The sequence below is a fragment of the Diadema setosum genome, chromosome 11 (genome assembly GCF_964275005.1).
Source record: "Diadema setosum chromosome 11, eeDiaSeto1, whole genome shotgun sequence".
Classification (NCBI taxonomy): Eukaryota; Metazoa; Echinodermata; class Echinoidea; order Diadematoida; family Diadematidae; genus Diadema; species Diadema setosum.
The window spans coordinates 2,672,645-2,816,823 of NC_092695.1; the positions used below are offsets into that span (position 1 = coordinate 2,672,645).

Genomic DNA, 144,179 nt, shown 5'->3' on the forward strand with positions numbered 1-144,179 from the left:
TAATCTTGAATGTCATTCAGTGTTTATACTAAGCTCCTTGGAAAACAAGTGTTATTGTCATGATTTCGTTGGTACATTCTCGCAAAAGTTTTGATAAGATTAACCTTTTATATTTTGTAGCGACGACGTCAGGGATTAAATTGCATTCCGGGACAGTTACAAAAGGAAGCGAGTACCTGGGTAAAGCCGTATTGGTACCACATTGTTGTTTTAATGTACTCAAATATACGGTATGATTCAAATTGTACTGATGAAAGACAATTACATTTTATTTTCGGTGTCAGTTTGTATCTTATATAATTCCTACACTCGTGAGAGAGTGACATGTCTGTTTATGTATGTTGGTGACTTGGTATAAACTCTAATATACAATAATGTACTTGAAAATGTACGTGACAATTGTTGAATAACATTGGATTTGAGCAGAATGCGGCTGTGGTCCTATGATAACATCGATGAATTGACTGCAGCAAAATATATTTCAGTACAGATCAATTTTTCCGAAGCCCTTTTTTTTTTTTTTTATTTTTTGCGTGTATTTGTGTTTGTTTATGTTCTGTCATTTCCCTTTGTTTTTTGTTTGTTTGTCATCTGTTCATTGCATCTGTTCACTTCACTTCACTACCTACTGGCTGTCTTATCTTGAGTGGAGTATGATAATGATTGCACTGATGATGATGGGATTAGTTGTAATGAATTACATGTCTTACTCAATCAAAAACTCTACTTTCAAGGACATGCCTTCATAATTCTTTTACAATCAGTTCCGACTCATTCATTAACCTGGTTTCCAGTTACACCACTTCAAACGATATCTGAAGGTCAGTAAAACAATGTACTACAGACGTGTTCTTTATGGCATTATCTCTATAGCGCCATTAACAATTTGCTTTGCTTAGTTTTCTCAGTTGTTTTTCATAGGCTGATAGACACTACCATCTTAAATCGACGATCACAAACCCTTGTACTTACTTAGAATTTTCCACTAAACGTTAAATCCTACTTTTTTTTTTTTCAGCTGCAGACGTTATCATTTTTCAGCATTAAATTGTCAACCTGAACTTCAATTTATAATATATCTTATATTGGAGATATAGTGTAATCTCGCATAATGTTGTATATTCTTATATATATATATATATATATATATATATATATAAGCGAGATTACACTATATCTCCAATATAGGATATAAATTCAAGTTCAGGTTGACAATTTTATTATATATATCATGTGTGTGTGTGAGTGTGTGTGTGTGTGTGTGCTCGTAAGTGTTGGTGTTTGCATAACTGTACATCAGTGGAGTCGTTGAGTTTTAATGGGGGGGGGGGGGGTAGGGAGTTCCTCCTATACAAGGGAAGCAGAAGCATAGGCTCCTGTAGATTTTCTGGTGTGCTTGTCATACTTAGCTCTGGAGGTATTAAAGGGATCGTATAGTTTTGGTTGAGACTTAACTTCAGGTTTTTATCATTTTTGGTGAGATAGTGAGAAACCTTTTTATGAAATATGAAAGACCATGTAATTCCACGAGGATTTCAACGTTTATTTGATGAAAATTAATTTTGAAATGGCTGAGATATCCAAAATAGAGTGATCCTAATAAAGTGAGGGACCCACATTTTCCGGGCATTTTGTTTTACTTTGTTTTTGGCCAAACCCGATTTTCATCAAATAAACTTTGAATTCCTCTTAAAATGGTATGCTCTGTACTATTTAATAAGTGTTTTCTTGGTATCTCGCAAAAAAAGTTAAAGCCAAATTTTCATCTCCATCAATACTGTACCATCCCTTTAAGTCGCTGGAGAACAATAAAATATCAAATGAGTGGCTATATTTAAAAGCAAAAGTCTTCTGTCATTAGTTCGGGGATATCCGTGTAAGGACCGTGAAAGGACCCAGTTGCATCCGCACTCTTCCTTGATGTCTGTGTTGGCTCCGTATACATTTCCGGTGTGGTCCGCGTTCCTACCTGACTGTCCGTGTATAGGCACCGTACTTCTCCGTGTAGAGTCCGTATTTGTCCGTGTAGACACCCCCTTTGGGATCGCATTCACACCGGCATTGAGAGGAAAATCATGATTTTGTACACAGGAATACCACGGATGACGATCTGTGGTCATCGGTGAAGCGATCCGTGTAAGTGTAGAAGGGGCTTTACCGAATTTGAGAATAGAAGTAAACAGATTTCAAGTGAGATGTCTAACATGACATGGCACCTTTGAAACGCAAGACTCGGCGTCAGGGCAATTAATAATTACTTATTTTTGTATTTGATTCCACAAGGATTTATGTGAAACTAATTAAATTGACGGAGATCATAAGAATTTCATGACATTCGTACGTGATCAATCAGGATTCGAACCAAGGTCACATGCTAACATTGACATGTAACCGTGTAACGTATAGTGCGGTAATCAGTGTGATAAAGTCATACTTAATCAATAGTTTCACTTCGAACTGCACCATACCTTGTGAAAAATAATTGAAATTGCTCATTACGTTAAGGTTTCCATGCCGATCCATTGCATTAATCTAATCTGTTCTCTCTCAGCGCAACAACCCTATGCATTAACTCTGGTCTATGTTGATTCGAAAGAAAGAACCCCACCCCACTTTGTGGAAGACATCTCAACTAGCAAAAAAGGCGCTCCTAGTGTCGTCGTAATTGTTTGCATTTCCATCACCTCGCAGCCATTACGGATCTTATTGATTGATTAAACACACGTAGTCGTCAAAGAATAATTGTCAGGAAGGATCGTGATACTCCATTTGCTCGATGTCAGTCAGTCTATCACTCCGAGATCCTGCATCTTGTCAAAGAGAAAGGAAGCATGTAAGTAGTCCAGTAGAATTCCATAAATTTATATTCATGCCTATCTGTCTGTCCACGTAATAATTATGATTATGTATCCATCAAGTATAGCTATGCAGAGATAGATATTTGTATATAAGTGTGTATTTTTATCATAAAAGTAAACAGATGAAAAATCTGAAATAGTTATTTTAGTTATAGTTATTTATAATTATTTTAAATTGATTGAATTCTTTTAACCAAGCATCTGGTATCATACTTCTCAACCTCACTGTGCCATCAACCACTTGGTCTATTTGTATTAATGCTTGGTGTTATTCATAATTATAGTTTACTGGCAGGCCTACCGGCAGGCCTAGCTATTTCAGACACATCACGTTCTTATATTGATGTCCTTTATTATATATATATATATGCATGGTATATATATATATATGTGACCGTGCACCACAAAACAAACAAAAAGTCGCACCCCTTGATTTCACGTGAGGATTCAAAACAGGTGAAATGGGTCAACTATCTCAATCTTGAGTTTTTCATATTTCCTTAAAGAGCTATCTTTCTTCTACATTATTCTTCAGTTTGGGATCATAACACGAATGGTAAAGTGTGTTTTCAGCAGTTGTTCTACAACCCCTTTTGGGGGGAGAGTAGAGAATGTTCAGGTATGTATTAGAGACCCATTTTCATTTCTTGAAATCCTCTGTACACTCTTCATTTTCAAGTCTAATAACTTTTGAAAGGATAATGCCACTGCTTTGTATAGTTGGCATTAATCATGGACTCACTGTGCTGATAGAACATGCTCAATTTCAACTTAATCTAATAATCCCTTCATTGTTGTTGATCCGGTGGTTGAAATTGTGTGTTTTGTCCCTTTCTTCTCACAGCTAGCGCAGCTTGGTTAAAGATTAAGCGCTTGAATAGACCCTGTACTTCAGCGCCTCTTTTCTCAGTTCACACTTTTCCAGAGTGTGTGCTTTTTTTCCAGTATTTAGATAGGTTTGGAGAGTCCATTTGATTTGAGTTATACATCAATTTAAAGCTTAAAGTCTGCTCTTTCAGAATATGGTCTTAACTAAAAATGCATATCTGGCGACTTTATGTTTGTTTTGTGGTGCAGGGTCACGTGTATATATATACACATATAAATACAAAAATTTGTGTATATGTGGGGGGGGGGGGTAAATACATCACCATCATATTCTGTAAACGGTGATATAGGGTATACAATCGGACAATATTCCAAATGTTCAACAGTCCGAAATTATAATTCATATATTTTTTTTTAATGAAACGGGAGGCCAACAATCCCAGCATGTCTATCACGAAAGATGCTGGTTCTCGAAAGGACTCCAAAGCCTCCATCATAACTACGGGCAAGCTGGAGAAGCCACAAGAACGGGAGGCATCTGGCGTGTACCGCGACAAAGTGTCATGGGCAGCCGTCTTCTACAAGTCTATCCCGGACGCCGTGAGTCTAGCCGGAATCAAATACGCCTTCAATCCCCGGGAAGTCCGCTGGCGCAGGTAGGCATGGGTGTACCCCGAAGGCTTTGCATTCGAGTAATTTATTTTTGTTAGAATATAAATAAAAGCATTACGATTTTCTTGGCTTTTGTTGATACCTCAGCAATTTTGGGCCGAGATATATTGTCGTCGCACATAAGTAATTGCGGAACTATCTTTAAACAGAAACAAAACAAAACAAAAAAAGCGAATACATGTCTGTATAACTTGTCAAATCTCGTAACTGTAATATATATATTAAGAAAATTCAATGCGTTTTCACTATAGCACACTAGAAATGAAAGTGCACTTCACTTACCACTTTCAAAAAGAAGGGGAAATTACTGATATCAATTACTTTTCATAATTTTTTTTTAAAGATTTGAAATCGAGTTGAACCAATTCAACTGCACTTTTCTCTTCCTAACAAAAAGCAATACATATTTTTATGAAATTCTCTTCAAATTTTCTCCATGTCAAAACGAGAAGTCAGTTGCAGTAGTCTTTTCATTCAGCGTTGGCTGAAGAGAAGAGCTGATAAGAAAATGCATCACTTTCACGAGATTGTCCGATTTTGGTAAAACTTTCATTAATGTAGTTTCTCAATATTGCTGGATTCATTCAATGCACATTATGCATGGGTTCTTTTTCCAATTATCAAGTCTACCAATGTCTACAAATGTTGATATCCCGACAGAATTCTATGGCTGGTATTGGTCGCAGCTGGCTTTGGTTTGATGAGCTACCAGACGATCGAGAGATGTCAGTTTTATTTTTCCCGCCCAATGAGTGTGGATGTCACTGTGGAATACCATCGATCCGTACCGTTTCCTTCTGTCGCCATTTGCAACGTCAATGCTTTCAAGTGAGGCACCTCGCCGTCCATATATTCTCCCCTTTTTATTCCATGTGTCTTCATTCTTGTTTCTCGCCCCATTCTTTTTTCTTTTACAGTTAATTTGATTTGACGGTCATTGCTTATTTTCCTTAAACAGGGGGGTGGGGCAGAGTTGATAATTCTCGTTACTTGCAATCAGACGTCTTTAATTCGAATCCCGTCAAGTGCCTACGTTTTTATGGACCAGATGTTTTTACCCACCATAAGATAGACCCAAGTGTATGAATGGATACATGCACGCCAGGGTAATAACAATAATGGCAGGGTCCTTTTGTAGAGCAGTGGCGTCCCTGAGGGAGGTTGTGCATATTATGGTGATAATGATAATGATGAGAACAAAAGTGATGCTGATATTGTTATCATTATCATTTTCATTATCATAATTTATTGATCAGTGACAAATTATAGAATTACACTTTATTCAGTGACAAACTCTAGAATTACACTTTATTTGCCGATCACAGTTTACCCTCCACATATCTTCCTTTCCTCAGGGATAAAACATCTGGAGATTATGTTACTAGTAAGGACAACTTTCTTTTTTTGATATCTCACACATTCCGAAACCAGTTTTCATCAAACACACTTTGAATTCCATTTAGAACTTTAGAACTCTTTTATTTTTGATATTATGTTGTTTTTTGATGAAAATCGGTTTTGAAATTTTTGTAATTCAACTTCAATTTCAATTTCATTTTCATAATTCTCGATGAAAACAACATCAAAATTAATGTTATCACAAAATGAAGTAATACATGATATCCAGCTAAGGAGGCATAATATTACAAAATGAAATAGGGCTTATCCAGCTAGGAGACAATAGAATATTGAAAACTAACAAAGTGGTAAATCTATGAAGTTGGAATATGAGAATAAGTGCTAAAATAGCTAAGATATCGAAAAACAAAGTGGTACAAATAAATAAATCAATGCAAATCATGCTACGGTTTAGAAAAAAAATCTCACATATATTTCATATATTTTAAATATGTATCATATCTACGAGAGAATGCAAATGCACTGGAGTTTCTACTAAATAGCCATCCTCAGAAAGAGGTACAAATACTGGAATCCAACCGAATCAACATACCATTGCTTCTTTCCTTGTCCCTCTTAAGAGCATCCCTCATATCCCGGACTGCTGTTGGACGCTTCCTGCATGATTACTCCTTGTCAGGACGGAAGGCTGCCGAACGTCTGGCTCAGGTTGAGGCCTCACGAGGCATTCTGAGCCGATTCAACACGTCCGTCTTGTATCAAACGTTTGGCCATAGACTTCAAGACGCCATCATGTTGTGAGCTATCAATTTTGATTTGATTTGACTTATTAGTTCCTGTATTATCATTGTACATACACCTTATACATGCATTGTTGGTGACATACATACGTCTATAATCTATTAATAAACATAAGTTGCTGAAGTATTTTTATTCATCACCCTTATAATGTACAGTAAAACGTAGCAGCAATACAATAAGTAATGCAAAAGGGCTACAGCTCAAGTGTAGCTTTATTTCCGTGCAGCCCTCATGGGAAAAATAGAAAGGAGGGATGACTTGCGTAGAGATAGGATAGAAGAAGGGAACAAAGAAAGGAAATTAATTCCGCTAAACTGATATTTGTGTTATGTATATAAGTTTACTTATGACCCATGGTGATAATAATTTTAAGGCTTTTATGGGAGCGTGCGACTGGCACCAACATTTTGAGATTTGTGTAAAACCTTTGGGGGATGGATCACTAAATTCATTTTCTATTCAAAGCGTATGTGCAAGCAGACATTATTCAAACCATATTATTTGTTATAAGTTCTTTGAGATTTTTTACTATTGTATTATGTATAATAATTGGATAGGCTAGAGCATAAGTTATGAGAAGAGCTTCCACTAGCATGAGAAAACATTTTAAAAAAGCAGAGAACCCCAAATTGTTAAAACTTTCACGCGAAAGAGCAACAATTGTAAAAATAAAAATAAAAATATTCAAGTTTGACAGTTTGAAGTGAATTGTCTATTCTTGCTTAAATGAATTTATAGTTGGCTCTTCGACGTGTAACATTGTCAGTGTCCAGTACTTTATCCAACTTTGAGAATATTGACGATATCATTACCAAAAAGGATTTTCTTTTTCGTTAATGCTTTCGTCTTTGAGGATACCATATTATTGGCCTATGGCTAAATCGTCCACTGCGTATAACCATTTTCTTTCCAGTGCTCTGTGGAATGGAGAACGGCTGACAATGGACAACTTCACACTAAAATTCACGGACTGGGGGCTCTGCTTTGCCTTCAATGATAAAGAAAACGGCCTTCCTCCACTGCGTGTCTCTTCGTATGGTAAATTCCTATCACGTGACGTTTAAACACCCGTTTCAGTAATTCATTGCTTTTCATTTTCATTTCGAAACAATTATTACATCTCATTAATATGAAAATAAAAGGATATTCCTTGTAACATAGTATCATAACAGAAAGTGATCGTGTTTCATTGTTAAAGATTAATGGAAGCGAAATCTGAGGGGCTGCTTATTAAAAAGTGAACTTGTTTAATTAATGCAGTCCCCTTACTTACGGTCCCCTTTACACGTCATCTCTCTGCAGGGATGTCTTACGGTCTTGATGTGAAGCTGAACGTCGAGCAAGACGAATACTTCTTTCAACCACAGGTTCGACAAGGGGTTGGCTTTCAAGTCATGCTTTACGACTACGGCACCGAACCCTTGATCGAATCGGACGGATTTGCGGTGTCCGTAGGAACCGAAACTTTTATCGGAGCAGAAATAATAGAGGTTGGGTAAAACCTGTGGCTGGAGTTTTAAGGAGATTTTCATATAAAAAGTTCAAAACAGATTAAGCAAAAGCAGAAAGATCCACTTTTGTCAATTTGAGATACATGAGATCAAACCTACTGAAAAATAACAGAATTATTAAGATATTGTGATAATGTGATATCTTCAGAAGTGTTTCTTGTTATGTAAAGTTGGTACAATATTATTGAAAATATTTTCTGTTTTTTCTGTTTTATAATGACCTAATTACTTTAAAGAAGAAATAGAAATGGCGTTTTATGATTGCTGTACTCCAACCCATCGGGTTTTTTAATTTTTTGTGTGTGTTTGTGTGTGTGTGTGTGTGTGTTGCTAAAATCCTATGAATTATCGTTTCTATACCGATAGATGGGTCTCTGTTGCCGTTACATTCACGAGGAAAATCGTGTTTTGTTTTGTTTTTTCATTGCCGTATTTTTTCAACTTTTTGCACACTGTTCAGATAAAGCAAAATGCGATGATCTTTTATATTTTAAACCCTTGCCACATTTTGCATCATAGCTCCACAGACAATAGACAAATATCTCGTGACATTCTAATATTACGAATAGTTTCAACTTTCATTTTTCTGTCATAGCATCACTACAAGGAGGCCCCCGAAGGCGACTGTAAGAATAAGACACTTAAGTACTTCGACACCTACGGCCATTCAGAGTGTCTATTGGAATGTGCTACGGACTTCTATATTCTTCACTGTAACTGTAGCACCATAGTGAAAACTGGTATGCGTATAAATGAACACAGCCCAACATGTCCGTATATACCCCCATTCCACAGAGATTTTCTCTCATCGGTCACTCTCGGAGGCAAAGTTTGTTGCTTCCGGCTACTCACCGAATTGTATCGGATCGCAGTCTGATGAATCCAACTTGGTTGGTCGAGTATCAAATGATGCTAGGTCAGACATGTCATGAGTGACCGATGAGTAATTGGGGTATTTTTTGTTGAGCCTATTTTTTCCCTGCCTTCATCCTGTCTTTTGTCGCTTTCATTATGTTATTTCCTATTTCTTTTTCTTCTTTGTCCTCAAATTCTCTGCATAGTGAGTCATACGAATTTTTCCCCTTTGATGTCGCTTTCATGTGCCAACTATAGTGTTCATGTGCTTGTTGTATGTGCTTGTTGTATTTCCATTTGTGTCACCACTTCTGTAAAATACGTACTTTTAGTTAGAGTGTCGGTGTACAGATCTTACGCCCTACAGGGTGACATGGGTTGAAAGATAATATGGCCCAATACCATTAATACAACTGTACATCACATTTCACAATGTGAAGTAAATACGCATTGATCATAATTGTTATTCGGAGCGGCATTATAAGTGTACGCATTTACTATAAATATGTACACACACCAGTTCACATTACGCCAATTGACCTTCACACAAAATAGGTTTGATATAAAGTATGCGGAACTTATTTGCTTGCTTTTATTTCATGTACATTAGCTCATTTGTGTTCAATGAGTGGGCGAGCTTTGTCAGTCCGTTATGGCATAATATAGGCGTAAGAAATGCAGCATACTTGGGCACGAATCATTCGTACATGTATGTGCTTCCATCTCCATAGTAAAGTAAACTGATAATGGATATTAATCTGGAAAAAGAAAATGTGAATTGAAGGTGTATTGGTTTTTCAGCAACTAATTCTTCATCTTTTGCCTTTCCTTCCTTTGCAGAGGCACCGCAGTGTTCGATCTACAAATATTTGAGTTGCATCCTACCTACTCACGGTATGTCATCAAATTACAATTAGTTTTTGATGTGAAGCTGAAATCTCCCGCAGAAATGCACAACGACGTCCTGTTTAATGCAGAATACCAGAATGATCTGTTTACCGGAAATTTTCATTGAAATATTTAAATATTCGAATTTATTCGATAATATCATTAAAACGTTAATGCATTTCAAAAAGCCTTCCATATTGACGTTATGACACTACGTAAAATTATTTCACCTTATGAGAGTTATAAGGGTATTGTGTGTTTACGAATATGGAGCAACCTATTAATTTCATGTGTGTGTTTGTGTGTGTGTGTGTGTGTGTGTGTGCGGCAAAAAAGACGGATATTAGCCCAAATCGATTCGTAATCTTGATTGTTAATATCCCTTTCCAGAAATTGTAATACTGACCCCCCCCCCCCCCACTTTTATTCAATGTCCAGTTTCGCTATGATATTGCTTTGTGCAGAAGAGATCTGGTATCTCAGCCTGCAAGGCCCAAGGCCATTCGAGAACATCCATTTCAAAAAAAAAAAAAATACAAAACCAGCAAAATAACATCTTATCCCGTTGAAGACTAGTTTTGCGTACACTCGGGCATAGGTCAGGCGTGTTAAGGCAAAATCAGCCCATCCTCAATGGGTTGTATTTGCAAGTTATGGAAATGTTATGTCTTGGATAAGTTTTAAACAGTTATTTGATTTAATGACTATCTGTATTGGCAACACTTTTCTAGGAGTCTCCAAAGATGATAATCATGTTTGGACTTAAATTGGACTCTTTTGTTTCGTTTTTGTTTTTGTTTTTGTTTTTGTTTTTACTTTTAAGTGTATGGGCATGATATATCGATATCGCAATGACTTTCCCGTATTCCTCTTTATAAGCCAATATCTATACCGTCTACTCGAAACGAACGGCAATTTTACCCGGTGACGAAGTCACGAAATAAAAACAAATCAAAACAAAATATCAACAACAGTGCGAAATAGTCGCTCAACCAGGTCGAGATGATGATGATGATAAAGATGACAAATGGCATTTATATCCCGCCTGTTGTAGATCACACCCCAAACATTGTCACACTTTGATAAGATCCCACTCCCCCTTCCTCTGCCCCTCTCAATCTTTATGCCTAAATACTTTACTGACCACCACTGCAAAGCTTTAAGTCATGAAAATGTTTAATCGCGTGATTAAAATCGTTGTTTTAAAGGTGCGACATGATGCAAAATCAATTCGGTGTATTTTCTTCACGTGCAGAGCTATTTCTGCAGACTGCGCCATGTCGTTGTCCCCGCCCGTGCTTTTCCCGCCGATATTCGGCGTCCGTCTCCTCGCTGAAGTTCCCATCCTCCTTGTGGGCGAACGTCTACTCGGGACGATTTTCTGAAAATGCTTCACACTTCCGGTATGAGTAGCATGACCTGTCTGGAAATCTTCAATCCATCCATAATTTGTACACTCTATTTAGCATGTTTAGTCATATACTTTGTAGGTTCAATTTTGCACCTCTCGATTAGACCAGTGACACAATTACAGGTGCTCTAATGTGTCACTGGTCTGAAAGGTTCTAAGTTGCACTCAAAAAGGTGTTCCAAATGTGACACTTGTAAAGGTACAAAGTTGAAACTATTTTTCTTCGATTGACAAAAATAAACAGCTGCAACAGCAACAATATCAGGGAATCTTGGATTACACTTGGGTCAGCATGGCTAGACAAGTATTTTCTCAGCCTAGTCAAAGTTCCGTCCATACATTTTGTTTTTCGTTAATAAGGTAGGGCAATTTTATCACACTGGAGAAGTAGAGTTTGGCTATGACCGCCCAAATTAGAAACCTAAGAAGATAAAACTTGGTTGTTGTTAGATAACATACATGGTGAGGAGTTTCATATAATCATTCAGCATTAATTGCGAGCTTATTGTCTTTCATAACGTACACCGTGTTCTATTCCAGTATTGGCTTTAATGAGGTGAAAATAGTCCACCTCCTTGGAGATGACAATTAAGAAAAAACAACATATTCTTATGTACAACACGGAAATAGATTTTTTTTCAATTCAATTTAACTTGTTTTTTTTTTCATCAAACAAAAGGACGTACATGATACGATAATTCGTATCAACATAAGAAAGAAGTATTCAAACCATCAAGCGCAATGCATACTATAGAAAACTTTGCAAAAATCAAAAATGATCTAAAAAAAGCGATGGAAAAGTGTGATCCTCTGAAAAGTGGAGCTTCTAATTCGTGAATCTATCATAAACAAACAATCAAACAAACAAACAGACGAATAAAAAAGCGCTAATGCAACATATACATGCTTTGAACTGATTTATGCACCGTTGACGGATATTTTTATCGTAATGTTCATGGTGGTAATATTATAAAATCATAGTTGTTAGCGGCATTTTCTTTTCTTTTTTTTAAGAATACAAACTCAAGAGAACTGTGTTTGGGCACGGACACTATTCATTGAGCCTTTGAGATGATGTTGCAATCCTTCTCCACAGAGAGAACTTGTGCGCTATGAGTGTATACATGAAAGATCTGAGCATCCGACAAGTCAGACAGCACCTCGATTATAGTTTCTTCAGCCTTCTGAGTGAGTATACAAAATCATCTTCCCCAATACTGTCTTCTGCATTCATTGCCTTCTTTGTTACTTCGTCACGAATTTAAAGGTCATTCTCAGGGGCACTTACAAGAATTGCAGCATTCGTTAACCTAAATTTAAAACAATTCATTTATTGCATTTTTGTTTCATAATATGGGTACAAACTAGTTGAATGTTGGTCTTTTTCTCAAGGTTGGTTTGGTTGTTTTGCCTGTTTAAAACATTATCTGTTTAGAGCACATTTATCATGTTTATTCCACCGTGCATGCTTATGGTTCTTCATCCAATATCTAATGTGTGATACATACATTGGATTAATCGATCAGTTTAGTTTGACCGGAGTTGAGCTATTGGACCCCTGATAGTTATGAGCCTTGTCGAATTATTATATTCCACAGCTGGGTGAGCGGGGCAGTATTCAGTGATCAGACAAAATAACAATAATAATGATACTACTACTACTACTACTGCTACTACTACTACTACTACTACTACTACTACTACCACTACTACTACTACTAATAATAATAATGATAATAATAGCATTGATACGAGTCATATCACATGGTACCTGTTCTCTTGTTTGCAACACTCAGTCCCCCCCCCCCCGCTCCCTCTCTCTCTCTCTACGAGCAAGATTGTTACAACTGTCATTAACATACTTTCTTTGATGTGTCAATTTTCGGTATTTATAATTCTAAACCCAAGTATTAATTGCCATTATCGATTATGCCGGTAAAATGTATTCCGCTTGTGCACAGGCGACGTAGGTGGCGCTCTCGGGCTATGGCTGGGCGGAAGCGTGCTAACGTTCTTCGAAGTGCTCGATCTGATAGGACACTCTGCCTTCGTCTACACTGCACGGCTCTCAAGGAGACGCTAGCTTCTCGTCCAGTTTGTACTCGTCAATGTTTGTTTCATTGTCGTGTTCAGTTATTCATTTTAATCTCAAGTTCCACATGTACCTACCAACCATTGTAGGCATACCCCTGCGGTATACGTCGAAATACAATAGTACTGTTACTTTACCGCGAGATCTCTCTTTCGATCCCCACGACATCTCAATAATGTCTTTGCATGTACTGTTCTTGTATAATGTTTAGCTTGTTTGTTTGTTTGATAAAGAGTTGACAATAATATCTACGAACTCAAAGCAGTAGATACGTCTAAGTTTCGGTGAAACATGACGAGTCTTAAAAAAAAAAAAGTGAAACTCACTTTCATTTGAATGTTATTCACCGTTTTGAGCATTCATTCGTTCCTTTTTACTTTCATTTCCCAACAATATACGTGTATATTACGCACTTAATAATTGTATATTAACTGTGCCATTTAACTTAGTACACTGGATCATATTTAGAAAAAAAAAATGCATCTTATTTCATTTCAGACTGGAAACTGTTTAAAACGAATCGCTGTATACAAGCTAATATGGCTTGGAGTCAAAATCTCGCCTAAGTTGAATCAGAAGGAACAGCAGAAAATCCTTCAACTTACGTAAATTTCGACTTACATGAAAAAGTCAGGACGTGTGCATGATGTGCATAGAATTTTGTCCGACTTAAATAATGATTTTCGACTTGTGCGAAGTCGGCTTAGGCGAGGTTGACTGTATATATATTATATGTATGTACATATATATATATATATATATATATATATATATATATATATATATATAAATGTATACACACACAAATGTATATCTATACATATGTGTATATATATATGTATATATATATATATATATATATATATATATATATATATATAAAATGTTCATCTTGGAATTTTCCACGTGTTGGACTTCGAATGTTGTAATTATTAGAAGAAAGAGTCTCAAGTACGCCATGGATCCAACGATTACAAAAAAAAATTTTACAATTTTTTATTTTTCATTTTTTGTAATCGTTGGATCCATGGCGTACTTGAGACTCTTTCTTCTAATATATATATATATATATATATATATATATATATATGAAGAGTTTGTTTGCAAAAACCGACAAGTCCATATTTGCCAAATGGAGATATTTGCGATTAAAAATCAAGAAAAATAAAGAGAATAATAAGAAAATTTTTGCTTCAATTGACCGTAACTTCAAAAATACACCTTTATATGTAGTGACCAACATATCATTTAAAAGGTATTATTTTGTACATTATGACAGAGACCGTACTTCAAAATCTTCAAAAATGGACTTATCGGTTTTTGCAAACAAACCCTTCATATATATATATATATATAATATTTCTCATTTCAGTTGATTGTGAGAACACGATGTGGGTTCTTTTCAAAGTTTATAGAAATGAAAAATCTCGCCGGCGGGAGACTGGCAAATGTTCGTGCGAAATCGCTGCCTGTCGAGCCACTATGAAGCCCCCAAGCCACCCCACCCCACCCGAGATTAGGTAGATTGTTCGAGTGTCAGTGTATGTGATTAATACCCAAATAGTGAAATCTAGATATGAGCCATTGTAAATGAAAGAGAGACTCGACTTAAATGTCACGTCAAGCTACGCCTACCATTGTTGTCTTCTCTGCTTTCTCGTTGATATACAAAATACAATACTTCATCTTGTCCTTCTTTGGGCTGTCTAATGTGTGGGAACAATGCAGCGCAGCGTAGCAAAATATCATATCATGTTATATACATGTATAAAAGTATCATTTGCATTTTCCTTGGTTGTTAGTCATTTATTTTCATACATGCATGGAACCGGAGGAAGGAATGGTGACAAAGATACATTTGCGAATGTTTCGGTTTCCTCGCGGTCACTGAATAATGTTTCTTTCCACTTCAAATTAAATATAACTTCACAAAGGTTTCTGACAGAAGTGCTTTAATATCAATAACGATAAAAAAAAAAAACCCACATAAGTCAATCAAGGCAACAAGTTTCAATTTCAATTTCATTCGGGGAATTTTGTAACGTTAGATACCTCGTATCTGGTATGACTGTATTATGGAAAAAGATGCGTGTATCGATAGATAGAGAAATATATCGTTGTGTGTTTTGTTTTGTTTTTGATGCCATTTTCTATGGAGAGGATTCAGGTGTGAACTAGGCTCACAATAATACAAGAAACAATTCCTGTGGATAAGCTAATTATGTTCTAAAACCCTGAATCCCCCCCCCCCAAAAAAAAAATATATATATATATATAAATTAAAAAAAAAAAACAGACATAAAATGCGCTCTACGATGCTTCAGGTTTATTCTAACAAGAAAAATTTTCATATCTCATTCTATCATATTCGCAGTTTGAATTATTGAAACAATATCTTTTCATTATCATTAACATGTTCTATTCCGAAGATGCTAGTTTAGTTTTTGGATACGCCATCGGAAGCTTTCCCCCAGAGCTATTCTGCTCTCCATTATCAAGCTTTCAAGCCTGAAACTATGTTTATCATGGTGTGTAACTATGCAGCTTTATTTTGGAATAAAACTTGGAAGATGTGAACACTGTTGACCGACATCTTAGATCTACCAAGTGTACTTTTTAGTGGAAAAGTAAGCAAAGAAAATGGGATTCTATTTATTTTTTTAGAACATGTCATTATGAATATGGTACTGACGAAGAAGATGATGATGATGATATGAATGATAACAATTAAATAGACAGTAATATTAACATGTATTATGTAATATACTTTTTAGCAACGATAGTAATATACTTTATTCTACGAACGTATTATACGACAGGGGTAAATAGTTGTCCTGATGGTGCAGTTATGTGCTGCGTTTGTGTGCGTATGTGGGCATGTGGGCGTGCGTGTGTGTGTGTGTGTGTGTGACTTGCTCGTTCGTGTACACGAACATAAATGTGCTGTATTCTCTTGTTAGAGATACTAAATGAATTTCATAATAAATTTCATCTATATCAATTTATATAAAGAAATAATTCTGATCCATGAACCATCCTAGCCTCTGCCGCATTTATCATCATTGCTTTTGCGAAAAAAAAAAACAACCCATGATAATATTACTTACAAAAGCAGAACTTCTGCAAAAGCAATTATTTTGAATCAGTCTATTTTGAAATCTCAACATTTTATTAACCCATTAAGTATTGGTGAAATCTTAATGCAAGTATTATAATCGTGTCATCATTCAATCAGTGCATTTGAATTTTACTTCTTATTTACATTAAAGCGCAAGTGGTCACATTCATCGAAACTGCAGTTAAATCAGTATTCTGATTTCAGAGAGAGAGAGAGAGAGAGAGAAAATAAAAGATCCATAAACTTCTTAGATACGATTCCAATTTAAGAACAAATCTGCAGGAAATTACTAGAAATCTAGCCAAAACTTGTCATCTTGAGAGGGAATGAGGAACTTTAAACTCCTAAGGTGTATTGCCACTATAACATTTAATTATAAGTTTAACAAAAGTACTTTTTAACCCTAGCTAGGCCGGGCTATTTAGGTAGATGATACGGCCCGGGGGGGGGGGGGGGGGGGAGCTCCCAGGCCTCCCCCCCCCCTTCCATATCTTTGCCGTCGACCGCGCAATTGCGACGAAATTGGCACACACAAGTCATTGCCTATGACGTAGTCTAAAGTACCATGAAGTTAATTTAGAAATATATCATTTATGCTAAATTATGCTGATTTATGCATAATGATGCATGAAATCAGACAATTTGGTATAAATCACTAAATAAAGCTCAAAACAGGAATTTTTTTTTTTTGGTAAATAATCTTTTTAGTTGTTTTTTTGATGAAATTTGTCCGCGACATTGTTCCGAGCAAGAAAATATGTTATTTATTGATTTTACTCAATAAAACCCCAAAATAATCATACTTATATAAAATTTGCCTGTTAACACAGTTTGCATTGAAATTGTACACGAATTCACGTTTTTGAGCACTTTTTGGTCTGACATGCACGTACATATTTATGCGCAACTTCGGAACCGCGCACCCGGGCATCGCAAATTTGGTGTCAAAAGATGCGGGAGACTCGAAAAAAAAAAAAGTCATGAAACGTCGCAGCGATAGCTTTTCGCGATAGCGATACATCGCGCGAAACGTCGAGGGGAGGAGGGCCTCGGAGCCCCCCCCCCCCCCCCCCGCCCCCCCCCCCCCCCCCGGCCTAGTTAGGGTTAAATCTAATTTTTGCAACTGTTTGACGCAATCACGTGTGACAACAACAAAAGACACAAAGAACATAATAATTATATATTTTTCTTTTACGTCATCACCCTATAATAAAGTGACAATGAATATGCTAAGACAAAGCAAAACAAAACAAAACTACAGCAGAGCGATACCACACCAAAAAACAAAAACAAAAAACAAACAAACAAACAAACAAAAACTAATCAATGAAATGGACCTGATGGATTAAAGGATTATGAACACATATTTTGGAGTGCGCCCTCTATTGTTCGACGAAACAAATCTATCCTAGTCAACGCCGTGTAGAGAGCGTTTACTACTTCATCGCAAAGGACAGGCTGTATAACCCGATGACGAAGTCTTCCTCCCATTAACATGTACCCCATTAAAGACCAGCCAGCGCAGCTGAATATGGGCTATCCTGCCATCTTCTCACATGGAAAAGTAAACAAACAAATAAAGGGGGAAAAAAGGAATCGAAACAAACTCGTCTAGCAAAGAACGAGCCCTGGAAGGTGAGGAGACGTAGGAAGTGAAACCGGAAATTCAGTATTATCATTAATTGTGTGTACCACACAATGGGTTCATGGTGCTAAAGAGAGCGATTTAAAGTTTGAGTTATCACATTTGATGCATGTGTGTAGGTCAGCTGTATTACAAAACATCCTGCCATAAGAGAATTTCGCAATCAAGCCTATTTAAAAAATATAGGCAATATCACTTTTGTTTCCTCAATATACCAAAGCTGTAAACGGTTTGGTCTAGAAACAATTTTATTATTATTATTGTTTACGATTTTTGTATATTTAACAATACATAACAATTATTATACTTTTAACACTTTTTATTACTATTTTATTACTTACTATTAACACTTTTACATTGTTTTTAACCTTAACTCACAATAATATAATTTATATATTTCCATTTTTTCAGAGTGCGTAGTGTTATGGATCTTTTGGATCCAAGTCCCGCTAGTAATTTATTAAACCTCCATCAATAAAAATTGAAGACAAGAAAAAGAAGAAGAAGAGAAAGCAGAAGAAAAAGAAGAAGAAGAAGATGAAACATAAGACTGCAAAACGTCATCGTTTGCTTTTGTTTTGTTATGTCTAATTACTACTTCCTCTTGAGCTCATTTATCTTGACACGACCCGCTTTGACTCTTGCGGTTCGTATCGATGTTTATTATTGAGAGACAATGGAGAGAAAATGAACTGCCTCACAAGTTTATTTAACTAAATGTAGAATGTAAAAATTGCAAATTACAAATTGCAAATTGTTGCTGTTCTTTTTGTCACCTTTTCCACTAACTACATGCTAATAAAGTGTCATATCACTTCCTACTGTACTCACGTGTTGCGAAATCTGCCAATAGCCAATTGATCCTCCGTTAGAATAATCTCTCTCTCGCCTTTGTCTCACTGTATCTTAGTTTTGTTTCTCAGACAAAAGCACAGCAACCGAAGACTGAATATGACAACTCGACAATAATAGACATTGTTGCTTACTGCTGGATAACACAAGTAGAGACAATGAAACAAAAGATCGAAAATGGGATTATCTTTACAACAACAAAAACAAAACAAAAATAAATCCCATAGCAAAGACCCCGCCCCTCAGCTTATTAGACGTAGTTACAGCTCAAATTATCACCATATTCAAATTTCCCTATAACAAATAAACATTTTTTTTTTAATTTGACCATGTTTTTGCCAAATATTTACACTGACCGCAACTACACATGAAATTTTGAAGAAATTATGATTTCATCCAGACGATCCTAGTAGTTCCTAAATACAATTGAAATTGCCTCTTATCTTTTATTTTTTCTGACAGTATTTCATCAAGTACAACCTCCAACCTCTTGTAAACCCACAGTTGCAATATTATTGCAAGCTATGTACGATAAGGATACATCCTATTCCTGTTGGTTTCACGCAAAAAAAAAAAGTTTAAATGTGAAGAATTTTGTTTAGGAGTAAGCCTAACATCAGTGATTGAAATATGAAAAACGTCAAAATGATAATAATAGTAATAATAGTAGTAACAATAATAATAATAATAAATATAATGATAATAATAATTATTATTATAACAATGATAGAATTCTTAGAATCGCGTAATGACATGATGTAGCCTCCATGTGTGTATGTATACGATTACGAAATCATACAAACATTTCGGTATTCATAATAGAGAATTTAACAATTATAAAAAAAAAATAGATTTCGTCACAGATTTGAATTTATCGATATCTGTAATACATCCACTGCAGGGGGGGGGGGGGTATTCCATAATAATGCTGACATTATTCCAGAAGACTGTCATCAATGAATGTGATAGAAGTCTCTTATTTTTAGTGTATGTTCAATAGAAATCAAAGCAATTTTATCATATCTCCCACTTTGTGCGTTAATTTATTTGAGTGTTTATCAAAACCAATGTCAACATATCAGTGGATTGCCCTTTACCGTATTGTGAATAAAAAAAAAAAAAGAATCCCGTGGTTTTCTAGATCCAATGAAGTTCAGCACACTTGTTAAGTGCCTGCCACGTGATTTTATCCTAAAGACAAACAGATCAACGTCTAGATAAAGGAAAGGGAAAGAAAGGAAGGATGGAACGAAGGAAGACAGACACAATTAAACAAATACGGAAATATTTATAACGAGGAAATGAAAAGCCATAGACGAATAGTAAAGGAGAATGTAGTTGAGAATCTTTCACTTTTCTGTCAACCCTGTTATGATTATATCGGAAATGGGGAAAGTAACCCTCTTCCACGAATGGTGTTTGTATAATTGTTTATATTCGGCCGACAGGAAGGAAGAAGAAATCTTTAGGTCCGGTCCATTCTACCTCCCCCTCCCCCTCCCCTTACCCCCCCCCCAGCCCCGCACACACACACACACACACACACACACACACTAGTTTAAAGGGATTGTACAGTGCTGGTTAAGGCGGGGATTCATGTATGTTTTCAACATTTCTAAGTGAGATAATGAGAAACCTCTTATGAAATATGAAAGAGCATGTAATTTTAAGAAGGATTCAATGTTTATTTGATGAAAATTGGTTTTCAAATGACTGAGATATCCAAAAAAGTGATAATAATAAAATGCGACAGGCCACGCCTTTTATTAGGATCTCTTTGTTTCACCTTGTTTTTGGATATCTCAGCCATTTCAAAACCGATTTTCATCAAATAAACTTTCGATACCGCTTAGAATTGCATGCTCTTTGACATCTCATAGAGTGGTCTCTAAATATCTCGCAAAACGGTAAGAGGTAACTCCTCACCTCAACCAGAATTGTACACACATTTTAAGTTTTCATTTCATTTCATTTCATTTCATTTATTTCCACAACTTGCACAACTGGTTAAAAACAGAAAGAACAATACAGGACAACATGTCAATCATATGCAATACAGGGTGTGGAGGAAGAAGCAAAGGCCATTGACCTGTCAAGGCTTCTCCCTAGTAAACAGTAACAATTATGACACAATACAAAAAAAGAACAAAACAAATCAAAACAAGACAAAACGAAAACTACTGATATATATATATTAGCATAAAGGGAATTATTACAGGAAGGCATTATTGCACGTATATGATTTTACAACATATTCTTTATATTTTCTCTTGAATGCAGATATAGAGACACACTGGTTAATATTATTTGGGAGACTGTTCCACATCTTAGGGCCAATATATATTATTGTGGATCGTGAGAACTCATACTTGAAATCGGGCAATCTATAATCTTCACCCCGTCTTGTACGATATCTACTTACTTCATTATTCTTTACAAAATCAAAATCATAAAACCACGGCAACATATTATTTCTAATAAGATACATAAAACAGACAGTTTGGGACTTATTAATATCAAATATTTTCAGAAAATTTAATTTTTCAAACAGATGACTGGAATGCGAATATGGTTTCGAGTTCGTTATGATTCTTATTGCACGCTTCTGAAGAACTAAAATTCGATTCAAATGGCATATTGCACTGTTCCCCCAAATAATATTGCAGTAGGTAATCACACTCCATCGGGGCGTTGCTGATAACATAATTTCATATCAAATACAATATCCATACAACACAGCGTCTCTCCCTTTTCTAACAGGAAATGCCTTTCAGAATAATTATGATCTTGAAATCAAACTGCCGCGAACGGGCTTCTTTGTTTTGGAGGACCCCACCACGATTGAGAGACAAACATACAGGCACACACACGCACACACACACACACACACACACAGTACATGTATCAGCAAAAGAAAAAAAAAATGCGCTGCCGCAGTGAAGTATGACCTCATGATCGGGTAATTTCCCCTTTCAACGATAGCGCCATGGCTGAGTGAGTCTTTTATCATCATTCTGTGAAAGGACCGACGTGTTCGCCTTTGAACCTGCTGACAAATCCGGAAGTAAATAATAGATATTCTTATTTTAGTAGATATAAATGTACATCAATATTGCTATTTCATTGCTATCTTAGTTTTTCCCCTATATAGAACGTCACTGACTAAGAAGGCTAGGTTATTTTTTCATTGATTTTCATGATTCAAACAAATAATATAACACAGGTAAAGTTACAACCTCGATAACAATCAAACAAATAGGACTTTAGTATAAAAAAGGTAGTAAAATAGTAAAACAGTAGGTCTAAATAAAAAAGAAAGTGTGATGGGGATAGACACAATACAGCGGAAATTCAACAAAAAAGATCTGAGATGTATATTTTCCCTAACACCGATTAACATTAAACGGACTCAATGTAATTAGCTTATTATGATTGTCACAATTGCAATAAATCGTAGCTCTTGGATATCATGTGGAAATACAATATGGATAGGTGGAATTATACATGTCATAGGTAGATAGATTTATAGATAGATAAATGGATAGATATAGAATTAGATAGATAGATATTACAGATAGATAGATGGTGAAATAATAAACAGGGAGAAAGATGGAGAGAGAGAGAGAGAGAAAGAGAGAGAGAGAGAGAGAGAGGAAGAGGGGGGAGCTGGTTTACTGAATTGCGATGAACGTTTGCCATAACGGATTTTACAGAGCAATGGTAATCCACTGTGTGAAATCCCCAATTACACCGTCCTGTCTAGCTACATACAGTACGCTTCGCAATGCCCCGCTGCGCAAATCTTGCTTACTGTAATGTGAATGCCCTTCGTGCCCTTGTAACGTGGCAAATGACAATATTCTTAGAATGACTCTCCACAGCAGGATATGTAGGCAGCCAAAGTAGGCAGCCAAAGCTCTGTCACGAATTTACTTCACGAAGGCGGATCCGGGTAGTGAGAGCTGCACCCCCTTCAAACCTATATACCCATACTCTTACACACTCTCATACACTTTACCTCCTGAAAATACATAAACAAAAATCAAAGTGCGCATTCACTGTCACAGAGTACTTGTAAACCAGAAATGTTCTCGTGCATTTTATTTTTGCGAATTTCACAAGAATCGCGAAATTAGAATGCACGCGAAAGTTCTTGTCTGCACTGATCTCGTCAGATTTGTTTCTGTTTGTTTGTTTGTTTGTTTGTTTGTTTTTGTGGGGGGGGGAGGGGCAGAATGCCCCTAACGCTCAACAAGAGCAGTAACATCATGGAGCTGTAGCGCCATGGACAGCTTTATGGTATGACGGACCCTACCCGTCAGCCCTTGGACTCGTCAGCTATTTCCAATTACCCCCCCCCCCCATCAACAGATATTACACAGTCCTCCATTGGTAAGGCCCGCAGAAATTGATGATTGGTATAGTGAGTAGTGTGCAACAGCGATTTTAATCTGCGCCGTACATCGAATTAGATCATGTAACTAAACGCTGGCATGGAAAAAAAAAAGGGGGGGGGGAACGCATAAGGAGCCAATACAAACATTAAACAATGGAAATGGGCAACTGCACCAGCAATGAAGAACGTCAGTTGTCATCCAGTCATCATCGCCTTTCATTTTCGAAGAAAAGGGAAAAAATAACAGCCTAGAGCAAACAAACCCATGAACATTATGTGCGTGTGGTTGTCAGCAAAGCAAGGCAGATGTACTGGCATCTGAAAGAAGCAAAAGTAAAGAAAAATAGTACCAATGACAATATGTTGATTGTTAATCTAGTCATCATGCAAACTTAAACGCCATATGATGTATAGCCATGGCATTGTCCTTGATAAAATATAGCAATATACGATTCACTCAACATACACATACAGAACCAGTACACTATTAGGTTGCCACATAGAGAAGTTGACACTTTTTGTCCAAAGAAGAAAAAAGAATATTCATGATTACCGAAATCCTTACATAAGAAATACAGGGTTTGTTGTTGTTGTTTTTTGTACCTAAACATAATCTAGGCAGATATGTAACAATTGCTCCTACGTAAAAAGAGAAAAAGAGAAAAAAAAAACGGCACAAATTACATGATTGAACATCCAAGTACATGGACAAAGAAAAGCCTCTATTATGGCAGATCAGTTCCATTCTTAGCGGGGACATCACGGTGCTCCTCGTACAACTGAAAGCATTCATGCCGGATGCTAGTACGGCGTTTTGCCAAGAAAACTAGATGACGTTTCGTTTTTCATTACAATTGATTCATGAGTAAGATAAAGGAAGGGGAGGGGGTAGCATACAAACTTTATCCAATTTCATTTTGCTGTCGACATGACGTTAATTTTTGACCGATGAAATGATGACAAAGGTGGAGAAAACAGTCATATCATCTACGTAAATAACAACAAAACATTAAAGTCATCTGTACAGGTAACACCCTGTGCAGGGTATAAGGGCTATGAAAGAGCGTGCTATAAATAGCATGAAAGGGAATTTCACTATCTCTCTTTGTGCAACTCAGGCCCATACGCAGGGGGCGAGCGTGCGGGGAAATCCCCGCTGAAGCACCAACGCTGGATTCGCACACAACGCAGCATTATAGTTCTGCCAGTACAACAGACGTACTCGAGACGAGCACAGCACCTTTTGTTATTGCGCAGCGGGTTAGAGCTTTGGGGTGCCCTTTGTTCCGTGTTTCCGATGACAGGAAACAATAGCTCCCTTCAAAAACGGCGCAGCAGACAAGGAGTCCCACGTGCCATATAAGTACACATCCTGGCGACGAAGTCCACTAACTATTGGAACTACAGTGTAGAGAGCACGAATACTGAAAACGCGGTGTATGGCACGGTAGCTTAAGCTAGAGGAGTAGAGCTAACAATTTGACGTTCAAAATTTAAACCTTTGTCGATTACCATATTCGGGAGCGGTACGATGAGACTGATTTTCGCCATTGCAGGGGTGTATTCAATTTTACTGGTGATTGTGCATTACGCTGAGGCGGTAAGTTTCACGTCTCGTTGGCTTTCCTTGAAGTGTACCTTTCCATGCTTCCCTACTACCTTTATAATAATGTGTCGTAGAGTTTCACGGGGTACATTCCACAAAGGTGCGTAGTTGATGTAGAAAATGCCCTCGTTTATAACGTACTGGCATTTTAATCACACGCAAAGATAACCTGTGAATGCCCACTCCCACTCCAGTTGATTGCATAATACTGTTGAGACAATATACTGTAACTAAGAGGACTTGAAATTATCACTTGAAGATTGTACAAATACTACTGAGGAAATGGTGAATAAACTTGGAGTGTACATGTACCTTACTGTATTCCTACCCCTATACCCTACGTGACACATGATTAGTTGCATGTATTTGAAGGTAGATTTTCATGCATGTTGAATTCGTACATTGTATTAAAGTCATGATAAAATTCCAACCGCGACCCAAATTTTTACCTCGTTCATTTTACTCTTGGACGATCGAGGATTTCAGAAATACATCTGTACTAAAAGTGAAATGTTCGTTTTCCAGGGTCAGCAAAGTGTAAGTTTTTATTATTATTTTTCGAAATAAATTCTTACCAAAATGGCTACGCCTCGATAGCTAAAGGCAAAGGGTAAAATAAAAATTTGAAAAAGGTGATTATAATGCATGGATATGGTCCACGTAGGACTTCCAAACTACATTGCAGAGATAAATGAGATTTTGCACTGGATATCGCGGTTCGTCATCCATCTTTGTAAGATGATCTAAGTTGCGTTGTAAAGGATCGGCTGCACCTTTTTCGTACTTTTTTTTTTTCTTAGAAAACAATATACAAATTACAAATACAATGTAATTTGACAGTCTTGCACCACGCTAAAAACTACATAATGTACAGTACCATCAAAACTTTGTCCTTAATAATACTGACGTGATTTTTCGTGATTGTGAAACCCAGCCTGTCACGAGATTAACCATCTTATCTTCTTCCAAAGGTCAAGATATACCGTTAAAAGACATAGATATTCTTGACTGTGTCTCAGCATAGTACGCTTGTAGCTCCATGGTCTCAGTTATATAGACTATGTGGTAACCAGTCGATGCCTATAAGACAATGCCTGTAATTACGCAATGTACAATGATTGTACGTACTAGGCCTTACTCTGGCATCCAACTCCCATACCACCCCTATTCTTCTACCACAAACTCTTGGATTCTCAGTCTGATTTTTTTTTTTTTTCTGGTGCACTGGTCCCAGATTTGCCTGATCAAGCAACATTAGTGGATAGGAGAAAGTGAATTCATTTGTGGACTTCAAAATCAAAGAGGAAAAATGAAATTGTTTCTCATATTATAAAACGCATACAACTGCCAAAAGCATTGTGTATGGGAATTGGATTCACTCGCAGAGTGAATAATGATTATAACCTAAAGAATCGATTACGTAATATTCAGCACCGAAGACGAGCTTCTTCTAGTTGAGATAACTTGCGTGGTGTCTCTGCATGCCCACTATGTATCGTTTGTTCCTCTATAGCTCAGAAAATTACATGCATAACATTCAGATGTCTCTTTAGATAGGACTATTCAAATTTAGGAATGCTTCATACTGTCAGCAGGTGTATGCTCACCTGTTCCACGTTAATCATTTTCCCCTATCAGCCTATTATTCGTGTTATTTGTTGTTCCTTGACTTTTAAGTTAAAATCTAACTTGCGGTACAATTATAATACATCACTCTTTATCCTGGTCATGTATTATTCTCTATAAAAAGAAAGCAATAAACAAACAAGCAAACAGACAAACGAACCTACACACACACACGCAAGCAAAGTACATGTAACTCCTTGGTGTGTTTTTTTTTTAAGATTCTTATTTCTTTACAGGAGTGCGCTACACTTTAGAATAGACAATAACAGTTTACACCGGAATACAAACACTGCGAGTTTAGATGCACGTTAACGAGATCTATTAAAAGACACGGTTTCCCCTGGGAAAACAGGACTCTCAAGTGTTGTTGAAAAGCTAAATCTGTATTGTTTAGGCGTGCCAATACAAGCTGTCCTTTCCGTCTACATACACGAAAGTCATGTACGGTATGTTTTAAGGTCATCGTTTCATTTCCAACGTTTAAGGAGATAAGTGTTATTTGAAATTACTACCGGATTTTGAAAACGCCCTGATCATAATGAAAAAGTAGCTACGCAGCAAATCGAGTACTAACGTTTGTTTTTGTTTATTTGTTTGTTAATCCCACAGGTGAGAACATCATGTCCGCTTGGTCACTACGCCACCCTGAACGCCAATGGCAACGAAGTGGTGGCATGCCATCGGTGTCGGAGTTGCCCGCCAGGCCTCGGTGTCGTGCGAAATTGTACGGCGACAGAGAACACCGTGTGCGAGGTGTGCGATATAGGTAAGGGCTGTTTGCGGCAGTGTTAAGAGAAACTTTTCCAGTGTTTCCCCCTCTCTGCCAAGTACAAACCAGACATACAAGTATACAAGTCGGCATTGAATAACTATACATCATAGGCGATGATACACTGCACAAAATAACGCGATCGATGACGATCATCGCGGCAGCCGTTATCACGTTTAAATAGTTTGACGTGTAGCACCAAATACCGCGCGATATACAGTGTACTGTCACACGATCGCGATCCGAATCCTACAATGGAGTACTTTGCTTGTAATTTGTTTGTTTATTTGTTTGTTTCACTCGAACGTGATATTTCAATCGATTTTTGGCAGTTAACCTCCTCTCATCGAAATGACATAATATTGATAATGCCTCAACTGAATCATGCTTTGTCAATTTTAATGCACAGCATTCCCACGTGACTGTAAAGTTTTTCTTCAATGTACAAACAAACAAGAGAGATAAGCTAGTGTACAAGGACGTGTCGTTTTGTATGACGGATGCCAGGTATGACAAATTAGAGGAACGTACGTGTATTTAATAGTTCCCAAATAATGCGTTCCGGATTAACACACTTATAGTATATAACGCAGTCTAGCACCAACTCTTTATCGCATCAATTCTGCGATCAGATAGCGTGATCCGAAATGTCGTGTCATTTTGGGGGGAAAAGTACAAAAGGGCACCGTCTCGAGGTGGTCTAAGAACACGAAATATCATCACTTGAATTTTTACCCGTAATAGAAATGAAAGACCTATAAGCTTAACATTACACCTATCTTACACGCAAATGGCCGACATCAACACCGACAACGACAATTTACACGCCATGGCAACACTGATGAATATACAAATTACACTCTACACTATGACAATTAACGCTTTTGCATTGTGTAATGTACCATCAACACGGAATATATTCCTACAATCTGTCTCGTCTCCTATCTCACATCCAGGCACGTTCTCTTTCACTGGAAGCCGTGTGGAGTCATGCAAACCCTGCCGCCAGTGCCCCACCGAGGATACCCTTGAAGAGTGCAACCCGACATCGGACACCAGATGCAAGAAACAGTGTGAACACGGTGAGAAATTCAGCAAAAGTTTTAAGAGATTCTTGACCATTTGCAGACGATTATTACTGAATGGAAAGTCTGTAACTGAGTTAAAACATGGGCAGTTTGAAAAAAGAAAAGAAAGAAAAAATATACCATGCAATTTCCGCCATGCATGGGGAAGGATTTAATTCAGTGATGCATTGAGAAAAATTATGTTTTACCTTAATAATCAAGGACAGAGAAGAAAGCTGTCTAACCTCAAATATTCGTATTGACTCACTGATATGTCACACTTGCTGAACACAAAATTGAATAGGCCTGCACGTCAGTGGTAACAACATTATCCTAACATAGTGTAATATTCGAAAAGAGCGTGGATACTTTTCCATACCAGTATAATCACGTTTACGTGGTGAGATTGATATCCTTTGTTTTCTTAACACTAACATTTGGAAATTATCGAAAGGTCAACAAAGGTCGAAAGCGCGCTATGCTATATAGGTAGGGACATACGCTGTTAAAGTACTGTTAAAGTACACCCGAGGAGAGCCCAGAATCTTTCCCTTTTCTAGCTCAGTAAGGTTTGTTCCTTGTCGAGCCATTGAACATTGATTTGTGACCAAAATGTGACACATGTATGACTGAATGTAGCTATATGTTGAACATAAAGCTCTGGTTTTTTTATTTTCATGAATATGACGTCATTTTTCTTTTATCTTCCCAGGTTTCTACTACGATCCAGAGACGGACAAGTGTACGCAATGCTCCTACTGCTTCCCAGACAACATAAATGCACAGACCGTCCGCGTGGAAGACTGTCTAAAACAATCTCTTCCCACCGACTACCAGTGCTCACCCCTCCCGTCCTCGCAGGCTTCCAACTCGTGGTCGCCGCCAGCCATGGTAGCCGTCAACGATCGCCACCTGATGCGTCAACTACCTCACCGAGGCAGGCGTCCGCATTTGCAAGTTGAGTTGGGAAACCGGGACCGTGGGCAGATGGCCAGTAATCGCGAGAACAGGCGCGATGGACCACGCCGTGGCAGAGTGGACGACGATATCGTCAATGAACTCGGTCACGATGTTGGACCGACGAAATCTTTATCCACTGCCACGACGTCTTTCACAATACGTGAGGTCTTTCATTCCTCTCCTGCGTCTTTATTTCCGGAAGGAGGCATATCGATTGATGATGGAGAACATCCAAAAACAGTGGAGCGTCCGAAAACAGGGGAGCAACAAAGTCAGCTCCTCTACGGCATCTTTACGCCTGCGCAGTTGAAATGGATGATAGCTATCATTGCTGTCGTGTCGGGTCTGGTTTCTTTCTTGGTAACAACTTTTGTCTGCTGCTGCCTGATGAAAAGGGGAAAATTTGTTGGCCCCAAGGTGAACAGCGTAAAGACACAAAAACCAGCGAAAGCTTGGCATTACCAAGACTTGATGCCAAACGCCACTGAAGAAATCAGCCTTGTTGAAACACCACAGCAAAAAAGAAAAGTCACCTGTGTATGATATACTGTCTAGTACATTTTAGTAATAATTGTGAGTATCCGGAAACAGGCAGTCATGGTTATGGACTAAGCCTGTTTTGGCAGAAGACTGGCATCATAAGTACAGCTATGGACGTTTCTTGATTCCTCTTCGAATGAACTTTGTGCAAACATAGGGCGTCAATGAACACACTGCAACCTTGTGTCTTAAGGAGTTATGATCAGTCGTAACTTCGTCCTCTATGTAAATGAGGTCCTAGGAAGATCTTTAGATGGCAGGAATTGTAAATTTAGCCATGGGATGTTCCCTGATGTTTTCAACTGAAACGCTTCACCAACCATTGCAAAACAATAAGGCTACAGCTTCAAGTACACGTATTGCTACTCACCGCTGCCACTTTCAGGATGGAGAAAAACAGATAACCGTCTACGATACAACAACTGTTGCTACAACTACAACAATGATTACCACCAACGGTAACACCGATCAACACAACAGAACTGCTATAACTTTACTTCTAAATTGTTCAACCACTTTAATCATTGGTGACACAGATACATACATTGTATTTGTATTATTTTTTTTTTATTATTATAACAGTTGTTGCGGCTATTGTGATATCTGCAACTGCTATTTCATTTTTTTTTTCTATGGCTTGTATATGAGTGTTTAAATTATGATGTATGGAATGTAAATATTGAGACTTGAATGTTGATTTTAATGATTTGTTTGTTGCCAGATGTTTGTTAATGTTTTAAGGGGACATCATGATATTACACATTCGTGTGAGATTAAGGATATGTTAAAAGTACAAATTGTGTTATTTTAATGTGTAATTCACATGTGAATATACCGCCAAAGAAGTGCCTGATGTAATACATTTTCCAGTACTATTTCGAATGTTTTCCTAAGCAAATTGGCCACACAAAACGAATATGTAAACCTTACGACTGAAAAAGAACACTTGAACAATTCAATATGGAGGACGTATATGCTTCAGCACCAAACATTTGAGGTGATATATTCAAACTTACAGTTGATACTTATATGTACGCATGACCTACACTATAATATGGCTGGATTTGCTCTCCGAGTAAATTTTACGAGAATCAACTTCTCGCTTCAAAGTATTTCCAAATTTCCAATTTTCAGATCAAGCTCCAATAAATCGATGATTCACTGACCTGTTGAGAGGATCTACTTATGTCTTCCACATGTACACATGAAAAATGAAAATGCCGTCCACCCCTTTGACATAACCTTAAACATTCACGTGTCACTTAATAAAGCCTATTGTTTCCTTCAGTTAATTTGATTACCTATCCATGCCATTTGACATTTCCAAACACTCGGTCATTTTTAGTGTAACCTTACAAAATACGATCAACTAGCATGAGTGGATATAATTGTGTTTTATTCTTCCCGTCATATATTTTATATCTTTCATAACGTACATTTGTTTATTGTAAAGACGTATGGCAAAAGCTTGTGACCGCTCATCAAATGGACTGATAACTAAAAGAGTCTGCAAGAACAAGATTGGCACTCAAGGGAATCTATGTAACGAAATTGATGTCAAAGTAACTGACGCGAGAAAAAGGAAAAGAAAAAGCGGGAAAGGAAAAGTAATATCAAAAGTAATAGACAGATGTTGTGAAGGCGGGTGTATAGTGAAAGTGGGTGTCGATTGCATATGTGATATGAAAAGTAGTTTCAGTCTTTGTTACGTGACACATTCTAATGACAATGACAATGAATTCTCGATGACGTGTCAATCCTGACAGCAGACTACCAAAAATGGGAAAATATTTTGTGCATGCATCAAAAGGAGAAATCGTTTCCCTTCACATGTGTAATGGATTAAGACCCATTGGTCGGTTATTTTCTTTCAGTTGTCTGGTCTTGACAGTGACACGGGATAAAGGCAAACTATTACCCTCCCGGTTTTCTTTTAATGTTTAATCTTTTCATGTATTTGCGAGTTGGGCACAAACGCTGTTTTCAAATTCTCATTGACGTTAAATGATCGTATCCTCACGACATAGATTTAATATACCTCCTTTTCAGGTTAGAAAAATCAACTTCCTACGATCCCTAAGACGTATAAGCTTATTTAACACCGAAAGTGTGCACGATAATATCTAATCATAAAATTATTTCTTTCTGTTAATGTAAGCTACTCTATAAAATCGTGTTTACTTCAGTCATTCAGTTTACCGAAACTAGAGCAATAGAATTATTTCTTGTGTCTTTCAGGAAGTATTTTTGTAAGCGCTGTACTATTTGAAATCTTGCCAATTTTTGATCGATTGGGAATGAGTATGGTATGACTAATTCCTAGCAACCATTCATAAACTTGACAACTGATCCAATCAAATTCAATGCTATTTTGTAATGATTTCGCGAACGTATTGATATGTGTGTGTGTATGTTCGTGTGTGTATGTATGTGTGTTCATTATTCCTACAAATACGGGGAAGACACAATGGACTAGTACGTTAAAAATATTGCAGGATTTTATCTCTTTGAAGTCTAAAGTCTATCGCGTGTGAGAAAAATATATGTGAAGTCGAATGGGTGATAACCGCATGATCATTAAGGAAATGTAGGCGTCGTGATCTGCAAACACATGATCAACAAATGTTATCTTGACTTTTTTTAAGCACAGTTTTACTTTCAAAATCTACGCTTCGTGTTTTTTGTAGTGCTTAGAAAATAGCAATAAAAACAAACACATCAAATCTTAAAAGCTACCATACTCTGATGCAACCTCTTAGTATGCCATGGAATTGAAAACAAGTAGGCTACCTCATGAAACTGACAACGTCTGAAGTAGTGGTCAAGGGTCAACCACAAACGGGGCAACGCCCACAAGTTGATTGTCCTCTCCAAGGCACACACACAAAACACACACACACACAAACACACACACAACAACAGCAAAAAAAAAAAAAAAAACCCAAAAAAAAAAACCAAAAACAACCATTCTTTGTGAACATCATTGGCCTTGGAGGCCTTAACGTACGTGCCATTCAGCGCGATTTTCATAATAAGAAAGATCACAGGCTTCATAAATATGGAAAAACATCTCGTTTTTCTTTCTTGCGACAACGTTTAGGGAAGTTTCCCTACAAGCATTTCGACATTGCTTAATGTCGGGTAATTTTGAATTAACCTGCGCACCTTATTTTTCTTTTTTGTTGTTCATTAGCCTAAGGCTTCAATGATTTGAGAAAATAAAAACAGAAATGATTCGTTGGAATAATCACTTAAAATGAGAAATATGTTGGTACATTAATCTATTGATATGTCACGACACCTTAATCCATCGGCTTCATATCAGATTTGGTTTTTGTGGCACAGCACTTCAGTGGCTTGAATCTTATACATCGCTAATCGCTCTCAGTCTGTCGTCATCAAAGGGCAGACGTCGGCCAGCTGCTTGCTTCGACATGGAGTTCCACAGGGCTCAGTGTTGGGGCCACTTCTGTTCACTATGCATTCATCACCAGTGGAAGATTTGATAACTTACTTTGGTTTTGGTCATGCAATCTATGCAGATGATACTCAACTCTATGCGACAGGAAAACAGGGCGATTGGCCAATGATTTTTCCAAAACTAAAGGAATGTTTACGTGCTATAGCTGATTGGTCTTTAGTAAACAGCCTCTCAATCAATGAAGGAAGAACTGAATTACTTCATATATGTTCACGTTTTAGGACAAGGAGTTTGCTTCCTCAGATAACTTTCAATAAGTTTATTCTTCGTCTTATACTAGATGTGCACGTAATCTAGGGGTTCTTTTTGACGATCAATTGACTTTGACTGATCATTGTTTAACAGTATACACTATGTCATACAGCGTCATTTGGACTATAGAGAATTGGTTCAATTACACGTTATCTTGATCAAAATGCGACTGAACGGCTTATACATGCTTTTGTAATGAGTAGAATTGATAATTGTAATGAATTGTGATATGGTTTGTCAGATTCAATGTTAGGTAGACTGCAGCGAATTCAAAATTCAGCTGCAAGACTGGTTACCCGAACTCACACATATCACTCTATTTCTTCAATATTACACACCTTGCACCGTTTGCCAGTCAAAGATAGGTTAGTTTATAAGCTACTTATAATTGCATATAAATGTCAACATCAGTTAGCTCCTCATTATTTGCAACAGCTCCTCCAGGAATGTCAACCTTCCAAACAACTTTGCTCAAGCACCAAACAATTGTTAAAGTCATTTAATGTATCAACTACGTCATATGGTCAACGATCTTTTCAATATTCAATAACTCAATTTTGGATTCAGCTTCCTAATGATATCAGAGAATGTTCATCATTAGATCAGTTAAAGTCTTTATTGAAGTCTCATTTGTTTATAAAGTAACTGTCATTGTTCTGTAAATTTATATATATACATATATATATATATATATATATATATATATATATATATATATATATATAGTATACATGGATAACTGTTATTGAACATTGATAACATTGTGTGATGTGAACTGAGGGCCCATACGACGTACTGTTATAGACACTTTTTACGGGGTGCTCTTTTTCAACAAGCGTTCATCTTCACCAGACGTGGCAAGTCTGACGTGTAAGATCTACAGTATATGAATTTACAGTCACATTGTGCACAACCTTGAGAGAGAAGACAAATCGGCGCTGATTGTCATTGGTCTGACTTGATAAAACTCCCCACAGTACAAAAAAAAAAAAAAAAAAGATGATCATCCGATACCTGCAGGTAGGACGTCTTATCGAGGACTTTGCTCTCTCGGGCTTTTGTAAGTATTGAAAGGAGATCAATATATTCATTGTGAAGAGCCGAAAGGTCCTGCTATAACCTCGTGATGTCCTCAGGTCTGAATTTCTTAACGAAGAGATCAAAGTCCGAGCTGAGGTACTAATTCGTTGATCATAAACACAAGTGTTTGCCATTGTTAGATCCTTAGATACATGCTTATCACCGTCAGTTATCTGTCGATAAGAAACGACAGAAAAAAAAAAAATCAGTACCGTTATGATCGCAAAGAGCATGATCATTATGATTGTCTACTACAAATAAGAACATTAATAAATTCAATCATAAAAGGAAACAGATAACAATGGAAACATGTTGATACTTGCGCAACAAATGATATACTTTTTAGAGATATTAAGTGAGTCGTGGAACTTCAAGAACGGAAACATACTAATTTTTTTTTTTTTTTTTTTTAAAGCTGCTATAATAGTAGGTAGGATTTGTATTTTTTGCCTACTCAACAATGCTCAATACAATTTTAATGAGAGATTCAGAAGTAGTATGCACATGTTATGCAAAATAGGTAATGTTTGGCAACGCAGCCATTTAATTTCTTTGAACGTTGAACGGTGAGTCGTCCATTTTGTGTGTGTGTGTATATGTGAAAAGGATATATCTACATTGGTTCAGCGATTGAAAAAAAAAAAAAACAACAACAACGTACATAATCAGCCCGCAAGGAGAAGAAGAGGGCTGATATACCGCGCGCAAGGAAAAAAGAAAGAAAGAAAGAAAGAATAATGATTAAAGTAATTATAATGATTGATCGTTTACAATTTAATAGGATGCTATCAATTTGAACCAGTGCCAAAACCAAGACAGTATTTCCTACTCCTTACTTTTTAATGACTTTTTTTTTATTCCTTTTATATAATATGAGAAATAGGGAAGTAATCACTGCCAACAAATTATTTGCTAAATGGTGTCAACGTGGGAAACAGGTGTGGGCGTTGTTTATTGAACGCCCGTTGAAAAGGCATTCTCGCGGAGGTTTTTTTTTTTTTTTTTTTTTGCTTATTATTATTTCTTTCAATCATCCTGTTTTATCAGCTAAAAGTTATCAAAATATATTTTACACCTATCTCAATTTTCGTTTGAAGCTAATTCCGCAGTATACTATAATATTCCTGTGTGTTTGGGATGTTTAAGAGTGATAGAAAATTGTCAAATAAATGATTAAGGATTACTTAGTACGCCCTTCTGTTCATGTAGTTCATAACAAGTGGTCTTCTGGTTGCGATCTTGTGTTTTCCTTTTGACACCATGAATGCAGTATTTTCAATTTCATGGGGAATTACATTTCCATAGTTAGTTTCCTTTGTGATACATGACACAATGTGAAAACCGAGGTCTTTATTTTGTTTCCATTTTTTTTTTTTTAATCACAGTATGGATAGTACCTCACATCGCCTGGAATTGAGTTTTTTTTTTTTCATCATCTGCCTTTGAAGTAAAAAACAAACAAACCAACAAACAAACAAACAAACAATGTATTTGCGTGCCCTCACACAAACTAGCTATAGGTAGTTTGTGTGTTCAGGTTTGTTAATTTTTGCGTAATCTGCCTTTGCTCCGCAACATGTGCAAACATTAGAAAATCGTTCATTCACGTGGGAAACACAACAAAAGCCAATGCTTGTGCATGATGGAAACAAAACTCCCGAAAATATGTAATGTTAATATCAATTTGATTGTAATTGTTGCAGCTCATTTTATTGATAATGTGCCCGTCTCTCCCTTCCATCTTTTTTTTCTCTCTCTCCCTCTATTGCCTCTTCTATTTAGATGCAGTCTGAGACTGTTTGCTTTTGCTTGTTCATTTCCATCCGAGAAGATGGCTGGATAGCCCATATTCAGCTATGCTAAGCTGGTCTTCCATGGGGTCCAGTTGGATGTGAGGTGGGACCACTTCACCGGGTTAAACACCCTGCTCTTTGCGATGAATGAATGAAGCGGGATCTTTTACGTGCATGAGCTTTGACTCTCTCATACACGGGACCTCCATTTTATGTCCTATCCGAGGGACAGAGTGTTTTGCCTCTTGCTAGAGGGGACGGTATGTTTACACACAACATTGCTCAGTCCAGACTCGGGTTCGAACCCGGGCCGCGTGATCGTGAGGCAGACGCGCTGCCGACTGAGCCAACTCACCAACTCACCGTGAGTAGTGTTTTGCCTCGTTTCACTGCGGTACATTTTGTAAATAGAGACGCATGTTGTTTATAAACTTTTCTGAATTTGTAGGTTGAGTTTTCAGAACACATTAGGGAGTCCACATTAATAATGATGATAATAATGATAATGATAATAATAATAATGATAATAATAATAATAATGATAATAATAATAATAATAATAACAATGATAATTATTGTTGTTATTATTGTTATTATTATTATTGTTGTTGTTGTTGTTGCTGTTGTTATTATTATTGTTGTTATTGTTATTACTATTATTATTTTCATTATTGTCATTATCATCATCATAATGTCTTAGTTATCTGCAGGGTACAGCCTCTTCAGTGTTGCCACTCCTCATTACCCAAGCGTTGCCAGGTAATCATTTGCACACACTTGTGTCGAGAGGGAACATTTTGTCCAAGGACGTAAGCACTAGGCGGGAATCGAGTCTTATCCACTATGTCACCAGTCCCTTCCTCCTTCCTCTCTGCCTATCATCTCGTTTACTTATTCTTCTTTTTTTTTCATTCACTCTCTCTTACCTCACTCTTCGTTGCTGAATAAGTCACTACACATCAGCCTGTTTTACTCAGTATTCTTTCAATCACTAGGACTTGCATGGAATAAACAATTTCACCAGAATTTTAGTGTGGTAATTTCTAAAGGGTAAGGCAGACCGTATTCTCCAGACCCAACAAAAAAAAAAAAAAAAAAATGTGTGTGTACGTGCGTGTGTATGCGTAAGTGTGTGTGTGTGTGTGTATGTGTGTGTGTGTCTGTGTGTGTATGTGTGGATGTGTATGTGTATGTGTATGTGTATGTGTATGTGTATGTGTATACATGTGAAAGCGTATACTTCATGTAACCATCCGATTCGATTGAATGAAAACTGTATACTTTCAATGATTAGCTTGTACGGTACATGTATCATTGTACTGTGTTATAAAGTCATATATAATTAATGTATTGTAGTAATGTAACGTAAGTGAGGGGACTGCAATCTACAAGTTCGCTTTTTAGCAGCCCCTCAATTTTCATTTCCATGAAGTTCTTTTAAGAACCAATGTGTATCATTATGTTCCAATATATGTAATCATGTCAAAGTGTATTACCTGTGTTTGATTGGAAATGAAAATATAAAAAAAAAAACATGCATGTGAACATGCATGTGTGAAATGAAATGAAATGAAAGAAAGTATTTCCAAACGGTTCAAACAGTAAGCCATATCTCATCAATGTATTCTATGAGTCATGAGATTTATTCCATTCACACATTATACAGAACTTTTCTATATACAGATACAAAATTATCATGTTCAACAATCGCATTATGATTTAATCTTAAAATTGTGATGGTCATCAATACCACAAACACAAAAACGAACTGATGATCAAAATAGAATTAGTGACGACATTGATTTTAATCCATCATAACTTTCACATATTAAGGTTATCTTGAGTTACAAATCCTAAATTCATCAGCTGTCACATTATGTACACATTAATCAATTTGAAATGACATAACATTTTTCACATTGTAAGTTGTAGTTCTAAAACTGTTACAAAAGGGGCAAATGCCTTTGTGGTGTAGGACAGGTCAAAGAGACTCCAAAAGTATAACTATTCTGTGTTCATAGGAAATTTATATGCATTGTTAGCAATGATATAATATGTACATAGTAAGATTAAGTGAGCATTATCTGTTAGATTCTGTAAAATACATGTATTTTGTTTTGTGCCAATCAAGTAATAAAAAGTAACACTTAAAGGATTTTACCGTGCGTTCTGAGCGTTTCGTTAATCATCATTACTCTGCGTGTATTACTTGTTAACGTATAATGTTTGTAGCAATTCTTCCTTATAAAACATAAAAATGCTGAATATATTTCCTTGACTGCATTTCTTAATAGCTTCGACCTCTAATCTTCCTCATTGCATTATAACTTTCTAAAAGATATAATATATACACCTATATAATCTCTGTGCAGACTTCTTATATGTCCCAGCAGTCACGACCCGTACTCTTTAATAATACACATTTTACCCGACGAATACGCCTAAGTATTGAATAGCAATCGTTTAATGAGCCAAAGACAGCCGGCGACTATCGTTCAACTGAAATACTGCAGAATTCTCTTTCCATTAGACGTGATAGACATGAATTTGTTTCATCAATACAGTTTCATAGAAATGTGTCTCGTACTCATCTACGGCAACTTACCAGAATTTATTATGGGAACAACAAAAAGAGAAAATGCGAAATCGCATTCGGTCAAAATAGAAAGAAAAAGTTGAACTTACGTGGTTCGTGAGAAACTTATAAGAATGTGTTTTACGGGAGGTGATAATGGACATTGATATCTGCATCGGTTTCATAAGATTTTGAAATCTTAGTATTTCCCTTTCGTTCCTTTGCTATGCTGAATGTCATTGAGAAGTGATGGACACTTGATTTGTTATCTCTCCATGACTGTTCACCGTGAGTTTACACATTAATTTCATGCTTAGCGAACGCACTGGCAATGTATAGAATTGCATTGGATAAGATACAACTATTATAACTATTGACGAGTAGAACGCGTATGATGCGTTTGGTTGTGTGTTTGCTTTTATTGTCTGTGTGGGATACGACGTCACTCGAGCTCAAGCTGCAAGGTTCTTGCATGCTCTGTTGCAAGACACATCTAACGAAAGAGGGCGTAGTGCGTTGCTCATCGAGTTCAGAATTGACCACATGGTCACAACTCCGTGTGCAGTAATCGCGCAAATGGTGTGTACAATAGACATAAGAAAACAGTGACCAGACACCATTTTTACCAGTCACTTATGATACAGACTTGTTCATTTATAGTCCAAAAGGAAAACAGATCTATGCTTATGTAGTCCATCATGACAATAACAATGTACATCCGAGGTATTATAGTTGGCTTAGCATGTTCTTATAATATTAAGTAAGAATGTGATTTAAAAAGCCTGATCTTTCATTCAAGAAAGCTTAGCCAGAAACGTTACTTATTTTAAACCACATCAAATTTTTAAAGGGATTGCGCAATTTTTCTGAATAATCGATTTGTGAAGAAGACTATAATATATATATATATATATATATATATATATATATATATATATATATATATATATATATATATATATATATATAATATATTACATTGAGTTATATAGAGTTCTCCTGAAAAAAAAAAAATCATAAAAGAAAGACAAGAAAAGTCAATGTGAACGACGAGATTAAAACATGAAAGTAGAAGCAACTCGTCGTAAAACAAAAAAATAACAAGAATTTATGACAAAATTGGTGAAAAATGTACGAGGTACAAAAAAAAAAAATGTTTCGTCTTGCCCAAGGTAATTATATGACATGACAAAATGTTGTTAAGGCATTTTCGATCTCACTACGGACACGGGTGCACAGAAGTCATCAAACAAACTAAAGCAGAAGTAACAATCACTGAGCGTTTTGTTGCTGTGTTTCTTTATGTGGCCATTTGTTCTTTCATGGATGGTAGATAGGGAATCAACCATAAACTAATTCTGAATTGTATTTAAAACACTTCATTTATTGTTTTTCTTTGTTTTATTTTATTGTTTTATCTATTTCAATACGGTTTAAAAAAAACCCACTATCAGCCTCAGGGCTGTTTTTCAGTGAGTCCGTATACATTGTTTTTCTTTCATTTTACCCCAATGAATACCACTGTAGACGAATTCAAGACACCTCCATACCCCCTACGTTGAATTTTGCCTGTTTTGACTGATCTCCTAATAACATGTGGGGCATTATCACCCATCCAGTAGGTTGATTTCAGGACGGTGTATGTATAATAACAATATGCCTTTTTGGAATATAAAACGATGTTATCTAGACTTTCTACGCACGACTCCTGTAGTCATATCGAGTCGTATTCTCTTGGTTTCGTCGGATTATTCATACTGTGGGTTTTTTATTCCATTGTTGTTGCTTCATGTTTTTAAGGGGGATAGACCCTCTTCAGAGCAGGCTAAGCCGTGACGTCATAGTTAGGATGTATTAGCTCCAACTAGGCAAAGTAGCCGAAGAGGAATACGCATACGCCTGCTAGGAGGATACCATTCACAGCGGCGAAGGTGGACACCCTGGGATCCTCATCTGCCGGCATCTTACGGGAGCGCTTCTCCTCCTCCTCCTGTTCATCGGGGTCCATTGGTGAGCCACTGATACCACACATGATGTTCCATGCCTTCCACTTCCAGCCAGTTCGAGCTTGAGCCTCTGTTGAAGATGATAACAACATGGAAGAAAAAGAGGAGGAGGAAAAAGGAGAAGAAAAAGAAGAGAAAGAAAGAAAGAAAGAAGGAGGAATAGGAGGAGGAGGAGGAAAAGAAGAAGAAGAAGAAGAAAATGAAATATGGTCGTCAGAAATATCGAGTTTATTTGCTTTATCACGTTTTTTTTTTTTCCATTTTCAGACTTGCTGTACGCCCTCTACTGTCTAGTCTGATTCTATAAACTTTGAATGCGCAGTTATCAGCAAACAGATCGTTGACGGTGACTCGTGACTTGCCCCGTCTCGTTTAACAGACAGACCTACCATGTAATGACATTTCTAACTCAAACCACTGTCGTGAATATGGTGCATAAAACATTTACGGATGCAATCAGTATAGGAGAAATATATAAAAACACAAAAAACAAACAAGCAAACAAACAAACAAACAAACAAACAAACAAACAAACAGGCAAACAACGCAGCAACCGGACAGCCAGTCCAACAGTTCACTTTTTACGCTGCAGAAAGTCCGGCGTTAAATGTGAAACACCGAGCTGGTGATAAATTCCCGGTGCTCATTTGTGGTGTTAGATTAACACCTCCGGGTGTCACTTCAAAATATAGAATTGTTTTTTGAATAGTTTCTTAGTTACTGTTCTTCTTGTTGATTTTGAACTTCAACAAGACGATCAAGAATTTTCCGATAAAGTACTTGATTTTTGAAGAAAAAAAAAAGAAGGTGTGAACACATTTACACCATAGTAACACCAGTTGGTGTGGTATCAAATTGAAGCTGGACGGGTGTTATACCACTGACATTAACACCAGCAATATCAAATCAACACCATGCGGTGTCATTGTTGAATTAATAACACCAGCGCAGTGTCAAAAATATCACCAGCTACAGTGTCAAATTAACACCACCAAGTGCCAGGTGAACACTATTCAACACCATCACAACATACTTTCTACACCTGTGGGTGTGGTCCTCTATTGACACTTGATCGGTGTTAGATTTGACACCCATGGTGTTAAATCTAACATCGATGTTTTTGCAGCGCCCTCAACCTGTAGTTAGGTATTGAAAATTGAATTACTTTCCCGGTTGTAAAATTGCCTGCAACTGCAGTCTAATGTTGGCATCATTTTGTTAAAGGTCCCGATTCTTTCTCTGGATCTTTTATACTAACAGGACAATGGCGATGGTATTGCTGTAGTATTGTTTATTTTCTCTTTTGTCCCTCGTTTGTTTTATTTCCAAATAAAAATATCAGCATTTTCCATACAGTAAAATAAGTAATTCAGACATCAAGTTCATAAAAAGGATACGAGACCCGAGACCAAAGCAAAACCTGAGACAACCTGTAACAATGTTATAGTTGACTGAAAAAACATGCAAACCTGAGAAAGAAAAAGAAAAAAAGGAATGTCTTTTCAGTCTAAAACCTTGCTAAGATTGAATAGTTGAATTTCAATTTTAATTTCAATTTCAATTTCAATTTATTTTCATATTTCTCGATGAAAAAATGCATCAAATATAACAAAATTAAATGAAGTACATGATATCATGCTGAAGACATACATAGAATATTGCAAATATATAAAACATATAGTGGTCGATCTATGAGGTTTGGAATCTGTGAAAAAAATGCTAAAGAAATATGAAGGAACCTAATTAAAAGCGAGCTTGTTGAGCGTAGGTACCAATCAAAATCGAGTTAAAGTTAAAGTTAAAGATTAAGATGGGATTGTTATTGAATAGTTATTGTCACATGTACATGGGATTTCGAAGTTTTTGTTCATGTCCCATTAGATTCTTGTTAGCAACTGCATACTAGTAATCTTTATTGTCAAAAAAAAATGTTACTGGTAAGAAATATCAAAGTCCTTACTGATGGCATTTTCCTTGGCTCGCTCCTCCCTCAGGATTTCGTTCTTTTTCTTTTTCTCCTCCACCTCTTCTGACATGGGCACGCGTGGTATCTTGGAGTGTCTTGTCCACCATGTAAGACGGATCAGCTGCAGAATACGAAGACGCAAAATATCGCTCAGAAATAAGGTGGGAAACGAAATTCTGGTAATATCAGAACAACGTGTAGTTCGGATGCTTCATAGAGCTAGGAAGCTCTCTCTCTCTCTCTCTCTCTCAAAAAAAAAAGAAAAGTTGGTGCTGTTGTGGTGAGGATGGTTGACATGTTTCGTCAGCAAATATTATTATTGTAAATATATCAGAAAACCTTTACTTATTTGGAGAGTACAAATTACAGCTTGTAAGTGGAAGTATAAGCAGAACTCAACGCAGAAGCATTGAACGCACTCAAATACCCCATAAAGAAGCCTAAAAAATAGTTCATTACAGTTATTAGTTTTAATGATACGAAGCAAAAATTGATAAAATTTTGAGTTCTATCGGCAAATTCTTTGTATCAAAAGCGGAGGAAAGTGGGATTTTCGATTCCTATTCTTTATCATAGACTAAGCTATGACAATTCTTTGTAGCAAAGGGTAATGATTCAAGCAATAAACATAGACAGGTTTTATTTCATTTCATTTATTTCCATATCTATATAAAATTATTGCAAAATAGAATTAATAATTGTGTACAGATGGGTAATATAATGACAAAGAGAGTGACAATGGAAAGAATTAAAGAAAAGGGTAAGTCTAACGTGCATCACCCACCTTCTCTGGCGGGATGGGATCACGCATCATGCTTATGACGCCGACTAAAATGAGTGAGAATCCGTAGAGGAACGCTGCAAAATGCAAAAAGTGGAAATTCCGGACGATGTTTGGCCTGTTGTCTTCCTGGCCGCAAGAGGGCACCCCATAGACGAAATCCAAGATGGAGCGGGTGAGACCAACGAGGAATCCTATGACCAGACCCCAGAAAGCACCCTGGGGAGAGGGGAGATTACGTCATAAAACGCAAAAATGCTTTGTAAATAAGTCGATTGATTAGCATGGTGTTAGGGGTATCGTTGTGATATGAATGAAATTACGTGTGTACTTATACTCATCTTTTAGTAGTTACATGCACTGAATAATTATGACTTTCACATGTATTTTACCATGATTATGCTTACAAACGGATCAAAGAAAGCGTGCTACGGCAATTTAGCTGTATACCGTTTCCATGAACACAACTCATGGTGGCCGACCATTGATGACAATAAAACTAGATCGCTGTCATACTACCTGTTATACAGTAATATTTGAGTGCGACGGCTGTGCTAACTATCTACAATATCATCAGATGAAATTGAACTTCTGGTTATATAATTGCAGATGTATCCTTCCGTGAAACCTAAACTAGATATTATCTGTCTGTACACCTCTAATACACCTTTCTCAATAGCTTATTACCAAGGAGACAGATCGAAGCAGTGTCTATACATTCAACAAGTGTGCTCTCTATCCAGTCTCAGTTTAGCCTATTTGTTACTGACACATTTCAATGGGATGCCAGGAGTTACTCTTTCAATGATATAGGCCTAATCGCAGGTACTTTTCTCAGTCTCCACTCCTTGTAATGACGAGGATCAAATATTTCTCGTATTCTAAGTTTATGTTTGCAAAAGACAAAGTAACGCTCGCAAATGGAAGTACATGTAAAAATGATTGCCAGAAATATCGGCTTTGCTTGAGACAGTAGTCTCTACAATAAAACATGTATTGATCACCTTCTAAAGTATAATGTACCCCTTTTTTATTGATTGCTTATCATGCTTATATCGAAATTCTTTACTTACGTACTCTATGAAAAATTCATGATGTTGATTATGTTGCGATGGAGAAAATTGAAATGATCTGAACTGGATGAACTATTTATAATTTATAATCATCAATATCATTAGCATGCAGTTTCTTCTTCAGCTTGAACAGAAACTGCTGCTGACGTTGCTTTTGTTACTGTTGGCACCATTGTTTTTGTTTGATTGTGGACAAAATGAAAAGAGTGAAAAAAATCTTACGAATTCGTTGGTCCTCTCCCAGAAGATGCCCATTGTGAATACCGCGAAGACTGCCGGTGAGAGATAGGAGAGAATGGACTGAACGTACACGAAGAGTTCCCCGGACCCGTATGCCTGGATGACCGGAATCCACAGCACACCGACCACGACCAACACCAGGGTACAAAATCTGCGTTAAGATGAAGTGTTCAAGCTTTATTTTTCGTGAACTGTTTGACAACTACAATCTATAACAAAATGTAAAACGAAAGAGCCAACATGTCTGCCAAAGTCTGTTATGTTTTTAATTGTTTGCTTTTAATCCGTTGAAGTCCACTCACGAGAATACTAGGATAGGCTTATGTATCGTTTGGAAACAAAATCAATTCTTCCTCAACGGATTAACGGAGTACTTTCAATCAATTACTGCAGCCCAAGAAAAGAGATTACGGAGCTATGTTTGCATTTCTTTTGGAATATAAAAACGAAACGAAATAAAATAAAATGAAACATACGCATAGCATTGATAATCATTATAATACACATCATCAAACTCTCTCTCTCTCTGTAACTTCATTTGTTTATCTCTTTCACATACAAACACACACACACATACACACGCACACACACACACACACACACACACACACACACACACACTTCTTGTTCGTATGTATCTGTGTGAAATTTGTGCACATTGGACTCATTAACACAGAAAGGGATAAGGGGAGATCAGGTATTCGCTTGTTGTACTCAGTACATATCACCTAGAAGACGTTTCACAGTAAAACTTCACAATAGCCAGCATAGGGATAGAAACAACCAATGTAAATATTGTTAAATATGCAAAACCTGAACAGTACTTAAAATAATATTGTTTCTAAACTAAACCGTCTACAGTTGTGGTTTAGTAAGAAAAAAAAAGATAGTGATATCTCCCTATATTTTAGGCTTTAGTGCAAAATATGGGAGGATGTTTTGTGACACCACTAATCTACACAAATGCATCAAATGTGATATCTCATTTTTTTTTTTGCATCACTACTCCCAATGGTAAATAATACCTTTAATTAATTGCATTACTTACTTTCCAACAATGACAAGCTCGAGTTCAGTAGAGGTCGGCCTCAGCTTGTACCAGATGTCGATGACGAACATAGAGCTGGATGCATTGAAGATTGAGGTCAGTGAACTGATCATGGCGGCCAACATGGCAGCCAACATCAAACCCTTTACGCCTGTTGTTGTTGTTTGTTGGTTTGTGCGTTGACGATCGCGATTTAGGGTTGAAAGAGAAAGATCACACAATGTTACAGTTGATTGTGTAGAATAAACAAGTGATGGATAAGAACGAACGTCTTCGTCCTTAACACAAATCTAGGCAATTATATATTTTTTCTGTTATCATTTGAAATGTAACCAAAAAGCCTCAACTGCATGGTTCTCAATTGCATGCATTGCCATCCACGTCTTGTACAACTGCATTTCAGCGCCTCCATCATGGAACCTTTAACCCCGCAAATGTAAATCCCCTTGTAAAGACATTGTTATTGTATAAACATCACAAAATATTCATGAGTCATTTAATTCATGTCATATCAACGGCATTACGTACCTTTAATACGCACACTTACATCAATTCCTATCATCACGTACTTCTATCTGACACTACAAATACACGCATACCTTTTCCGCTTCAACACTACCATGACAACTAATGACGATTATATCATGGAGCTACTAGATACTAGTAGTCGAATAATACTGCGCTTGTCAGGAGAGTCCAACCTACCGGTAGGCATCAATTCGACCACAAGCTTCGGGTAGGCGATGTCCGAACAGCCCGCTGGATTCCCACAGGCTCGGTTGCATATTTCAGGCACCACGCATGCTATCTCATCTGGTTGATTAATTTGTTGACAAGACATTCGGTTTCGAGTGGCAGAAATTAGCAGAATTAGGCTTCCACACACATCAGTAACACTCAGCAATGTCATTTACAACATCAGCAAAGAAAAAAAAGAGAAGTAAATTGCGTCCAAAATTTTCCATGAAATTAAAGATAACCACATTTTGCAGTGAAAGTTGGCAATATCTGCTTGATACTTTAATAGGGAAGAGATTCTGCTATTGCTTTCATGAGGAACAATGATAATAACTGAAAATATTCAAATATTCCTTTTTGAAGACGCAATATTATTTAGTTCCAGATATTTTTTTTTTCTGGTTTGAAATGAAATCTAGGGGAGCAATTACGCCATCACAATGTATTGTAAATGTCGTTTTTGAAGACGTTTCTTCTTCTTCTTCTTCTTTAGTTCTGGCTTGAGCGTAGAGCCAATCAAAATACTTTCTTTTCTCACTCCCCCCGTTTCCAAATTTGCTTGATTATGTATTTCAAATCATAACAAAATACCTCTTTTTAGAATTCCGAATCATTCGGTGCAATACAAACTACGACATGACATACTCCGTTAGACTTGCTGTTGGCGGTTGGGCAAACATTTCGTATTAAATGACCATGCCATGGAAAAAGAACAGTGAATGATTGAGTTCTGAAATTTCTCTAGAACGTACGTCAGACATAAATATTACAGGACTGAGGACAGTTGACAATTTTCCGATTCACTTTTCGTTTTGTATCTCTTGTTTCTTTGATTGAAACTAATAAAACATTGTGGTTGTTTTACTTATATATACTTAATGTTGAATTATCTTGTTTCATTCCTTGCTGGATGGAAAAATAACGTTGAACTAAATTGAATTGAATTGAATTGAATTGAAAAGGAATTGTTTAGAAAGTGAAGAAAGTCGGTCCTCATATTTACAGCTAATGAATCTTATAAATTCTATCATTGAAATAAAAAATGCTAAAAGGCCATCGTCATCATCATCCCTGTCATCACGCGGCCATTCCACGAGACTGACACCCATGAGTCATGCAGCCTACGAGTCATACAGCACTTGAGTTCAACACTAGGCAAATGAGGTCCATGAGTTTGACACTACGTAAAAACAGCCCACGAGTTCGACATGTGTGGCTTAAAGGTGCATAGTCCCGGTAGTGTAGAGGGCGCTGTTGATGATACTGCCGATCACTGTTAGCATTGATACGAAGATTACCGAAGTTGAGCTGTCATCGAGAGTAAAGTGCGAAGGTGTTGCTACAGTAACGTTGCCTTCGTTGTCTTCTCTGCGCATCGCGCAGTCTGTAGTAATGCCAGGGTGCGTGCATATGTGCTTCTTACGATGACATCACAAAAGAAGTTTGCTGAAGCCGTCATCCCCCTCAGCCGAATCATAAGCCAAACTGTGATCGGACCACTGAGTACAGTGAATCGGACTTCTTCGGACTCGGGAAAGTGGGCCAAAACGTAAGCGTCAAAGAGGAGTAGATAGTGTAGGTCCCTATAGGAAACTTGCGCCGTGCGCCCGCGTACGCATTTGACTAAAACAACGGGACCATGCACCTTTAATGTGTTGGTTTCGTGGGCCTTGTTTGCCTCGTGTCGAACTCATTGACTGTAAGATTCGTGGTCTGTTTGACTCATGGGGTGTATGAATTACTCGAGGGCCTTATACTGTAACTCGTGGGCTGTATGACTCATGGCGCGTATGACTCGTGGGCAGTATGATTCGTGGGTGTCGAACTCGTGACGTTCACTCGTCACTACAATCACTCTCGTCTACGATCTGATCCCGTACCTGGCCATAGAGTGCGACTGATCATTCCTGGCCAGACCATGAGGAACATGGGTAGCACCTTGAAGTACCCCGTCATGACACACGCCCCCTTGCTGTGATTTATGCTCTTAGCCGCCAGTGTTCTTTGGACGATAACCTGAGTGGGGCAATTAATGAAGAGTTAACGCGAGAAGAAGATAATCAATACACCTCTTTTCTTTGCTTGAAACAATGTTGATAATAGTTCTAATCACAGAAATAAAGTAATGACCTTATATTTCAAACAGCCACAATTATAGCAAAAAATGCATCAAAATTAATAATCACAGTATATCAAACTAGTTTAAATGAAAATAATAATACATGTATGTGCAATCTGAATACTATCTTTGGACGAAGAGCCCACTTTTGTCTCAGACCCAGCCCAAAAGAGCCACTACCAAATTAACGTGTGCAAGTAAATGATTTTATGGATAGGCCTTACTCTGTGTCTGACAAAATAAAGACAACAAATCAAGCGTTAAATCTGTATGATCTGTTTGAAAAGGTTTTTCTCTGAGAAGCTCCTGATTTAGAAGGCTTGTATTTGCCATGAATGCCGACAGCGTATGTTCGCAATGAAAACAAAAGACCCAAGTCGAACCTGGTTTGTGCACCAGTAGTAGAGTCCCAGAATGAAGACGCCAAAGACCACTCCAGGCCATGGCATGTCGGAGGTCTGGGCGTTACGAAATATGTGCCAGGTCTCCTCAGTAGGAATGCCACAGGTAGTGTTACCCCAGATCTGGGTAGTGTTCGGAATGGCCGTCATGTAATTCAGCCGCAGGTTCCCAATACCACCAATCTCGCTTATGGCTATAAAGAAAAGACAACGAGGAAAACCTTAATGTGATTCTGATATAGTAAGTACCGAGAGATTGATATTGAAGTTGACTAAGTAATGGCATTGTATAGTGTTATCACTTCGACACGTCTATGATCTTTTAGATCACCCTTTTTAGTTTTAGTAGTTTGGCCACTAAGTTTGACTAGTTTGATTTTCGGGTTACTCTCACTTAGCTCGAAAAACGTAAAATCACTGTATTCTCTAGAACAATTGTTTGTTAATTTGAATATAATAGTGAAATCAAGTTGAAACAATTTTTATTTGTGTTTCCTGTGTGTTTTTCCTACTCATCATCAACCAAGGTGCACAAAAAAGTTCATGTATTTAATAATAGTTGTTGATAATGTTCCATAAAGTGAATAAAGAAGTGCTTGTTTGTTTGTTTGTTTGTTTGTTTATTTTTGTTTCCATAATGTATCTAAGAACGTATTTATTATTATTATTATTATTATTATCACTATCGTTCCATTATTATCATTAGTAGTAACATCATCATCATCATTTATTTTTATCATTACTAGTATATTATCATTATCACTAATATCCTAATTATTATCATCTTTATCATATTGGCAACAACAACAACAAACGTTCAGCGTTATTGCAACGACCTAAACGTGGGCTACCAACTCACCGAGTCCCATGAGCACGAAGGCGCCGATCATGACGACGACGGCCTGGAGAGCGTCGGTGAAGATGACAGCCTTGAGGCCGCCGGCCACGGTGTAGATTGCTGTAAGGATGAGGAGGACGATGACGGAGGTGTAAATATTCCAGCCAAGGGCTTGCTGGATCACGATGGACCCGGCGTACATCTCCCCCTATGGCGACAGAAGGCAGACAACATAATAAGTGTTTACAAGTGAGCTATCGTAGATATGACGTCTCCAGGAAACACAGTAGTCATTAAACAATGCCATAAACATTACAATTACTTTGATTGTTATGAGTATGGATGTTACTACATTGAGTATGGATGTTATTACATCGTTACTTTGATTGTTATGAGTATGGATGTTATTACAAAGATTATTATAAGGACAGTTTTTAACACATTGGTGAAGATAGTGATTATTCTTCCCTAGATGTTAGTACACTGACCTCATAACGGTTCGCACTTATTAAATAATTTTCCAGAATTTATGTCCGGCAGAGGAGAATAATAATAGATTTAGTTAAAATCGTCCTGGACAATGGTAAATGAAATTCATTAGATTGTCTAGTGGGATATGAATTGACAATTTTATTTTGAATATTATACTTATTATACTTATACGCATTGGATTATCGCTCTTAAGAACATAGCAGCTGTATTTTCATTAGAATTATTACCTCTGAGTTTGACTGTTGTATTATTATAATATTTTTCATACCAGACATAACATATTATGTCACAACGATACCTACGCATGGACCGACGAAAGAACAGCTGGCATGAAACACGAAGGTCCAATCGAAGGCAGTTTATTTTGTAGAAAAGGCATTCTTCGATTTCATTTTTCCAGAAAGTTTACACTCCAGCAAGACATACTAACCGTTATCTTAGGTATGAATATAGTGCTAATAGCGAGCTTTAGATCTGTTTATGCACATATTCATGTTTAATTTGGTTAATAGTCTCGGTTTGGTGACCACACATTTCTTTTATTCTTTTCTTTTTTTTTTTTTTTTTTTTTGGTATGTAGGCCCACATTGTACGTTGTAACTGCTGTGACCCATAATCTACAAGCTTGGCTTTTTTAATGAGCCTCCCATCTCCATCTTCCAATCCATTCATTACCAAAATGCCTATCTCTGCAATCCCTATCAAAATGTGATGCACTCTCCTTTTTACTTTTTGAATACTTTTGTTCATATTTCTTCGCGGTGATGTACATTTTGCGTATATTATGATATTGAATATGTTGAGACGGAGAAAATGAAAATAAACCGAAAACTTAAAAACTTGAAAAGTTGGCACTTACCGAGAGCATGATGATGATTGCCACAATAAGGTTGATGATTGAAATAAACGTTTGGAGTCTATTTCCTCCAAATCGCAGCTTCAAGTATTCAGGTACAGTTGATATCTAACGCAGAATAAACCAAGTACGATAGGAGCATTGGTAGGTTTTCATAACTTATTGATTTTAAGTTAATGTATAGATAAATTGTTTATTTTAAACTTAAGGACGATCGAACGGAGATACAGTCATCTATGGGTTTCTGACATATAAACACTCGAATTCATGTCACTTAATTATACATTTTAAATACGTAAAAACAACTAAAGAAGTTAGTGAAAACACGTTGAGCCAGATACTAGTATGTATAGTAAATTATTACATAGTGTTAGTTGGCGTAACAATTGAATTCCATTGATTTCCGTCAGTTATTTTATTTTATTTTTTGTATGACCAGTAGATCAACCTTCTGGATTTATCAAAATGATGACTTGATCCTTTTTTTTTTTCAAAATACAATGTATCAATTTCAAATTTGTATTATCCTCATCACTACTGTTGTCATTATTAAAAGATAGGCCCAATAAAGGCCTCTTCATATTGTTTGTTTCATTCGTGTTCAGGTGAGTTTAGCTACTTACTTCAGCAGCAAAATATACCGGTGCAAATAAAAATCCCAGTGTTAACAATGCCATCAGCGCCTGAAAGAAGAACGACATGGGACATAGACAACGATAGTCAATTAATTGTATCATTGTATATCTAAGGAAGAAGAAAGTGCCATTGACTAATCGACGCATATGCATATCAACACAAAAGACTTTTCAACGATGAATACGCACTACAATTTTATGTCCTTTTAAAAATTCCATTTTTTTTTTTTTTACATATACGACGCGATTTTTCCATGGTAACGTTTAGACGAGTCTTAAGTAGATGAACCTTTTGCGATTCTTTTTTAAAAAAATGTAAACTCTGCCTTTCGCTCGACATTCAAATAATTACACCAAAAACAAATTTAGAGGGTAAATCATCGTTTTTGGACTGGATTCCTTGAAAGAGATTCTTACGTAATATTCATAGGAGACCACCGCATAACCGGAGATCGATGCTGTACCCGCCACGCCAATGAACGTCGAGCTGCCGATATTCGTCACAGTTAGAGACAGTCCGACCTGATGACGAGGGATGAAATGAAAAAAAAAAAAAAGAAGAAGAACTAACTAATATAGAAACATTGACATTCAAACCATCAGACGGGATCTGAAGACATCAGTATTCAAAGTTCGTCCTACCAAATGGTGCTTGTGTAGCCAAGTGTCTTGAATATATTACTTCGATGTGGTCTTCAAAATATGACGTTTACTTATTCTTTTTTTTTAATGTACACCGTGTTTAAAGGGAACGCAAACCCAAAGAGCAATGTGGATTGAGTGAAAGCAGCAAGATTAGTAGAACACATGAGTGAAAGTTTGAGGAAAATTGGACAATCGATGCGAGAGTTATGAATTTTTAAAGTTTTGGTGTTGGAACCGCTGGATGAGGAGACTACTAGAGGTTATGACATATGAGTGGACAACAATTTAAAGAAAATATAAAGAGAATTCCACAAAAAAATCCTTTTTGATGAAAATTACAAATTTCATCAACTTGATACTGACATAACTATGTTATGAGTAGCAATTATTCCCCCTGTTTTCTGAAAGCGGCTAGTCAAGTGCTTTTTCATAATTCTAGAAAAGTGATTTTTTTTTAAATATAATTTTCTTTATATTTTCTTTATATTGTTGTCCTCTCATACGTAGTCTCCTCATCCAGCTGTTCCAAAACCAAAATTTTAAAAATTCATAACTTTTTCATCGATTGTCCGATTTTCCTCAAACTTTCACTGATGTGTTCTATTAATGTTGCTGCTTTCACCCAATCCACATTGCTCTTTGGGTTTACTTTCCCTTTAATACTATTTGTCGTTCATAGTTGGAAGGACACTCAGGAATGGAATCACTCCGTTAATCCTCTGCCACCTTAGGGAACTAGGCTGTAAGCTGCACGATATTTGGTGTGCAGTAAACTTTGATATAGTGATTGATCTTCTTATAAGCAATAATTATACATTTTATACAAGTTTACTTGATCATAACTAATGCCAAAGTTTTAAACTACATAATACTCTATATACCAAATATTCGCGATGTTTTTATTTCGCAAATTTCGTGAGTCTGGTGCTCAGTCGCGAACTTAAAAATACGCAAAAATATCAACTCCGATCTTGACATGAATGTGACGTACACATATTACATATTTTCTTCGTTCAGTACCGTTACTCAACAATTGCGAATTCAACTAGTCGAAGAATTGTCGGTCGGGAAGTCCCGATTCGCAAAAGAAAACAAATGCATTTGCTAAATATATGGCTAAAAGTAACATGCTTGAAGAACTCACCAACCACCAAGACATTTCTCTTCCCGCCAGAAAGTAGCCACTCGTCGAGTCCTTTCCTCCTCCCCATGCCGCCTGTCAATAATAATCAATTGAATTGTAGATTAGACAAACTCTCAGCTTGAATAACGTGATCATCTGAAAATTTCTAGCTTCCGAACGTTATAGAAGGAAAGAAACTACTCTGTGTTGCAGCGAAACTGTTACAAATTATGAAGTTGTATGGCGTAATATGGATCTTTCGTTCTCTCTCTCTCTCTCTCTCTCTCTCTCATACTTTCTGTCTCTTAACGGAAGTAGTACATATAAATACAAACGATTCCGAAGTAAAAGGATTAAAAACAAAACAACAAAAAAAAAAGAAAATTACCCGATGCCTCTACTAGGACTATCTGCCTTTTCACACAGCCCTTATGACCGATCATATTGCATTTAATATACAAGTTATGTAACCACCATTGATAAATGTTAAGAGATAGAACATAGTGTATATAGCATGGTTTTGATTATTTTCGTGAGATTACACATCTTTCTGTGTAATTTATGTGAAATTAGAAACTAAATGTTACATTTAAAAAAACATGATTAAGTCTCTCTCAACACAGGCAACATGTGACACATTTTCTCCTGTGTTGCGAACACCTTTTCACGGAGGGGAATTTCCCTGTGCGTGTTAGTTTGCAATCGTTTAAAGCGTTATCCGTAACTATTCTTCTTTCAGACGAGATACAAACGAGTAATTACATAAGGCATACAAGAACACAATTGTATCTCTATAATTCATTACAAGAGCTATATACGCATGTCTTATCATAATAGATTAGAAGTCCAAATGTTTTGACACCCACTAGAACAATGTCTCGTAGCACTTACTGGTTGGAATTGTTCCACGGATATAATTATTCACGCAATGCCATCATTATGAACCACTCTCTATTAGTTATTAACGAGCGTATTTGCCTTGGGATTATTCAGCTGCTTATCACCAGCTTTTATCAAATATAACTGACACAGTTTTTAGTCTCTAGAAAGACGCATACAAAGACACGCAATTCATGAAATGAAGGTTCATTGTCAAAAAAGAAAATAGATATTTACAGTTGATGTCACTTACGATGCCCGATTCATTTGAAGACAGATTAACAAGATTTATTACCTCCGTACTCCAGAATGGCCCCTAACAACTTACGCTCATTTTGAGTGCGTTATAGCTCAAAGAAATACGCATGAAATTCAGTTCGGAATGTTAATGATAAACGGGAAACATGCGTCTGATGAAACACAACTGATACCTTCATTTAAACTCACTAGAAATAAGAAATATGAGGAGTAAAGAATAAGACCTCTAAAAGAAAAAAAAAAAGAGTTAAAGGGATCGTACAGTTTTGGTTTAGACCTAATTTCGGGTTTCTAACATTTAAGGGTGAGATAATTAGAAACCACTTATGAATTATGAAAGAGCATGTAATTCCATGAGGAACTCAGCATTTATTTGATGAAAATTGGTTTTGAAATGGCTGAGATATCCAAAACAGAACGATTCTAATAAGTGTGGGACCCACACTTTATTACGATCGCTTTGTTTTACTTTGTTTTTTGGATGTTTCAGTCATTTTGTATTTCAGTCAAATTGTATGCTATGTACTACTTCATAAGTGCTTTCTTGGTATCTCGCAAAAAAGTTAAAAGCCCAATTCTCATCTCCACCAATACTGTACCATTAATGTCCTGAAGTTAGAATACAGTCAGTCAGTTAAAGTGAACCAGAACATTATATAGATGAATCTTATCATTCTATTCATTTGATGACAATTGATACGCGTTGCTTTTCAAAATAAATAATGTATTCTCTATCTCAATAATAATTATATAGGAAGAGCCGATGACCGTTTCCAGATTCAACTCGATTACACTTCATAGCTGTCGTTTAGCTCATATTCAGTCACAAGATGTTATATTTGACCAGGCCTTGAGCGATTTAGAGTTAAACAAACAAACAAACAAACAAACAAACAAACAAACAAATAAATAAACAAATAAATAGATAAACAAACAAACAAACAAAAATTGTGATTCTACCTGTTTTTCTGCAATGTTTCACCTAACAATAAGTAGAAGCATTTTAAATATCCATAACCCCCTATAGATACACAGAGAAAGAACCTTCTTTAATGTACTTTGTCTGATGCTCACTCAATAGAAGATACATAAGAAGACTCGTTGCGAATGAAAATCAAATAAAGGGCTATAAACACAAGTTTTGTGTACTAGAGATTTCTGATACCAATTAGTTTATATTAGTTTGCGGGGAATACAAGGAAAAAAGCCATGAAAAACAAAGAAGGAAAGGAAACAGTTCTTGTAGTGAGCAAATATCTCCTTGCGGATATCAAATGACAAAATAAAGAGTGCTAGAATTCAAAACTATTAAAAAAGAGGAGGTGTCGCAACTACGTCGCGATACCCAGCTTGATACCTACAACGTATATCTAGAATATTTAAGTCATGTGTGGTAGAAAACATGCCAATATCGATGATATTAATATCAATATCAAAAGAAAGATCATTCATATTTTGTATCTTATTGATACTATTTAGGCGGTCTCACCACGATAATCTGCTAACTAGTATAGATCTCTTGTCAAGGAGGAAAATGAACTCATAAATAACGGAATCAAACTGCGAGTTCAGTCAAGTTTAGTGCACGATTCAGAGTGACATTGTGTGAATTTTATTAATGAAGTAATTTAACGAAATCTTTAATCTTTTTTAATATCTTTTAAAAAAAAATCACACCAACAAATCGAATATGAAATATAAACAAACAAGTAGCAAACAATCTGGTATAGTATCACCACCACTTACCCATAATCCGAGAGAAAAGACGACCAAGAAATGAATCACTATGACAACAACATCCCAAGCCTCCAAATTCGAGCTCGTATTACCCATCTTTCTCACTATTCATGTATTTTCCCTCGTCCTTGATCGTCACCACCTTTTTCTTTGATTATTATCTGCCGTAACTGCTTGAAAAAATCAAACTCCAGGTACCCAGGTAAAATCCAATACTCAACAAAGAGTATATCTGACCAAACATGAACGAAGTATTTTTATGTAAGAACACGATTGAGCCGTATGGTGAATCTAACAGTGCTCGATCCAATTGGCATCCGCTACATTCTATGGTGTGCCGCCTTCTTCGACGTCTTTAAATTGTTTTAAGTCATACTCGTTGGTTCTTGACTCTTAATCTGGCAATTCGGTCTCTTCTAATTGTTGGGTAAGATAAGAAGGACTGAAAGCAGAACGCTGCCCATGTGATGCAGATGATAAGAAATTCTTTTTTTTTTCTCTCTCTCTCTTTCTTACGCTCCTCTCTCATCTAGGTGGGACTGGTGAAGATGGGTCAACATCCAAAGTTCTAGGGTCCCTATCAAACCGAAGCACTCAAGTTACCTTTTATGTAAAGTGTTTAAATGCCGTCTGATTACACTCATAAAGATTAAGAGACCGTTTCTATCCAAGCGATTATCTAGGTTCATCTCACTTGAAAACGGCTACTCATTATTGGGTATCTTTGCTTTATTCCAAAACACTTTACGACGTTGACCCACTCCGAGTTAAGACAAAATCAATAAAAAGCACGCGTACTATGGCGTGCAATGCCATTACACGCAGTAATTACTATTACGAAACCCCATTTATTCAAAATTTGTCTGTATTAATGGTGCCAACGTTCAGAGTATCCTACCCATTTCTTCGTACACCTCTTATAATGGTATCACGCTTGTCATGCATGTTTTGCTCGTATGATGGTCATTAATGTGTTTAATATCACACATTCTCTTAACCAGTGTAAACGACTCTTTCATGGCGTATTTTGCTGTTGTTGTTTTTTTTTTCGTGGACGCTATAAAAGAAATAAATCTAATATCAAAGCAGTTGAGATATTTTACCACAAATGATAACGTAGGCCGCAACGAAGCAAAAATTCACCAATTAGATGCCGTTATTTCCAGATATGAACTCCATTTCACCATGCTTATCAACAAGGGACTATACAAAGTGGAGGAAAATACACATAGTGTCTTGCCCTGATTTGCCCTTTTGATAAGATATTTTTGAAAAGCGCAGACTCACTTGACGCAACGCTTGTTGAAAAATCCTGCTGATAAAGTGCATCTTTACAGGCGTCTAACTTGGTCAAGAAAAGAAGACAGTTTGTATAGTTCCATTTTTGCGCATCAAAAGGAAAGTGTCATCGTGATAACAGACATCATTTTGGTTTCAAATCACATCTTTATTACTGAGACAAATATCTATGCTGAATGATGATTTATTAACTCCTTACAAATGGTGCTTGTTGGAACATCCACTTGGTAGCAAAAAATTGCTCATTCAAAGCCAATTAGTATCTGGTAATAATAATGTAGAAAGGTTGTTCATGGATTCAGTGTTAAACAATGAGATGGATGCTTAACAAAAAGTTATTTGACGGACCTTCTCATCACTGGGCTTACGCATGTGCATTCTTTGTTTCAAAATGAAATTATGTATATCCCATATGGTCATATGGGGAAGTTTAGGCATTAAGTCGGCATTAAGTCTCTTTGACAATGCGTTCAATGCATAACCAACTTCGTTTGGGGAATGAGCACATGAACCAAATACGAGATGGCTTAAGTTTTAAAATTTTTATCATAGTTGACTGAATGCACACACTTTTGTATATTCAACTGTTATCAATTGATGATATCCAGTTTTGACAATCCCATTGTTTTTTTTTTTATGCAAAACAGGATCACAAAGTATATGACAGTGCATCACAGAGGCAACAAAAATTCCCACTCCCTGATTTTACGCGAGGACGAAAAATAGGTTTAGTGAGTCATTTGGAATATTAGCTATCAATCTCCAGTTCCTCATATTTTCTGAAAAAGCAATCCAAAGTTAGGAATCAAGTAACTAAATGGAAAATTGCTTCTCGTGGTTTTCTTGCACATTTCTTTAGGAAGGATAGTTTGATTAGGTATGTCTTAGAGGCCCGTTTCGATTTCTTAAAGGCCCTTTACACACTCCTCACTTTTAACTCTGTGTAACTGTTTAAAAGATAATGCTGAAGCATTAAACGTGAGTATTAATCAAGAAGGAATAATTCCCAATAAGTGTAAAAAATGTCAGTTTGGTCGCACATTTCCTTCATTGTGGTTGTCAGAGATTTTTGCTTCTTCTTTTTTCTGTCCCATTCATTTCACAGAGTTCTCTTTTCCCACTATGGGGGTGAGCTAGAAGTTATATTTCATATTATTCATAATAATACATCAGATTATAATGTATTACATCATAATATTCTTCACACTGTTCTCTTTGGACATGGTATTGAAAAATGTCCCTTTTCTTTCGCAAATGACTCCCAGACAAAATATTGGCCAAGGTTTGATATCCGCTGATATAGCCTTTAATCTAATGAATGTTCTTCCCTGGCAGAACAATTTGTATTGCTACATAATGTTCGTATAATAGAGTTCGTATAATATTATAATAAAGTGTATGTGCCTCATGTGTAGTTTACGTTCTGTATTAAGATCACTACAATGATTGGAACACTATACAAGATAATGAAAAAAAAAATATTATTGTTATATCTAACGGTCAGCTGGAGCGATTACATTTTGTAAGAACGGGATCAACTTATTTGGAGAGAAGCGTAAAGATTGTCTTTACTATAAAGGAAATTTGTAACCTAAAAGTAAATTACTTGACGTACGACAACTGAACGCATTCTGATACTGGTAGAATGTACCAAAGCTACGTACACACGTTGATATCCCAAATGCACAAACGTACACTTGACAACAAATATCAGACAGAAACAGAAATCGAGAAGCATATCAGCAGACAATGCCAGTGGCTCAGAAGAAACAGAACTTTTATTCAGACTGACATCATTACTACCTTCTATACATAGCTGCATTGATATGTATTTTCATGAATGAGACTAATGGAACCGAGCTTTCTGAATTTCATATTATACTGTAATAATTGTTAACGTACATGTAGTGTTTTAGTAGCAGTTGCTGGGAAACCGATTTCCTATTTTGTGTCCATTCCCCCCCCCCCCCAAAAAAAAAACAAAACAAAACAAAACAAAACAAAACAAAACAAAACAAAAAATACAGAGTTTTCAGACATTGTCAACATTAAAATAAAAAAAAAGAAAAAGGTGAGATTTTCATGTTCCCAGTGATATAAAAGAACTTTAAAATTGCCGTCCTGAAATCATGAGAAAAAGGATTTCAGCACGAGAATAAAAGAGGCATAGCAAGCAGTTCCAATAGTAAAATTTTGACCTCCCCCAACGTCATCGTATAATATACTTTTCTAAGGAGCTATCAAAACTACCTAAAACTACCAATCTACTTCAAGAGTAAAACAGAGCAACGAAGAACAAAGAAAAACGTAAAATACTGTTTACATTCATGTGTGGAAAGTAAAATACAAGTTTGTACAAATCATGTTTCCCGCTACATATATGAACTGTAAATACATAAGAGAAGAGAGAGAGAGAGAGAGAGAGAGAGGGAGGAAGGAAGGAAGTTCCAAGCAAGTCGAATAATAATATGCCTTCTTTTATGCAGACACGAATATCTGTTATTTACAAGTAATTGTGATTTAAAGTCTGTATTATCACCAAAGCAATGACTGACGGCCAAAGTAGGCAATGGACATCCATAGCCACCTTCCTCCCAATGATCCCTGCAAAACACATCTGACCACTACATTCTTAGAGAACTCGAGTACCATTGATTACACAATCTTTTATGGCTCGCTTTGTAGTGATTAGACTGATAATATGAGTCTTTTATGCCGTCGCAGAATGTCCTGAGTTCATTCACTCCTTTACGGAAGATTACATTGCCCTTTTTTTTTTATATCTGATCTGACCTGCTTTGTAAAATTCCATTCGATGGCCAGCAATAACCTCCTTATACAGTTCTCGACTTACAAAAGACTGCTATCATCAACAATTCTCCTTTTTACACCATCATATTATGATTTTAAAAACTGGGTTTCCTTCGCATGAATTCAGATAACACTTTGATGACACCAGCGTCCTATAATCGTTCAGTTTAGAAATTCATTCCTCCATTTTTTTTTTTCAATTCAATTCAATTCAATTCAATTCAATTTAATTCAATTCAATTTCATTTATTTCCATCCAACAAAGAGTGCAACAAGAACATGCATTACACAATCATATTGTTTGATCAATTAAAAAAATACTTAACGCAGTATGGATCGTAAAGTATTATAATATTAAGATACGTATATGAACAATCCAGTAAATAATTATGTCAATAACACCAATGCATTCTTTGCAGCATTGCATACGATCGATTAGTTGTTGATTTGATTACTTCTTGATCATTCATCTACTTATACGTTCAGCCGTAGTATGCCAAGATAAAGATGCAAACTAATCCAAGAAGCGCGCCATTGACGAAAGCTACACGTGACCATTTGGGATCTTCCACAGCCGTCACTCCGACGTCATCGGGTGATTTTTCCGGTTCTTTCTCCAAGTCGCCGTCGGTGTCCATCGGGGAGCCGCTGATTCCACACAGGATGTTCCACGCTTTCCACTTCAGGCCGGTCCTCGACTGCGCCTCTGAAAAGTGCATTGTGGGCGGCAAAATAAAAGGAGATGGTAGTCCATTTAATTTGTTTCATTTCCAACAAAAATGCGATTGGAATAAGACATTTCAATGTACATTATTACATAAAATTAGTATAACATTTAGTCTACAGAAATACAGTAAAACACAGATAGTGTACTTTTATGACAAAATCAATAGAAATTGAGAGGTTTGCCAGAAAAAAGTAAGGGCATCTGATTTGCAGACTTTTCATAATTATTAAAACAATAACTCATTGCAGAACTGAGAAAACTAGGCCGAGAATGACGAACAGAAATACATATAAACACATACACACATACGAGAGATAAGAGAGGAGAGATTGTATTAAACAACAAAAACATATTATGAGAAAAACAACAAGAACTGAATTTTAGGACTATGTACAAGAGCATAACTCTTTCCACTATAGGGATTTCCTTTGAAATTCTTTTAAGAAATGAAAGTCTTAAAACTTAAAGCCTCCTTTATACCCTTTATCAGGGGATTGCAAAAAAATAGGCCCCTTTAGGTTGACTCTGACCAAGAAAAAAACAAACAAACAAACAGTAAAAATTATATCATTGTACTTTTGTTTTGTTTTGTTCTGTTCTGGTTTTATCTGTCAACGGACATGCTAAAGAACAGCCATGGCTGAAGTTTGTGCTCTGCTGAAATAAGATAAATTAATGTTTGAATGAAAAAAAAAAAGTCTCATAGTGTGTGGACACCCAGCTTTAAGTTCTTGGTCTCAACAAGAACTGATTGTCGTCCAGTAGACATTTCGAAATTAGAATATTTCCGAATATTACAAAAACAAAACCCACACATTTTATATATAAGCAATGGAATTATCACGATATATGAGGTTCATTGCAATGTCTTTCTTTTATGGGGGAAATTTGGGATAAATGTGTGTTGATATCTAAGCTTTCGGCTATAGTGAGAAGGCGGACACTAGCTACCAAGAACCGATTAAAATAAACAAACAAACGGAAAACCAAGTTTTTTCTGGCCCATTTTAGGACTTACTTCTGGCGGCCTCCCGTCTTTTCTCCTCCCTGATCAGGTCGTTTTTCTTCTCCTTTTCTTCTCCTTCGATGGACATCGCCTCACGAGGGATGGTCGAGAAACGAGTCCCCCAAGTAAGGCGTACCAGCTGGAAATAAAATAGTGTCGATAGTTTTACTCGTCATCAGAATGATATCCCTATGCAACTGGGAAGAGTGAATCCAGAGTTTTACGGAAAACTGCACCCCTCCCCGTTTTTGATGATATACAAAGAATACGCTTCTTCACATTATTTCCTTAGTGAAGAACATTTTCATTGAAAAGAACGGGCAAAACGATGGATGATAGGGATATATTGGATTCTCGAATGAATTCAGAATATAAAAAGGGGTTATAGGCTAATAACTTCCTTTTCCTTCATGACTTAAGAGTCCTACGGATGTATAACAGCCTCCTTAGTGTTAGCACTGTTGTCAAAGGATTCTGTGAGCCGGGCGGATGGGATCGAATACATGAATCTACCGTTCAAAGTCTAGCTGGATCCCTCTCCATAAAATAATGGCAGTTCTCCTACTTCGTGCATGCTGACCTTTTTGTTGTCGATGGGTTTGGAGAGAAGGCTGAAGATGACGATGAGGATGAAGGAGAAGCCGAAGAGAAAAGCAGCGAAGTGTAGGAAGTGGAAGTCCCTGATGATGTCGGGTCGCCGGTCCTCTTGGCCGCAGGACGGAACACCGAAGACGAAGTCGAGAACGGCGCGGGTAAGGCCGACGAAGAAGCCGCACACCAACCCCCAGAAAGCCCCCTAGTCAATGAGATGTCGAGTGTTTCAGAGAATACTAGTATATCTAATGTATACAAAGATTTGCTTCGATGGCTACATCTTACTAACATCAAAAATATAAGATGAGAAACGTCTATAGTGTGTCTTGAATTAAATAACCTTAGCTGTACCAAACGCGGTAGAAATTCCTGGGAACTTTTCTTTAACACATGATACATGCAGAAGAAGAAAACAACTTTTTATAATTATATGCAGAAGAAGAAAACAGATATACATCAGATTTAGGATGAATCGTTATCGTCGTAATGTCGTTATAAATTATGATTAGGCCTCCATTTACTTTGTTTGTTTGTTTGTTTGTTTTTTTAGAAAGGATGAAAAAAAAAATGTCATGCAAAAGAACAGTCACAGCGATACACAAACGGTAACAAACCGTTTCATTGATACGCTCCCACGCAATGGCGCCGACGAAAACTGCGAAAACAGCCGGTGTTAGATACGATAGAATGGCCTGCATGTAGACGAACAATTCCCCTGACCCGTAGGCCTGGATCACCGGAATCCACAGCACGCCAACCACCACAAGTACCAGAGTGCATAATCTGAAAAAGAGCGAGATACCATTGGCAGATGACTATTGAAGACCTGCAGACACTAAAAGAAAACGGAAAATCTCAAGAAGAAAATACCGCTTAGTTGTAAGCGGATGATATCATGTGACCCGCTGCAATAAAAGGATCCGAAAGTTAGGGGATGAAAATTTTTGTGAAAATAACATGACGTTATTTCCGTACTCTTCCACTTTAATTGCATATATAACACGAGTCATAAAAGTACTCGATTGCGGAAATTTCGACGATTTTATTAACGCATGTCGAGTGGTTTAGGAAATCAACATTTCGAGAAAACCGCCTTCAAAGTTTACCTTCCGACGCTATCATGATCAAAGGGAGGCGAGACAGTTTTCACCTCTTGACAATGATAGAAGGTATGCTCCTAGCAACCTCAGCAATGTTCATTCAAGCTTAGCGCCAGCGGTCTAGGCACTACCAATCAGTAACCAGGATGTCATGCAGTGACCAATAAGATCACTCTCTTGTTGCTAGGAGCGGAGTTCAGCTGCCGTGCTAAATCCAATATCTTTAGACACGTTTCTGATCACTTGAAAGTCGGATAATGGCCCAGAAAAAACGCTAATTTCTTGACTTTCCTTTGATCATTTAGCTTCAAAATTTCTGCAAATGATAGATGATACATTAGACTACAAAACTGTGCTCAAAACAGAAATCCGATGGTTTTTGACCGGTTTTGATGATCTGACTTCAAACTCGATTTAGGCTCAGCCGTCAGTGACTTTAGGATCCTTTGTTGTGACTGGTCACTCATACAATCACCGCCTAGTCCAATCCCGGAGGACAGAAAACTTTTATCGATTTAATTACAGCTCACATTGTCTAATTCTTTTTGATTATAATAATATGAAACTCTGACGGTAAACACAATGGTGACTGTGTTGATGACAAGGAAAAAGAATTTAAATTATGTTAGTACTTATTATGTTTTTTCGCGATGACAAATATATTCTAGAGTGTTCTACATCATATCTGATCGTGGTTTTATGCGATCACAACATGTTTGCTTGGTTTGTAATGCTACATTCAGTCTTGAATTGAGTTTTCACATGTGTGAAAGGACCCCCGTAAAGTTCTTACTGTGCCTTTCTTTTACAAGCTCTATCTGAGTCTTGACAGACCTTCGGCTTTTGATGACACGTTTCAATCGCATGAGCAGAATAAAACATGTCCGAGCAATCTTAAAATTCAGCCTCGGCACCATAAAAGGAAGCCCTTGACAAAATCAAACATTATCTACCAGGTGCTGATTAAGACTTTGAAGGTAATGCTTGGTATGTTTTCGCTCTCTCTCTAAAAAAAGTAATAATTAAAACAACAGAAGTTGACAGAAAAATATTCAAGGAATGAAAGCTATTCAAGGGCGGTTCCGTTACCGCGAGAAAAGTTATATGAACTACTATACAGTTTACGGATATCAGCACCTGAGGACTTCAACAATTATGAAACTAACACTCTAAAACTTACTTTCCCACGATAACCAGTTCCAGTTCGGTAGATGTTGGCCTGATTTTGTACCAGACATCAATGACAAACATTGAGCTGGCAGCGTTGAAGATGGAGGTCAACGAACTAATCATCGCAGCCAACATGGTTGCGAGCATCAGCCCTCGCAGACCTGGTGATAGCAGTGAGTGGAGGTAATGGAAGATGACCTCGTTTTGCTCAGTAGCACTTTCATGATTTTTGAATGGTATGACAAATTACTCATTGAAATATAAGACAAACAGTAATGATCTTTAATCGTTAATCAATACAACACATACTTCAGGAGCATTATTGGAACATGTGTAAAGCGTCACTAAATCAGACTTGACGTTAATTTCAAAAGACGCAAAAACATTATTCTTTTAAGATGCTATAAAGTAAGAGTACGTCAGCAAAATATACCAGTAAAGAAAAATTCAGACATTTGGTTAGTTAAAATATTGTCCCATTCGCTTTCCTACTAGCATTCTTGAAGAAGATGATTATTGTTGTAGTTGGGTGAACATCATCTAATTTTATCACGTAAAGATTAGCATAATTAGAAAGTGAATGATGCAAATTTCCAAAAGAAACGCAAATTGAAAGGGAAGGAAACTATCCAAGGCGATCAGACAATTTCTGAACAAGTTCACGATATAGCAGAACAACAAATCATTTCGAAAAATTCGAAAAGAAGGGCAGGCATACCAGTTGGCATGAGTTCCACCACAAGCTTCGGATAGGCGATGTCTGAACAACCGGCTGGATTCCCACATACTGCGGCACATATCTCTTCATCCACGCAAGCAATTTCATCTATAATATTCCAGAGAAGATTTGAAAGTAAAAAAAACAAAACAAAACAAAACAAAAAAAAAAAAACCCGCCGTCAACAATTTTTTTTTAAATGGTCCGCAACCACCCTGGTATGATAAGCAATGCTTATACCATAAACAATAACACGGTTATCATATCTGGCTATAATCACGATAATACCTTCGAGGGTCTTAACCCTCCAATGCTCACCTTATTATGTTATCGATACCGAGTACATGAGGTTGTCACAGGTCCCTTCAGTAGTGTGTGTGTGTGTGTGGGGGTGGGGGGGGGGGGTGGGGGAGACACTCAACAGAACAGTTAACACAGGAGCAGAAAGAACAGGCACATAAACTCAAAAGAGCAGAGGGAACTTTGAATTTATGTGCTTTGTTAAACATATTTCAAAAGTTTGAACTTCCCAGGTTGCTTTTGATTTAGACTTTACTGATTGTGTTTCCATTCAACACGTTTAAAGTCGAATCTAAATTTAGGTATCACAACATAAGGATCATTTGCATACTTATATCGCCTAAGGTATGCTTAGTGTGATAAAGTGTCATAAAGTCTGTTACTGTCATAAAGTCTTGAATGAAGAAACATGATGTTGTTTTTTTTTTCCCCTTGTCATCCAAGAAGTATACATAATGGCGAATTCTAATAATGTCATAAACAATTCACGCTCCGTGAAGTTGTTATAAAAAAATAAAAGTAACTATTTCTATTTCATTGGAAGCTTAACGAAGTCTCTGGAATTAGATGAACAGTAGATGCCCGTGGCCGGTTTTATTTTCTTTTTTAAGCTCTGATAATGATAATTTGATATAATAGTATGGCGAACTGAAGGTACGTTCAGAAAATCTATTTAAGTGGCAGTGTTGTGCAATGTAAACAATTATAGTAAAATGTTGCACGATGAATATATCCTTCGGCATTTTAATGCACATAATGAAACATGTGCGGAATAAAAGAGTATAGGGATTAATTTCAAAAAAGATCACAGTTTAGTTTATTATACTTCCTGCTATTGTCCCGCTTCATGTTTTTATTAATATGAATTGTATTTTCTATGTTTCTTTTTATTATTGTCACTCATCTTATTTTGACGTTTCTTCATTTTTCCATAACTTTATTGAATATTCACATTGATGAAAGAAAAAAAAAATATCTTTTTATGTGAAAAACATAAAAGAAAAGCCGAAGACATATCTGAGGAAATAGTAAGTGCAGGGTATATTTATAGATTGTTGAATGAATATAACAGTGCATTTAAAAGACAATAGTGAGAAACTATACACGCATTAACAATTTCCCACTTTATGTAAGTTAAAAGGAATGTATGTGGTAGTAAAAGGCAATGACCAAAATATCATGTCTCAGAAAAGTCGCCAAGCGTAGCGTCACTACCAGACACGCGCATGCACGTTATAAAATATTGAGTACAATTCATGTAGGGGGTGGGTTGGGGAGGGGGGGGGGGGGCAGCGGAAGAAGGAAATGGAGAGAATGGCAATGACCCAGTACCCAGTTTGACCTTATGTTACCCGTACGCTTGTCGAAAGAAAGAAATACATTATCCATTCAAGTATAGCTTTCAACCGATTGATGTCTTCAGCTACCACTCGACAGACCTTTCTCATGTTTTATCATTACACACTAGATTTCAAATTCAATACAAGTTTGATTTACATTTTAGCTACCATTCTATAACCCCCGTTCTACTGTATTAGACATCATCTTTCAATACAAGTTTGATCCACATTAGGTTTACAAAATGTTGCTATACTAGTTGGGGAGGAACAGGGGATGATCGGAATTGGTATTGGATCGGAATGTCAGTAGGCGGTTATATGGACCGTTGTCATTGACAACACTCCAACGTTTTTCTAGTTGTATCAAATGGATATGGGGCACAGCTTGAGTTCATATCACCCTTTGACACTCCCATATTCCCAGCAGAACTTTTAACCATTAATCACATTAGCACGCAACCAATTTAGCGTCAAAGTACACATCATCAAAAGATAAGTGCGATGGGTAAAAGCTCTAAGATAACCTAATTCTGTCCTCTTTGGCAGAGCACTTTATGGACTCATCATAACTGTTTCGTGGGCAATATGGAGTACAGATTAAACAAATAAATTACGTACAAATCACAAATTACGATAGTAAGAAAACACATGTATACATTATGAGATCGAGCCCTTATGTTCGGGAGTTTTAGTGACTTGTACCTTTCGATATATCATACAACTCATATATATCTACTCCAGTATACAACTTTTAAGTCACAACGAGAAAATGTTGTGTATGCTGGACACGTGACACTCATTAATCATGTCAATATTAATTTGAAGGATATAGATTGACATTCTTAACTGCACATGTGTGCCTATAAGAGCAAAATTAAGTCGTTGCATTTTTTGGCTCTAGAAATTTTGGCATTTTAATTGTATTTTCTTTGTCATTTATTTTGTTTAGACGAATTCATTTACGGCTGAATGCCGATTTATTTGACGTGAAGCAAATGCAGTCATATCTTTCGTTGTCGTCCAATTCGCCTAGGTCTGGAGATAATTAACATGTATTGGGTTTTATAACCGTTTTATAGTTAGGATCAGTCTCGCTTGAGTTTAATCCAACCAGCGCTGCTCACAACATTGAACCTGAAATCATCCATTTCGAATTGTTATTGGAATAATAATCCTACTTGGAAAGAGTGTCCGGCTGATCATTCCTGGGATAACCATGAGGAACATGGGTAAGATCTTGAAGTATCCTGTCATAATGCAGGCTCCTTTCCCATGGGTCACGTTCCTGGCGGCCAGGGTCCTCTGTACGATGACCTGAAGTATAAGACAGATAGGCAGACAGACAGACAGACAGGCAGACACACTGATTTTTATTCACATATAGATGAAGAGTTAACTACTCTACCGAAGACCAAGTTAGATGAAAGGATTTCTGAACGTTAAAATCTAGAAAAAGGTCTACCCAGTCTTCATATCGATGGGACCCTTGACGTTTTTGTGTTGTAGTTTTTGTTTCTGGGTTTTTTTCAGTGGAAACATCTCTGAATATCTATATAGTATTAAAAGTGATATGCGCGCTACTAATCTGCACCCGGGTGAAAAAAAATATGTTATGCTTTTGCTGAACAGTGATCCAGGTGAAATAACTTTGTGTAAACAATTCTTAACCTTTTGTGTGCCACGCAAGATTTCTTGTCCATAGGTTTGTGTGGAAAATTTGTGCACATTTGACGCATTGGGCGGAGACAATCTTTTGATTAAAGCAGTCGAACCTGTCCTTACCTTCACCCTTTCTTCTATCCTGTCTCTACGCAAGTCACTCCTCCCCTCTTTACTTTCTATATAGGGCTGAAGACAAATCAAGCTATACCTTAAGATAAGCTGTAGTCCTGTATTATTTACCATCACGTATACTCTTGTTGCACACTGTAAATCCATTGGGGACAAAACTTCGTTGTAGGCAATGTATCAATACCAACAACGCATATACATGTGCAATGATAATGCAGTCACAAAAAAAAAAAAAAAATCAAATCATTTTTTTAAAAGTAAATCACGGGGGAGGGGGATGGGATGCTGTGACACAAATGATGATAAATGTATCTTAAAAGAAAAAAATCACCTGGTTTGTACACCAGAAGTAACACCCGAGTACGAGTGCCCCGAAGATGGACCCAGGCCAGGGAAGGTCTGATGTTTTGGCATCTCGAAATATATGCCATGTCTCCTCAGTGGGGATTCCACACGAGGAGTTGCCGTAGATCTGGGTAGTATTCGGGATGGCAGTCATATATTCCAGTCTTAGAGTGTCCATCGACCATCCAATCTTTGAGAAAGCTTAGGTAAGTAACAATCGTAACGACAACATTATCCATGATTAGAATTGTATCTTGCACGTTGTACAAATTTGACAATGTTTCTTATTGAAAACATCATAAGATTTGATATTTACAACAGGTACGTGTATTCTTAAAGTATAATTGAAACTTTTTGTTCAGGTTACAGTGACTGGTTTTTTTTTTTTAATCTTTTTAGATCATACGTACACACAATTTAGTTCTTACTCGTGGAGTGAAGAATCCTTAATTTGGCAAATAATTAGCATTAGATAAAGAAGTAATGAAAGAGTTGTCGATGTAGACTTACTCTTCTTTTACTTTCTCCTTTCATTGTAATCCATAATGAGTAATAATTGGGTGGCACGCATACCTATTCCCATGAGGATGAAAGCACCGATGACCATGACGACGGCCTGGATGGCGTCGGTGTATATGACGGCCTTCAGTCCTCCAGCCACGGTATAGACGGCCGTCATCAGGAGGAGGACAATGATGGCCGTGTAGACATCCCATCCGAGCGACTGCTGGATGACTATCGAACCGGCATACATCTCACCCTGACAAGTTACAGACAGAAGGAAGCAATATTTATGAGTGACAGATAAGAGAGTGAGGATGAGTGAGAGATAGAAGTGAGAGATAAGAGAGAGAGATACAAGTGAGAGATAGGAGTGAGAGATAGAAGTGGGATATAAGAGTGAGATATAGATGTGAGAGATAGGAGTGGGAGATAAGAGTGAGATGTAGAAGTAAGAGATATGAGTGAGAGATAGGAGTGAGAGATATGAGTGAAATATACAAGTGAGAGATAAAAGTGAGAGATAAGAGTGAGGGATAGGAGTGAGGGATATGAATGAGAGATAGAGCGAGAGATAGGAGTGAGAGATATAAGTGAGAAATAGAAGTGAGAGATAAAAGTGAGAGATAAGAGTGAGGGATAGGTGTGAGGGATATGAATGAGACATAGAGTGAGATATAGAAGTGAGAGATAAGAGTGAGACATAGAAGTGAGAGATAGGAGTGAGATATATGAATGAGAGACAGGAGAGAGAGATAGGAGTGTGATATATGAATGAGAGATAAGAGAGAGAGAGATAGGAGTGAGAGATAGAACAGGGAGATAGAAGTGAGGGATATGAATGAGAGATAGGAGAGAGAGATAGGAGTGAGAGATAGAAGAGGGAGATAGGAGTGAGGGATATGAATGAGAGGTAGAAGTTGGAGATAGGAGTGAGAGATAGGATTGAGAGATAAGAGTAAGAGGCAGGAGTGAGAGATAGAAGTGAGAGATAGGAGGAAGAGATAGAAGTGAGAGATACGAGTGAAAAATAGAAGTGAGATATAGGAGTAAGAGATAGGAGTGAGAGATGGAAGTGAGAGATAGAAGTGGGAGATAGAAGTGAGAGATAGGAGAAGAAAGGGAAGGAAGAGAAAGGATGAGAGTGGAGCAAAAAAAAAAAAAAAAAAAGAAGGGAGAGAGGAAAGTGCGAATGAGGAAGAGATATATCAAGAGAAAACAATCGAAGCGCTTGGATGGACTTTGGTTTTACTTATCGCCCGACAAATGAGACCATTCTGCAAAGAGACTGGTCTTGTCTTAACATGAAATACCCAAACTCAGTTCAAAGTGCCATGTCACATGTTCGCATGATATCAACAACAATCAAAGACAAATCTAGAAAGCAAAACGCAAAACAGTGCCCTATAAACAGCCCTTGCAAAATGCATCAGCAGAATAGGATCTGTAATAACCGTAATCGGTGAAGTAAAACAAGTGACGTATCATTTAGCGAAAATAAAAAGCAGCTCAAGTGTTAATTAAAGGAATTGTATTGTATTGGTTGGTATTGGTTGAGGTGAAAATTTAGCTTTTAACTTTTTTGAAAGACACTTAGAAATCACTTTATGACATGTTGAAAAGCATACAATTCTAAGAGGAATTCAAAGTTCATTTCATGAAAATCAGTTTTGGAATGGCTGAGATACCCAAAAATAAAGTAAAATAAAGCGATCCTAATGAAAGGTGGGTTCCACCTTTTATTAGGATCACTTTGTTTTGGATATCTCAGTCATTTCAAAACCCATTTTCATTAAATAAACTTTGAATTCCTCTTAGAATCTTACTATTTTATTTCATAAGAGGTTTGTCATTATTTCAAACGAATCATCACACACACACACACACACAAATGTTGGAAACCTCAAGCCGTCTCAACAGAAAATGTACTATCTCTTTGAACAACATGTTAAAGTTCGTCATACCGACAACATAATGACGATGGCCATGATTAGGTTGATGACGGAGATAAATATTTGGAGGCGATCTCCTCCAAAGCGGAGCTTTAGATATTCCGGTACAGTTGAAACCTGTTTAAACGAACAAAACAATGATGATAAGTAAAACTAAAATCATCCTAATCGAATTAATCAAAACTGTAATTACACCAAGCGATTACGGTTTTTTTAACTAAAAATTAAAACTTCCATTCCAACGTAACCAAGACAGAATAATTTGTTTAGGTCTTGTTCCATTGTTGGCCATTATGGAAATAGTGATCTGGGCAACTTGTGAAAAACAATCAACGAAATAAAATAGTTGAAACCCCCAAACGCATTTAAAGAGCTGCCTTTGATCATCCATTTTTTTTCCAGGTCGTATAGAGGCAAAGGCACAGGACAATCTGAACATTTGAATCATTAAACTTCATGCGGACTATGTGCTAACAACTTTCGTGCGCATGTTCCGTCTGTGCAATCACCTAAGGTTGCAGAAATGACGTGCATTTGAAGTGAAATGTAAGGCAGGCAACATAAAACTTAGGACATTAGACAGCCTCAATTCAAATAGAAAGCTCTCAATGTATTGACCTACTTTCAATTACAGTTATGACTTGAAAGTATGTTCGTGGGTTAATGCGTCTTTCATAAAGCCAGATTTGCATTTAAATCGTACTGTTTAATCGTACAATCTAGCAAGATTCGGCCTCCCGCAAGGATGCTTTTACAACCGTTCAAAACTAAGTGATTAAGTTACAAAGGAAATTGATTTTTAGAAAATACCTCGGATGCAAAGTATACAGGGACAAAGATGAAGCCAAGTAGGAGTAGGCAATTTAAAGCCTGCAAAGAAAGAAACGAAAAATATCGATTAATAATAGTTTATGCATTTCAAGATGAAGATTAAACAATTTTATTGATACAAAAGATGCCAAATGCATTTGCTCTTCGTGGATCCTCAAGCTCTAACAGATTTGTCATTTTTTTCTTGTTCATTTTCATTACGTTGACAACAAATTGCAGCATGGATCTACATTCCATTCTTCTGATGATCTCGTGCCTATTCCTATTTTTTTATCGGTAGACAAACGAAATTCAAATGCACTAATAAGGGACACATGTGAATAACAATACTGTTCTGTTGTACGTTTTAGTTACTGTTGTGTTCTGTTTTTCTTGTGCTCACTTTGGATATCAGTAGTAGAAAAAGCTTCAAAAATTTAATTGTCTAGGGATAATTCATCAAAATTGCTCTTTTTAAAACGCCATCACTTTTGTGAACAGGCACCCAAATCATAACTTGTCAGTATGTGCAAATAGCTGTCTGCTTTGTTTACCTGAAATTCGTAGATTACGACCCCATAACCGGAAATGGACGCTGTACCAGATACGCCGATGAAAGTCGAGCTTCCGATGTTTGTTACAACGAGTGAAAGTCCAACCTTAGAGAGGTGAAAAATACTTAATGCACTATTTTGATACATTTTGCTACCTTTTTATTAGTTAGACATGAGGTTTGTTTTGATTGAAAAAGTATACATCAGTATACATAATATCGTATCAAATAATGAACATTTATTATCAATTAGAACAGCAATGTATCATTGTAGTATACAGTGTCTACAACGCTCGTCACATTTGTTAGGAGCTCAAGACGGATTTAACATACACGCACCAGATTTTATGACCAACTGAGATATAATAATGTTTTATGGGGCAATTACATCTCATTGATTACACTATTGTAAACCGTTTTGAGAGTTTATAGGAGGTCATTGTATCATTACTATCATATCATCAGTACCTGCCGGTACGACCCCGTGACATATTTCGTATGATGGGCTTTTTCCAATAATGTTCGTTACTCAAAGATCCTGGATGTACTTCATTTTTTTTTCACTTGTTCAAGAATGGTAGGCCAATCGGCATTGACAGCTGAGTGTCGTTCTACTAATCTATTTCTTTTCTATATCATGCATGCTGATGGATACTGTCCCCTAATACCGGTACGTTCATGCTCCCCGTACTAATGAAATGACTTTATTCAGCCTACAGCCTCTTCCACAGCATAAGCTCTCCAGTGGCATTTACCCTATCTGTTTTGACGTGGAGGCGAGACGACGGCCACATAACAAATCTATGACCTTTTATTTCGTGTAATTGATTTCTTATTCGGAGTCATCTACTACGACGGTGAGCTAGCTCATTCGGTAGCGCGTCTGCCTCACGATCCTTAGGACCCCGGTTCGATATCCGGGTCCCACTGTGCAGTCATGGCATTGTTGTATGTAATCATGCCGTTCCCTCTAGTAGGATGCAAAGCACTCTGTACCTCCGATAGGACATGATATGGAGGTCCCGTGTGTGAGAGAGTCACAACTCATGCACGTAGAAGATCCCGTTTCATTTACTCATCGCAAAGAGTGTGACTTGGTCCCGCCTCACATCCAACTGTATCGACCCCATGAAAGACCAGCTGAATATGGGCTATTCAGCCATCTTCTTAGATGGAAAATGAAATAAAACCCCCCAAAACAACCTTACCAAATACCACGGCATCTGTCGACCGGCGAGGAAGTAGCCACTGGTGCTGTCTTTACCTCCACCCCAGGCGGCCTGGAAGAAAAGGAAAGATCCACAACCCTCTTCAGATGGATAAGAGTTGAGATGGATAAGGACCATACCAAGAATAACTTGACATTTTTACACAACTTCTGGCTTTCTTTTGGGAAGGGTGGGGGTCAGAAAACGAAGAATAGTCTCCACAAACCTCATTGTCTCGTCAGGAATTTTGTCATCAATCAGATCTTTGTTGATTTGATTCAAATGAGGTTTCCTTCCGTTGAAGATCAGGTTCTCAGCTATGAATTTCAAGGCTTGATTCCTGTTTAGTATTCTTTGTATTTCTCATTGATGTGTCTTGTACGAAGAATAAGATTTCATAAAGAGTTGAATGAGTTGAATACAAGTACAACAAGTACATATCCAAGAAATTGCCAACGTTGAACAAATTTGAACAAACCTTATCTTTAATATAAACACACACTTGAGAAAAGAAGTACAACATTAATGAAGTAGGCATGTGTATATAATATAATTATAAAATGCTTTGGTTTCTATTGCACACTGATTCAAGAAAATCATCTGAACAGAATAATGATACAAACGAAAAATAAATAGAAAGTGCAAATACGAAGGAATCGAACATAAGGGCAAGTTAATAGACCAAAAGCGGGTCTACTAAGTAGATTACCCAACAGATTCCTTAAGAGATGCAATTAGAGGGGAGATGTAACGGTCAGTATCTACCGTATGTGAGGTATGGTTGCTGAAAAAAAACCCTAGGATTATATATATATATATCCCTTCAGCTCAACAGCATAAACTATCATGATCATTGATATAGGGATCAAATGATACCTGGACATAGGTGGCCGGTCCATTTTGATTTTTGTTTTGTGTTGTCTTTTTTTTTCCGTCGAACATACATATTTTTTCCGCCTTGAAAATCTACAGAAACCTAGAGTAGACAATCTGTATTTTGTTTCTATTTTTATGACGTTACGTGGCTTGCCTTTATTTTGAGCTAGAGAGAGAGAGAGAGAGAGAGAAAAAAAGAAAAAGAGAGACACAAGGAGAGAGGGGAGAGAGGGATAGAGAACGTATTCTCGTATATCTGTATATATCTTTATTTGTTGCATCCATATTCGTGACGAGACGGGGACGTCACGAATTTAACTATGAGCAAGGTTCAAAAACTCAAGATTCTCTGTTTAAGATATATCATCATAATAATGAAAGCTCACAATCATGTTGACATAAAAGTTTGAGGTCGTGGAAAACTTTTTCTCACACTTATATTCACATTAAGACAAACTGGATAAGGTACACACGCCGAAGCGCATTAGAGAGGTAATCAAACAAAGGGTCGCACAAAGAGTTAAAAAAATATATAAAAAAGCTTCATCTTGCGAATATTGACTTGGCAAATATTTTCATATTTGACTTTTCCTTCTGTCAGCTTTTTACTTTTTTTTCAATGTAAACCATCTAGATAACAAACATCTACAACTCGTCACGGCCCCGAAAATTCTATAAGAAACAAATCACACGATGGATCAAACGTCCTTCGTTTGATTCTCCTGATTTTTTTTGAGTGATAGGAGAATATTTTCATGAAAACGTACATGGAGAAAATAGAATGTCAAAAACCGAGATTTCAGAGGAAGCTGCATCTTAAGGGCAAGATTATTTTCGATACAACCAATATAATGACAGAATGCACCATTCACAATAGCAAACATAAGAAAATAAATAAAGCAACATTTTCATATTCGTCTAATATTCAAAATCAAAATCCATTTATTTTCCAGATATCAAAACAAAAGTAATTAATTGTTTGCAAAGTGTTCACAACAGATGCTGTAGTATAGTCAAAGAGTCTGGGGAATTTAGTATCAAACATGTTAATGTTGTTGTTGTTGTTGTTTTTTTTTTTGTCCCCCATTATCCCCCACTGTACTTTCGTAGATCTATTTCAACTGCAAGCAATAACATTTTGTGGCAGCACTAATACACTGAGATCCTAGAACCCTGAGTTATTTTTTAAAGCTATGAACGTTGACGACAACAGCGTCCCTTGGGCTTCCAAATTCAAGTTTTGGGGGATTTTGCAGTGTAACTCTGATTTTTATATGAAGAAATTACTTTTTTCCTCTCAATTGTATGGTGTGAATAAATATTCGTGCTACATAATTATTGCCTTTTACCCGATTTTATTATGGAACCTTACACGTCTGAACAAACTGGGTCCCATCACATTCTAATGTTCTCCTGTAAGTCTTGCATTGTAAGATTAAAATCACCAGTACAACTGTACAGACTAGTATGGTTATTACTACATCAAAAACAGTTGTCTATTCAGGTGAAGGCTTCGCTTAACGTGTTCTTCTGTACTTTTTGTTGTTTAAAATCATTGTGTTTATGTTTCACTTTTCTTTAGAGAGATTCGACGGATAATTGCGATTGACAAATTGAAATTGAAACACCGACATGAATAGTTTAACAGCCGATCCCATATCAAAAACACTGAATTTGTCTACAGTTCAATTCCCGCTGAATAGACTCTCAGGGCACGCTTTACAAATCTGCCAAATATAAACTTTAGAAGCCTCTCTGCTGATATCTATTAGGGACTAGACTCGATAGTTCTAGCGATATAAATCGTGTTTACCCGCTTGTAATGGGGCGTGCACATTTTTACGATGTTTTAACAACACTTCATTTCCAAATCATCTCTGTAATTTTCTCTCTCAGATCACAGAACCACTTAAGAACCTACCAATAAAGTATAGAGCGCTTATCTCACTAAAATGAATCGTTTTATGTCAGAATAATATATTCAGTGGCTCACCCATGACACATTTTAAGCCGTTTATCACATTATCTGGCCATGATCAATGTATAGCTTCTAAACACAGAGCCTAAAACGTAGAAACTAACAATTTTCCTGTATAATACACAAGTTGAGTTTAGTCTTCTCTACAGTTCCAGTAGTCATAAGTCATACTACTAGGTCAATACAGACTTTTCTTCTTCTTTTCAGTATTCCTTGAACGTGTGAGAAGTTGTTCAGAATTCGAATCACCTGCTGAATATATCTCATTTAAAATACATTAATTGCAAATGGAATCGCGGGTACTGCTTGCAAGCATTTTTAGGTTGCGGGTCGGATTCTACGTCAGCTCGAGTAAAGTATTCTGGTCATGCGTGATTCTTGTTTATTCCATATGGCTATATGTGCGTAATGCTCATTTGTAACGTTCTACATCCCACCTTTGCCTTGGTTTAACGTTCCCCTTCTCCTCATGTCCATTGCAGCATTTCAACGATTAACATGTGTTTGCTTGGATGGCGAGGCATATCCTTGTAGTGTAGATCATCCTTTTTTTTCTTTCTTTCTTTTTTTTTGCTCTGCTATGGGGCGACACGTACAGATCGTGTTTTCTTTATTTTACTAAATAGATTGTAAGAGAAAAACCTACTACCGCAAAATATCATGTAATAAGCATGATAACAAACAGCAGAAGGAGCATGTTGATTATAGTCTTTATGTTCTTTACTGCATGTGTCGAGAAAATGTATCTCCCTTTTTGTGCCAATAAGTCATTGATGTGAAACGTACAAGTATTACGAGTAAATTCGACATGCTAGGAATAATTATGTCGATGAGAAGCATTTTAATAAAGTTTAGTCTATGAACTCTACTAACTAGGGTTATATCAAATTCTAGTACTGCGATTGCTGTGTGATTTGTCCGATTCAATCTTCCTAAATGGGGTTATAATTGAAGAGTTTGTTTGCAAAAACCGATAAGTCCATATTTGCCAAATGGAGACAATTGCGATTAAAGGTCAAGAAAAATAAAAAGAATAATAAGAAAAAATGTCCTTCTTTTGGCCATAACTTCAAAGATGTACCTTTTATTATGTAGTGACCAATATATCATTTAAAAGGTATTATTTTGTACTTTATGACAGAAACCGTACTGCAAAATCTTCCAAAATGGACTTATCGGTTTTTGCAAACAAACTCTTCAATTGCTTCCTTATGAGTTTCAGTCTGGAGACTTTAAGATTGAAAACGACACCCTACTTGCTCTTGGAGAAAATAGATTGAGCGGTTTTTCCTTACCCATATTCCGATCGAGAAAACGGCAAGGAAATGGATGACGATGACGACAATGTCCCACGTCTCGAGATTGTTCGACGTCGTGTTCCCCATCCCGTTGATAATCCGTCAAAGAGCCAGAAACTTCGCAAAACCAGGACAAGATAACACCAAATCTGAGTACGAACATACAGTACAAGACAAAATATATATCAAGTTATTCTTGATACTTCAGTGATAATCAAAAAGCCAAGTAACCTATCAATGGAAGTTGTTAAACACGTTGATATAGCCAATTAATTTGAACTATGCTTTCCTTCGTAGATTTTAACTCTCTGCAACTCAAAATGGAGGAAGGAAGCACAGCAATCCACTACCCACCTGATAAAAATGATCTCACCTTGTCACTGTGCATGTGGAAGTAGATATAATGATGATTCAAATAGCTTCCCTGAAAGTACAGAAGCAGAATGGCGCATGTGCAGTATGACACTTGCTGGATAAATCTTCAAATATTGTATAACGAGGTCAGCACATCCACCCCTTTTACTTTAAAGCGCAATACAGTGCGGTGTTCGTTTGATTTGCAGAGCAGAAGTACAAATATCAATAAGCGTGACTATGTTTCAACAGAGGTCGTGTGTTTTGCGTTTTGGCAACAGTTTGGTTGAAAATCTCAAACGAATATGTATCATTTGTCACACTATTTTTTTTTTACCTTATACTTATCGCTCTGAAACCTAAACGAGAAAGTATCTTGTTTTGTTGTAGTTTTTATTTTCAAAATAGTGTTACACTTTTAAAAAGAAGGAAAATAAATAAATAAAAAAATGCTTGATTTTCTCTTAACCAACGGTAAATGCAAAAATTAGGGTGGGATGTAGGAATTCCGTCAAAGGGGGGCTGGGGGAATCAAAAATAATGATTGGCGGGAAAAAAAGAACTACCACAACAGGATTCAGCGCAATGTAGATGAAAACGGTAGTTTCTTTCAAAAAGTATAGCGCGGGAGCAAGTGCCCCCCCCCCCCTTTTTTTTTTTTTTTTTGCTAAAAAAGAAAAGAAAACCGTTTTGTTCAATAAAAAATGAAAACGAAATCAAAGGGGGCGCCCGGTATCCGCCACTGAAAATGTCTGTGGAAATTTTGCACATCAAGTAAAGCATTTCAAGGTATTACTATCATGCACCTCATTTCTCTTTCCCTTTATAATTTCTCTCCATCCCTCTGTGTCTCATATAATATATTGATTGGTTTTTATCTACTCAAACCTTGTTTTAGTGCCGAGTGGCTTTGAAATATGCCCTAAATTGAATGCGTCAGTGATTAATTTCTGCTCGAAACAAACCCTACTTTCTTTTAGTTGGCTATTATATGTGCAGTGTTCTATATATGCAATGAAATTCTAAAGTATCTGCGCAGTCACTGCTGGATGAGAAGACTACTACAGTGTATGATGTCACATGCGTACAACGATATAAGGAAAATGATAAAGAGAATTTCACAAAATGTTACCTTTTGAAAAAAGGAGTGTACATTTCCTAGACTTGTCACTGACGTATGTTATTATTCCCCTTGCCTTCTGAAACAGGGAAGTCAAGTGACCTCTTTTTAAGCGAGAAAAGTGAAAATATGTTTAATTTTCTTCATATTTTCTTTATAAAGCTGTACACATGTGAAATCACAAGCTGTATTAGTCTTCTCATCCAGCAGTGAAAGCGCAGAAACTTCAAAAATTCATAACTTTTAAACGGATTGTCCGATTTTTCTCAAACTCTCAATGATGTGTTCTACTAATATTGCTGCATTCACTCAATCCACATGTCTATGAAGGTGAACTCGTCCTTTAATGCCACAGGAGTTATCACATTTTTTTTTTTCCGAGTTGGTCTCAAAGGAGAACTAGGCTATGGTTTTAAACATAACAGTTGGAAAGTTCTTTTGATAATCTTTAAATCGAATCTAATCGATCTAACACTCAAGTGCACACATAGATTATTTAGAGAGTAGGGTTGTAAACATGAACCATTGTATGTTTAGATTTGGCCGGCAGTAAGTAAACTAACCCTGTTAACGCCCCACAAAAAACAGCCTGCTAATGCCAAGTGGAACGTCAAAATATCACCAGGCAAAATACATTTAGACAAATTTCCACGCGCTCACACACCCATTTTTTTTTTTGTTTAGATATAAACACCTCGCCCCTGCCACCCACATGTGTATATAACAAACAAAACAATACAATACACATCAACTACCTGAAGCCAGAGTGCAATGATCACTCTGGCGTGCTTTGATGGGGCTGGTGGGGGGGGGGGGGGTGGAGTGGGGCAGAATACAATGTAAATTTCTATTATTGCCAGTCGATGTCTAAAGTACAGGAAGGCGGTGGTTTCCTTAAAGTTAGGAAAATAAAGAGTATGCAATAAAGTATTCCTAGACCCAAAACACGTCCAAAACAACAATGATGTTACGAAAATGGAAGGACCACATGCAGATGAATAGATCTGCTTGTAAATAATTGTATGTTTGTTGTATGTAACGGATTAAAGCAATTACGAAAAATGAAATATAGACCTATGATATTTTGTATCGTACCATTGTACTGTTCATATAACCTGCCAGATAATACCCGCTTAGGAGAAGGCGTTGATGATGCTAAATCATTCATCAGCTATATTGTTTTAATCGTACTTTTGAGCAGTAAGACTTTTGCTCTAATCATAATCGACTTCAATAATGAGCACCATTTAACACGGATGACATTTGTTTTCAATTGTCTCAACATGTCCCATGTTTTGATCAGCCCTAATTTTCTCAGCCCATGTCTTTGAACTCCACACAAACTGGTATTGTCCCGATTGCGCATGCATAATGACTACCCAGAGACTGTCTTGTTGATAAGAAACGCCCAAAGCAAATATTCCATAACTCCCATGCACAAGCAACCGCTCTTTGAAAGAAAGAACAGGAAGAAGAAGGAGAAGGAGATAGTAAATACAGAAGACAGATAAGAACCCATCTTGTCACGCGGTGAAGGTGTGCTTTTAAAAGCGGTCCAAAGTTTCCAGAATGGACTTTCATCTTTAGGTAAACGATGTAGGGGAGGTATATGTTTGCTAACTGTATATTACTGGGTCGGTATAATATATTCATGGCAAAGCCATAGCGGACATAGGCGGCACAACCTCAAGACGTTTGTATAACAGCAAATATCGTGTTGCGAAATCGCCGGCCTAAGATTCAGACACTATCTTCTGTATTTCTCATGTTAAAAGTGCGAATGTTTTGGATTAGTATGTTTGATGTTCCATCTTTCCTACATACTGCTTGCTAGATTGCATGTGGAGGTTCCTTTCACTTTGTACATTTTTAGATGGTAGTCCTAAGTGTCGCTCTAAACAATGTCTCTGAAATGTAGTTGTTGGCTTAATCGTTTATTGTATTTTAGAGTGCTTTTCAACAAAAATCCACAACGAAAGACTCCGGGCTGTAACCACGATATATCTTAATGTGTGTGTAGACATCTAAGGATAATGAAAACGAATAGTTTTAGAAGTAATCTATAGATATAGATGGATAGGGAGAGGGGAAAAAGAGGGAGAGACAGAGATAGAGAGGAAACATAGTTATAATTGAAGCGTTTGATATGTTGAATTGACTTCTCTGCTGTGGTATTATGAAATATTGGTATGTACAGTTTTTATGTATAGGTATTATGGATTTGCATAATGTATTCGTATATTGTGATTATGTATAATAATATGTTAAAGACGCCTTTTGTAGTATGTTGACTGTTACAGGTTGTAAGGGGGAACTCATCGTTTCAGTAGAGTCAATGCTGCGAGATAACAGATTTACATTTCTTCCTTAGTTTGAAGCACAGAGTACAGTCATATTTCGGTCTTGTGCAGTATACGCACCAGGTCACAGGTAAACAGAGACACTGTTCCCTTGATTTTCTGCCGTGCACCCCGCCCCCTCCCCTTTGAGAGAGAAAGAGGGAGTCTATGAAAAGTTGACGTCTTATTTTAATTTGATTTGGGTTTAGTTGATTCGATTCATTCTATGTAGGCTGTTTTCTTTTCAAATACATTACTTCTCTGTAATTTCATTACCATTGTACAATATTATGAAACATGCACACTTGATTAATACTCTTATCACTTATTCGTATCATATAATTTACAATACATTCGTAAATCATTGTACCCTATAAGTATATGTGATGTACAAGGACGATAGAGGGAGAAATAGAGAGGGGACGGGAGAAGGGGAGGGACAGAGATTAAGGGAAGTGGTTGGAGGCGGGGAGGAGCAGGGAGTCCCGCAATCTGCCATATCCATCTGTGATCTCTGAGGGCGCAGAATTCGCCAGCAGTAAACGACAATACTGTTGAACGTTGTCTTCTATTCATAGTGACCATGCACCAACACTTGGAAAGGTAATAACGATTGTTACATCTGCGTTTCTTTCTAGCAATCTCGAATTCTGGGCAAAAAAAAAAAAATAAATAAAAAAAAAATAAATTCGAGAAGTCTGTTTTGGGAGCACGTCACGAGACCGACACCCACGAGTCATACATTCCATGAGTTCGACACTCAAACAAGGCCCACGAGTCATTAAGCCCCTTGTGGTAGCGTGCTCTTAGTCCATTTTCGTCCACGGGTCTCCTTCGGGAATATTTACTAAAGAGGTCAATGGTTCCGTCCCTTTTTCCTTGTTGAGATATTTCGCCAATTGCGATAAACCAAAAGAGGGCGCAAATTTTCCGATTGCAAAAATAATGAGACCACACCCAACGTTTCGTCCCTACCAGGACTTTTTTTATTGGTGCGATGTTTTGCCAATAATTGTGTATGCGGAGTTCATGGTTAGCGCATGTCTCATTTAACCCCTACAACACCGACTTTCAAGTAACATGGACTCATGGACATGTATTGTGATCAGGAATTCCATGTTGAAGCATTTTATCTTGTATTAAATCAATGTTGATAAAGTGGCTGTGGTGATTTTGCTATTCAAAATAGTGTTAATAGATGACTAAAGTCTTACACCTGTACGTTCTAATCTAGTCTGAAACAAATGCATTGTACTGATATAATTCAGATTCTGATAGTTGCCCGAGGATTCTTTTCGTTTTTCAGTCAGTGGCAAGTACACAGACATTCTCATTTGACCTTTGTTTTGCACATGCCCAAATCACAACCGTGAATACCCTTACTGCGACAAATCGAGAGAGGGCGCAGGTTTTCTGATTGCGATATTTATCAAACCATGGACCTAATATTTTTATATGGACTATTCACGACAGTCTTTCTTTGATGTAATGATCGTCGCCGACACATGATTATGTGCATCTTAATAACTACATCCAGGTGTCTGGACAATTACGATTGTGTGATCATGTATCGTCACTAACAAAAGAATCGTTTCCCTCATTTCAGTCTTCTTTCGCTGATGGGCCTTTTTCAGACGGAAATGTCTTTGAATAAATACAAATGATGAAGAGCAGCAAACCCGAGATCATGACAAATTTTGTGTCAAAAGATGGATAATTGCTGTTTCGCACTCGCATAAGACCTTGCCTAATGGCAAGATATACCTGTTCTCTACCATTACCGACCCCTTTTGCTCTGGAATAAGCTGCGGAAAAGTGAAATATTGAGATCACAAATGACAATCATTCTGTCAAAATGTTAGACTTCTTTTAAAAACTGGCTGCTTCTCCCAAGCGAAATTGTTGAGAACAGGTATGATTTCCTTACATACACCGCAACTGCACATTCACTTTACTTGATTTTTGTGAGTTACTTCCTTCTGCGCATATAGTTTTAGATTTCTCGAATCTCCGTCTTGTTCTTCCCGCTTGCTGCGGTGACGATCATGGGATCAAAGCAGTGAAGCATGCTAAAAATGTCTTTGTGGCGCTTTTGGGATGTACAGGTGCATGAATTGATTAACGCTACGGTGAATGTCCATGTGTATTAGGGTGGGATTTCACGGAGCACGCGAACGATTTGCGAAGGACGCGAATGACAAAATCCAACATTTGGAAAAGTTTTTCTCCGAATGTGTTCCGACAATGAAGCCGAAAACTATTCTTGCGCAATTTGTGCGAAGTTTCCACGACGTATGTGCGAATGTCGTGTGTATCATTGCTAAAGTACAGCATGTTACGTACACGAAGAACACGCGACGGAAATGCGAACGAAAAATTTTCAATAATCATGGGAGAAAATGTATACCTAAGGAGAGGTGGAAGCTGTCTTCAGTTGAATTTTTTTCTTTGTTCTGTTTCTCCTTTCTTTTTCTCTCATTTCTCTATCGCGTGCTTGCCTACATTTTTTTTTTTCCTGTTTAGGACCTATCTCCACTAGTAAAGCATTTGATTTTTTAGCAGTTCCTCCCACACATAATCTCTATAGTTCAAATGAAATTTTACATATTTGAGATTAATTTTTAGTGCATTCTGCGATTTTTTTTTGTATATTATATCAAATATTTCTTTCTCTTTGCTAGTTTTTTAATTTCTTTTGTTACTATAGTTGTTAATAATTCTTTGATGTTTAGATGTATTCTACGATTTTTATCTGTAGATAACGTATAAGTCATACATCTCCCAAACGTGCGGTAAAAGTTCGCGAGAATGTCTCAAAAGGTACGCGAACAGTTTGCGATTACGTCGTAAAATGATCGGAAAAACTTCGCAGATTTCGCGTAACATACGCGAGACATTCTCCAAAGTTTCGGAGTCCATTTGGGATTTCACGAACATTTTGCGAATATCGCGCGTGTCTTGCGAAGGTCTTGCGCCTATGACGAAGCTTTAAAGACACTTTCGAGAACAATTCACGAGCAAATCCCGACTTAGTGTGCGGAAAAGGTTCGCAAAAAATTTCAAACTTTTTTGAAATTCTCGCCGAAGTAAAAACGACATTCGCGAACAATTGACGACGCTTCCGAACCCTCACGTTTGTTTGGCGATCTTTTGCAGACTAAAATGCGAATGCTGGATTTTGCCATTCGCGTCATTCGCAAATCGTTCGCGTGCTCCGTGAAATCCCACCCTTAGGTCCGTGATCAAACAGGGCGCCCGAGGGTGTTTTTTTTTTTTTTTTTTTTTTTTTTCCTGTTGTTCTTTTCCTCTCATGCATATTGCGGTCGTTGGTGTATTTCAATTCTTGGGCGTCACGCCCCCTCACGGCTTGTCGTGTACACTGGATTACAGCAACGAGTAAAGAGGGGCGAAGCTAGACTACCATAATGATATACTCTATGATTGGCGCGGGAGGGGGAGGGGGCGGTAAAAAGTAATCCCAGTACCTCATGAGTTCTAATTACATTATACATGATTAAAATATACATGAATTACAAAATAAGTTCATAAGGATGGTTGGTAGATATAGAGAAAGAGTTCTCTAGACACATCAAAAAGTTGTATTTACCTGTGACAGTTTCGATGACGGGCTGTGGAGCCGGGAAATGTGCAAACGCCGGGAAATGTGCAAACGCCGGGAATTGTGCAAACGTCTCGCCGGGAAATGTGCAAACGCCGGGAAATGTGCAAACGTCTTGCCAGGAAATGTGCAAACCCCGGGAAATGTGCAAACGTCTCGCCGGGAAATGTGCAAATTTCATCAACGGGAAATGTGCAAACATGACGCCGGGAAATGTGCAAAAGTTCAATTTTGCCGGGAAATGTGCAAAACGTCGCCGGGAAATGTGCAAATCATTTACTTTAGCGATAATGTGTATAAAGATAGTAGATAAACTCCATATCAAAACTGCCCATGAACTTCCACCATTTAGATTTTCTTAATGAAATCCTTGACAGATTTTCAACAAAGTTGGCAGGTAGCACGATTATGGCAATGGGATCTCAATTTGTTTATATAGCAGCCACCCCCCCCCCCCGAAAAAGGGGAGGGGGGCTCAATTAAGTCCCAGAACTACGGGATTATCGAAATTCTTCTTGTATTATATAACCAAATAAGAATGAGCTAGGATGGTTCTTTAACCCTAAAGGGGCCGGGCTTTTTTTTGACTATGCTCAGACCGGGGGGGGGGGGGGGAGGGGATGGATTCCGCCCCCCCCCCCCCCCATGAGATCTCGGCCATTCTGCCCCCCCCCCCCCCCAAGGAAAAACGCAGTATCTACATCCAGCTCCATTTCTAAACAACCGAGATATTCACCATTTTATCTTTTTGCCAAAGCCCCTGGAAAATATACTCTTTTGAAAAATTCCTTCATTGTGGAATTTTAGTCTATCTAGCTACCAATTTTCATGGAAAATATCATTTTGTGTTTTTGTTTTGTTTTTCAGTTATTGATGAAAATGTAGATACTTTGGGGAAACCCCACGCAATTGACTGATTTCCCCAAGGAAAAACGCAGTATCTACAATGGAACGAATTTCCCCAAGGAAAAACGCAGTATCTACAGCGGAATGACTAGGATTAATCTTCTGCCATAATTATGTATGCATGTATACATCATTGTTCAAGTATTCTCTGGCCCTGGGGGATGCATCCTCCATCCCCCCCCCCCCCCATCTATGCCCTGATTACAGAGTAGGCTTCATAAGATTATTAAATAACAGATCGTTCTTGGAACGTTTTGCTTAAAAGTGTATCCCAGACCGATCTTGCTGTAGGCCTAACGTTACGTCGATACGTGTTTAATATGAAGCTTGCCAGGGCTGTAATGTGATGCTACATGGCCTAGCCGCTAACTAGCATCTAGAATACTAGATCTAGATCTGTACAGTCTAGGTTACAGTCTGTCTAGACCAAAATAAATCTAAATCGGATGTCTGGACCTAGATCGATCTAGACTAGGTCTAGTTTTTATATCGTTTATTCTAGGCTGGCTACGTAGCAGGCTACACGAGTCTACCGCCTAAGGCTATACATGCACGATGCTCACAGAAAAAAAAAATAGCCTAACGTTAGAACTGCAGAAGGTTTAAGCCCTACACGAGCCAGGACTCTTTGATTAGAAAAAAAAAAATACATCTAGAACCGGTCTAGAATGAAGTGACATCCGCTCTCTAGGCCTATTCCTTCTGGATTGAACCTAAGTTTAACGTCATGTAAATTTGTAATGTAACTTTTTTTACTTGTAAGTTATGTAGCATGCAGCATGGGATCATGCATGCATTTTACGCAACCCAGTCTCGCTAACCGGTTAGGGTCTAGACACTGTCTAGATCCGATAAGAATTAAAATACAACTTATTCTTAACTTTCTCTATTTCGTCCATTTACCGTGGGTACCTATTTTTCCCATGAACCCTAATCTATAGTATTGTCAACTCTGTAATTTTAAGACATAAGTATGGTATGGAGTAACTATACACAGCCCAGTCGCCGCTGTACATACGTAGCGCTGTATTCGCCTACCGTATTAACAGCGTCTGGTCGGGCTAGGTATGGAGTAGATAATTGAACATTGACACTTCACTAGACTTAGGATTCTAAAAAGTGGTTAAGTTTTAGACTTCTTACTGCAGGCCTGCCCTAGAGTAGGCCTATTCAAGTCCTACACTAGATCTTTCTTTAGACTTTCGGAATACGGACCCTGAAAGTTCTGATTAACGTTAAGTCTAACATTAGAAAAGAGACGCAAGACTCAAACGTTGGGCATAGCCTACTGTCTAGACAAGTCTAAAAGACTTAGAGACTTAGATCTAAGGGAGGGTGTAACATGTTACATAACCTGACGTTTATCCGATACAACACAAATAGATCTATTGCCTTTCGAAGAAACTTTCGGATTTGGAGCCTTAGGAATTTTGACAAGGGTCTAGGCCTAACAAAGTTACTTCACAACAGTACAGTTTCACACGAAGCGAAGTAAACACAAATGTATGCATTTGTGTTTACCTCGCTTCGTGTGACAAACATGCATTGTGTTTACTTCGCTTCGTGTGACAAACAATCAGCTTTATTCTTTCAATATTGAAATAGTTTTGAATAACTTACTCATTATCTGCAGATAAATTTTTCTTGAGGGCTAGGCTCACGAGTAATTTTCCCCACGACAACATTTTGTTTTATTCCAAGTACACACTCCCACTGTATGCTGACTAGCCGGGCCCTGTGCTGACTGCTGCACAGCATCAGTGCAGCTAGCTGCAAGCTAGCTGTCAGTGTTGTGTTGTATTGTTTAGTTAATGTGCACTCGGTTAGTCTTAATCACACACTGTGTTTTATATTAGGATCACGATCTCATCAAAATATTTACTAATCAGTATTGTTTCGGTTAGATATTTTGAACATTATGTCTTATCATTGAGCAAGTATATCTAAAGAAAGTAATTTACGTTCAAATTACAGAACAACCGGCAAAGTATTCACATATATAAATAACAGTGTCTGGTAATTAAGACTAGCTTTGTAGATACTGCGTTTTTCCTTGGGGAAATATTCATCATGTAGATACTGCGTTTTTCCTTGGGGAAAGTGCAAGTTGAGTGTAGATACTGCGTTTGGCAGTTACGGAAAAGTGGCTTTCTAAACATTTTTTCAAAAATCTGAATATGTCATATGAAGAAGGATTGCCCACTGACTATATTTATGCAAAAAAAGTGAAAATCGCCAAAAATGTTAGATACTGCGTTTTTCCTTGGGGGGCAGCATTGGTGGTGCGATAGCGATGAAATTTCGCATGCGTGAGACCCACGTCATAATCTACAAGATTGTGTCATAAGAGATTGTGAAACAATCAATTTCTAATTTTAATCAATTAATTATGCAAATTAAGCTCAAGATGATATTTTAGCCTAATTAAAAGCATTGAGAGTCTAATTTTTGATCTGTAAATCTGTTTTTGCATATTCAACAATTGTACCTCACAAAAACTTCCAAAACTCATTTCAATTCTTATTTATTTCATTGTTTTCAGAATTTCTTATGTATTTCCTTGTTTTTAAACTTTTGTTTTTTCTTTGTTTTTTCATTGGAAATTGTCACTGACAACTCTTCTACCATAATTAGCACAAAATCAATAAATGAAAGTGATTAATTATAAAAATAATCAGGTTTTTATGACTTTCATGACAGAACATTGTTTTCCATAGGAAACGTACACAAAATCACAAAATTGTGCCCGTTTTGGGGCGACATTCCGTTACAAAAATGGGCGTGGCTTCGCAAAAGTATGCGCGGACGTTGCAAATTTGGTCTCAAAAGTTGCGCGAGACTTGAACAAAGAAAATGAAGAAGCCTCGCGACGAGGCCTTCTCGCGTTACAGATTTATAGCGCGAAAGGTCGAGGGGGGGGGGCGCGGATTCCGTGTGGTGTGCTCTGATCGGGGGTAGGTGAGGGTGAGGGGGAGGGGGTGCTGTTCGTTATTTCGAAGGTTCGCTGTTCCGAAGGTACGTTATTCCAAAGGGTCGTTAATCCGAAATACGCAAAGTCCCTATACCCAGAGGTTCGTTAATCCGAAAATTTGTGGCGTTATTCCGAAGGTTCGTTATTCCGAAGACTGGGTAATCCGTAAATGAAATTCGGAACAATGAACCTTCGGAATAACGAATCTTAGGAATAAAGAGCCTTCGGAATAACGAACCTTCGGAATAACGAACTGTAACCAGGGGGAGGAGGGGGATTTTCACAATTTTCTCCATATTCTTGAAAAATCTATGACGAATTTTCACCAAACTTGGCCATAGCATCTTTATGGTGATAGTACTGTAAATACAGTTAATGCATGATGTAGGCTCAAGTTTACAATGACAGATGAAGGAATGCCCAAAAAGGTGAGTGGGTAGGAAGGAGGCTTAATTTTCACATTTTTTGTCTTTTTCCTGAAAACTCAAGACGCATCCCTCGGATAATAAAATTAAATATCAGCTTTAAAAAAAAAAAAACCTTCTGTACAAAAATAATGGAGCTAATAGAGTGCTGGTGCCTGTTATGGTAAGTTAATTCATGAATATTAATGTTAAGTGCGGCGGAGACGGATTTGTCACATATTCAGCTTCTTCTTGAAACCCTTATATACTAGATATTTGCCAAGCTTGAAACGTAGCGTAGCGTACTTATCTGGTGATATGACCTCAATTTGTCTAAATGAGCACTGCCCCAACTCTAAAGTGGGAGGAGATGGACCCCCCCCCCCCTCATCTCTGCCCCTTGAACTTGAAAGGGACCAACATGAGGGGGGTGGGGTCGTTCAGGTGGAATTCAGAATTTTATTGAAAACCCTATTCATATGGAAAAAAACTGAATACATACTTTTTAAAGAAATTTTCTATACAACCAAGAGTAATAGAACACAATCTTATCACATTTTTAGAAGGTAGATCTATACTTTGATGAAATTTCACTTCTGCTTACTAAATGACGTGGGGGCTACCCTGGTCTTATCCCTAGCTTTGGGGAAGGGGAACAACTTCGACTTGTTGCCCCTTCGAACAAAGTGGGATTCTATTACCCTAGAGATGCTACCTCTCACGTTCCGTGGAAATCCGTCAAAGATTTCTCAAGAGGATGCAAAATATGTGAAAATCCCCCTCCTCCCCCTCAACGCCCCCCCCCCTCCCCGATAAAGACACCCCTCGATCCGCCACAATCAAACGTGAAATAAAATTTCAATGTCTTCATAGCACTAACTAAGCTCTCTTTTCCGGTTTGACAGAAGAAGATAAAAATTGAGTTTAGGGACGCCGAGGCTTCAACCCCCCCCCCCCCTTAAGCAGTGTGTGTGTGTGTGTGTGTGTGTGTGTATGGGAGGGGGCTCATTTTAACAAATTAAGTGCATATCACCGTAAAGAGGCAATCTGCCAATTTTGGTGAAAATCTGTCGTAGATTTTTCAAGAAGATGCTGAAAATGTGGAAAATTCCTCTCTTTGCCCTCACCCCCTCGATCTGGAGACCCCTTGATCCGCGCCATAACCAAACACGAAATTTCATTCATTAACGCTGTGTCTTCATAACACTAACTTAGCTCTATCTTTATCGGTTTGACAGAAGAAGATTAAATTCCAGAGTTTAGGGACGTTGAAGCTTCAACCCCCCCCCCCCCCCCCCACCTTCGGCGGTGGAGGAAGGGGGGGGGGGGCTCATTTGAACAAATTAAGATCATAATTATTACCATAATCTTGCTATCTGTCAAGTTTGGGGAAAATCCCTCATAGATATTTCGAGAAGATGCTAAAAATGTGGAATATCCCCCGCCACCCATCACCCTCCCCCCCCCCCCCCGATCTGGGCACCCCTTGATCCGCCATAATCAAACATGAAATTTCATTCATTAATCACGTTAATGTCTTCTTAGCACTAACTTAGCTCTATCTTTTTCGGTTTGACAGAAGAAGATAAAAAAAAATAAAAATCAAGATTTTTGGGATGTTAAAAGTGAAGCTTTAATTCCCCCTCTCCCCTTCGGCGATGGGGGGGGGGGGGCGCATTTTAACAAATCAAGATTATATTACCATAAATATGACTGTATTTCACAAGTTGGGTGAAAATCCGTCCTAGATTTTTCGAGAATGTGCTGAAAGTGTGGAAAATCCTCCTCCTCCCCCTCACCCCCGATCAGGACACCCCTGGGTCCGCCATAATCAAACATGAAATTTTAGTCATTAATGTCTTCATAGCACTAACTTAGCTCTTTCTTTTTCGGTTCGACAGATGAAGAAAAAAATCAAGCGTTTATACATGGTATAGGGACTCTGAGGCTTCAACTCCCCCCCCCCCCCTTCTTAGGACTGGTGTGTGTGTGTGGGGGGGGGGGGGACTCATTTTGACAAATTACGATCATATCACCATTAAGATGTTATCTGCCAAATCTGGTGAAAAATCGTAGGGTTTTCAAGAAAATGCTGAAAATGTAATAAAAAAATAGAAAATACATCATGTCGCTATGGCGACTGATGCCTCCGCCATAATGCATGATTCTCCCAATAGGTGTATAGTACAGTGTCTTCACAATGTGTGATGATAGTTTCACATAACTGGCAAAATATTGAAATGACAGGTTTGTCAGAAATATCTTGAATGTTCACTTTCCTTGAACTGGGTTTGCTATAATTGTCTAAGAGTGTAGGTACACATATTTAGGGAATTGAGAATTTTTACTTGACTTCTGACGGACCCATTTATAAGTTTATGCATTGAGTAATTTCCAAGGTATAAAAAAAGAATGTAATTACAGTACAAAATAGTTTTTTTTTTTTTTTTTGGGGGGGGGGGGCAGTGAAACCTGGCCCTTGACCCTTAACCTTTGACCTTTGACCTTCTGGCTGGAAATTTCCCGGAAAATCTCCATTAGGTACTGCACGTATATATTAAGTTTTAAAACTAATAATGCAAGCATTGCATATACTAGTATATGAGGGAAATAGTAAAATTTTGAGGAGTTGACCTTGACCTTTGACCCCCTGACTATTGACCCACGACCCCTAAATTCCCTAGATAATCCCTGCCAGTCAGTACATGCGTATGCACCAAGTTCCATGAAGATACATTGAACCATTTGCGAGAAAAGTGATATTGCAACATTTTCACCTCACCTTTGACCTTTTGACCTTTGACCTTATGACATGAAACTCTCTTTGGAGAATCTTTACGCAGTAGTACATGTCTACACTAAGTTTCAAGAAAATACCTTTGGGCATTGCATAGATATGGGGGAAATAGCAACATGGCCGATAACCCTCCCATTGACCATGAAAGTAATCTCAATGTTAAATCGTACCGTCTAACTCCTAGTAATTTCGATAATGTTTTACAGGGACATATGGCAAAATCTTTTTCAGTAACACATGTTAACATTCGTTCTTTAAATAAAAATGTCGATGAGCTAAAAAACTTGTATGAATGTAGTTTAAGTTCAAATTTTGATATCATTGGTTTATCGGAAGTGTGGAATGTGAGTAACACATCTTTACTGGGAATAAAGGGCTATAATCTTGAGACTGAATGCCGCCACGGAAATGTTAGGGGTGGAGGTGTAGGGGCTTACATTCACTCATCATTAAAATATAAACGACTTGGTTTCACTGCAATAGCACATGCAGAATCCCTGTGGCTTGAGCTTTTATGTGATAAAAAGAAGGTCATTGTTGGTGTTGTTTATCGTAAACCCAATACCAACATTACAGAATTCCAAGAATCTTTCTTGAATGTATTGCATTCTTTAAAATTGGATAGACATAATTGTTTGATTATGGGTGATTTTAACATCGATCTTATTGATATTGGAAAAGATTCAGAAAACTTTCTAACTGTCATGCATTGTATTGGATTGTCTCAAGTGATCTCATTTCCAACTAGATTAACCCGAAATTCTGCTTCCTTGATTGATCATTTGTATACAAATATGGACATGTTTGATATACATGCAGGTGTTATCGAGGCTGATGTTTCAGACCATCTTCCAATCTTTACTGTCTTTGAAAGTATGTTTTATTTTAAAAGTATCGTCCCAACTTTTGGGAAAGTTGTACGATCGTATAAACATTATGATGTCGATTTATATTGTTTAGACTTAGCCAATGCTAGGTGGGATTTTGTGTACAAGTGTAAAGATGTGAATGATGCATATTCTGTATTTTATGGTATATTTCGGGAAATATGTGATAAACATGCTCCATTAAGAAAGAACAATAGTACTAGTCATTCAAAATGTTACCCTAAAAATCCATGGGTAACAAAGGCCATTTTAAAATCAATTAAAAAGAAATACAAATTGTATAAAAAGTATAGGTCATCAAATTTTGATCTAAAATATGAAAGGGAGTACAAGGTATATCGAAATATTCTAACTACTGTTTTGAAAAATGCCAAACGCGTTTATTATAGTAGTATGTTTAATGATAATAAGCAAGATTCGGGTAAAACATGGAAAATAGTCAATGAGTTGTTAAATCCTGGTAAAGAACATACTGCAAGTTTAGAAATTGAAGAGTTGGAGGTTAATAAAGTTGATGAAGTTAAATCTGTCTTTTCTGCAAAAGAAATAGCAGAAGAGCTTAATGACTATTTTGTTACTGTAGGACCAAAGTTGGCCACTAAAATTCCTGAAACACAAATTAATCTAAAAGAATTCTTGGGGGAAAAGAATAATAAATCGTTATTTTGGAGGCCAGTTACAGAGAAAGAAGTGTTCGATATTTTATTCGCATTAAACTCTAAGAAATCACATGGATATGATAATTTACCAGTAAGATTATTAAAGGATGCAGCAAGTTTTGTTTGTAAGCCATTGCTTTACATTTTTAATTTGTCCTTAGAAACTGGAATTTATCCTCAAGCCTTAAAGATAGCCAAAGTAACACCAATATATAAAAAAGGACCAAAATCGGACCCTGGAAATTACCGACCTATCTCCGTTCTGCCAATAATTGGAAAGGTTTTAGAGAAAATTGTAAATGATAGACTGGTTGATTTTTTTGAGTCCGATGATATTTTTTATAAACACCAATATGGCTTTCGTAAAAGATACAGTACGAAATTGTCTTTAATTGATCTTGTAAATACACTAATGACATCACTTGATGAAGGAAAAGTAACACTTGGTATCTTTATAGATTTTAAAAAGGCTTTTGATACGATAAATCATGATATTCTTCTATGTAAACTGGCTCATTATGGTGTTCGTGGAATTCCACTTCAATGGTTTGCTGATTATCTGTCCAACAGATCTCAGCTGCTATCTTATAGAGGAATGGTCTCGACACCGAAGACTATAACTTGTGGTGTCCCGCAAGGGTCAGTTTTGGGGCCAACACTCTTTTTGATATTTATAAATGATTTGCCACGCTCTTGCTCTTTCTTTAAATTCAGATTGTTTGCCGACGATTCAAATATTTTTCATACTTATGCTGCTCGCCAAAAAGAAATAGATGTGAATGAAGTAAATGAAAACCTGCACAAAGTTCAAACATGGTGTAATGCCAATAAGATTACAATCAATCTAAAGAAAACAAATTATATGGTAATCAGAAGAAAACGTCAGTTAGTTTCGATGAGGGGTGCAATAAAACTATCTGACACAGACATTGATGAAGTGAGTGTTGCATCCTTTATCGGAACTCAGATTGATTGTCATCTCACTTGGAAACCTCACATTCAATTGGTAAATAAATGTGTTCGAAGGAAAGTAGGTGTACTGTATAAATTAAGACAGTATGTTCCGCAGCGCATTCTTGTGCTTTTGTATAAATCTTTTATACAACCACACATATTATATGGTATTGAAGTATGGGGCAGTACTTATAAATCTCACTTAAATTGTATACATATTTCTCAAAAAATGGCTCTGAGAGCTATAACATTTTCGACTTTACGAACACATTCAGAACCATTGTTCCAACGATTCAAACTTCTAGATGTTGTTAGGTTACATAAGTTCTCAGTTTTAACATTTATGTACGATCTCTGCAATGGAACTATTCCGCACCCTCTGTATGACTATTGCCAAATTGTGCATCATACTTACAGGACAAGAACAAATGAAAAAAGAATGTTGTACTTACCAAAATTTAGAACCACACAGGGACAATTTTCAATTTCTTACTTAGGACCAAAACTTTGGAACACATTGCCAGGAGAAATGCGTGAACAAAGCAAAAGATCTACATTTCGTAAATGCCTTGCAGATTTCCTTCTCTAATAGATATTGTATCAAGTATAATTAGTTTTCTGTGTTAGAAAATATATGATGTACGTTGTATTTAAATATTAACAGCCATTTCAACCAACCATGTAATAATTTTTCGTTTGTGTTTAGCTTTTAGTATGAAGATCAAGGTGACCAATCTCGACTAGCACGTGTGCTAACTTTTGGTTTCCTTGTTAACAACAACTTTGTAGAATTACGCTACATGTATCACATTTAAATCTCAAATGTCTTCATTTAATCATGTTATTGTAAAGGAGTAATAGATAAGTATTTTTTTTTTCATATATGTATGTAAATACCATTGTATAATGATTGAAAATGTACATGTTCAAATGTTGTTGCTAATAAAACTTCAAACTTCAAACTTCAAACTTCATGTTTAGCATTTGACCTTGACCTTTTGACCTTTGACCTCTTGCTAATGTCACTAAGATCTACTCAACTAATTGTCTCATCATACATCATCCTTGGACCAAGTTTGGTGAAAGCTGCTTCATTCAGTTTTGAGTTATCACGTAAACAGATACATTTTAGGATTTGACCTTGATCTTTGACCTTTGACCTCTGTCCGATTTCACTTGTGCCCTTGCACAATTACCCCCCACTCAGTGAGTGGCAAGATTTTCTTTATGTATCTCTTTACCTGGGGCCATCTTCCTCGTCAAGCTTAGCTTATGATGATGGTCCCCTGCATTTCATTTTTATCATTTCCTATTGCTTCCTTTCATATATGATATTCGTTCTTGAAAAAAAAAAAATGTATGTAAGATCCAAACGTTACGAATATTAACTGTGTAAATGACTATGTAAGTATTTTGTTGATTTGTGGATTTGTATTGATTTTGAAATGCAGAAATAAAAACTGAACTGAACTGAACTGAACTAGAATACTTATCAAGTAATTGTCCCATCATACATCATCCTCCGACAAAGTTTGGTGAAATTTGCTCGATCCAGTCTTGAGTTATCGCGTAAACGGATACAATTTCATGATTTGACCTTGACCTTTGACCTCTGACCTTAGGCCGATTTCACCCAAAATATTATCAAATAATTGCCCCATCATATTTTATACTTGGACCAAGTTTGGTAAAATTCCAGTCGGTATTACTCAAGTTACAGCGTAAACGAAAGCGGACGGACGTACATACGGACGGACGGACAACGCGAAAACATAATGCCTCCGGTACCACTTCGTGGCGGAGGCATAAAAAGACAGATGGTCGCTAAGACAGGTGGTAAAGATGGTAATGGTTCGTGCGCAGCTTTGATTGAGAGTTTCTCTTCCATCTCTACATAATATAGGTGAAATGAATGGTTTGCACATTTCCCGGCGACGTTTTGCACATTTCCCGGCAAAATTGAACATTTGCACATTTCCCGGCGTCACGTTTGCACATTTCCCGTTGATGAAATTTAGAGATTTGCACATTTCCCGGCAAGACGTTTGCACATTTCCCGGCGTTTGCACATTTCCCGGCGAGACGTTTGCACATTTCCAGGCGTTTGCACATTTCCCGGCGTTTGCACATTTCCCGGCTCCACACGGGCTGCCATCTTTCTCAAACAATGGCTAATCGGCAACTGATGATTTGGCGCCAGTCAGCAGGAGTGCAAACTGGAAAAGTAGGGGATTCAAGCATTTTCAGTTCTATACTGCAGTCAATAACATTGATAATGTAGCATTGTGTTAGTCTCAAAATAGGCGCCTTGTCTGTGGCTTACATTCACGCCACTTTTCGTAATGTTCAAAAAGTGAGAAATTTCATCATTGGCAACATTCCAAAGCAACGCCGGTGTTACCGTGTTTTTGTTTGTTTGTGTGTAAAAATATGTGAGTGTGCGTGTCAGTCTGTGTGTGTTGGTTAGTTGGTATGTGTGTTTATTTTCAACGTGATGTTCATCTCATTTGGCACCGCATTTTTGAATAGTTAAACAAACAGCTGTCGAAGATTGGCTGACCACCGAATACTTGACTGAAGGTTACGCACTATGTGCCATGACTACATCATCCAACCTGATATCAATGTAAAATAAACCCGGGTATTTATTCGATGTGTCTTCAATTACCTTCTCGAGGCTCTGAAAGGTTCTGAAAGGTTCAGAAGTGCAGCTGTTCCTTGTCCTCTGTCATCCAGCATTGCTGAACGACATAAAGGTGTGACTGGTTCTCATTCAAACACACATGTATAGATTTGTGGAATTCATTGTGGTCCTATAGATCGGAGAAACCAATGCTTTGAAAAATCCAAAACAAATTACATTGAACAAAGATGATGACATAGGAGGCTCACAAATTTCGGAAATGTAGCAATGTAATTCTATTACAATACAGGATGCTTAGCAAGTTCGCCTGCGTAGAATTTATGCATGTTTTCTTCTTTTCTTCTGCTTTTGAGTCCCACTCATGCATGCCTATCGTGAAGCTACCATGTCATCATCCTTGTTCATTGTGATTTGATATAAATCTTGAAAACAATCCTATTCCTCATCCCAATCCCTCTAAATTCTGAAAGTCTGTGCCCAGTATAATCAATTTATATTTATTCATCCGTCTGGAGAATCATCCGGAGGTGTCCTTTAAAGGAGATTCTTGTGTACGCATCGAAACGTATGTTTGATTTATGTTTGGGGACTTTACGACTTTTTTTTTTTTCTATTGGATGACTTCGTTGTCATGTATTTCTGATTTCAGCTTTTGTTATCTTCAAAATGTCGGTTACAGACGTATTGTAAAATAATAATTAGTGGAAAAGTGAGCAAAGAAAATGGGATTCCATCCAATGGAATCCCATTTTCTTTGCTCACTTTTCCATTAATAATTTATATTCTTTCTGGTCAGTTTATTCTGTCTTTATTTGTAAAATAATAATTATACTAAAAGTAATAATGATACTAATACTACTACTACTACTAATAATAATAATAACAATAACTGTTGTTACTATTATCATTATTATCATTACTATTATCATTATTAATCCTTCTCTTTAAAACAGCAGGTGCATTTTATGTTCCATGATACTTTGGTATATCTAACTTTGATTAGAGTTCTATATCTATCGTGTAATTGATTACATCGCATATACCCCACAGCTACAGATCTATAAAGCACAATTTTCACAGTTGACTCGTTTGTTTGTTATTCTCATCATACTGAACACATGCTTGAGGTAAACAGACACACAGAAATGTTAAGATTGTCAGCAAATTGTGGCTTTAAGAATATGAAGTGATGTTCTAATTGGTAGTCAGGGTTATTATTCATATGCATACAAACACACAGACATCTATACACGATATAGGCCCTAAAGTATGCATAATTGTAAAGAAGTCGAATTTCGTCATATTAAACCGAAAGGTAAAGTATAAAAAAATACAGAAATGATAATCTTGAGACTAGAAATTTTACTTCGTTGAGAAGAGAATTTTGCTATAACCGTGTTAGTTATATCGGTATCGCACTGTAGATATGTATACAAAGTCACCCCGAACTGTTTAATATGTTTTCCCGGCCAATTTCGCACTTTTGTCAGTCCAGTAAGTTCATTCAATTTTGCAAAACCCCTCGTTATCGCACAGTCTGTCTTTCAAAATTGGAACTTGTGCGTTCAATTTAGCATTTCGATCAATGAAATTTGCAGATGTGGCTTTCGAATTCGTACAAAGGGCATTCAAGTTAGCTTTTGAAAAGGTGTGAACATTTAAACGTGCGTATTTCTATGTGAATTTTTGTTTCACCAGCACACTGTTAAGCAGTTAAGGTATCATTTTTTTTAACCCGATATAACTCGAGTTTGTTGTTCTATGACGCCTCTTTTCCTTCATACATATAGGTCTACATGTACCAATTACTGCAGATTAACTTGATCTTCTTACAGTCATGACAGCACAAGTTAGATACAGACGTATATCTCAAAAAGACAGAGAGAGAATCATAGGTACATTCATGACTTTCTAGAACTGGCCGACACACTTGGAATAAAGCGTTCAACGGCCAGAAAAGTTGGGGCCACATGCACTAGGAATGGGAGACTCAATAAGAACATTGAAAAAAAGAAACTGTTGCCAAAATCTCTCAAATGAATTCGAAAGTATGAAGTGTAATGATGCTTAAAAAACAATAAATATGCTGAAAAAAAAATAAAGAAAGAATCAAAGCATAAACATGTGTGCTAAATTCACTGCAAAAAGATGTTAAATTGGATGCCCCAAATTGAATTCGAATGAACGAGCGTAGCATATACGTGATCACGTGACCATATGATTCTAAATTGAATGAACGAATAACGAAATGGTGCTTGCTTTAGGAATTTAAACTGAAAAAGTGGTAATTAGAATGAGGTTAAAGGGAATTTGAATGCTCCAAAATAAATTTGAATGAAGAGATCATCAAATTGAAATACCGAACATGTCATCTACGGTAAATTTGCTAAATTGAATGCAGCAACAGGAAATTGGACTGACAAAAGTGCGAAATTGGCCGGGAAAACCTATATTACAATATGAACCACGCATAATGATTACAGGAATATCAATACCCATTGAACATAATTTCCTCACTGTATTTCTTTCACTTAATCGAATCTGATGTCCAAATCTCCACAGAATATAGATGTTCATGATGAAAAGCCCTTTTAACACTCATACTTCTTTGTATTTTTGCAAATGAAATTTTAACGTAATCATATGATAATAAAAAAAAATGCTGTTCGATTGTATAACACTTTGCAGATGTTATCATGGCCATATCAATCACGATAATTATGACAGGATAATATTGCATAATCTTTTCATTTTGACACGGACATCTGTTTGTATTTACTGGTTCTCTTCTTGATTCTGTTTTTCATGCTTTTGACTTCGCAAACATTATATTACATTATATACATTTTCCTAAGCACTTATTAATGAGCAGCAATAAAATACATGAAGTAAATGGAATGGCATGATATCGTAATGTATCCCAAGAGGATTATCTGCAGCATTGACATTCGTTTCCAAATGGGGCCCTGTTATTATCATGCCGCAACGGACATTTCACTCTTAAACTGTTGTTCATTGATAGAAAACCGAACACTTCACCGCGTTTGCAAAATAATGAAATTATATTCGACGAAATCACATAACCTGAGGACAATCATACGGCCATACAACTTATTTCGGAAAGGGAAGCTAGCATTGCGTACCAAATCCAGAGTAAAGCGATATCTCCCGCGAATCAGTTTCCCCACTAATATTTCAGCCAGCGATCAGGCACTAATCCTCTATTGATAACTGCAATCGGATATGTTCAAGTAGTTTGCAGATTAAACTAAAACCCAGCATCAGTACCTCAAAATAGTTCTAAAATGTGAGTTAGGCTGCCGCATAGAAACAATCAATGTAAAAATTTGAACCAGTATAATTAATGTTAAGCATTGTTGAATAAACAAAAATGTGGTTTAATTATTTACTGAGAAAAATAGAGATATTTTCTTATAATCATTTTAGGATTTATTGCAAAAATGTTATACTGTAAGATGTTTTGTGATGCAACTGACGTACACTTAATGTTTCAAAAGTGATATAAGCTTCGGGAGAATCTTTGAATGGAATCAATCAATACATACTCAAAAAAAAAATCAATAGGCATATCCGATGGCTGTGCACGGATCACGTATACGAATATGAATATACCCTTTGAGAACATGGGGAAGAAAATGTATACATGACTCATTAAGGGTAAAACATGTGCTACTCGTTTTTCGAATAACTGGTATACATGAACTGACAATAGTACAGTCTCGGCCAAATACACTTTCAGAAAATTACTACCGGAATAAACACAACCAAACAAGTCAAACAAACAAACGCAAACACAAGCACTGCCTTTCTGCAGCAGCAATAAACCAATATCTTTGAAATCAAACATGAATACAGAAACGTTTTGTGTTCTTTATAGCAGATTACGCTCCATTTCCTTTTTCTTTTTAGTAAGCAAACGTGACAAAAGTATAACTATAGAATATGCGTGTACATTATAATATATGAAACCGTGCATCACAAAACGAACAAAAAGTCGCACCCCTTGATTCTACGTGAGGACTCAAAAAAAGGGGAAATGGGTCGACCAAGTCAATCTTGAGTTTTTCATATTTTCTGAAAGAGCTATACTCTTTTTCAATAGAACTTCTAAGTTTGAAATCGTAAAATGAATGGGAAAGTGTGTTTTCAACAGTTTTTCTATGTACAATCATTTTTAGTGTGATCAGGCATGCTATAGAGGCCCTGTTGCGACACGGATTGTCGCCCCTACACGGATTGTCGCCTCCTGCTCGGGGCGACAATCCGTGACGGGCGCTGGCGGCACGGATTGTCGCCCCCTACACGGATTGTCGCCTGGCGACAATCCGTGACGCTTGTGCAGTTCCCAGTTTTTGACCTCGAAGGCGACAATCCGTGTTGGCAAAAAAATTGTTGCGACACGGATTGTCGCCCCGTCACAGATTGTCGGCCCGCTCTCGGGGTGGTTCCTCCGGTGTTAAGCTTCGGTGGGATGGGTATGACTGGTAAGTTATGCGTATGTGTGTGTGTGTGTGTGTGTGTGTGTGTGGGTGTGTGTGTGTGTTTGGAGTATAATAATACAATATGTAGAAACTGTGCATGTGTGGTGGTCATAGTGGTAGTGGTTTGTTTGTCTGTGTGTATACGTGTGCCTGTATGCTTACGTGTGTATGTGGAATATAGCGGCGCTATACAGTGGCAATACAAACGCCTTCAGAGTGTATGTGCACGTGTTTAAAAAATTCACACCAGCGTTGATCTAAAAATAGTATGGGTGTGTGAACCAATATCAGCGATGAGGCAGGCTAGGCGAGAGAGAGACCGAGAGAAAATACATACGAGGGAGGTACCCTCCCCAAATGTTATTTGTCTTTGTTCATTTTTCACTGCAGTCATTTTCTTCCATCAGTCTTATAAACTAGAACGTCCATACCACTATTCTTTGTCCCAGAATAGGTTTGGCATGCTTTATGCATGAGCGAATAATTTCCACTCGCCGTAAAAAATTTGTCAATCGTTAGTTGATTTTAGCACAAACGAACTGCCATTGCACACCGCTAATACATACGTAATACAAACAAACACCAACAAACACTCAAACAAATCCTCATAATGCAAATAAACCAACTCAACACTTTTTTCCTTGATATTCATTGATTTCATTCAAATCATTCATAAATCGACTCATTCTGGGTGTAACATGAAAAAAAAAAAAGTTACAAATGGCAATTCGAAACAGAAACAAATCCATTTGTCAATTTATACCACAAACAATCTCACTTCAACATAGATAACTCAATTATAGACCAACCCTACTGACATTATTTCTTCACGAGAAAGTTTTGACATGTAGGGCCCTACCAAACCTATATTCCTTGAATACATTGGTTTGGATCATGTAACACCTTCTTACTTACAAGGGCATATACATAAAAAAAAACACAAATACATTACACGAATCTAGAATGAAATCAGTCATAAAAAACCCGACCACCCCCTCCCCTCCCCATCCGAAACAAATCTAGGGCCTACATCTATCCTAAATATTAAATCCTACCAACATCTGTCATACCATTTATAACTATCCTTCTTCAAATCCAGTCCCCAACCCACCAACCCCTGATTAAACAAAACCTAAATCATCCCACACCCACATTCACCAACCCAAATACACACACACACACACACACACACACACACACACACACACACACACACACGAAGGTTCCGTTATTCCGAAGTTTCGTTTTTTCCAAGGCTTCATTTTAAAGGGACTGTACAGTACTGGTTGAGGTAAGGGATTCATGTTTTGAACATTTCTAAGTGAGATAATGAGAAACCTCTTATGAAATTTGAAAGAGCATGTAATTTTAAGAAGGATTCAACGTTTGTTTGATGAAAATTGGTTTTGAAATGGCTGAGATATCCAAAAAAGTGATAATAATAAAAGGCGACAGGCCACAACTTTATTAGGATCTCTTTGTTTCACCTTGTTTTTGGATATCTCAGCCATTTCAGAACCGATTTTCATCAAATAAACTTTTGATGCCCTTTAGAATTGCATGCTCTTTGACATCTCGAAGAGTGGTTTCTGAATATCTCGCAAAACGTTAAAAGCTAAATCCTCACCTCGACCAGAACTGTACACACCCTTTAATATCCGAAACACACAATTCCCTATAATACCTAGAGGTTCGTTGATCCAAAAATGAAATTCGAAATAACGAACCTTCGGAATAATGAGCCTTCGGACGAATGAGCCTTCGGACGAATGAGCCTTCAGAGTAACAAACCTTTGCAATAACGAAATGTAACCCCCTTCCCACATACCGACGCACACCCGAACCGATACCACATTCCTTCCTGATGAAACGATTTCCCAATGTTGATAAATAAGACATAGTGGACCGTATGCAGAAAAGCAGCATCTGCCCGCACGCAAGCTCCACTCCGAATTCATAATTATACAAATCTGCCAAACAAACTCATCAAATTCAAAGCTGCTGATAAAATCAATATCAACGTTTATGCCAGCTACAGCTTACTAGTTATCCCTCCCCACGCGCAGCTAAAAAACAAATACGCAAAAAACTGACATAATAAACACATTCTTCCATCACACACACACACACACACACACACATACACACACACACACACACACACACACACTAACGGACACTAAATTATCATGTGCACGCGCACATACACACTTCCTTGAAACCTCACCATGACTTTTTACATGGCATGTTTGCATGGATGTAGCCATGTAAGTTTTGTGTTAGTATTACAATGATTATGTCCAGAACGATATTACCCAGCAAAATGTGCTTCGAGGGCGGGCGACAATCCGTGTAGTGGGCGACAATCCGTGCCGCCAACGCCCGTCACGGATTGTCGCCCCGAGCAGGAGGCGACAATCCGTGTAGGGGCGACAATCCGTGTCGCAACAGGCCCCTTTTCATTTCTTGAAAGTCCTTTGCACACTAGTCACTTTAAATTCTAATAACTTTTGAAAACATAATGCTACTGCTTTGAAAGGACTGGTGGCTTTAATCATGGACAGAATGTGTTGATAGAGCATGCTTAATGTCAGTTTAGGGCAGATTCTAAAAGAGCAGATTTAGAAGTTAAGAATTTAAAGAGCTTAAAATTCATAACTGAATCGATCCAAATGGACTCTATCTAAAAAGCGGAAAGAAAGCACACACTCCTGAAAAGAAGTCCTAAGGTATAGAGTTTATTAGTACTTTAATAAAATACACCAAGCCGTACTCTGTGCAATGAATGGGACAAAAACAAGACAAACAAAACAACAGGATGTAAAACTCCATAGCAACAACAATACAGAGATTATCAGATTAAGTTGAAAGTAAAGAGTGTGTAAAGGGTTAAAGAAATAATAAAGGGCCTATAAGACATACCTGATGACATTATTCAACAACAAAATTGTTCTAGAAAAACAGCTAAATACACGATTTCCCATTCGTGTTATAATCCCAAACTTTAGAATGATGCAGAAGACTGTACTTTCATACAAGACTAAAAATCTTAAAATTGCCTTGGTTGACCCATTTCACTTATTCTGAGTCTTTACGTTAAATCACGATATTCTGTTGGTATTGTGTTGCACGGTCACAGTTTTCTTCTTTTACACTTAAAACTTAAACCATATATTGAATTGAATTTAATTGAATACATATATATAAAAATGATTGACCCCGAATTCCATGACTAAGTTTGGAGAGTAAAATAGCCTGGTTGAGTGAATCAAATTCTTTACTCAAATCACAGAATATATGTACAACCTATCTTTAGTTAGCAATAGCAATCGTAATTTAATCATAATTTTGAATTTATGTTAAATCAGTAGAGTAGTCTTCCTCAAATAATATTGATTTAACCCTGAAGGGGCCGGGCTTTTTTGGCTATGCTCAGACCGGGGGGGGGGGGGGGGGGGAGGGAGGTGGTGGATTCCGTCCCCCCCCCCCCCCCCCTCCCCCCAGATCTCGGTCATCGGTGGTGCGATCGCGATGAAATTTTGCATGCGTGAGACCCACGTAATAATCTACAAGATTGTGTCATAAGATTTTTTGAAACAATCAATTTCTAATTTTAATTAATTAATTATGCAAATTAAGCTCAAGGTCATATTTTACCCTAATTAAGAGCATTGACAGTCTAATTTTTGATCTGCGTATCTGTTTTAGCATATTCAACAATTGTGACCGTGCACCTCAAAGCGAACATAAAGTCGCACACACTGATTTTGCGTGAGGACTGAAAATAAGTGAAATGGGTCAACCTAGCCGAACTTGACTTTTTCATATTTTCTGAAAGAGCGGGTCTTCTTTTACATTATGCTAAAATTTGGTATCATAAAACGGGCAGGAAAGTGTGTTTTTTTAGCAGTTTATCTCGAACATTTTTGGTAGAATAGTGTGATTAGGTGTGTCTTTAGAATCCCTTTTTCATTTCTGAAAAACCTTGTCCCCACTCTTCACTTTTAACTCTAATAACTTTTGAAAGGATAGCGCTACTGCTTTGAAAGTTGGCATTAATTATGGGCAGAATGTGTTAATGAGGTATGCTTAATTTCAGTTTAATTTGACAATCCCTTCATTGTTGTTACTCTGGTGGTTTACTTCCTGTTTTTTGTCCCATTCATCGCACAGCCAGCACGGTTTGGTAAAGATTAAGCGCTTGAATAGACACTGTACTTCAGAGCCTCTTTTCTCAGTTCACACTTTTCCTGAGTTTGTGCTTTCTTTCCAATATTTAGATAGGTTAGGAGAGTCCATTTGATTTGAGTTATACATCATTTTTAAAGCTTAAAGTCTGCTCTTTTAGAATTTTGTCTTAACTAAAAATTCATGTTTTGTTTGTTTTGAGGTGCAGGGTCACAATTGTACATTACAAAAAGTTCCAAAACTGATTTCAATTCTTATGTATTTTATTGTTTTCAGAATTTCTTATGTATTTCCATGTTTTTCAACTTTAGTTATTTCTTTGTTTTTTCATTGGAAATTGTCACTGACCATTTTTCTACCATAATTAGCACAAAATTAATAAATGAAAGTGATTAATTGTAAAAATAATCAGGTTTTTATGACTTCCATGACACAGCACTTTTTCCATACGAAATGTACACAAAATCACAAAATTGTGCCCGTTTTGGGGCGACATTCCGTTACAAATATGGGCGTGGCTTCGCAAAAGTATGCGCGGACGTTGCAAATTTGGTCTCAAAAGTTGCGCGAGACTTGAACAAATAAAATCAAGAAGCCTCGCGACGAGGCCTTCTCGCGTTACAGAATTATAGCGCGAAACGTCGAGGGGGGGGGGGGGCGGATTCCACCCCCGGCCCTTTTAGGGTTAAAATGAGTATAACCATGATTAGAATATCATTTGAGAAGACTATATTTAAAATCGTTTTCTAAGATTGTAGATATAGACTGTAATAGGAAGCAGGGAAATGGAACGATGTTATAATCATTTTACTAAATTCATGGGATTGTCTTTTTTATGAAATAGGATTGACATACCTATTTTCGATAGATCTGGAAGAAAAACACATGGTATTGCGTGTCCAACCATGACATTATGACGTTTCTTGATACATTTTGTTATAGACGATATACAATTTGTCCAATGAAACATATCATTCTATTAATATAATGTCACACTTATCACATACATGACACAAATAATTAGAATTTACAATCTACAGATCAAACTGCGACAAAGGTTTCTGGCTTCAGCATTCGTCAATAAGTACACCAGGGGATTCACCCACGAACACGATGATGCCACTTTGTCGACAACATGTGCCCACGGGTGGCCTTGAATGGCGAAGAAAATAAGGTAAGGAGTCCACCCGACCAACACAGAACTGGTCAGCAGGATAACCGTGACTAATCCACGAAACCTCCTGGAGTTGCGGGGAAATCTCTGTACTGGTTGCGAATCCCTAATCAACAAGTGGTTGCTATCGACCATCGTGATCGCCGCTTGGTCTGCAACGGTACGGGCGTGTTTACGGGCGATTGACAGCAACACAAAGTTATTGATTGTGGTGGAAACAATAGTGAATGCTACAGGTAGAGCGACAGCGAGCGTTTTAATAACATAAAGGGTCTGCTCGTGCGAGGAGAGTCTTTGGTGGAGACATTCTTTGATGAAAACTTGTTGGAATGGCGTAAAAGGGAGAGGCAGAAACATTGCGCAGCTGATGGAGACAATTGCAGCATAAACACCAAGGACTACTCGAAGTCTTAACACAGTAATTATCGTGTGGCAGCGAAGGGGCCTACTGATAGTTATGTACATGCAGAAACTGACAGCGCATAGGCAACCCATGGTTGAATTTACCAGGACTCTATACGCAAATGGGAATATTTTGCTTACTAGTGCGCATAAAGAGGGATCGTCCAAGTAAAAGAATAGAGACCACACGTTCCAGCAGATGCTGAGAAGAAGATTAAGACTGGCCAGAAGTTGGTGGAGTTCGCGAAGAACATCCTGCAGTTCTTTCTGATAGCGAATAATTATTAGAACTGCAATATTCAACCCCACGGATAGGGTCATATTCAAAATGTAAAACGTCGACGCGGATTCAAATTGCACACTTGAAGAGGAGTTACCGGCTGCAACTGTCATTATTGTCCCGTACTTTCCGGATGGTATGATTGATTGTATAAAGACATCTCGCGGTTACCACATGTTTCTCTAGAAGTCGATTTTCGGCGTCACTTTCGAAACAAATGCTTTATTGCGATTTCGATCTCCGAAAGGGAATCCAAGTATTTGTAAATTTAAGTTAAAGAGATTTACCATGTTTACTGTCGTGGCATTGATTTCATGACATATTAATATTTTTTTTTTCTCAAGAGATTTGTTCAAAAGTTTCTGGTAATCAGTTAGAACCAGTCGGAGCCTGTGAATGCGAGTCTGCTCTTAACTTCGATGTCGATGAAGTGAGATGGAAAAGCTTGACAACCACTTGACTAACAATCGAATTTTGAAATGGCGCCTTGTGCTGCAAAGTCAACATTTGATTCGCACTAATCATAGCAGCGACGAGATAGAATTGATGATCCTCAAATCTCACAGCGAATTGACGCATTTATATGACAATCGTTTATTCCGGCCTATTCATGTCATTTCGGTGGATTCATGCAGAATATCAAAACCGTCTCATCAATGAAACATAAATGGCACATTCTATGAGAACATCTCGTTTTTCCTATAGGCCTATAGTGTATTAGAATGAGTCATATTATGAAAGATAGGAAATCACGCAGTCCAAAGGGTCTTTTATTTTTGCATAATCCTTTAAACAGATGATTTACAAATTTTGCAAGAAATATGTCTTAAATGCGTTAAGAACAAGACCCAAGATGGGGTAACCTGGGTATAAATCAGGGATATAATATTTACGATGGATTAGTAGCTCTCAAACACAAAACGCGGGCCGCATCAGGCTGTCGTCTTGACAATCATCCATTTGCCTTTGAGTTTGTGGAATTCATGAAAAAGATCAGTGTTGACCAGCTCCGATGACGTCCAGATCATGTCTTCCTTCTCTCCTTCATTCATTAGCACTTTATCACTAAAATAAAAAATTCCTATGAGATAAGTTGAAAATCCTTCAGACAATGGCCACGTTGATCTCAGCATATTGTATTTTCGATAGCTTATTAGGCCTACCAATAGTCATGTTGAAACATGATGATATTATGCTGTGTTTAAACAAATGATGGAAAGATGGCTTCCCCGCTCCGTGATCCGTAACTTAGATTGTAGAAGCGAAAGAAATTAAGACTTGTTAACTTCCATCAAGAGAAAGCTGGCAGGGGAAGATGCGCAAAATCGATGTTGAGTCTTCATCTGCGTGCTTATTAAACTCCGGCTAAACTAATTGCCTCCCCTACTGGTAAGTATCTTACGGCACTGCACATAATAAGCCACACCCATGACATGCGCAAACAGAGTCAATCTGAAATGTTCTCTTTTTTTTTTTTTCCTGAAAGCAAAGTGATACTGATGGATTCTTCAAATATCAAGTCACGTTATTAGTTGTTGTTGTTATTGTCTTTTTCTTTCTTGTAAAATTGATACCCTCCGCCTAATGGGGCACTCGCTCCACTTGATAGAGAGCTTTCAAGTCAGCCAGTAATTTGCTTGCATTCATGCCAAATTTGAGGCGAAGACAAGTGGTACCTCCGCATCACGTCAGGAGTTAGAGCGACAAAATGGACAGAGTTAGAATAATGTAATCATGGTGTGATGAAACAGCACACAAGGAACTGAATAAAAGGGCACATTTGCTCATCTTACCAGTTACTGAACTGTCTCGCCTAGGCATAACGACAACTGACTGATCCCTAATTTGATAGAGGGGATGTGGGAAAACCACACATTATCACGTACACCTTATGCATCATGTGTGGTATACTACAGGGCTGCACACTAACTCATTTTTTCTATTGGTCCAACCTGTCTGTCGCACCAGTAGGTGCCCAGTTTTTCCACCTTTTACTTATCCATTCCTAAAAAGGTTCCTAGTGTGACAGTGATTTTTACTGGTCAGGGACCGTTAGACCAGTGCCGGTGTGCAGCGTTGTCTATACTTTTTTTTTTTCTCGATATGCTATGTTACCTGTTTTGGATTAAGCTCACTGAATTGCACAGTTTCACCAGTTAATCGAATATGTACATGACTTTACCTTTATTTTATTTCTGTTAAGAACACAGTAGTAGGATCGACTGAACATAAAACCTTATTTCATCATCAAACTATTACATTCCTCTTCATGTTACGAGTGATCCAGAGCAGGGAGGTGAGCGATTCTCGCCCATAAGATGATCTTCTTTCAGTAAAATATGAGTTAGAATATCTAGACTGAAGGAGCGTTTATTGTTTTCACAATAACAAAGAACTTTGAACTAATAGAGCATTAACACTTTCTTATTCATTCATTCATTTTTAGTGCTGGAGGGGGGGGGGGTTAAGACTTCATCAAAATCACATAGGGTATATCTTTTTTCGTATAGTATTATGTTACTCCTGGTTACAATGTGAGCGAAACACATCACCAATAAACAAACGGAAGCATCAGCATTATTATGTTGAACTACTTCCAAAGTTCAACTTATTAAAAGTCAAATAAAAAAGACGTATTTGCAAAACACTTTTTTTTTTCATCTTACTTGTCTATGAAATCAATATATTTCAAATCTATCAAAACTAGCAAAGGAACATCATGAATATCTTAAAGGTCTTGAATTATCTGACTTACTATCTTTTATTACATATCATTTCCCGGAACCGATTTTATTCCTGAACTATTTTCCTTTGGTAAATGAGGTCGATTCTTAATCTTATTATGCATCTGTTCCATGTAATAATGACAAAGAAATCATTCTGGACAGTCTGTCTGCCTCAAATTACCTTTCATTGCAGAGAATTCACGATCCATTTCTTATTATTCCGTGATCATTTCAATATCTTTTGAAATAAAAAAAAAAAATCACAACGGCAGTAAGTTCGAATAAAGATACTCACTGAAAGGTAAATCTAATCGATAGTGCATTAGTGACTATGACAACAACGTTCCACTGAACAAATGTTTTCCCTTTATATAGCGTGCATGCAATTACGTGGCATACGTCATTATAGGGAAATGAATCATTTTCTGTTGTATAAAACTGCCATGTCTTCAAAGTGGACAAAATAGTATTTACATGTGTTAACTGAAATTCTGCTTTTGAAAAAGTTCGAAAGATGTCTTTTTAAAAATAAAACATCAACAAAATTTCAATAACACAAATCGTTAGTCACGCTTGCAGCGAAGTATCTGTCTGTGTGTTCCTTATTTGGCCAGGAATTTTATTGTTTTCTTTGATTTTGCAAGTTGGGACCGACAGAAATGAGAGAATCCGTAGTGCTAGATGTTACAACCTCTTCTTGGTTAGCGTGGATGATTTTCATAATTCTGCATAACATTATTATGGACATTATTTTGGAGAACTCGTCTGGTCTGGAATGAAGCCACTATTTGTTTCTCCTCGGACAGCATTGTCTGGAAAAGGGAAGAGGAACATGCAAAGTATAAATTGCTGCCCATCAAATATCACATGCACTATTGACACGCAATACCCCTAGAGACGCTGTGTACAAGGTGTACGGTACGCAGACAACAGAGTGGAATTTGAAAATCTGGCCAGATTGATATTATATTAACCCTATAAAGCCCAAGGGGGGGGGGGCACATTGTGCCCCCTACCAAATTTTCATTTGCAACTCCTTAAACCTTTATCCAATTTCAACCAAATTTGGTGCCTTTTCTTAAAATCTTATTGCAAACATTTTGATATAATGTAGCTATATTTGGTATTGCTGGTTGCCATGGCAACCATAAACTGACAACAATGTCAGTCAGATTTAGCGTATTTTTCTCTTCCAATTTCAACTAACAATATTATAGTGTATGAAATGGGTGTTTCTTGGCTGAAATTTGCTGAAGAAGCAAAATGTGAAGTAATAAGGCCCTGATATGTTTTCCTATTATTCCCTTTGTTTTTACGTGACAAAGACATAAAACAATAATAGAGATAATTGAAAACAGTATTTTCTAAAGATTGCCCTTCTGTCTTGTGTCATTTTGATTCCTTCACCCAAGTTATGCCTGTGATATTATTATTGTTTATCATATTATCAATCTGCAAACTTGAAATTCCAATATTATGGAAATATGAAAGGTGATAACTATACACGTACCTATCCCAAACAATGCGTCACAGGTCTCATAATGTACTTCTTTATGTTTTTATGAATAGCGCCCCATGTGGTGACCTTGATAAATTTCAACCATAACCAATAATGAGATTTGACTTGTACTTTATTTATGGCAAATATGAAAATGATTGATCTATAATAAGGCATATATACTTGGGAAAAAAAAAATAATTATACAGAAAAATCATGTTTTCAGCATATTTCCTATGTATTTCTTTATATTTTGGTAGATAACGCCCTCTGTGGGTGACCTTGAAAACATTCAAATGTGCAGTCATGTAGAGTATGGGTTTCTCTACCCATGTGCCAAATATGACGATGATACATCAAAAAATTAAAAAGTTATATATGGGGCACAATATGCCCCCCCCCCCCCCCCCCTTGGGCCTGGGAAGGGTCAAAATAGCTTGGGCTTTATAGTGTTAAATGACTGACGATCAACGAAGTCGAAATTGGTATTCAAAGCAACGCATGAACGAGATTAAAGCTATTGGGGTAAGAGAACACAAGACCAAAACAGAATACGTTCAGACCACTCTGAGTCCCAAATACCAAATGATATTCCCTTCTATACCACAGACCACAGGTGACATCATTTTGAACAACACGATTCTTCCAAACAGCAGTAATAACAGACTATTAAAAAAGAAAGGAAAGATCAGTGAAAGCAAGTATGAAATCAAAAGCAACTAGAAATGTCGCTATGGCGACTGGTATGCCTCCACCATAATGCATGGTTTTCTTAATAGGTCTCTTGTACAATGTCTTGACAATGTGGGATGGTAGTTTCACATTATTGGCAAAATATTGAAAAGACAGGTTTGTCATAAATGTGTTGAATGTTCACTTTTCTTGAACTAGGTTCACTATGTTTTCTTAGAGTGCAGGTACTTGTATCTTGGGATTTGAGGATTTTGACTTGACTTTTGACCTTTTTTATAAGTTTAGGCATTTAGTAATTTTCAAGGTATGGAGAAAAAGTGTAATTCCAGTATTAAATAGTAAATCTTTTGCATTTTAGTCTGGCCTGACCCTGTTACCCTTAAATTCCCAAGAGAAAAATGTCAGTTAGAACATGCATACTTCCTATGTACAAAGTTTCAAGATGATACCTTGAGTCACTTTCGAAATATGGAATAAGAAGTGAAATTTAGCTCTTCCACTTGAGCTGTGACCTTTCACCTTTGACCTTATGGCAAGAAACTTCCCATCGAATCTCTATTGGGTAATACATGTATGCATCAAGTTTGAAGAAAAATCCTGCTGGCATTGCATAAATATGAGGGAAATAGTGAATTTTTTTAGGATTTGACCTTGACCTTTGACCCCATGACCTTTAATCTATGACCCCTAAATTCCCTTGATAATCACTGCCAATGAATGCATGCATAATATGTACCAAGTTCCATGAAGATACCTTGAACCACTGGAAAGATATGAAGAAAAAAAAAATGACATTTTCAAGTGACCTTTGACTTTGACCTTTGACCTTTGACCTTAAGCATGTGCATCCAAAAGTTGATAGGCACAACTTCGCCAACTCATACATTGATTATACATGCCAAGATTCATTAGGATACCTCAAACGGTTTTTTAGTTACGCTGTCCACAAAATTGATTACGGACGGAAGGACGAACGGACGGACGGACAACCCGAAAACCTAATGCCTCCGGCGACACTACGTTGCGGAGGCATAAATCAAGCTGCATTCCGTCTTCAGTCTATACTGGTATCTCATTTTTTTTTTTTTTTTTTAATGACGTTAGGTAGGTTTTTCTAGCAATGTAACATTTACAATGTAATCATGTTAAAGAAGGAAATAGTTTCGTAGAATGGTAGCTGACTCATACCAGGCATTGGGGTGGAGAGTTGAACAGCTGGAATCTGTGGACGATCGGACGTCATCATAACTTGCTGAGCTTGATCTGGCCGGACCAATAGTATTGGATGCCCATTAGGTGTACCAATTTGGCTTTGTCCTTGCCCAGCCCCAGTTTGTTGAAGAACCACAAACTGTCCACCGGAATTGGACCCCCCTTGCTTTGGCTGGGCTAAAACAATCAAGTCAATACCTTTAAAAGAATACTTGTTTGAAAGAGACGAATATTTTGTTTCAGTGTATATCATACAAAATGCTATTTCCAGCCATTAAAGGGGAAATGCAGAATAAAATGAAAGTCAAAGTGAATTCTAAAAGAAAGCAAAATAAATTTCGGAAAATGCAAATATTGCCCTTTTGAAATATTATGCCTTTAAAATGGGCTCAATGAAGCAGTTAATTGACAAAAACACAAAATGCATCTTATACCACTAAGTTGTTAATGTTAATGAAATAATACAATTTTTTTCGAGAAAAACAAAAACATATAAACAGATATACCTACACTTCCATGACCAGTTTTTCATGCACATTCCATACATACCTGTAAACACCATTATATATATATATATATTATATACATATCGTTGTCAATCTCCCATAAATTTCATTTATGGTATACAGTCCTCAATTTACACATTACTACGCCATCTGTATTATATTGTGGAGTAGTCCTGAGGCCACAGATCCATGAGAAGGTATTGAAAAACATTGTCAAACCTTAAGGGGAATCGAAAAATTATCCTTTGGAAGGAACTCCCCCTTCAGATACCTCGTTTTTAGACGTATATTTGCCTTATGGACCCCTTTATATATAAATGGCTTCAAAATTTTTAGTACACATAGCAGCATTATCTGCAACATTTGTATGTTGTTGTGGGTTGTTTTTTTTTTCAGTGAAAAAAATACAAAGCTTTAGAGTCGGTAAAATTTTACGATTTATTTTCGATGGGCCATGTAGGGTTACATTTTATTTCAGGTCAAATAAAGATTATATCTTGATAAAACTGGTTGCTATTAGCTTACACACTGGCAGTCGAACGTATATTAATGTTACGTCAATGTATTTTTATCTTGTTTCATTATCAAAGTCTAAAGACAGAATAAAAAAGTAAAAGAAATGTCTTTGAGTAGACAAACTTACCTAGGATGTGTGCCAAGTCCATGCACAGGGAAAAAAAAAAATATGAGCACAGAGGAGCAAAACAAATTCAAACAATACTATATTCTCATAGTTCAATAATAGGGGATATGAATATAAACCCTCACATTTCCCAGTTATGATATTATTTCTAGGCTCTTCGCTCGGGATAAATTAATGAAAAGTGGTTAAAGATATCAATAATTTGAAGCTCACCTACAACGTATGCTTGTCCTGCCTGATGAACGCCTTGGATGTTTCCCATTTGTATAGCAGTTCCCATCTGTAGATCCAATGATAGAGCAGTTAGTGCGTATCTTAAATATCTTATATTGATTGATGATAATCATATAACGTTAATGTGCGTATTTTGTACCTACAAATGTTGTTATTACTGCTGTAGTCAAATGTATAACATGTCAAATTCTAAACTGGCATGGTCCCCTTAATATCCTATATCTTGTGTCACAGCTTCCTCCGTTTTTTCCCTCTTCCTTCCCCACCTCCATCTTTTTTTTTTTTTTTTTTTAGGTTTCTCATCTCAGCCCTTCATTCTGCGATATATCATTTTACTCATCTACATATAGTATTCTGTACTTTTTGACCTTATTTAACAAGCTCTGACCTTTTAAGATTCCACAAAACATTCTATAATAGTATATATATATATATATATATATATATATATATATATATATATGAAATACCTGCTTCAATTTTGTAATACATATCAATAGTACATGTCCCCGCGAGGGTTTTGTGTTATATATTTTGTGAAATGAATTGAAATTGAAATTGATTGATTGATTGATTGATTGATTGATTGATTGATTGATTGATTATTGATTGACTGACTGAATTGAAGTTGTATGTGTCTTTATAAAGGTAGTTGAACTTGTATATAGCAAAGAGGCTTTGGAATACTTAGCTAATTGGAATAGCAATGAAAATATGACAGGTTGCCAATTTTTTTCAAATGCACAGTTGTTAGAGGCTTACATTTTTTACACGGTGCAGTAACATTTGGCATAAGCTCTGTGTAGAGAGTCAGTTTCATTCACCTTTAATTTATCAACTCCTACCTCTTAAACGAATATTCTCTTTGTCCAGACCTCTTTACTTCCATTTTATAGAGGTTCATTACGCACACACGTGCCCGTGTTTACACACACACAGATATATGATTGTATATTAAGAGTCCCTTTCCATTACTCACATGACTGTATTAGTAACAAGATTATATCCCACAGCAGCACCTATTGTTAGAGGCTTACATTTTTTACACGGTGCCGTAACATTTGGCATAAGCTGTGTGTAGAGAGTCAGTTTCATTCACCTTTAATTTATCAACTTCTACCTCTTAAACGAATATTCTCTTTGTCCAGACTTCTTTACTTCCATTTTATAGAGGTTCATTACGCACACACGTGCCCGTGTTTACACACTTGATCGTATATTAAGAGTTCCTTTCCATTACTCACATGACTGTATTAGTTTGATTATATCCCACAGTAGCACCTATTGAGAGGACAGCGAATGTGCCTTGGAAAATGTACATGTCGGCACTGATGTTGTTTAATAATGGATAGTTTCTGCGAGGTTGTGTATTTTTCTTGGATGACGTGTTATCTCTACGAGGTTTTCCTCCTATTTCCTCCATCCCTCCGCAGAATAACAAGCGTGGGAACGAAGCATTTCACAGCCTGTAATACAGCAGTTTAATGGGGGTCATCTGTAGAGCTAAATAGGCAGAAATTTCCACCCAATTAAGATTTTACCCTGGGGTTCAATAGCTGTTAAAGCATAAAACGCGGGTTTCTGAACGGACATTGCTGGATTTATCACCTTTTGGAACACAACTCTCTTACAATTTCAAAACCTAGAAAAAAAAAATCAATCAAATTTTGGTCAAATTTTCCGTGCATTTTTGTCCAATTGATGAAAGATTAATGTTGGCCCTTTTCAAAAGGAACTCTCTCTTTCTCGCTTTATTTACATGTAATATATGTATATATATATATATAATATAATTATTATACAAATAATACAATTGTTTGTGTGTTTGTGTATAAAGTCGTGTAGACCATGTGACACTCATTGTTAATTTACATGCGCATCCCCCGAGTGTAAACATGCACCAGATTTGTCAACAGAATTTTCAGTCGTTGTTTTTGCTCCCTTTCTCTATTAATCATAACCTGTTGCTTCATAGATGTCATATACGGACAGTGGAATATTACGAGTCTTATCTGAGTAATTTTCAAGTAAAAGAAAAACACAGGTTAATTTTGTCCCATTTTTTTTTTCTGTCTAGCGTGTTCATCAAAGCTATAGTGCCTACACTATACATCAAAATAATGAGATGTTGACGAGTGAAAGCCTTATAAGTAACGTTTGTTGTTGTTGTTGTTTTTTTTTGTACATCGCGTGCATATTCGATTTAGTTAAATGACGCAACACCGATCTGTACAATACTTTGTATGAAATTGAAGTGGTAAGCTATGACAGACAAGGTGTAGAATAATGTGATGACGAATTTTTCGATGTATTACGACAACGAATGGGGGATGTTTCAAACACGCAAACCTGTTGTCCGACTTCACTGTTTCCGTTACATGAACAGCAGGGGACTCTGAAGCTCGACGCAACAATAGCTGTGATGCTGACGCCAACTTCGAAGGCTGCGCAGAGTATGAGGAAGGAGTTCATCAGAATTCGAGCCACCTTAAAGGTTAAAAACAAATGTCAAACCTCAAACCACTTCAACCATTGGTGCAGTGTGGAAAAGTAGAGAATGCTGTAGAGTTTGCAACGCGAGAGAGCGATTCATTAATAAATAGATTAATAACATAAATTATTTTGTAGAGGATCGTCTCTTTCATATTATTATGTTCATAACCTATCAAGTGATGAGAAAATCTCACTGCAAAAGTTATCATCATTGTACCTCTGCATTTGAGTTCATATTTCCTATCCGAAGAAATAATAGATGAAACTAGATTTCTTTCTTTTTTTCTAAATGTACAAAATTAGGGAGAAGTCGATGATGTTTTCCTGGACGTGAGAGAAAATAATCGAAGAGGAGCTTTGTGCGCTATTGAAGAAATCTGTATCAACATGTACATTTTGATTTTACTATTGCTTATTTTTCAGTACCTCGACGCAAATTATAACTCGGTTACAATTACTCTAGGTTTTCGAATATACTTCAACTTTAACAACTCTATAATGTACTACTGGCTCAATTGACTTTATGAACCATAAGCAGCGAATAACGAAAAGCTATGCAAACAAGACCAGGTAGCAGGTCATAGTGTCATCATAGTTTAATATGGTCAAAGTATTTTATGGGCCTCCTTCGACTTCAGCTCCGAAATGTTCTGTGAATTTCAAGTGCTGAGAGTAATGACTCACGTAAGACGGACAACCATATGGTGTGTAGCTGTTAAATGGACGACAGTAATCGTAATATTCCGAAACGGCCAATGCAATATACCAGCCGAACATTCCCAACGCGAAGAGAAGAGACACAATGCTCATGCCAAGATACGCCGACATCTGTGCCGTAAAGAGTATCGAATAATTACATCAAAGTAAATGTAATGTTATGAAATAGGTCATTTCGTAAGTTCGTCAGTCAAATTGATATTGCGCTCATTCAATTTCGAAGATTGTTTTTTCCATACACGGTGGATTTGTTGTTCAAATTCATTTTTGTTCTTTATCGCTATCTTATTGACTTACTTACTTTTGCGGGACTATGTGAGATCATTGTGTGCCAGTTTGTCTTTTATTGACACATGCTCATCATTACTGGTCATTATGCAGTCAGTGTTGGGGTGTTGCCAGCAGGCAGTTTATCGTAAATGAATAATATGGTTACATTGTCTTGTGGGTCTTTTTTTTTTGGGGGGGGGATGCACTTCTGATTGGACCTTACAATTATAAATTTATTGAGATGAAAAAGAAAGAATACATAAACGGAGAACAATGTAGAACCTTAAAACAATCATAATTACACTATATGCAAGCCTTCAAGGGTTGTGTATGCCCTTTCTCCTTTCTTTGAAAAAAAAAAAGGCTTCTCCATTTTCTCGTTAAATTGATTGCACGAAGTAGGAACTTGATCGCCTTAAAATGAAATTCAGGAGATCAAATTCCTATTTCAGGCCATCAAGTTTGATGATACTGCGTGCTGACCACACAACGACCGGGGGCATCCCACGAGACCGACACCCACGAGTCATACGGTCCACGAGACCGACATCAATAAAAGGTCCATGAGTCATACAGCCCACGAGTTATACGGCTCAGGAGTCATACAGCCCATGAGTTCGACACTAAGCACAAAAGGCTCATGAGACCGACACTAAGCAAACACAGCCCACGAGACCGACACTAAACAATAAAGGCTCACGAGACCGACACTAAGCAAAGAAAGCCCACGAGACCGACAGTAGGCAAAGAAGGCCCACGAGACCGACAAGATAAACAGCGCCATCTACATGTCAATTACCTGTACAGGGTGTTCCATGAACGGAAAAATAACATACTGGCGGGTGCAATGTCGTCACGCTATCAAGTGAAAGATGGTAACCATCTACATATGAACGACATCAAATATGTATTTCCACATACTTCCAGGGGGGGGGGGGGGCAGGTCTGTCAGGGAGCGACATTGTTATCAATCAGAAAAATAGAATTGCATTCTTCATGCCCTCCCCCCCCCCAAAAAAAAAGGAGAAGACAAAAAAAAAACACATGGTCAAATGAATTGATAAAAGAGGACAAGAACGATGAATAGATTAACTTTAGAGCTTTGATAATGCCACCGTGCTACTTTTAATAGGCTTTCCTAGTTTTTAGCTAGAAGATGGACAGGATGTACTTTTTACCTCTTCTCTTTCTCTATTTACTATTTTCTTAGGCTATATTAGATATCCTACCCCCGTGCTTAGACGTTTTGGAGAAAGATTTATTTGTAATTTTCTCTGTAACTATAATGTATGTAATTCAACTGATTAAAACGTTTTATATCGCAGGGAGTCACCTCGATTTGTGGCTTGTGTTATTCTCCTCCAAAACAGTACATTTTTCTTGATATACAATAGCTGTTTTCATGGATGCATCTTTTTTTCCGAATCCGAATCGAATATGTATATATTATATAGGACCTATATGAGAAATTGTCATATTTTAATCATTTACTGCCATCACATTTCGTGATATTTTTTTCCTTGATAATCTGATTCGTCAAGCCAATGCAGATTAACATCATAGTACAACAGTATCTCATAAGATCCCAAAATTCGTGAAGTATAACTAAAACCACTTATCTCTCATCAAATCAATGTATTGTATTTGCATTAAAAAAATGTATATGCTTAATTTTCTTACTAATTCGTTGACTTGTATTAAATTCTTGTCAGCAGCTCCACCTTCTCATCATGTAATTTAAGTGATGTTAATTTGCCAGTTCTGTGACGAGTTTTCCACAAGCAACCACCTACAAGAATAAAAACGTAATGATTTTGGTAGCCACTTTGTTTGTACAGATTACATTGAATTGCACTAACAATTTTTCTTACAAGCCGTTTTTTCTCTATTCAACCCATAAGCATATTCGAATCATGCCGATTTTTACTCTATAAAATGCCTCCCACTAGAATATAATAACAATCACCAAAGGCAGATCTCTCTCTCTCTCTCTCTTTATTTGGGAGGGGGGCTGGGAGTAGGAATATATAAAAGAGGTCAAAGGGTTAACATGCAAACGAGGGTGTCTTGGCATCTTTAGTTAATGTGGAAAGATCTGTTGCACACTTTTACTGAATTTTGTTCACTTTTTTTTCACAAACACACACCCACGCAAACACAACTAAAGATCCTGATCATTTGGGGGGGGGGCAACTGATGGGGTAACACCTTGGCAACTCTTCTTTTCTATCTCTCATATCTTCCTTATGCCATTATCAGGACACCCTATACAATGTATTGGTCTATAGGTGGCGCTGTTCACCCTGTCGGTCTCGTGGGCCTTCTTTGCTTAGTGTTGGTCTCGTGAACCTCTTTTGCGTAATGTCGGTCTCGTGAGCCTTGTATGCACGTAGCGTCGGTCTCGTGGGCCTTTTAAGTGCAGTGTCAGTCTCGTGGGCTTTATTTGCCTAGTGTCGGTCTCATGAGCCTTTTGTGCGTAGTGTCGGTCTCTTGAGCCGTATAACTCCTGGGCTTATTTTACTTGATGTCGAACTCGTGGGCTTTATTTACTCAGTGTCGAACTCGTGGGCTGTATAACTGGTGGGCTGTATGACTTGTGGGCTGTATGACTCGTGGGCTGTATGACTTGTGAGCTGTATAACTTGTGGGCTGTATGACTCGTGGGTGTCGGTCTCGTGACGTGCACCCCAACGACCATGCATCAATAAAAGACAAACTGTCCCGCAAAAGTAACCCCATAAGATAGCAATGAATTACCTCTTATGCTCGTCTGTATATGCCTATACAGTGCCCGATGTGCCTGTATATTCCTTCTCGTGAAGCCTGAGTTCAAATATTTAGAATGAACAGGTGGACCTATACTGCAAAATGAATCCTCTTCATTATGATAAATCCCAATATATTCCAAGCTAAATGAAAAAGACACACATACACGGCCCCAAACTAAGGTCAGGACTTCTTTTAAATTGAATGCAGTTATGGCACTTGGTTGCCTATTCACGAATTTGAATGACCGACGAGACTCCGTCGACAGCTTGAGACGAATGTGAATGTTCATTGCTGAAATGCGTGCTCCTCTCTTAAATATAAATGCTCCGATAGTGAAATTGAATCCTCCGATATTGAATTCGAAGGACCGGATTTGAATTTGATTGCTGATTCAGTGCTGCGAGCGTGGAATGCGTGAAATTGAACGCTCAGAATAGGAACAACAAAAGGTATGAAATTGACCGGGAAAATCTATAATAATAATAATAATAATAATAATAATAATAATAATAATAATAATAATAATAATAATAATAATAATAATAATAATACAATAGGCCCTATATTAACTAGAATTAAGATTTGATCCAAAATAATAATGATAACAAAATGCAAAAGTCGTCATGCCCATGGCAGATTGTCGTTACGAAAATATTAAAAATCATATGTAATTCAAGCAATGGATGCAATGCATAAGTACGTTAAATAAATACAGAAAATCAATGTCAGCGTGCTCCTCCATCGACCGACCCACACCTTGGTCATTCCAGAGGACTATCTACTAAAAATGTTAAAGCTCTTTGTGCATTTTGGCTCCTGAATGATGACGATGGATGACAAGTTTGTATTTTTGACTGCACCATCGTGAAATTGAATGATCAATTTGTAATTATGCATGCACAAAGTGCAAAATTAGACGGGAAAAAAACTATACTTCGCCGTGACATCATGGAAAAATCCTATTGCCAAAGTATTATCTGGAAAAAAATTGCGAAACTGTAAGGCTGAATGAAAGTCAGGATCACTGATTCAAACAAGACGGTTTATAAACTACTAGACATTGTGAGGAATTCACTGTGACTTCAGAGTCTGAAAATCGATTAACGCAAGGCTAAAAGTTGCTCTGTTATAAAAAAAAACAAATGCTGTGAAATCATGATTGTACAAACACAGCAAGTTCTTGGGACTCCTCGTCTGTATGAAAGCAGGCCAATGATCCCGGTCACCAGGAAAACCTGAAGATAGAAATACCCAGATATAAGAGTCACATACTATATTTTAGTTAAGATCTTGTTCATTAGTCATGCATTCTAACTGAAAAAAAAAGCAAAAAAAAAAAAAAAGATTTTGAGCTGATGCCAGTAGAACACAATAACTGCGAGTAATCAAATAAAATATTAAGAAAAAGAAAATCATTGTGATAGAAGTTACATCAAGGACTTAACAGGGATCCGACTGGATTTATGCCTCATAAAACAATAACTGTTTATCATGTTCATTCTTCCGCTCTCAGTTTCTTTTTTATTTATTCATTTATAAATTCATTTATTTATCAATCAATCTATCTATCTATCTATCTATCTATCTATCTATCTATCTATCTATCTAAATATTCATTCATTGGCCTATCATTTTTTTTTTCATTGCAACTGATTGACAAAATGCCCTACATCGACGTAAACGTCGATGTAGGGCAATTTGTCAATCAGTTGCAATGAAAAAAGCATCTCGACGCAAGAATTTCACTAATTTGAATAACATTTTTTTTTGTCGTCTCTCTGTGACATGTTGCACCGTCACCGTGCCCTGCAATTGAAATAATGTATGACTGCATAATGTCTTTGACTCCAGCCCGGGGACTCGAGCTGTTGACTTTGATGGTCTATATGAACTATGTTATATCTAGATGAACAGTAAAGATACGCCATCAACTTACACCAAGACCAGTCCAAATTGAAACAGCAAGATAGCAAAAGAACGCCTTCACACCTATAGCCGCAGCACCGAACGCTGCACTCACAGAACCTCCAATAATATGTAATACAGCAGACACCTTCAGTCAAAAAAAAATAGTAATAATATTAAGATATAGAAGTAAGTTCACAGAGAAGTCATATCACAAATAAACAGGACCCGGTGCAATTCAAATAGATTAAACAACTATACAACACACACACACACACACACACACACACACCCGCTCTCTCTCTCTCTCTCTCTCTCTCTCTCTCTCCCAATGTAAATCATGTAGGCCCTATGTCCACAGATATATTATATTGATATGTCACTGAAAAACCTGATAAAGTCGCGGATGATGAATACTCTGACTCTGGTAGTACGTTTAACTTTCTCAGAATTAGATGCAGTCAATCTTGCCAAAGAGCAAGAATTAGTAAACATCGAAACACCTAAATCACGTTTAAAACGAATATATTATATATATGAAGGGGTCGGTGTAATATAGTGCTAACCCACACTTTTGTCATAATTGAGTTACATGCATTTTCATAATCCTTAGCCTTCACTCTAACCTCCGTGAAAATATCATATTTGAATGCAAGCTATAAGATGGTAAAAAATGCGTGCATTCATGTTTTATTAATGTATAATGTATGGACTTTCCAAACATTCAACAGCGATTATCTCAAAATGACTATTGTGTGGGTTAGCACTATATTGCACCGACCCCTTCATATGTAAATTCGAATATACATATGATATATATATGTGTGTGTGTGTGTGTGTGTGTGTATGTGTGTGTGTGACCCTGCACCACAAAACCAACAAAAAGTCGCCAGACATGGATTTTTATATAAGGGTAGTTTCTGATAGAGCAGACTCTAAGTTTTAAAATGATGTATAACTCAATTCAAATTGACTCCCCTAACCTACGTATTCTGGAAAGAAAGCACACACTATGGAAAAGTGTGAACTGAGAAAAGAGGCTCTGTCAAATACAGACTCTATTCAAGTGCTTAATCTTTACTAAGCTGTGCCACCTGTGCCATGAAAGGGACCAAACACAGGATGTAAACCACCGGAGCTACAACAAAGAAGGAATTATAAGATTAAGCTGGAATTGAGCATTTTCTATAAACGCATTCTGCAAATGTTGAATGCTAACTTGCAAAGCAATAGCGTCATCCTTTCAAAAGTTATTAGACTTGAAAGTGAAGAGTGTGCAAAGGATTTCATGACATGAATAGTGGCCTGTAAGACATACCTGATCATTCTAATCTTCCCCCAAAAAGGGTTGTAGAAAAACTGTTAAAAACACACTTTCCCATTCATGTTAAGATCCCAAACTGAAGAATCATGTAGAAGAAGGATAGCTCTTTCACAAAAAAATATGAAAAAAATCAAGATTGACTTGGTTGAACCATTTCACCTTTTTTTGAGTCCTCACGTAAAATCAAGGGGAGCGACTTTTTGTTTGTTTTGTGATGCACGGTCATATATAATTATATATATTTCATTTCATTTTTTATTTCATTTCCGGCCAAAACATACAATATGACAATTTCATATAAGCAAATTAAGTACAATGTAACTAGTACATTTCCAAATGAAATTTAGATACACGTCATTTGTTTACATGACTCAATAAACATACTAGTTGAAAAAGTACATGGGCAAAATGTGACTGAATCATAAGAAAGAAAAGGTCGGAAATGGAGGGGACTGCTAAAAAGCCAAGCTTGTAGAATGCAGTCCCCTCGTGAGTCGTGAAAATTATAGTAATAATGTAGCAAGACAATTTGACATAGTCCTCGGGAAACAGAGAATAAAACAAGTACGCACACAAAACGCACACACAGACAAAAACAAAGCTGCTCTCCTACATACGCGTGGAAAGAATAAATAGGAGGTCAAAGGCCAGAGGGGGACAGGAAGACAGAGGAAGAGAGAGAAAAGGACAAAGGAGGAAGAGTTCAAGGGTCAACGCCAGGGCATATGAGACTTTGGTCTTACCAAGAAGTGGACTATCTATAAGTAATATATATAACAGTTATGAAATAGATTACACAAAGTAAAGACTTTAACAGCAAAGAAATCAGTTAGCAACTTTCGAAATGCAAATCCCTAGTGATATAAGAATTAATAAACATTTTCTTTAATTTCAAAGTAAAAGTGTTAAAACTTAGAGATTCTTTTATGCTGCTGTCAAGGGAGTTCCAAAATTTAGGTCCAGCGGAGGAGACTATAGACTATAGACTATATATATATATATATATATAGACTATAGACTATAGACTATATATATATATATATATATATATATATATATATAAAAAGAAAGTTGGTCTGCTCGGCATCTTGATGATAATAAGTAAACGAATCAGTAGAAGAAGAACGCCGTAAAAAATAATAAATCCTAGATCTTGAAGATCTTAAAAACGGAGCATAGCTCTCAAATACTGAAAGGCAAGGTCACACTCTTCATCAGTGCCCATGGTGTGACAAAAGATCTTAATCAAACCCGTTTCTGAAACAGACATGAAAACACGTCTGATCATGGGCAAATGATCAGACGTGTTTTCATGTCTGTTTCAGAAACGGGTTTGATTAAGATCTTTTGTCACACCATGGGCACTGATGAAGAGTGTGACCTTGCCTTTCAGTATTTGAGAGCTATGCTCCGTTTTTAAGATCTTCAAGATCTAGGATTTATTATTTTTTACGGCGTTCTTCTTCTACTGATTCGTTTACTATATATATATATATATATATATATATATATATATATTTATCACCATCCGGAGACAAATAAAGCCAGCAAACAAAAATTGTGTGCATTTGCATTTGACCATGGTCTTTATTAAACAGCAGAATTTTTCTCTTTGTCGATATTTAGCCATTGATACATAGGCCTGCTTCTAATTTGGATGTTCATAGTTCAAGTGATAACATTACAGCAATCATAAAGCAAAAATGCAGAGACAAGCGATCTGTCGGGAATCCCAACACACTGGCCTTATATTTTCCCCGTCCTTTCCTGCCTGACGACGAGCGAACCGTGTGAAGAGTCCCTGGTTTTGGCGCAGGAAGAGACACGGGTGACCAAAGATTACTTTTTTGCCTGAACCATATGTATACATATATGATATATTATCATGTATATATATATATATATATATATATATATATATATATATATGTATATATGACCCTGCACCTCAAAGCAAACAAAAAGTCGCCAGACATGAATTTTTAGTTAAGACCATATTCTGAAAGAGCAGACTTTAAGCTTTAAAATGATTTATAACTCAAATCAAATGGACTCTCCTAACCTATCTAAATGTTGGAAAGAAAGCACAAACTCAGGAAAAGTGTGAACTGAGAAAAGAGTCTTTGAAGTACAGTGTCTTTTCAAGCGCTTAATCTTTACCAAACCGTGCTGGCTGTGCGATGAATGGGACAAAGAACAGGAAGTAAACCACCAGAGTAACAACAATGAAGGGATTATCAAATTAAACTGAAATTAAGCATGCCTCATTAACACATTCTGTCCATAATTAATGCCAACTTTCAAAGCAGTAGCACTATCCTTTCAAAAGTTATTAGAGTTGAAAGTGAAGAGTGTGGACAAGGTTTTTCAGAAACGAAAAAGGGATTCTAAAGACACACCTAATCACACTATTCTACCAAAAATGTTCGAGATAAATTGCTAAAAAAAAAACAAACAACACTTTCCTGCCCGTTTTATGATACCAAATTTTAGTATAATGTAAAAGAAGATCCGCTCTTTCAGAAAATATGAAAAAGTCAAGTTCGGCTAGGTTGACCCATTTCACTTTATTTTCAGTCCTCACGCAAAATCAGTGCGTGCGACGTTATGTTCGTTTTGAGGTGCACGGTCACATATATATATATATATATATACACGTACGACATATATCGGTGAGAATTTTGAACGATGTACAATTGTCAATTTTCGCACTTTATGACACTCTTTCACTTAGAACACACCAGGATGATCTAAGAAACCAGATTCTTTCATGTCGTCTCAAAGCCTGATAAATTTCCTTTCAGGAAATGTATGGTTTGGTTGAGTTTTGACTGATATTTTGCATTTGACAATGACTTAAAGCGTAAAAATACGGTAAAAACGCTATTTTCACAATAATTTATGTTTTCCAAACCAATGATGTGCCTTTTTTATGGTACGTGGTATCTAATATCTGACCGTGTTCTGGATCTGACATATGATGGGTATGTACCACAAAATTATAAGAACTTTATGAGCACGTATAAAATTACAGGGAACGATTGAAATATCAAAGCCCTAAATAGGCGAACGTCCGTGATGCTTTTATTTCTATCGCTGCTGTAAATTCTACTTTGTTGTCCCAACTGTAATGTATACGAAAATTTGGTGTTCCACCTAATGCACAGATCGTGCAAAAATTGTATGTCTGCTGGCTGTACATGGGACGTAACATTCTTTTATAAAAGATTATACTCAGTTTTCGTCACGGACGTGCGTCCGCTATTTACTAATAAAGATCGTAGCCCATTTAACGTTATTGGCGATATTGTTCTGAGTTGTAATCAACTAAGATCTAGCCACACGATAATATGTATGTTTTGAGTTTTTGTCCATCCCTTGTCAAATGCGAACCGAAATTACATTTTTAGACGAACCTCCGAGAAAAAAAAAAAAGAACGTCCGTGATGATTAAAATGTTATCGAGTGGGGCACCATCTTGCTTTGATGGCGAAGGTACATTTTACCTTGGGTTCTCTAGCCGAGGAGCTGCAAGTCATGTTTGGAACGGACTGGGGCTCGTCTGCAGTTCTTGGACCATACGATTCACCGAAAATCAAGCAAATAATTAATATTTTCTCTGAAAATTCACCTCCTAATCCCTCTCTGAGCAATACATGTTGAAAGGGTGTCAAATTTATTATAATTTGCATTGACAATACCTTTTCAGATTTTTGAAAGAGTTAGGAAGGCTATGTCTTATGGAAAGAACACAGTTTACCGCACTATGTAACACAGTGTGGCACACAGTGTCGAACACAGTGTGGAACACAATGTGTAACATAGTGTCGAACACATGTGTTTAATATGTGTTTAATATGTGATTTTGGGACATGTGGTAACACTGTGTATTTACCTCAGTGTGAAACACAGCGTCACTACACTGTGCAACATAGCGTTACCACATGGTCCAGAACACATATTAAACACACTGTGAATCAAATCACAGTATCACACACTGTGACCACAGGGTTATAACCACATAGTCAACTGCACTGTGGTAGTCACCACATAATCCACCACACTGTGGTATTCACCACATAGTCTACCACACTGTGGCAGTCACCACATAGTCCACCACACTCTGGTATTCACCAAATAGTCTACCACACTGTGGCAGTCACCACATAGTCCACCGCAGTACATTGTGGTAGTCACCACATAGTCATCAGGTGTTTCGATATAAATGACAACATATAGTCATCAGGTGTATAAATATTTGTAATGCATGAAGGCATGGTTACTGCCTAAATAACACTGTTATTGAATATGAAATTACCTTTTCATAACAAAATGTATGACAATGAGTATAAAAACATTATTAGACATTAGTTCAAAGGAAGTCCCATTATAAATACTTCGAATTTAGAAGTATTATATGAATTTTCTAAAATTTAGGTTGCTTTTTATGAATATTCATGAGCTATGCAAAAAATCTGTACCACAGGAATACCACAGCAAAACCACAGTGTTACCACAGAAATACCACAGGATACCACAGAAATACCACAGTGCAACTCACCTATTAATGAGATTCTGGAATATGCGTTTTGCTTTGTTTTTTGCTGTTTTTTTTTTTCAGTTGGTACTACTGTGTGGTACTGCTGTGTGGTATTGTCCTGTGATAGTCATGTGGTATAGCATGTCAAGAAAAAAAAACCACAAGAATATCCTGTGACATTTTTCTGTAATTAAAGTGTACTAGAAAGCAGTTGTAAACACAGTTTGAATCCATAGTACAGAATATTCTCGGCACACTACCAGAAGAATCTACCAGAAGTAACAGGCAATGAAGTGGCATTTGTACATGGTTTTGTGGTTTTGGAAGATGATAGTGATGCCTTTGCTCTCATTAAGCATGTATAGAGCATGATGGCCCATTTGTAAAGAATAGAGACAGGGAGAGTCATGCTGATGCTTGACACCTCAGAGTAGTGAAACGTGTGACAAATAGATTGTATGCAATACCTCCTGGTGAAATCAAAGGAAAGCATGTGATTTGAGAGAAACAGGAAAGTTATAACATGTCACTTTTTGTTCTCTTTTCACAACTACAGATACTCCTAGTATTATATCATTTCTGGTGTTTGATGTTATGCATCCGTAAACACTAGTTAGTAACACAACATTAAATGCATGATTTATTCATCTGAAAGTTGAATAAATGGCATGTATAGGTTATATTCTGAAATGAAATGAATCTATCGTTCCATGTCAGTATTTGAAATTTGAAAGGTATCAACTGAAATTAGAAAAATAAATAAGTATTGAACATTTGCAACTACCGTGTACTTAAATTCTGTTGTATATTGTCCAGCTATAAGTTATTGGTTTATTACTTCATTGGATAATAAGACCAGTTAAGTTGCTTTACAAACTTGATAAATATCTCTGGGGAGTAAATGTAGTGATGAGGTATATTCTTTTAATTTGATACATACATGTACATTTATTAATAAACTACACTATTTGAAACCTTTGACCACACTGGTAAAACGCCCTCCCCCAACAAAACCAGAAATATCCTGGTTTTATAAGGATTAACATGACATGTGGTAGTACAAGATCTGAAATCCCATACTGATAGTACTATAGCAAAGTTCAATATACACCACAATGTGGTAAACATGAGTCATTGTTTGTCTGAATACTAGATGTTTAAAAAATAGTTTACGTTTTGATTGTGAATAACTGAAAACCCATGAAAATATAACTTTCCACAAATTTACACAGTAGGTAGCTAATATAAGCATACGATTTTGTTGTATGCTGTTTCCTGCAATATTTTGGAACAGTACCCAACAAAATTGTGCCTTATTCAGCGGCTACCTACTGTGTAAATGTGACGAAAGTTCATTTCATTATTTTTTAGTTATTCCAAAAAAAAATGTAGTGTTTTTTCCTGAACATCAAGTACATGGATATTATTGTGTTAAATCAATGATCTGAAATCCCACCGTGTAACAACATTCATGGACACAGGAGTACACATATTTCTATGTATACCACACTGTGTGTTCAGTATGCCAAGTACGTGGCTGATGTAGGTGAATGATTTGAAATTCACAAAGTGACAACACCGAGCACAGGGTTTACACATATTTCAATATATAACACACTGTCGTAAGCACAAGTCACAGGCTCCGGTATACCAAGTCTGTGTGGATTATGTGGTAAATGAATGATCTGAAATCCCACAGTGTGACAACACTATCAACACAGAGTGTACACATAGTTCAAAATATACCACACTGTGTCAAACATGATTCACAGTGTGTTCAGTATGTCATCTTTGTGGGGATCATGTGGTAAACCACTTAAACTGAAATACCATACTTTGGTAGCATTATGAACACAGGGTTTACACATAGTTCAATACATACCACACTGTGGTATATGTGTGCCACTCTGTGTTTTTATTATGCCAATAATGTGGTACACTATGTGATCTCAAATCCCACACCGTGACAACGCTGTGGCCACAGGTTAGCACATTGTTTACACATAGTCAACTATGTGAACACACTGTCGTAACACTTTACCACACTATGGTATATGTGTGCCACTCTGTGCTCGGTATGCCAATTATGTGGTAGACTATGTGATCTCAAATACCACTCTGTGACAACGCTGTGACCACATGGTTAACACATTGTTTACACATAGTCAACTATGTGAACACACTGTGGTAACACTGTGTTTGTTCCATAAGGGCATGTACTCTCTGTTGATTAGTTACCCATCCTGGAACATGAGCCTAGTAGTAGAACGAACGTCCGTGACGTATGCAATCCGACCGATAGGGATAACTTGTCTCGAAAGTGTCCTTTATTCTTTAAAACTTTTAGCTCCAATAGCGACAAATAAAGTTTTACAAAGTAAACAATGAGCTTAGAGCAGTAGTTTCAGAGTTTTTAAGGCGGTATGTGATCATGATAAACAAACAGCTCAAAATTTACTCGCAATTTTACGCTTGTTTTCCCTCTAATATAAAAACAGCTAAACACTGAAAACCAAGTTATCGGAAAATGAAATTTTGCGTAATCTATAACTTCTGTGCATTTAAATTTCTTTCTGATGAGGTTTTGGAGACAATGCGCACTGTTATAGGTTCTGAAATTTTCCCTCACGGACGTTCGGTCGGAGAAAGGAAATTTCTGATAATTACCAATATATCACTGTACATTAAATTAATGTTACTTGAAAATATTACCAAATTACTGAGTCGCTCATAACAAAAAGTGAATAACGTTCAGCATTCAATTTACCTGTAGTAACAAAAGTAAAACGTCGGTAGAATAAGTCCATGGATTACATAGTAGGAGATAAAAGAACCTTGCCACTTTTTAGTGACAGATGCTCCCCGTGTATATCTTTTGACTAAGGTAGCTGCCATCTCAAACGGAACACATCTAGTTTTGGTCTCCATCACGGACGTTCGCTGTAATTGTCATAATATTTTATGCCATAATACATTCTTATTTTTCTCTTCACAGCGATTTTTCTCTCATTTCCTAAGTAGCCTGAACACGCTGCGACCAAACAGAAAAAAAAAACCCACAAAAATAAAACAAAACTGAAAAGTGCTACACAGTCACATTCAGAATATGTTGAAACAAAAAGGATGAAATGACGGAAGAAGTCTGTAATGGGCATGTGTCAAGAAGAAACGTAAAAGTTTCAAAAGGACGTGGAAGCAGTTGAATGAAAATGAGAAGAAACAGAGAAGGGATCGAGCTCCAACACGCAGAGAAAAGAATTGCCAGTGCAGTCCCGTTTTACCGAATTCCTCTGGAGGAGCTTTTTTTGTTAGTGTATTTTTTGTTTAACATTTAAGACAAAGAGAGAGAGAGATCGTCAAGTTGTTTGTGCTTTTGTGCTTACTTTGAAAACACATGTTAAAAAAAGTGATGATTAAGCAATAGGTTTATGGTCGCACTTTGAGACGATCGCTCTTCCAAAGATTCGTTTTATACTCCGAATGTCCAAAGGTTTGTTATTCCGAATATGAAATAAAAGGTTCGTATTTAATTCAGGAGGTTTCTTATCAAAAATGTTCTTATTCCGAAAGTTTGTTATTCCGAAAATGAAATATTAAGGTTCACTATTTTTTAGGTCCGTTCTTCTAAAAGTGGAATGGGCCTGATTTTAGTTTAGGTGAAAACCATTATTATGATGTTTTGAAATCTCTAGGATTTGGTTGTTAATTTGTTTCTTCACATTTGGATAAACGAACCTGATTTTTCATGTTCCAATTAACAAACCTTCGGCGATTCCTATCATTTACCGAATAAAAAAGCTTCGTGATTATACGAACCTTAATCAATTTTCGGATTGACAAACCGTATGAATAGCGAGCCTACGAAATGACCAGCGACAAAATGTATGGTATAACATTGTATTGTGACGGTTTTTGAAAGAAGAATAATGCTGCATACGATTATGTTGTGTACCACTATTCACCTAGAATATTTCGTCATGTACATTTACTAATTCTGTTTGACCCCTTCGATGTGATTGTTAAATGCTGACACCATCATGTTTCGAACTGTTACAGTTTCACCTAATAATGCATCCCTGATCTGATTCTCCATCCATAGAACTAGTTCGACCCGATACCAAATAGCTGGTGCAGTTGCATACTCACTAGATCGGTCCGCCTTGATTCTAAAATTGCCCTCCTTTGACCAAGCTTGAATGTACAGTAGACCAGGCCTACTTGATCTCAGAAAGATATAGGTCATGACCCAATTATACATCCACGCGCCTCTGCCTTCTTTGAGAAACTGGATGACCCAGTTACACATCGTTCGCATGGTAACTGGATCGCCCAGCTTTACGGCACGATCGTATCCAGATCGTATATAAACGTCTGTTTTGGCAATTACGGAGGAGAAAAAAAAAATCCCTTTACGCTCTGCTTTTACGAGACTGGACTAGGAGCTTGTAGTTCGAGACCGCATGATGTGTTAGCCCTTTCAATGTTTCGCAGTTACATGTGTGATGTTGTATTGACGCTCGTCCTATCAGTACGTGATGTCTTCTTTTAATAAAATACGAATAAAGTGAACTCGATACTTCTCTTGTAATTAATTTTCTCTCCTCTACGACGAATTGTATGGGATATGCGTGTGCGTGAGAACATAATTTGAACTCTCGCCATCCATGACATGCATCCACAACTCTCATCACGAATGCACCCAGAAAATTCGTCGCAATGGTGTCAGGAGTGGGATGCTAACTTTAACACGTGCCTGGACAAACAAGGGATTTATTGTTTCTCTCAATATCAACGGAAGCAGTGCGATTCGAACTTACGTGCCATTTAAACACCTGTTTTGTTTTTTTTTCATTGAAATGTCGAACAATTGTTAAACGACAGAAATGCCAACGACCAGCAAACCACGTGGAGAAGGCAAAGACTGGTGACTTTTGTATCTGACAAGTTCTCGGAGGATTAAATCGGAATCAATTTCTGCGCATGATAATTCTCTGCCCAAGGACAATGAAGATCATAACTTTTCTCGCATTAGTAGCCCTAGTCTACTTACTAGTGCCAACTGATGCCAAAAGGAGTGTGGAATTACCTGCGAAAGGACTAATGGTGATCGAAAGTGTTTTCTTGACCATTGTGAGCGGAGACAAGGAAATTGGCAGAATCGAATCCACATTGGGATACAGCGGTAGCAAGTCCCAATGCATCTTCAAGGATCCCATGATACGGGGCGGGGACTTCCCTCATGGAGATGGCACTGGAGGCAAGACTACGCCAAATTTGATGGTGTCAACTTCTCAGCCGAGCTACTACGGGTCTGGCTTGCCGAGTACCACCAGCGCTGACAGGGACGTGAACGGATCACAGTTTTTCACCGCGACCGTTGAGACATCTTGGCTGGACGGGAAGTGCATCGTTGGATAGACAGACCCGACAGATATCACCATGACAACCGAGAGACATCAAACATATTCCACGAAAATCAAACACCGTGAATGACCTAGAATTAACGCAATAAGAAAAGTTTTGCACATTGGAATTTGCGATTTGTTACTTGCTCATCACCGACTTCATATAGCAGCTGTTTTCTTTTACAATCAGTCATTTGCCGTTATCTTTTTAATAAGTATTGCACTCTCTCCATTTTGTGTTGTAGTGTTGCAACTTGGAAAAACATGTATCTCCAATAGTTGGTGGAGGCATTTGGGAAATTTCACTGTTGATTATGATTGCCTGCATTACGTTATGTTTCGATATTCTGTAGAAATTTCGAGGAAATTGATGCGCATGAGGTTAAAAAATAGAATGCTTTAATAGTCTATATAATATTGCGGGATGAAATGTTGTGAAGTTGGCACGATGAACACATATTGAAAACCTTGGCCAGGTTTATCAATTAGATGATGATTATGAAAGGTGCCTAAATGTGTAGATTTAGAGGAATAATTCGAGTATGCGCATTGTTGTTCTTAAATGGCTGTTGCTATTGGAGATTTGCCCTGCGACTCCGAAAAAGTTGCCTTAGCTGATATTTTTTCAGGCCGCAATGATCCAACTTGGAACAGCATACACTGAATGACGCAACAGTTTATCGAAATATAACGAGAGCAATGTACGCAATTTGGTTAACTGAAGTATAATTGTTTCAGACAAAATTTGGGAAGACGCCGCAGTTTTATTTTAGTTGAAAATGGTTTTCGTTCTCTAACGAACGTTGTGGATATAGGGGAGGCTATATTGCCCTGCACCTCAGATAAAAGGCGCCTTTGCTGGACATGAATTCCAGGCCGCAATTCGTCCCCGATCCTATGAAATTTGTTGGATGACAGCTAAAATAATTTCGATATGGCAAGAAAAAAATATATATATATTTTTGAGTTTGTGACAAAATTTTGACGGTATTAAGTGACTGGTTTGTGACGAAAAACATATGTTATGAGGTTAAGATTTCAAAACCAAAGGTTTCATTAGTGGTTTACGGTCATCCCTAGTAATCCATGTAGTTCAATAGTTGATTCGTCGGGTTATGGTTATTGCTCTCTTGTGTTCGTCATGGTAAAGATATGTCAACCAACATCCTGAGTCGTTTTATCGCGAGACGCATTCTACGACTTCGTAGCGATTATCATTCTTAGCTTTCTTAGGCCTCGGGTATACTAACACCCTGTGCCATTATAATTTATGTTTCGATTTATAATCCACGGTTCGCTCCATGTGCTCAGTTTCCCCTCTGTTGCGTTCTCCTCTCTGTCTTCTTGCTCTTTCCCACAATTCTGTCCATTGGACAACGATCGCGACGACAACTCCCCCTTCCATGACGACGACGGTTCCAGTCACGGCAACCGCCGGGACGCCATTGCTTGACGAAATCGAGTAATTCAAATCATCGGACTCACGTGCGATTTTTGTTCTTTTAATATCCACGAGGAAACTCTAAAGGAAAATATAACCATCATCGTTTTGTTTATTCTACTGTGATGCTCGAAGTTGGATTATACTTTATTTGAGAACTGATTCGTGATCATGATCCTAATTGGTTCGGAATATTGAATCCGTTTCGAGCAAGAAACTCCGCTTTTGGATAATGAACTCATGCATGTTGACCAAAAGGGACAAATACTGACTTTGTGCATTTGATCGTGTTTACCTGCAACGCGGAATTTTTATGCCCTCATTTTGGAGATAAAAATGTTGTTTTAATGAGTATTCGTTGTATGCCCATACATTGCAGATGTTATTTTCTATCGAATGCACTATGTCGTTATGTTGCTTTGCACGTAGTAACGGTAATTTGCTCAAAGTTTGATCAGTGCCTATAATATTTTGCTGCAAGTGACAGATCCGCATATTTCTTATTGTCATTTTTTTTTGTTGTTTCTGAAAATCGAAAGAAGAAACGATTCAATTGGCTTTCTCGTATGCATTTTCAGCAAAACTGTGCTATGCTGCATCTGCCGAAATGTTGCGGAAAGAGAAATTCTAAAGTCATCCAGTTAAGTGCGGATGGAAACGGTATTTTCGTCCATCCATGTTTGCGCACGTTATCTTGAATATTTCTCCCCATCCCCCGACTCTCTCCAATCTTCTGCCCCTTTGCTGTTCTCTCTTCTCTTCTTTCCACTATAATCTATAATCCTATTATATTTCATATACCGATGCGAGGTTTTACAAATTGTTGGTTTTGTTTAAAAATTTGTTTTGTTATCATCGCTATTGATTGTCGAATCATGATAAATGATTAATTTTGCATTATGAACGAGACTAATTATTTTCTTTTACCTATATATTCTGCCTTCTGTGTTTTCATGTTTTTGTTGCTGTTACTAATGTTAGTCCGTTAGTCAAGATTTTAATGTGAAAAAAAGAAAAAAATGGTAATCGCTAAAAACAAAACGGACAAATCGCAGATTGGTTCAAATCTTAATGGTTGGTTTTGCTCGTGTTTGTAATGTATTCGAGCACAATTATTCTTGTTTGTTAATTACAAAATGAACATAGCTTGACATTTGTCGTCATGTGTACATTTGAAATTGTATTTTGTCCGTTCTACGTACTGAGTATTTGATTTTGCGTTGAAACTTTCCTGGTGGAAACTTTTGTTTTTGTTCACTTCAAGAGGCGAAATTCATATGTGTCCTTACCACGCACGTTGTCTTGACCACGTATCTTTTTTTCTCTCTTTCAGACACCCATGATTTATCGCCCCACGCCATTACACAGGTGGCCCGGGTTGGGTGAAGTATAGGCAACGTTATGTCATTTGCGAGAGGCTGAGCCTTGAATCGCACTCCCAATATTCGAGATAGAGCCCGACATTCCTTAAAATGTATCGCATGTGCCCGATTTTTATTTCGGTCAATTTTCTCCGGTTTCTTCTCAAAAGAAAAAAAAAAGTTGACCGAGGACACAATGTTTTGCCTCTGCAGTGATACAAGTTTGCTGACTGGCATGTTCTCGTTTTTTTTTTTTTTTTTTTTTTTTTACGTATGCCACGTTGTCCCCACCTTGCGGAGGGCAGTGGTGCCTTTGTATTTTATGACTCGATTCCGTGCATGTTATGACTTTCTCATTTTTATTTTTCTTTGAAAGTAACGATTGTTTCTTCTAATCATTGTTGTAAATTTTTGTACATACAGTTACACTTATTCGCTTTTACGTTGTGGTATATCAATGCATTTCTTGTATATCAAAACGTTCAAAAAAAAAAATACTCTTGGTGCCCGCCATTGTAATGTATATATATTTTCAGTTTCAGCTTAATTCTTTCGATATGTATTCACCGCGTTGTTTTATCTAAATTTTCTAAAATACCATTTTTGTGTGTTTATTCCCATCTCGCTCCGCTTTAGGAGTTCTGATTCAATTGGCGACAAAAACAAACAATTATACCAAAAAAAAAAAGAAAAGAAAAATGAGTGCCTCAGAATTTTACATTGCGATTCAGACCTGGTCATCTTAACTGTCAATAATATGTTAATATTATTTAGTTTTCAGCACAGAACCTACATCCAACGGAAAAAAAAAAATGTTCGAATGTTATCTTTGATATTCCTTTCATTTTTGTCCATGATCGGGACAATCATTTTTTTTTTAGAGGGAAGCATTGTGACGGTTTTTGAAAGAAGAATAATGCTGCATATGACTATGTTGTGTACCACTATTCACCTAGAATATTTCGTCATGTACATTTACGAATCCTGTTTGACCCCTTCGATGTGATTGTTAAATGCTGACACCATCATGTTTCGAACTGTTACAGTTTCACCTAATAATGCATCCCTGATCTGATTCTCCATCCATAGAACTAGTTCGACCCGATACCAAATAGCTGGTCCAGTTGCATACTCACTAGATCGGTCCGCCTTGATTCTAAAATTGCCCTCCTTTGACCAAGCTTGAATGTACAGTAGACCAGGCCTACTTGATCTCAGAAAGATATAGGTCATGACCCAGTTATACATCCACGCGCCTCTGCCTTCTTTGAGAAACTGGATGACCCAGTTACACATCGTTCGCATGGTAACTGGATCGCCCAGCTTTACGGCACGCGACATCCCAGATCGTGTATAAACGTCTGTTTTGGCAATTACGGAGGAGAAAAGGATTCCCTTTACGCTCTGCTTTTACGAGACTGGACTAGGAGCTAGTAGTTCGAGACCGCATAATGTGTTAGCCCTTTTAATGTTTCGCAGTTACATGTGTGATGTTGTATTGACGCTCGTCTTATCAGTACGTGATGTCTTCTTTTAATAAAATACGAATAAAGTGAACTCGATACTTCTCTTGTAATTAATTTTCTCTCCTCTACGACGAATTGTATGGGATATGCATGTGCGTGAAAACATAATTTGAACTCTCGCCATCCATGACATGCATCCACAACTCTCATCACGAACGCACCCAGAAAATTCGTCGCAGTATAATATCGAAGTCGCAAACATCCATCCAAGTTATACGGACTTACTGTGTCATGTTATGACGAAACTTCGGAGTAACAAACCTTTTATCATTTCTGATTAATATAATAAAACAAATTCTCCTCGGTAACAATGTGCAACACACAGGAGCATACGGAGAGGGATTTCTTCCTATACGCATTGAAACGTATTCGTTTGCCCTCCCCAGCTAAACTTCGTATTTCGATAACGGAGCACATTTCTTTTGTTTTTCTATGTCAATTCTTTGTCATATTTAGCTGTAACCGTGTTCGTTACAAACAAATTTTTGCATCGTAGACTTTAGATAACAAATTGAGGACCTGAATCTCTACTTCGTGAATACGAAATTTTGATAGATAAATTCGTTCTCAAGTATGCACTACGTCACTGAGATTACACGTATGTTTGTACTTTCATTTACGAGAGATGGAAAAAGTGTTTTCTTTGATTCCTCAGCATGGAAAGATAAACAAGCTTTTATAATGGAGAACTGGTAATAATTATTTAGGATTTTGCAGAGGAGTTTGTTTTCGACAGGAAATCGCTGTTTGTTGTGAATAGAATGATTTTCCAACTCAAGAGAACTGCATTGTCCAATATCTTGTTTGTTCCGAACGTCCGTGAGCTATATGCGAACCTCCGTGATGAAAACTATGGTATGTTTGTTGGGTTATAGAGACTGCTTAGATCAGATACATCTTAAAGGGGAAGGCTAGTACCTGATCAGTGGAATCAGTGGAAATGCTGGGAGATGATTGTTCCAATCCTTATGGGATTCATTTAAGAGTTCATTGTATATCTATTGTTGTGTGGAAATGATTTGCTTCAGAGTGGTCTCATATTCAAGTAACGTGCAGTTTAATGCTTCCAGGTTAGCGTCCCTGGTCAGTGACGGAGCATTAATCTGCACATTAATTGAATATGAGACCGTTCTGAAGCAAATCATTTTCACACAACAATAGATATACAATGAACTCTTGAATGAATCCCATAAGGATTGGAACAATCATCTCCCAGCATTTCCACTGATTCCCACTGATCAGTTACTAGCCTTCCCCTTTAAAAAAGTATCTTATTATTTGGAAGTAATGATTAAAGAATGGGATAGTGAAATTAGAGGTCGAAATATTGAGTTTCTGTAAAATGCGCGTAAATTGGAGAAAGTGTTTAGCAGAAGAATAATATTTCAACAAAAATGATGAATTTGGTTAAATCATTAGTTGTCTACCATTACGTCCAGGTTAAGAGTACAAGCTTAATATTCTGCCAACACATACACATGTCCCTGATATTTCGTTACGATTTTGAACTGAATCAGATCGTTGCAAGCTATGTTAAATGGTATTCAAATGTATGTGCAGTACTATTCCTCACGGACGTTCGCTGCTCTGGACATGATAAATATCCGCGGTGAATAAAAGCTTGTTCCTCTGGGAAAATCCTAGTATAATTGAATTCATATTAAAGCTTGAAATATTCTCTTTCAGGTAAGATAAATGATTTGGAGAATTTCCTACTTTTTAAATTTTGCGTTCTTTTGGCTTAATTGTACATCGTTCAAAATTCTGACCCATAATATATAATATATATATATATATATATATATATATATATATATATGAAGACTTCGGTTTCAAAGGAGGTTGGCATAACACATTATTAAATCTTTAAGGTACATAATGAAAACTTTATAATACAATAGCAATTCCTTCATGCGACTTTTCAACATGCTCACCTAATACTCAACCGTTTGATCTCTCCTGGAAAAGAAAATGAATAATAGATGAAAAGTTCAGTTTCAATAATTATATCTTGCCTTCACAGCTGTCCTGACTCTATCAATCGAAGGCATGGTAACAATTTGCCCGACTGGGAAGGCCTGCATGATGAATTCTTCCTTGTAGTGTCTTGATCGTTAAGAAGCAAGAGAGAAACAAAACAAATTACAATTCATAATCATCAATCAAAATGAGGTTTGTTTATTCATTTTCCATCTGAGAAGATGGCTGGATAGCCCATATTCAGCTACGTTGAGCTGGTCTTCCATGGGGTCCAGTTAGATGTGAGGTTGGACCACTTCACGGGGTTAAACACCCTGCTCTTTGCGATGAATGAATAAAGCGGAATCTTTTACGTGATTGAGTTGTTACTCTCTCATACACGGGACCTCCATTTTATGTCCTATCCGAGGGACAGAGTGTTTTGCCTCTTGCTAAAAGGGACGGTATGCTTACACACAACATTAGAGAGCTTTAGATTTTGACGCGCGGACGTTTGAGACGACGCTTGCACTGGACGTTCTCCTCTCCCCTGAGTCGTGCTGAAAAGTAGCTTTAGATTACGCTGGAACGCAACGATAAAAAAAATACATCGCGCCCCCCATGATCGGTGCATGAAGTAGCAGCTCTCTACGTTGCAAACTGTGTGAACGTAAAAATAGCCCAGTACGCGTAGTGAAAAATTCAGGCGACGCAATAGTCTGCTAAAAATAGATCGAGTTGACGCGCGCTTCTGCGCACGCTCAGAACATTTTTTTTTTTTTTTCCCTCTGAACGTCCGCGCGTCTAAAATCTAAAGCTCCCTATTGCTCAGTCCAGACTCGGGTTCGAATCCGGGCCGCGTGATCGTGAGGCAGACGCGCTACCGACTGAACCAACTCACCGTCCTTAGAGGTGATTTGAACTACTGGTACTGTTTACTTGCTATGATATGTCATGATAATTTCGACATATTTTCCATGACTGTCTTTATTTTCTTTTTCTAGGTCACTATACGCCATGATATTGGGAGTTAGTACAATAGCAGGGCAAAATATTGAAAGCATGAACAATAAAACAAATAAGTGATATACATTCTCCTGACCAAAAATTTGACTGAAAGACAATCTCCACATCTGAACTGTCCACTAGTCAGCAATATCTATAAAAAAAGGATTTTTTTCCTTTTCTATTGAGATAATGGATTCAGAACCTGATCAGAACGAGAAGTCAGTAAAAAGTGCAACAATAGCAATATATACGGAGACATTTGTCTTACAATTCCATTTGTGACCCTGCACCATAAAACAATCAAAAAGTCGCCAGACATGGATTTTTAGTTAAGGGCAGATTCTGAAAGAGGAGGCTCTAAGCTTCGATGCATAAGTCATTTCAAATGGATTCTCCTAACCTATATAAATAATGGAAAGAAAGCACACACTCTGGGAAGTGTGAACTGAGAAAAGAGGCTCTGAAGTACAGGGTCTATTCAAGTGCGTAATCTAAGCCGTGC

General features: G+C 37.2%; 5 protein-coding genes across 5 annotated transcripts; 3 read left to right on the top strand and 2 right to left on the bottom strand.

Moving 5' to 3' along the window:
- The first annotated feature begins 4,130 nt into the window (after positions 1–4,130).
- On the top strand, positions 4,131–13,266 carry LOC140234941 (acid-sensing ion channel 1-like). The gene is made up of 10 exons (XM_072314981.1): positions 4,131–4,342; positions 5,019–5,186; positions 6,338–6,514; positions 7,432–7,556; positions 7,821–8,008; positions 8,625–8,769; positions 9,725–9,778; positions 11,028–11,175; positions 12,280–12,371; positions 13,145–13,266. The coding sequence occupies exons 1-10, from the start codon at positions 4,131–4,133 to the stop codon at positions 13,264–13,266; spliced, it is 1,431 nt and encodes a 476-aa protein (XP_072171082.1).
- An 11,506-nt stretch (positions 13,267–24,772) lies between these two features.
- LOC140235140 (uncharacterized) lies at positions 24,773–30,349 on the top strand. The gene is made up of 4 exons (XM_072315177.1): positions 24,773–24,886; positions 27,128–27,284; positions 28,244–28,369; positions 29,067–30,349. The coding sequence occupies exons 1-4, from the start codon at positions 24,818–24,820 to the stop codon at positions 29,855–29,857; spliced, it is 1,143 nt and encodes a 380-aa protein (XP_072171278.1). The 5' UTR covers positions 24,773–24,817; the 3' UTR covers positions 29,858–30,349.
- A 10,550-nt stretch (positions 30,350–40,899) lies between these two features.
- Positions 40,900–56,966, bottom strand: LOC140235049 (sodium/glucose cotransporter 4-like). Its single transcript, XM_072315085.1, has 14 exons — positions 56,880–56,966; positions 54,018–54,089; positions 52,646–52,750; positions 52,217–52,276; positions 51,597–51,701; positions 50,267–50,453; positions 49,390–49,601; positions 48,768–48,903; positions 46,855–46,962; positions 46,150–46,300; positions 45,084–45,252; positions 43,792–44,007; positions 43,002–43,128; positions 40,900–41,111 (listed from the first exon to the last, which is right to left on the bottom strand). Exons 1-14 carry the CDS (start codon positions 56,964–56,966, stop codon positions 40,900–40,902), a joined length of 1,947 nt encoding a protein of 648 aa, XP_072171186.1.
- A 2,960-nt stretch (positions 56,967–59,926) lies between these two features.
- LOC140234770 (sodium/glucose cotransporter 4-like) lies at positions 59,927–89,238 on the bottom strand. Its single transcript, XM_072314806.1, has 15 exons — positions 89,206–89,238; positions 79,245–79,364; positions 75,096–75,167; positions 73,889–73,993; positions 73,335–73,394; positions 72,537–72,641; positions 70,645–70,831; positions 70,058–70,272; positions 69,114–69,249; positions 66,296–66,403; positions 65,588–65,738; positions 63,922–64,090; positions 63,294–63,509; positions 62,726–62,852; positions 59,927–61,686 (listed from the first exon to the last, which is right to left on the bottom strand). Exons 2-15 carry the CDS (start codon positions 79,332–79,334, stop codon positions 61,463–61,465), a joined length of 1,965 nt encoding a protein of 654 aa, XP_072170907.1. The 5' UTR covers positions 79,335–79,364; positions 89,206–89,238; the 3' UTR covers positions 59,927–61,462.
- A 46,839-nt stretch (positions 89,239–136,077) lies between these two features.
- Positions 136,078–136,395, top strand: LOC140234942 (uncharacterized). The gene has a single exon (XM_072314982.1). The coding sequence runs from the start codon at positions 136,078–136,080 to the stop codon at positions 136,393–136,395; it is 318 nt and encodes a 105-aa protein (XP_072171083.1).
- The last annotated feature ends 7,784 nt before the right edge of the window (positions 136,396–144,179 follow it).

What these genes read in the sequence shown, in the direction of transcription:
- LOC140234942 (XM_072314982.1), top strand. Translation starts at nt 136,078, where the DNA reads ATGGTGATCGAAAGTGTTTTCTTGACCATTGTGAGCGGAGACAAGGAA.
- LOC140235049 (XM_072315085.1), bottom strand. Translation starts at nt 56,966, where the DNA reads ATGGGTAATACGAGCTCGAATTTGGAGGCTTGGGATGTTGTTGTCATA. An exon ending in CGGTATATTTTGCTGCTGAA is followed by an intron (nt 51,702 to 52,216) that starts GTAAGTAGCTAA and finishes ATTCTGCGTTAG; the next exon opens with ATATCAACTGTACCTGAATA. An exon ending in GGGAGAGGACCAACGAATTC is followed by an intron (nt 44,008 to 45,083) that starts GTAAGATTTTTT and finishes CCCTCTCCCCAG; the next exon opens with GGTGCTTTCTGGGGTCTGGT.
- LOC140235140 (XM_072315177.1), top strand. Translation starts at nt 24,818, where the DNA reads ATGAGACTGATTTTCGCCATTGCAGGGGTGTATTCAATTTTACTGGTG. An exon ending in TTGTGCATTACGCTGAGGCG is followed by an intron (nt 24,887 to 27,127) that starts GTAAGTTTCACG and finishes TTAATCCCACAG; the next exon opens with GTGAGAACATCATGTCCGCT. An exon ending in CAAGAAACAGTGTGAACACG is followed by an intron (nt 28,370 to 29,066) that starts GTGAGAAATTCA and finishes TTATCTTCCCAG; the next exon opens with GTTTCTACTACGATCCAGAG.
- LOC140234770 (XM_072314806.1), bottom strand. Translation starts at nt 79,334, where the DNA reads ATGGGGAACACGACGTCGAACAATCTCGAGACGTGGGACATTGTCGTC. An exon ending in GACAGATGCCGTGGTATTTG is followed by an intron (nt 73,994 to 75,095) that starts GTAAGGTTGTTT and finishes CACCTCTCTAAG; the next exon opens with GTTGGACTTTCACTCGTTGT. An exon ending in CAGCCGGACACTCTTTCCAA is followed by an intron (nt 66,404 to 69,113) that starts GTAGGATTATTA and finishes GGAATATTATAG; the next exon opens with ATGAAATTGCTTGCGTGGAT.
- LOC140234941 (XM_072314981.1), top strand. Translation starts at nt 4,131, where the DNA reads ATGTCTATCACGAAAGATGCTGGTTCTCGAAAGGACTCCAAAGCCTCC. An exon ending in ACTGCGTGTCTCTTCGTATG is followed by an intron (nt 7,557 to 7,820) that starts GTAAATTCCTAT and finishes ATCTCTCTGCAG; the next exon opens with GGATGTCTTACGGTCTTGAT. An exon ending in TTGCATCCTACCTACTCACG is followed by an intron (nt 9,779 to 11,027) that starts GTATGTCATCAA and finishes CTTCACGTGCAG; the next exon opens with AGCTATTTCTGCAGACTGCG.